We start from the raw sequence: 115,565 nt of genomic DNA on the forward strand, positions 1-115,565 counted from the left end.
GCTCAAAATAATTTATTTTACTCTGTTATGTATTTAAAATAAGGGTGAACTTATTGATTTTAAAATTTAAAGGCAGGCGTAATACCTAGAGCATTTCATTGCGTTTGATTGATATTTTTTTTTAATTTTAAAGTAAGTAATTATCATTTTTAGATTTCAAAATTAAATTAGGTATCTATACAATCACAGAGATTCACTAGATAATATTATAATAGTCTTACCTTTAAATTTTATAATAGACCTAATTTTAAAAATAACAGATTAAAATAGATTATTGTGAATGTGAAATGTGTAATGTTATACGCGTTTATAGGACGGAGACAGCACCTATTTTATATTTACGTGTATAACACAACTTATTATTATTATAATAAGACGATTGTCGATGTTTTGTGTCAAAGAGTTGTAGACGCACGTGTGACTTGGTTGTCTGTCTTGGTTTTATGTGTATATTATTTTAATTATAATTTATAATACATAAACACTTTACAGCTTGTAATGAGGAGACATGCCGAACAGTGTTTGTTTGGAAAATGAATATGCGCTCACTTTTAGTAAACGAAGTTATTGGTTAGTGACTTGGTATTGATGAAATCATGAAGATATATGAATTTATCATCTATATAATTTAAATTTTAAAGTTATTATTATACGGATTAAAGATATATGATTATTTAGGAGCGCTTCGCTGTTTGAATAACCTAGAGGCGCCGCATTATAGAGTAAATTCGACCCATATATTCAGGTTTAGAAGATTAATTTTAAAAACGAACGTGTTTCACTTTCACAACGCAACTGACGTTCTCTAAATTTAAAAAAAAATCGTAGTACAAGGTTAGGTTAGGTGGTAACGTTCACTTTTAAATGCAAGTGATAACAGTTAAAATTATTCTCATGAGTATATATGTATAGGGAGAGAGAGCTCGGGGTTTTAACTTTTTAATAGGTTTAAGACATTTTGGAATTTCTCAGTAATTGTAACATTTGTAACAGACAACAGTGCACTGTGTATACTCAACTTTTTCGTTCATTGGTGGAATTTATAATTCCATATTTGTAATATTATTCTCAATATCAACTTTTTAACATTTTAATTGCATAGACAAAGTATAGTATTAAATTTAAGTATCTAGCTATAAGATATTATAGATAAAAAAGTTGATTTAAAATATATTACCTACACCTAACGTTTGGATCGTGGATTGGTGACATTTTTCTAAAAAGATGGCTATTAAATAAAAAATAAAATTATATTAATTATGACATAATATGCGATAATTTTAAAAAAAATCTTTTATTTTAATTTGTTTTTGTAAACATTTAATGATTTAAAAACAAACGCTTTGCGTTTTACGCAATCGAACTATGATCCGGACAATCGCTTTGAATTAAAATAATGAAAACCTAACATTTTTCTTGAGGGTTTGCCCCTACGTACCGTTAAACAAAACATTAGGTATAGATGTCTAATTAGATATATTTATATATATATATAGTTGGTACTCGGATAGTTTTTATTGTTATACTGTTGTTCGTCGGATTTACACTTTCACCGTGAATATAATGACGATTTGAATCTCTTTTAAATGAGTTTGAAAGTGTTTTTTCTCGCAAAATCAGTTTTCGATCGCCGTTTTAGAAACCGCGGACGTTGCAGATAGTTTCCCGTAACAACATCGCACCGTTGTCGCCACAACACGACATCTGCAGCCATCGGATCATTATTTATATTTCAAATCAATAATAATAATAATAATAATGTACCCGATAAAGTATAATATAATGTAACGATGATGACGAATCGCATTGCACGGCGTGCCGACGAATTCGATGGGCACTGGCCAGCATCGTATTATACACATATCGTTGGAACGGAACACAATTAGGTCCAGACGCGCGTGACTCATATCGTACGCGGCGGTCGTGTGCAATCGTAGTGGGTACATCGTCCGTGTACTGCTGTACACGTCGAACTATCATACCAACACGGTCAAACGATTTCCGGCTGCTCGTAAAATATAACAATATATTAAATGTGTACTCGACTATAGCAGTTAATAATGGTAACGATAATAATATGTATTATCGTGGTAACGTCTCGCGCGCACTAATCAACGACACCGCGTCTTCGTACACCTAAATATGATCTCTGCGGTAGTGCAACGGCAATCGCATTGGCATTGTACGGGAAACACGTGGTCGATAATAATAATAATAATTATTATAATTAATATTGATATTATGCATTACACCCGCACGCGGTCTAATCACCGTAGTACCACTAGGTAGGTAGCTAGGTAGGTAGGTAGGTCGGGATCGTTCCGCGCGACTGTGGCGCTACCTGCACCGCGAAATGCGGTCGCAAATCGCAGAACAACAACAACAACAATAAGAGTAATAATAACGAGTGCGACGACTATCCGTCGCCAAATCTCGTGTGACGCGTACCTGCTGCTTAAACGTACATTGCCGTTATTCGTTATTTGTTATACACCGCGAGTTTTGAACGAGTTGTCATCATCATCGAGCCGAGCGCGGACGAATTATTATTGTTTTTATTATTACGCACGTATTAAATGTGTTATACAAATAATATTAAGCGTCAGTGTACATCGCGACTGGGACCGCCGTGGTCGTATACGCGCGCGTGGTGTTCTCGCGCTCGCTAACACGCCTGTCGTCGGATCGCTGATCGCCGTCCGTTTTTTGGCAGACGCGCCCACGTCCGATGAGCGGTATCATGTGTGCACGAACTTGATTCCGATCGATTGCGATTTTTCCGTTTTCAAGTATGTCCGAAAATGTCAGCTCGTCAACCGTGAGTACCAACCACACTATACCAACTATTATTATACTATATTGTTACACGCGTAGTATTCTCGTTCGAAAATCACTGTTAATATATTATGCTCGCTGCACGCGACGAAAAGTTCAAGTACATTGTGTGTGTGTATATATATACATACATACTGACGCTGTGGATGACGAAACCGTTGACATTAACACGTTTATATATATATATATACCCGTCGCGATTCTTATATAACTCGAAATGAAAAAAAAACTAAATCACGCCACTTTCGATTTCGTATCACAATTATTAACATAATATTATACATCAAATTGTATAACTGCAATCATCGCAATACACAGATAATATTATTATATTATAATTACAATAAAAACGTTATTGTGGTCCACAATGTCAATTGATTGCATAATGCATCGACCAAAAATAGTCTCCTATATACATTGTTAATGTTTTATTGTTTATTATGCCAAAAAACACTTATGTACACACTGACTTTAAAAAACTGCGTAATGACTAGTGACTAACGCTACGTCGAATTCGAATTCAGAGTTTAATAACATAATATATCAATATTAGTATATTAGAATAAATTACAGTTTACTTATCACGGTGTTGAAGAAAATTACATTTTTTACTGTAGGTACTCAATCAATGTAGCATATCGGATAATCGAATTCGTAATAATTTTTTTAAGAATTCCGGGTACTGTTGTCAGCTGAAGTTCAACATTCTAACGATATTTTATTATTATATATTTATATAAGCAGGATTAACCTAACCAGTAAAATCTAGACTTGATATCTAATCGCGTTTAAAGCGGTTAAAGATAAATATTTTAAAAATATTACGTATTGCTAAGAAACTGCAATGATTTCATCGAGAAACGAATGTATAAATTAAACTATAATTTGATTATTTCATATCTATTCATTATTGGGTTCATTATCGTACATCGTACACGTACACGATTTAATAGAACAATACAACATATCGTAAAATAATTATTTTAATAGTTTTAATAGATATGTAAACGTGTAACATAAATAAATAAAAACCGAGGTGATACGTTAACTCAGATAAAATAAATTATGTTCTACAAACAAATAGTATAATTGCATCATCAATTTAAATATTTTCATAAATTTAGTAAAATTTACTTAAACTAGTCAATGCGCAATATGTTTTCAATTTAACTAAAACAATAATTTACAAACTAATTACCTATTATTAGAAAATTATTAAATAAATTCTCAAACCATTTTTAATATGCAAATTTAAAACTTTCGATATGTTTTTAAGTAACATTATAATAGTATTGAATCAAATATTTTAATTTAATTTTTTTATTAACTTTAAATTTTATAAAAATAAAAACTGAAATAGAATCGAATATATTAGAAGAAATTTTATAGTGATAAAAATATTATACGGAGAGTGGGGATACTTGCTATATATAAATATAAAGAAGAAGATTATATTGTGCACTCAATGCTCAATCGACCATACATTCCAAAAACTGCTAGCTTTCATATTCATTATACTTCGACAGTAAGAAATCGGTTGTCGTACTCTAAATAATTGTTGATAGTCATAAATTCGTTTTCAATTTCAATTTTTAAGTTTTATTTATTGTGCAGGTAACGCGCTAAATGAAAGATTAAATCATGATTTACGAGACTTGAAATAATTAATAAATTATAATTATTTTACTGTATTTTTACAATATGAAAAAAAGTAATAAAAACCTGATAATTACGTCTTGTAGTGCTTTAAGATGGTTATTTTTGAGAGAATTTCACGTGTTTATGTTTTACATATAGTATACCAATATTTGAACGGTTTAAGCCCATTTATATAAAGTCCCGTATTAACTTCTACTACATTTGTATGCCTACTAATTTTAAGATTTTTTTAAATTCCCGTTAGGTTGAAATTATCAAAAAAAATGGTTACGCTGTTGAAGTGCACGATGTCGTCACGGACGACGGTTACATCCTGGAGTTGCATCGCATCCCGAGAAACAAGAGCGGGCAAGATCCCACCAGAAACCATCCGGTGTTCTTGCACCACGGCATTTTGGGGAGCTCGGCTGATTGGGTGCTCGGCGGGGCCGATATATCGTTACGTGAGTGAATCGTCGATTCGATAAGAGTTCCTCTGATCGAAATGTATATTTTTGCGTTTTTATTATTATTATTAAGCGTATGTACACTTATACTTATATAAATAAATTTGCATTATAAATATATAGCGATGCAACTATCCGACGCCGGGTACGATGTGTGGATGGCCAACTGCCGGGGTAACACTTATAGCAGAAAGCACTTGTCGATGACTTTTAAGCAAAAAGATTTTTGGAATTTTAGGTAAAACTATACTTATATAATTTGTATTGTTGTTCGTCGTGAATATCGAGACTTTGTGCGTGTACAGTTTACACGTCACACGGTCGACAGATCATGCTTTTGAACGTGTATTCATGTTGACAACAATAATTTATTTAACCAATATAATTACCAACCTGTATAATATAATATACTGTAATGACGGTTGTAAAGCTTACACGAAGTCGGGACGTTCGATTTGCCAGCTTCGTTCGACTATATTCTAATGAAGACCAACGCCACGCAACTTCATTATATAGGTTATTCGATGGGCACGTCTGTGTTTTTCATTATGGCTTCCGAAAGACACGAATACCATCAAAAGATTAGGTCACAAATCAGTCTCGCACCGGTCGCCTACCTGTTCAACACAAGATCGTCCGTGAGACATATCGCTCCGTACGCGAAGAAGATGAATGTAAGTTAATGTTCATTAATAATAATTAATAAGTAATAACTTAAAATGTATGATAATAAATAATATTATATTTTAATTCTCTTTATCATTCGTATTGTTTGTACGTAAAATCGTTAATATTTATAAACAAGAACAACATTATTATTATTTTTTTTTTTGTTTATTCGATTGAGGCTTCAATTACAAAGATTATTAGTCTAGAATATTACTAAGAGTATTTACATATTACAAAATTAAAAACATTAATAATATTTTTGTACAATATTAAAAAAGAGAACGAAAAAAAAAAATCAAAAACGTAAGATATATACAGGAATAACATTATTATTGCATAAAAACTTTGCGTTGTTGCCAAACAAATATTTTATATATTTTTATATTTTTTATATATGTAATGTTGTTATTTTAACTGTTATACACAGTTATATTTGAAATATTTTATTATCTTCAGAAAACTAAAATATTTCAAGGTTGGGATGATGTAGTAAAAAATTTACACTGAATTAAATCACATCTTAATGTTGTATGTAGGTAGTTTAATATTTAATTTTAAGTTTAAATTCATATACCTATTAATTATAAAATTAAAATGCCTAAAAACAATGGTCTATACTAGGGGTCGATAACCTTTTGAGACAGAAGAGCCAAAAGTTACAGTTTACACAATTTCCCAATTTTTAAAGAACCACAAGAAATATTTGTTTAATATTTTAGTATTTGTTTATACACTAGTAAAATTGATTTTCGATTTAAAATAAACGAATTTATACACGAAATAATATATATTCATGTAAAAATACATACAAATATTTTTAACACAAAACATACTTAAATCATTCAAGTACCTATTTTAGCAAAAATAATAAATAGTATCTACAGTTATTGAATAATAGATTGGTTACATCAATGGGAGCATTAGCTTTGAATGCATTTGAAAAATTTGGTACACACTTTTAATTTTAGTTGATAACAATGGCCTGTGCAGTTATTTCATATTTTTAAAAGCAACAAAAATATAATGTAAAATAATATATATTTTTTTTGATACCTAATATTTTTGGGTATGAAACTATGAACTATAGATCTAGGAGCCGCAACTTAAGATCGAAAGAGCCGTAGGTTGCTGACCTATATCAAACTATATCTTACTAATCTATTATTTAAATTTTATTGTTTTCTCTCTAGACTATGTATCAATGGGTTTCCAATGGAATGTTTTTGCCTCAATCAAAAGTGCAATCGTTTTTGGTAACTAACGCATATGGAGAAAAAATCACACGGACTATGTTTTGTCAAAAATGCATATCTTATGCTGTATCTTCCGTGTGTGGTAGTGAAACATATATTTTCGACGATGTAATAATTATATTTTATGATTTCGTTATTGATATTACAAGAGAAAAAGCTATGATTAAAATGATTATTGATTTTTTTTTTTTTGTTTGTTGTCATATGTTATATAGAAATTAATACCACTCGTCATTGAACACTTTCCGGCAGGAACGTCGGCCAAGCTTACCACGCATTTTTCACAGCTAATATTGAAAGGTGATAAATCATAAATATAATCTATGTAATATTATTATGTTTTATAACATTTTTATTTTATTTTCGCGCTTTGAAATTCACTGTGCAGACTGTTTTAGTCAATACGATTACGGCCCAATTATGAATTTACAGCATTATAATTCTACTGAACCTCCAACGTACAACTTGAGATCTATACATGTGCCCATTACGTTGATATACGGAAAAAACGATGTATTGACCGACTTAGAGGTGAGAATTTTTGGAAAATCCTTGTAAAATTGTTAACTGCTATTATATCTTTTAAGCATAGAAAACATTATAAAATACTTGCATGCTTAGTACATATAGCTGTATGAAACAGTATTCATTTTTTTCATTATGTTTATTACGTATAACGTACCTATTAAATGTACTTTTTTTCTTCGATGACTATAATATTATCGTGTTATTTTTTCTTGCAGGATATAATGAGACTGAAATCACAACTTCCAAAACTGATGGACTTCGTTCCGATCGACAGTCCGCGTTGCAATCATGTAGATTTTTTGTGGAGCCTAGACGTGACCAAACAAGTAAACGCTAAGGTTACGGAAATACTACAGAAGACCGACCACACGGATTGGAAGTATACGGGTCCTCCCGCGGGCACTTGTGCAGATGTCTATGGAACCGGCGACAACGACGGTCCAGTGACTAAAGAACAACAACCGAACTCGACGAACGACCAACACGATTTAGCGAATTTTGTACTGGTACCGGGTTACTTGTCGAGTGTAACTCCGGTGAAACAGGACGGCGACGACGACAATTCGACGGAGCTCATACGAGAACAGAAACTGCTGCAAAAAGTGCAGTTGTTCGGCAACTTGATCATGTTGTTGAAGTCTACCGAAACGAAGTACCACCGACTCCGGGACGGTTTGACCAGGGAGTTCTCGGAATGGACTCGCAGCGCTCGAAACGTGACCGGAACTCATCGCGTGGTAGGAAATAACTCTACTGTTGTCACTGGACCGGAAGACACAGTCGGCTGTGCGGTCGCGGCAAAAACCGAACAATCCGTCATGACGTCGCAGTGCACCGGTAAAGTCGGCGACTTCGGTGATTACAATAATGGTGGTCTGAACCATAATATAGACGATCGCACGGCGACGGGACGCGCACTTTACACCACATTCAACAATCTCGGAAGAGCGATCAGGTTCCTGAAGTTCCGCCATAAATAGACTGGTATATCGCAAGACACCCTAGTATAATATCCCTCATACCTATTACAATTTGTTTGGTTTTTTTTTAAGATTTGTATTTACCTATATTGTAAAATCTGCACCTATATATATATACTATACGCGTAAATGCGTTTTATAAATGTTTATTTATATTATTATGTAGATGTGCTGCACGCGCCTGGTAGGCCTTAACATTATTTGTTTATTATGACCAGTGCTTTTATATATGCATATACTGTATATATAATCGGACTATGCCTGCGACCGCGCTCGTTTAAGCGTCACCGGAAGTCCGACATAGCGTGTAATATATTGTATTGGTTTGTGTACTCCGTAAAAAGATAATTGTTTAATAATGAAATTGTTTTGTATTTAATATTATTTTTAACGCATACAAATATTAATGAAAACGTCGTCATATTGAATATTGATATCCATTTGGCACATATTCGTGATAGATATGTATTAATTTAATATCGAAAAGTAATGGCATATCAAATAAAAACGTCGTATCAATATTTATTTTGCTATACTCTTGTAAATTAAACATCTTCTTTGTTATAAAATACGTTTTTATACATTAATCAATATCAAGTCTCTAAACGAATAACCTTTAAGAATTTTGTTTGATATTTATTTGTCCATGAGTATCTATATAAGCGTGTTAATAGTTTAGGAACAATTGTATACGTTTTGGTAATCAATAAAAGATAATATATTCTAATCACATAATGGATTTGTTTAACAATCAATACGCGTTTGTTTTTACTCGCTAGCATGATATGTTTTTTTGTACTTAGCAGTAATTATTTCCTCATTGGTAATTGGTATAACTGTCTTATACAACTATGATGGTGTTGTGAGCTTGACATCTAACTCTACTCCCAATTGTCCTTTCCGTTCTCTTTCCCAAGACCACGGTTTTATGTTTAACATAATACATTTGTTAAAATTTAAAATAGCATGTATAATGTGTATTATATGATTATATTAAACAATATTATTAATATTAATAATATTATGCACAGTGTCTAAGTTAAAAATTATGTTTTATTTTTTTTTTTCTGAAATTGTACTTGATGTACTTACCATTAGTTATATTGATTACTGATAAGTATCGAGATGTTTAGAAAATGCATTATAATTTTTTAAAAATAATCTTTTAGGTGAAAATGCGCTGTCCTACTGAGTTTTTCACTTCCAAATTGACCTAACATTTAAGCAACTTCATGTTTTAATATGCTTGAAAACTATTAAAGTGTTACAAAAAGAACAGTAGATATTGACTACACAATTTAGGCAATAAGTGACCAACTACAGTCTAAATCTATATTGAACATATTTTAAGACCATCATAGCGTAACCTATACATCTATATTGACTGTAGTAATATAGATATACATTTACAATAATACACCTACTATTTTTTTCACAAATGTATAGCTATTGGTTAAGATACCTATACTAATCATTTTAATCTATCCTAGTTCATTGTGTGATACTATTCAAATTTTAATAGAAATGAGAATTGTTAAAATTGTGAATTTCAATAATTTTTATTTTACACAAACAAATTATAAAGTAGTGTAGTCTTTTCCTACTTAACCATTGAAACATAATGTATAATAATAATACTATAGTTGTAATAATCGAATAACGTTAAATGTTTAAATATTGCTAAAATAGATATTGAGATTGCTATCAGTAATAATAACCTACCAGTTACGATTTATAAAATATTGTATGTATTCACTAGTCACTGTTCAAACAGTTAATAACAGTAATAATTATAATTTAATGTAAATTTATTATTGAAATTGGTGATAGTCTTATTTTTCAACACACATGCAACATGGGAATTTTTTATAGACATGTTTCATTCTTAACACCAATTGATCTAGTGTTTATATGGAATTATTGAAGAATTCAAAATTATGAAATCAAAAACGCGGGAAGTCGATTTCTCAAGTAGACTTAACAAACAATATAAATCTGGTTTTGAGCTATTATTATCGTTTCTAATCGTTACGCTAAATTATTCTGTTGATTCTGTTGTGCGTGTATTAGACAAAACCTGAAACTACTACAGCTTCCAAGGATTTGAAACTTTATAAAAAAAAAGTATGTATATTTCAGGTTTTATAGCTGTAGACTAGAGGTTCCCAAACTTTTTTTCCCCGTAGACCATGTGCCAATTTTTTCAATTTTCGTAGACGCCAAAATTAAATTTTTACAAATTTATCTATGCGTTCTTATAGCTTACACAGAGCGACTCACTTGAATAGGGTTTTTCTATGGAAAGCAATTTTTTTTAAATAAAAAACGTGTAAAGTTTGTTTTTATTCATAACTTTATTTCTTTGATAATGATATTTATTTAATTTTTTTTAATAACTAAAACAACAGGAAATGCAAATTAAATTATGATACACACATTTTTGACTTTATAACTCTCGTGGACCCCTATTTACACCTCATGCATCCCCAATTTTTATTTCGTTGACATGGACCCCTTGCATATCAGAATCGACCCCAGGGGGTTGATATAGACCACTTTGGGAACCTTTGAGTCAGTGTAGACTGTTTATGAATTTTATGAATCGATTTGTTTCCAAGGCACCCGATAATTTGTGTTTATATTTATGTAATGTTATATATTTATAGTTTATATATACACAATTTAAATTTTTGAAGATCAATTACCCGTTTGAAATAGTTAGCGAATTATTTACATAGGTACATAGTTGTACACGTTATAATTGAGTGTCGTATTGGCATACATTATCATTACTGTGATTGTGTATATTCGAAAAAATAACTCGTAGGATATCAAGATGAAAAAAAATCGGCTAAAAGTAATAAATTACCATGTCGAAAACTCGTCAAAAAAGTGTCCGGATGAGCTTTCTACAGATGGCGTCCATCCTCCGCTGTTCTGTAGCCACACGTGGACTAAATGTGTTCCGATTAGTGTAAATTATTTACTAACGATAACTAATTAACAAAATTACATGCGCTCATAACATGACAGTTTTATGATATTAAATATATTAATGATAAAAAAAAAAAAAAAAATGTTTATGCCGTGTGCTTTACTTCTATATAGCATCGAATTCATCTAATGCATCCGTCGATGTCTATTGGACGCAACTACAGACTAAAACTCGATAAGAAATTACGCGAAATCAACGAGTTACGGGAAACGACTATAAGTTATAAGATATTAGACGAAGACAGTCATTTATTAAAATATTGTCTGCGTCAAAAAAGTGAACCTAAAAAACCACTTAAAACAAACATCACAAATGATAATAAATGTGCCGGCGTCGTGCCCTTAGTGGTAAACTAAAATATGTGTTATTACTATACACAATAATAATATTATAACATTATAATAAACCTTATTTGTGATCAGTCTTATTATCTCTAGCCTACATTGCATTTTGTATTTGTATAGGATTTGTTGTCTGGAAAATATCACAGAGACAGAGCAGCAGAGCAGAGAGAACAAAAATTAATCGCAAAAAAAATTAAAAATAATATTGTAAAAGCAGAGCTACCTAAGAAGTAATTGTATACATTGTGGAACATTTTTTTTTGTGTTTAGGTATCTATGCGTTTACATATTTTATGTTCCTTTTGTCAGTTATATTGGGTCATCATTACAAGCATGTATTGCAATGAGTCCAGATCAACAATTGAATATACTGAAAGATATGTGGCGAAAACAGAAAAGCGTAGAAGTCGCCATGTGTAAAGAAGATAATGAAACAATCGAATACTATTTGAATAAAGTAAGATGATACAGAATATTTACATTTAAATGTTTACAATGTTTATTGTATTGTTCACTTAACTCAATTATTGTACTTTATTCGCCAGGGAATATCTAGTGATTTTTATGGCCCATTTCCAGAACATTTGTTGGAAAAAATAAAGGAAAATCGTGTTAAACCGAATCTGTTAAAAAAGTAATCATAATAATTATCTAACTAATAGATAGTTATTTGTAGCATTAATGAAACATTATGATTTATTGTTAAAAACCAATTTATGTTTATTTTCAAAGATTCATCATTTTTAAAACCAATAATTCCCCAATATACTCTATAAATACCCAGTGTACTCTACTATAAATGTTACTTATATTTTAATAATTTTCCTTGAAAAGTAATTTGTTTTAATTTGTCTAACATTTTAGTAGTTTTAGAACCTTTACTCAATGCTTAGTTAATTGTACAATGTTTTGTGTTTGATGTATAATGTTTATAGTATACATATTATATGTTTATTATCTACCTGTTACAACATGCAGGTATCCATATGAAACAAACATTTGTAGCCGCTTACGACAATATTAATGCATAATATTTTATAGGCGTATAATGAAACTTTGAATTTCTTAATTCGATTATTTCTATAAGTAATTAAGTATACTTATATAATAGGTATATAAATGTGTTCAAAAATATCAGCATTTTTACGTTTAATTAAATATGCGAGTACAATCTATGTAAATTGTTGTAAACAACTTTATATTATCAATTGTTATATCGCTAAAAAAAAACTGTAATCAATAAGTTAGCTGATTTTGTTAGGAAAACTTTATAATAGAATAAAAAATATACATTTAAGAAATCTATTTATGTACCTTACTGATGAATAATTTTAATTAGGTATTATTGTTTGGTAACGTTTTTGGAAAATGAAATACGACACAATTATAACATTGCTTGCAAAAAAATAATCCTAGATTATATATTGATGGAACCAGATGAACTAAAAAGAATTGGAATAACAAATTATTATAGATCTGATAATTTTTCAATGCAAATCAGAGGTCCTATTCCGTGGCACCAAACAGCTATTATTCAAAGATATCAGCTAAGACATAATTTATATATTTTTAATGATTCTATTTTAATGTTGAATAATATATGGAAAAAGTAAGTAAGTTAGATACAATTTTTATAAAAATAAGTTATGTAATTATTACTTTTTTTTTCCTTTCAAAGATATTCTAAAGGTTATATTTTTCCAATAGAAGATTTAAAAAAAGTTGGTTTGCCTATAAAACCAAGTTCTTTAAAAGATTTTTTGCATAAATCATGTGAACAATTTCGGCGCAAATTAATAAAAGAGTATGATATTTCACTAATAATTTATATTTTATAAAATAATATTGATTATAAGTTATCGCAATATATTTAAACGGGAGACATTAGCTTTTTTAATTAATTACCTTGCTTTAAAAAATAGCAATAAGTATGTAATAATATTAATATTAAGAATTCTTTGAGCCCATAGAGAATTTCTCAAATATAAATATATATTGTATATTTTGTGGATGTATTGATGGACATTAGATTTAATTCTCATAGTTGAATACACCATAAAATAATTGAATATTTACATATATAATTACCGATATATATTATAATTTATCGAAGAAATGTGTACTGTTTTTGTGTATAATGTATTGTTTAATTTATTCGGTACATAAATTACTAAATAATAAGAATTGCCATAGATGCAACAAATAATTACGATAACAAATATAAAATAATTTGTTATTTTTTTTTGTTTTTGCAAAACTGTAATATAATATTATGCATACTGCCAAAAGTAATAAAAATAAAATCAAGCTATTTTAACATACAAACATCCCTTTTAGGCATAAATATATAAATACTACTAAAATCGTACCTACATGGTTCAAAAATATTTGAAATGTGTATTCTATAAATATTTATTCATTTTTATTTTGTACATTTATACATTTTATTTAATACGTACATTATAATATATTAATAACTACCTTATCTATTCTGTATAGCTACTAATGTATTATTTGTAATTTAAAATAGGTGGATTGTAGAATGTGCTGAGTTATTTCTGAAAACAAAAGACAGTTATCGAGATTGTTTTCCAATGCATAACAATAATGTAACAAAGTATAAAATTCAAAAGTTTTTTGACTGTATTGCAACTATTATGTCTAGACAGTTGAGACAAATTGTATTTAAGTCTTTGAAACATTTCATGAATAAAATACTTGAATACAAGGTTAGAGATTTTTTTAATAAATATTATGAATAATTGGTTGAACTGTATTAAATTGTTACTTAATTAAAAATTAATTGGTAACACAATGCGGAGTAAAAATTAATACCGAATAAAATATTTATATTAATAAATTAATAAGTTTTTACATTTAAAGTAAACTATTTACAAAATAATAAATAATAATATGTGTTTCTTTAGATAATATTTTCAATAATATTATAACATCAACTATTACCTATATCCTATAAAAAATAATAACTTATTTCTTTTTAATATAGTTGAAATAAGCACCCAATTTTCAACCACAAACGTAAAAATCGTTAAATTTATATAATTATTTTACTAATTGACTAATTATTCAAGTTTATTAAAATTTATACTGCAGTTATACACATTTGTTTTAAAACTTTCTATTCAGAACGGAAATGTAATAGATTCTGAATTTAAAGAAAAAATGTTCATAAATCTGCCGTTATTTGTTCTACGAGCAGTAGTTCCTTACCCAAATTCGATTCAAATGTCATTTGAACCTACGCGTGAAGAATGTTTAAATCTTTTATTGTCAATCCCGAGAAAAATAATTAAAACAGTAGAAGATATACCAAGAGTTGAACAATTGTTAATGGAAAGTAATAAAATATAGTTATTAAATATCTATCATTATTAAAATCTAAAATAAAACTGAAAAAATATTTAAATTATTTTTATATTCTCCAAAAGAATTCAAAGGTGATTCTTCTATGGTATTAAAAAATGTTCAGGAATCTGAAGATGCTGTTCAAAATATGTTATTTGACGTTCGTAAAATTTTAGAAAACAATTTTCCAGGGCCAGAAACGTATATAACATATTATAAAACCTACTACTATTTATTAAATGGCTTAGAAACTAAAGCCTTCAATAAATTTTTTTCAAGTGATCCATTTCCATTGTTGAGTGTATGCACTACTATCTCGATGTTTTAACACTTATGAAAAACTAAATAAATTATGACAATTATCCTATATCTTTTAGGAATTCAATGAGTGGGTCATCAAGTATGTGAATATTAATGAAGATATTCTTAAACTTAGAGATAAAGTGGAATTGAATTTAATGAAATTAGATGTATCTGAGGTTAATACGACCTTAAAAAATATAATTAAGGGTTTGAAGAACACAATACTTGATTACTTTATGAATTTAACTCAAAAAAATGTTTCTGAGTAAATATAATATTCTGAACTACTGAGTAATATTATTTAATATTTTATTAGCAATATAAATAATAATAAAATTAAAATAGCATCACCAGTTATAACCATAATTTATAGTTAATATATTTTTTCAGAATAAATAGTGCATTTGAATTTATGTCTACCAAGTTATCAGAAATACCTGACACCACTGAAGATTTAGTAGAACTTAGTAATTATATAACAATAAGTCGGGATTCTACTTTATCAAAAATGAAAGCTCAACTGATGACTGTTGGAGAATACATCGTGTTTCTTTTTGATTACACGTTGTTCAACAGTAATATAGTTTTTTATTTTATTTTATTTTATTTTATAATATTTTATTTTTAAATGACTACATCTTAATAGTTAATGATATAAATTTGCAATCACGAGTATATCGATGGCCTCAAGAGATTGAACAGTTTTTAGAATTGGCTACAAATAGAGTTATTCAAAAGCTAGCGGTAGTTGAAAGCCAGTTGAAATCTAAAAAAGCTGAATTTGAAATTGGGTATGTTAAAAGAAATTTTGTTTAATATTAACAATTAAATGATTGGTTTTTCATAGTCTTAAAAGTCATTATAAATTATTGGATAATTTAAAAAAAAAAGACCCGCCTATATTAACCAATGATGAAATCATAATAGCAACCGAAGAAGTTGATCGTCTTACTAATTTTCTTAAGGAAGATATTGCTACTGCAAAGGTATGTAATTAAAATATAAATTTCTTATACACTATACACTTCAAACAGTAATAAAATTGAAATTGAATTTAGCTAAATCAATATATTTTTTAGTACTGAAACAGTGTTACTTTTCTTGACACTGCCTATAGAAATTGGGTATAATATTATCAACTGTAGAGTTAAATAATTATCTACCTATGTCATTATACATTTACGTTAAGAATAAAATAATTTAAGATTAAAGTAATAATTACATTAAACAATTTAGAGCATAAATCACTCTCAAAAACTTTTGGATATTGAGGTTACACCATATACTCAACTTTATTCAATGGTTGCAACTAGTGATCAATTTGACCATTTGTGGCACATTGCTTATGATTTCCAGAACTATTATGAAAAATGGTTTTATGGTAAACGCAATATACACATATAATATATGTAATAATATGAATTTATCTATCTCTATAATAGAACATAATTTACTAAATATTAGGGCCATTCCATGAACTGAATGCTAAGGAAATAAAGGATACAGTAGATAGTATGTGGAAAAACCTATATAAATTAGCTAGAACTCTTCAAGACTATCCAGGATCAAAAAGAGTAGCAGATATCGTGCGTGGTCAAGTAGATGATTTTAAAAAGTATTTACCTATATTGGATACAATATGTAATCCAGGTATACATGATAGACATTGGGTAGAGGTAATTTCATTAATATTTTATTGTTCTAAATAATATATGAATCGATAAAAACGAAAATATCTATGTTCATAGATTAGCAAAAGTGTTGGTGTAGACATACATCACGATGATTCATCAACTTTGTCTCAAATGATCGAAATTGGTTTATTGGATTGTATTGTAAAACTTGAAGAAATTAATGTTATTGCGTCTAGAGAATATTCTCTTGAACAAAATCTTCAAAAAATGAAAGAAGAATGGTTAACTATTGCGTTTGAATGTAGCCCATACCGAGAAACTGGTATTAGCATATTAACGGCGTTAGATGATATTCAGGTTATGTTAGATGATCATATACTGAAAGCTCAAACAATGCACGGATCGGTTTACATAAAACCTTTTGAAGAAGAAATGGATATATGGGAAAAAAAATTAATTTTGATGCAAGAAATTCTAGATCTATGGATATCTGTAAATATGTTATTTAATTAACATAGTTACTTTAAATTAAAATATTACAGTTAGGTATTTATTATTTTATTTATCGACAGATGAATAACTAAAAGTGATTTTTTTTATAAAAAGTATTGATTGTGTAATTTTTAACCCTACTGTGATAATATTTATACTAAATACATAGATATATTTTATTAAGCTAATATTAATTTTCGATTTTATTCCAGTTCAAGGTTATGTTGTAAATCAATACATTAATAATAAATAATAATATATCATAATATATTCAAATTATATACAAAACTATCAGGTTATTTTACGTTGAAATTTTACACTATGAATATGTATGGATAATTTTTAATAAGGTTTTAAAATAATTACAATTTTAATAGTTGATTTTATTTAAAATAATAAACATAATTTGGGGAAAACTATACTTTATGAAATAAAAATATGTTAATAAGAATACATTTCATCGAAATAAGTACATGAATCATTAAATAATATACTTTTATATATTACTTATTTATTATCTAATATTTGTAGAGATATAATATGTCTTATAGATTATCTAATATCGTGGATAATAGTAATATATATATACTCATAATTAAGAATATTTTTAATAACAATTGTTTAAAAATATATATGTATATATAATGATTGTTTGTAAATTATAGGTGCAAGGGATTTGGATGTATTTAGGTCCAATATTTAGTTCAGATGACATAAATCGTCAGATGCCCGAAGAAGCTAGAAATTTTAGAACTGTTGATGCTATTTGGCGTCATATTATGATTAGCACTGTTCAAAATCCTAAAGTTCTCGAAGCTACAAATTATCCAAATATGTTGCAATTGCTTAAAAAATGCAGTTATATGTTTGAGCAAATACAGAAAGGTTTGAACGAATATTTGGAGAAAAAACGTCTTTTCTTTCCACGGTACCTATGACAATACCTATAGTTTTATTATTAATGATATTGATGTGTTTAAAAACTCAATGAAAATTACAGATTTTTCTTTTTGTCTAATGATGAACTTCTTGAAATTTTGTCTGAAACCAAAAACCCACTACGGGTACAACCACATCTTAAAAAATGTTTCGAAGGAATTGCGAAATTAAATTTTACAGAACGTGTAGAAATTGTGGGAATGATATCAGCTGATGGTGAAGTAGTGGCCTTTGATGGAATAATTTATCCCGCAGAAGCTAAGGTACACTGCTAATATTATTATTAAGTACAATTTTGACATTGAATTCAATATTCAGTTGAAAATTGTATAACACAGGGTTTGGTAGAAAAATGGTTAATTCAGGTTGAAATTTTAATGAAACAGTCAATAAATAAAATTATTAACAATGCGGTAAAAAAATACGCTAATACTGTTCGGGACAAATGGGTACTTCAGTGGCCAGGTATGGTAGTTTTATGTGCTGCAACAATAAATTGGACTGCCGAAGTCGAAACCGCTGTCGAAAAAAAATCACTTCCCGTTAGAAAAGTTTCTTAAACTAAAAATAACCCATAATAAATAAATTCTTAGTAATTAATTTGTGTATTTTTTTAGGCCTACTTACAGAAAAGTAATGTACAAATAGACAATTTAGTAAATTTAGTGCGTGGCACATTAAGCAAAGGCGAAAGGGCAACGGTATGTGCTTTGATAGTTATTGATGTTCACGGTAATTAACTTGACATATTTATACTTTAATATTGTATAATGCTTATTTTATTAGACAATGTTGAATATTGTCATATTTGATATTTTAAGCTCGTGACGTTGTTAAAAACCTTAAGATTCTGAAAATAAGTAGTACTCGAGATTTCAATTGGATTAGTCAACTTAGGTATTATAATAGAAATTCAAAAACTACAGTGTCGATGATAACTACTACTCTAGACTACGGAAATGAATATTTAGGCAATACACCAAGATTAGTTATTACTCCGTTAACAGATCGATGTTACAGGTATAACATTAATTTTAAATTCTAGTTATTTATTTTTTTAAATTTTTTAATTAAATAGAACACTTATGGGTGCATTAAAATTATACCTTGGTGGTGCTCCAGAAGGTCCAGCTGGTACTGGAAAAACAGAAACTACAAAAGATTTAGCTAAAGCAATAGCCAAGCAATGTGTCGTATTTAATTGTTCTGAAGGACTTGATTTTAAAGCTATGGGTAAATTTTTCATGGTAAGTGTATAAAATAATTTTTATTGTTCTTAATATTGTTAATTTAAAAATTTACGTATCTGCATATGTACATACATGCATCAAGTACATTTTAAGCTACAAATTAAATAATATATTAGACTAAATGTTACGTGAACTATACATGTTTCTTTTATTTTAAGTACCTATTCCATAGATTATTTTTTTAATAGATATTATAGTAATTGTAGTGTACCCAGTTAATGAATAGTATTAGTGGTATTATTTTTATATATTATTGTAAAATTATGAAAATAAAATAATATGCTAACTAAGCTTTCATTAATTATATGTAGAGAGAGGGCAAAGTGGTCCAGCTTTCTTGGAATTTTTTTTAAACTGTATGCTTGTACCTATGTAGTTTTATATATCTCGCATGTGGCATAATATTATATTTTATATTATGTTTATGTAGTAATAAATGCTAAAAATATTGATCTTTCTTGGGGACTTTTTTCTGCGTAATATGCGATTGTCAAGGTGGTGAAGCTTAAAATGTAAAATTTTATATTTTTAATTTACACATAAAGCAAATATATTAATATTAATAGATATACGTCCCGAGTTAATAAAATTATCTATTTGTATTACTTACTAATTAAAAAATTTTGTATAGGCACTCAATTGTCGTTAGTTAGTCATTTTTAGGATTTTTATTGTAAATTAAACAAATTGAAAAAAATTGTATTTTTAAAATAGTTTTCCCGTAAAAGTAGGTATATTTGGGGCATTTTAGAACCGCCTCAATCCTTGATCCTCGGCGGTAGCATCGGCGGCTCCAGGCTATGACGAAGGTGTGTACGGGGCGGCGCTGAGAATCGAGGATTGAGGCAGTTCTAGAATGCCCTAAATATAACTACTTGTAAATTCTACCGTATTTATATTATTATTATTATTGTGGGTACCCATAGAAATCCATTGTTGTGTCGATGACTTCTATGGATGTCTACGGTTATAATAACAATACAGCATAACCCGTGTAATATAAAACCTGAATAATATAGAATACCTGTCTTTTATGATAAATTAAATCATAGTCTTCATATTAGGGCCTAGCACAATCTGGAGCATGGGCATGTTTCGACGAATTCAATAGAATTGAACTTGAAGTGTTGTCGGTTATTGCTCAGCAAGTGTATATTATACAAATGGCGGTGAAAGCTAAAAAACAAAGATTCGTGTTTGAAGGTACAGAGATAACATTAAATCCCACTTGTGCAGTTTTTATAACTATGAATCCAGGGTATGATAAAATTTTAAAAAGTTATCACATTTTATAACATTAGTAGGTCATTAAAATAAAAATTATATAATTACTATAGGTATGCTGGACGACAAGAGCTGCCCGACAACTTGAAAGTATTATTCCGTACAGTTGCTATGATGGTACCAGATTACGCTATGATTGGAGAAATATCATTGTATTCTATGGGTTTTAGTGATGCTAGAAGGCATGTTGTTATAATTGTTACGTATAATAATAATTTGAATAACACTATAAAATAATTATACTTCAGTTTGGCTGAAAAAATTGTAGACACATATAAGTTATGTTCAGAACAGTTATCCTCTCAATCACATTACGATTATGGTATGAGAGCAGTAAAATCTGTATTAACATCTATTGAAAATTTAAAAATTAAGTATTCTAATAACAATGAAGAGCAAATTGTATTAAGAGCTATATACGATGTCAATATGCCGAAATTTTCATCGGAGGTATTACTCTTACTGTAACGATTTAACAAGTTTAAAATTATGTGACTTTATTATATTTCATATTAGGATATTCCGCTTTTTATTGGTATATATGGAGATCTGTTTCCCGGTGTCGATCTTCTAGTACCGGAAAGAGAAGAACTCATCAATAAAATAAATATTAACTTAGATAAAAGAATTCTACAAAGTACTCCATGGTTTATTGACAAAATTATACAAGTATACGAAATGGTGTTAGTTAGACACGGACTTATGATTGTTGGAGAACCGTTTTCAGGAAAAACTTGTGCTTATCAAGTATTTTATTTATACATTTGTCGTCTATAATTCAACGTATAAATTTGTATCTATCCTAAATGCAAGTTAAATTTGTTTTTGTAAATCCTAAGCGCATTAGGTATTAAGGCCAAAGTTATATATTTGATTGGTATTTAACAATAGCCTGCTTGTACAATAATACAATGTACTTATTATTAGTTTAGCGTTTGTTAAACTAATGGTAATTATAAAAAGATTTATTTATTTATTTTTTAGATCTATTTATAATTTTTGTACTTGAAATTTTTTTTTTTTTTAATATTTCAGTTAAGTTTTTGTATATTGTATATATTGCTGGTATTTTTCTAAAATTTTAGATTATTACAAATATAATACTTATTATTAGATTATTTATATAACCTAAAATATAATAAAATATAAAATAATATGATTATTTATTTCTATAGGTCTTGGCAGAATCGCTAGGTGATTTACAATTCGACCGCAAGGCAATAATGAAAGAATTTAAAACAACGTGTAAAATTATCAATCCCAAAGCAATTACTCTTGGTCAATTATATGGATCATTTGACGCAGTTTCACACGAATGGCATGATGGTAATCATACCATATTGTATATTAAACTATAAACAAAAAAATAATAATGCCGTTATATTTTATGTTAGGAGTTTTAGCAATCGTATTTAGAGAATTTGCAAATAGCGTGTCAAAAGATCGTAAATGGATTGTATTTGATGGACCCGTTGATGCAGTATGGATAGAAAATATGAATACAGTGTTGGACGATAACAAAAAACTTTGCTTAATGTCTGGAGAAATTATTCAGGTTTATATAATTTATTGAAAATGTGGTACTGTATTTGTATTTTAAAATTTATATAGAATGAAATTATTTACATTATATATTTTTAAAACGTTTTTCTTTTGTATAGATGAATAATAAGATGAACATGATCTTTGAACCTGCAAATTTAGAACAAGCTTCACCGGCAACAGTATCTCGCTGTGGCATGATTTATGTGGAGCCAAAGCAGCTTGGTTGGAGATCTTTTTGGTTATCGTACAAACAAACTCTTTCTTCTAAAATCTTACTAGACCACCAAACTATGATGGATGACTTAATCGAGTGGCTGGTACCTGCTATATTTGATTTTATCCAAACACATTGCAGTTTATTTTTAGTTACTTCTGAAAATCATATGTTTAACGTAAGTTATACATTTTTAATTAATTTTAACATAACCTATACATATTGATTTTTATAGTCGTTTACAAGATTATTAGAATGTATGATTAAAGAAGAAACTGGAGTTGGAATCGCAACCATAACGATGGGATGTATAATCATTTTTTGTTTGATCTGGAGTCTTGGTTCCTTAATAAAAGGCGATTGTCGAAATAAATTTGACACATTTTTACGGAAATTGCTCCTTGGAAATATTGATCAATATCAAAAGCCATCTACTTTTAGGTTGACCAAAACTCACCTTTTCCCAGATATGGGTACAGTTTACGATTTCGTGTATGATAAGAAAAATAATGGGTCTTGGGTTCTATGGTCTGAAAAATTAGAATTTAAAATGATCTCACCAGATGCTAGAGTAAATATATTATTTTATATTTATTGATTTTTTTTCAAATTATGTTTTGAGTTATAAACAATATTTTTATTGGTGAAATTGAGATTGAATTTATTCATTGATAGATAAATGACTTAATCATTGAAACAGATGAAACAGCAAAACAGAATTTCTTTCTTCGAATATATTTGAAAAATGAAATTCCTTTACTATTTGTTGGTCCTACTGGTACTGGAAAATCAGCTATTGTACTGAACTACTTAATACATTTACCAAAAGAATATTTTTTAGCCAATGTTTTAAACTTTTCGGCACGGACTGCAGCTAACACTGTACAAGACATTATCATTTCTAAATTGGAAAAGTATATCAACTGTTATACTTTGAATTAGAAAAATGTATATATATATATATTTATACAGGCGAAAAAGAGGAGTTTATGGACCGTCTACTGGTAAAAAATGTATGTTATTTGTAGACGATTTAAGCATGCCGTTACCAGAAAAATATGGCGCTCAACCACCAATAGAATTGTTAAGGCAATGGATTGATCATGGTAATTGGTATGATCTTCAAACTAAGTCAAGAATAGATATACTGGATATGGTTAGATTTATTTCAATTGGTTATTAAGTATAATACCTATTATAATTTTACTAATAAGTAATAATTTATTTGTTCAATCCATAGTTATTTATCGGTGTACTTCAACCTGCTGGTGGCGGTTCAAATCAAGTTACTACTCGTTTCACTAGACATATGAATGCTATTGGTATTGATTCATTCAGTGAAGAAACTATGTCTAAAATATTTTCTCAAATTATGATATGGCACTTAAACAAAGGATTTTCTGAGAGTATCTCACATCAAGGAATTGTATTAACTCAAAGATTTATAAGACAAAGCTACATATTTTAACTTAAATTAATTTAGAGTGTTGTAGAAGCCATAATGTATGTGTACAAAGAAGCAGTCTCGACATTCTTACCAACTCCTTCTAAATCTCACTATACTTTCAATCTCCGAGATTTTACGAGAGTTATAAAAGGAATATTATTATTACCATCATCGCGATGTAAAACTCTTGAAAAAATGTTTCGATTGTGGGTTCATGAGACATGGCGTGTGTTTGGTGATAGATTAATCTTCGACGATGACCGTAATCAATTATTTGAAATAATGAAAACAGCATCGTATAAATGTTTGAGACAACCAATGGACGTTTATCTTAGTGATTTAATGCCAGTCGGAGAGAATTTTTTAAACTCTGATCATTTACGAAACCTTTTTTATGGAAACTATATGGATCCCGATAGTGATAAAAAAATTTATGATGAAGTTCATAATGAAAAAAAACTAATCCGACAAATGGAATACTATTTGAAGGAATACAATACAATTTCTAAAAGTCCATTATCAATGGTTATGTTTAAGTTTGCTATTGAACACGTGTCTCGTGTGAGTAGAGTCTTACAACAAGACAATGGTCATGTGTTATTAGTTGGAATAGGCGGCAGTGGAAGACAATCGGCTACAAAGTTGGCCACATTTATAGCCGATTATAAAATATTTCAAGTATTATTATTATATTGTAAACTATAAGTTATAAATATATTCATTCAAGTATACTAATATTATAATAATATATTAATAATATCATCAGATTGAAATAGGAAGGAATTATGGTAAAAATGAATGGAATGAAGATATGAAAAAAGTATTAAGATATGCAGGATGCGAAGGAAATCCTATTACATTTTTTTTATCTGACAATCAAATTGTAGATGAAAGTTTTGTGGAAGATATAAACATGTTACTTAATACAGGAGATATACCTAATCTTTATCAATCTGATGAACGAGTTGACATTTTGGATAAAATATCCAATATTGCTCAAAGTCTTGTAAGTTATATTAAGAATATATTTTTTTCTAAATAATTTAAGGAATACAATTCATTATTATTATTTAATAATTATAATTTAATATTAGTTATTATTTAATAAATAAAATCAAGTATCTTATATTTGTTAATAATTAGTTAAATCTTATCTCCTTGTACTTTTTTCTCTATTTTTTTTTTCATAAGTTCGTCCCTTAATATTTTGAAGCTTGCCCAAAAACTGAAAGTTTAATTCTTGTATTTTTAAGTTTTTCTAATTGTATAGTTTAATTTGTTTTTATTTTTATGAACCAACAATTTTTATTATTTTATCATAGACATCCAACGCTTAAATTCGTTTGTAAATTCCTACACTTAATTCAAAAATTATTATTAATGATAAACTAAAATGTAGAACTTATTTATTTAAAATAACTATACATTTTGTTATAGGAGAAAAACATTGAAACAACGCCTCTTGCTTTGTACAATTTCTTTATAGAAAGAGTCAAAGAAAACCTTCATCTTACTTTAGCTATGTCACCAATTGGCGATGTGTTTAGAAACCGCTTGAGGATGTTTCCTTCACTCATTAACTGTTGTACAATAGACTGGTATGGTATAATTTATTTAAAAAATTATAAATTAATATGCACATTAACGGTGGAATAAAGTTCACTTAATGCAAGCATATCATATTCCGTGTGTTTATTATAGGTTTACAGTCTGGCCTGAGGATGCTCTTGAAAAAGTTGCAGAATATTATTTAAAAGATATGTCTATTCACGGTGATATTGCATCATCGTGTGTAATAATTTGTAAAGAATTTCATACGACAGCTAGAGATGCTTCTTCTAGGTAAATTGTTTCATTTTAATTTTATAATAATAAACAATATACAATTCTTATTTAATGATACAAATTAATGCTATTAATTAAATTTTGTCATATTAAAATTAGAGTAAGGTTCATTTTATTTATCACGTCGCGTGATATTTTTGTTATTTGTGGTCAACAATATAATGACTTAAAGTTTGAGAAATTTAATTTAATTATTTTATACTTTACATTTTTTTTAACTTTTTCTTCTTAATATAAATTTTAGGTTTTGTTCAGCATTAAAGAGATATAACTATGTTACACCAACATCCTATTTAGAGTTAATCAAAACGTTTCAAAATTTACATAAGAAGAAAGTAGATAAAATTACAACTTTGCGTAATAGATATGAAACTGGTTTAGAAAAATTAGACTTTGCTGCTGGCCAAGTATCTGTTATGCAAGACCAACTTACAGATTTAAAACCAAAACTTGTTGAAACATCGTTGGCTACTAAAGCTCTTTTGGTTAAAATTGAACAAGATACAGTTAAAGTCGAAGCTAAAAAAGAAGTACTAAATAAAATAATTTTTATTTATGTATTGTTCTAAAATAAATTATCTATAATAATATCTTAGTTAGTGGGTGCCGATGAAGCCCTAGCTAATGAGGCAGCAGCAGCATCGCAGACTATTAAAGATGAGTGTGAAAGTGATTTAGCTGAAGCTATACCAGCTCTTGAAGCTGCAGTTTCAGCTTTAAATACTCTTAAGCCTGCTGATATTACTTTAGTTAAGTCCATGAAAAATCCACCATATGGTGTCAAGTTAGTTCTAGAAGCGGTTTGTGTTATGAAAGGAATAAAATCTGAACGTAAACCAGATCCAAAGGGCACTGGGCGGATGATTGAAGATTTTTGGGGACCTTCTCAGAAACTTATATCAGATACAAAATTTTTAGAAAGTTTAAAAACATATGACAAAGATAATATAGATCCTACAATTATGAACCATATAAGAGAAAAGTAATTTTATCAACTTTTCTTGTGCACAAAAATAAACGCATAATTATTTTTCAGATATATTAGTGATCCAGACTTCAATCCAAGTAAAATAAAAAAAGTTTCTAATGCATGTGAAGGCCTCTGTAAATGGATACGAGCGTTAGATGTATACGACAAAGTAAAAAAAGTTGTTGGACCTAAACAAGAAAAACTTCAACAAGCGGAAATGGATTATAACGTTCAAATAGAAAAACTTAACGAGAAAAGAGCTGAACTTGCCGGGGTATTGGGCAAGCTTCAAACATTACAAGATGAACTTACGAAAAAAACTAACGAAAAAAAAGATTTAGAAGATAATATTGATTTATGTTCTCAAAAATTGACTCGAGCTGAACAATTAATTAGTGGGCTTAGCGGAGAAAAATATAGATGGAGTCAAACTGCTCTGGAATTGCAATCGACCCTAGATAACGCAATTGGCGATGTATTGTTGTCTGCAGGAGTTGTCGCTTATCTTGGGGCATTTACTGTTGACTTTAGAAATGTTAGTATTAACGTATAATCGTTTTTATATTATATATATATATATATATATATATATATATATATATATATATTTAAATATACATTAAAAAAATAATAATAATAATGTCCAGGTACTTATTAATGAATGGAACCAAACGTGTTTGAAAATGAATATTCCATGTTCAAAACAGTTTTCATTAATACATACGTTAGGAGAACCAGTATTAATACGGGAATGGAATATATTTGGACTTCCAGCTGATAATTTTTCAATTGAAAATGGGATTATTGTATTTAGTAGTATGAGATGGCCTCTAATGATTGATCCTCAAAATCAAGCAAATAAATGGATAAAAAATTTGGAAAAGACAAACAATATTTCTGTAATTAAACTAACAAATTCAAATTATATGACTACCATACAATTAGCAATTGAACATGGTTTGCCGGTTCTCTTAGAAAATGTACAAGAAGAGATAGATGCTACGCTTGGTAATTTATTATGTCATCTAATATTTGTAAAACATATTTAATGAAACATATATACTTAATTATTTAAGTAAGATATGTATTTATTAGATTTTTATACTTTTCATAGACCAAGTACTGCTGAGAAATATTTATAAACAAGGTGGAATTGAATACATAAGATTTGGCGATAATTTGTTGGAATATAATCACTCATTTAGGTTTTACATCACAACACGACTTCGAAATCCTCATTATTTACCTGACATTTCTGTTAAAGTAAGTTATCTTATATAAGGGTTAGTCAATCAAAAATTAATATTATTAATTTAAATCATCCGTTGTTGATATTTTTTTAATATTTTACATTTAGCTTCATAACGTTGATCATTTACTAATGTATAATATAATTTATAAAAATACAATTAAGCTTTTTATAAATAAATAATAAAATTAACTTAAAATAGTATAATTTGAATGCTATTTTATTTTTTTTTATTATATTAATAACCTAACTGTATATATATATATATTACTATTAAATTTTAAAAATTAAATACTTGTGTAATACAGGTGACATTACTAAACTTTATGATCACGCCACAAGGCCTTCAGGATCAATTGTTAGGGATTGTTGTTGCAAAAGAACGACCTCAGTTGGAGGAAAAGAAAAATGAATTAATAGTTGAAAGTGCTAATAATAAAAAACTTCTTAAGGAAATCGAAGACAAGATATTATACATTCTTTCATCTTCAGAGGGAAATATTTTGGAGGATGAATCAGCAATAAAAGTTTTATCTTCATCAAAAGTATTTTAAAATCTTTATGTATAATAAATTTACATTGCATTAACATAAATATTTTTACAGTCACTATCAGCTGAAATTCAATTGAAGGAAGAAATTACTATTGTAACGGAAAGAGAAATTGATGTGGCCCGTGATGTTTATATTCCTGTATCTAAACACTCTTCGGTTTTATTTTTCTGTATCATTGATCTAAATAATATTGATCCAATGTATCAATATTCATTATCGTGGTTTATAAACTTATATTATCAGGTAAGTAACAGTTATGTATTTATTGTAAACTAGCATTTCAAAAAAAATAAATAGTTTTCGAATATTTAAAAACTCTATAATATGAATATAGTAAATGTGGCATCAAATACTCTTACAAACTTTGTGGAGTATTGATTGCATTTTTTAGAGGTATAAAAATATATCCTCACACATAAAAGAAACCAATTATTAACATACAAATAATATTATTATTTTAATTTTGGCGGAGTTTTGTTCATTTTTTTTTTTGTGGTTGGATAAGCTTCCAATCATAAACCTAAGATATGTCCCTAAACACGTAACAATATCGAGATACAATGATATATGTTGTTATTTATATAAACGTTTGGGACAAGAATAAAACATTCGCGCTTTTTTCTATAGGAAAATGTAAACAACCAAATTAATTTCATGTGAAACTTCCTGTACATGAGTATAAATAAAAATAAAAAATTACTTATAATTATTGTTCTTATATTTATGTGATAGTCAATTGCACAAAGTGAAAAATCGAATGACGTTAATGAAAGAATAACTATTTTGAATGATTTTTTCACTTATAACATTTACCGAAACGTTTGTAGATCTCTATTTGAAAAAGACAAACTGATTTTTTCGTTTATTTTAACAGTTGGAATATTTCGTTCCAAGGTAAATAATGTGTTCTATATTAGTATAATCAAACGTTTAACAATATATCAATATATACATTCATTTATCGCATTATAATTATATGTCACAGGGTTTAATTGATGATGAATTATTTACATTATTCCTTACCGAAGGAGTTGGTTTAACTAATGTATACCCAAATCCTGCTTCTAAGTGGTTAAGTGATAAATCATGGGACGAAACTGTTCGAGTATCTCAATCACCAAAGTAAAAATCGATATATACATATACATATATGTTATAGTAAAACCATTTATAATTACTGAGGCTTAAATTTTATTAGATACACTATAAAATTAATAAAATTAATTGAGATATTATTTTACAAGTAAATAAAATTGCTCTAATTTATTTTCTGAAAGAAAAAAAAATATTTACTGTAAATTTGTAACTAAATATTTTGTTCATTTTTTATTAATTAAATGAATATTAATTTAATGTCCAATGGGTAACAGAAATTAATAATCATTGGGGTAAAGCGGACACGTTTATTTTATCAACTATATGCGGTAATTGTGTTGGCCAATTCAAAGAAAAAAATATGTGACTATAGTATTATTAGTTATCACACAAACAACAGTTTTCAGACACTTGTTAACCATGGCTGAAAAGAGTATATATTTGTATAGATTTGTAATTTCGTATATATGAATACGAGTAGATAAATAAAAAAGTTTTATGTTTAATATATTTTATTTTATTAATTTTTTGGTGTATAGTATTTTAAATCAATTTTTGACATTAAAGGATAAAGTTTAAAAGTTAATTAAGTTGAAATACATTTTAACCAACAAAATGTATGTTTTTAGAATTAAAGTCTCAAATGTCATAAACTGATTAAACTCCTTTTTACTGTATATTATGATAGAGATATAAAACATTTGTAGTCTTGTAGATTTTATATTGTTTTATTTACCAGTATAGTACCAGCAGAATTGACGTAAAAATTAATTATGATTATACTTGTCTGTAGAGTACATTATTAAATAAAATCTTAATAACATTTTTATACTTAAATTAAAATAAACTAATTTTATTGAATATACAACTTAGATTAAATCAGTTCTATAAATCAATTATCGATTTAAATGATGAGTGGAGCATATGGTATGATTCAAATAATCCACAAGACATACCTATTCCAAAGCCTTTTGAAAATATCGATGGTCTTGAAAAACTTGTAATTATAAAGTGTATTCGCTTTGATAAAGTAGTTCCAGCCATTCAGGTATATGTTTTATTTTATTTATTGATGATTTTCTTAACAATAATGAATAAACTATATAAATTATTACAATTCATTCAAATATTTAGCAATATGTTGTAAATACTATGGGTCAGAAATATATCGAACCTCCGTCTTTCGACTTGGCGGATTCGTTCAAAGATTCGAACTGTTGTAGTCCACTGATTTTTATATTATCAGCAGGAACAGATCCAATGTCGAGTTTGATAAAATTTTCTGAGTTCAACAAAATTAGCCCAGCTGATTTAATAACCATATCACTTGGTCAAGGACAAGTACTATAAATACTAATATTATAATTGTTTAAGTCAATAATCGTGTGATAATTGTGATATAATTCATCCAGGGACCAATAGCTGCTAATATGATAAAATCAGGCATAGAAACTGGTAAATGGGTTGTGTTGCAAAACTGTCATTTAGCTGTTAGCTGGATGAAAGAACTTGATCGAATTTGTAATGACGATATTATACCCAGTCGTACACACCAATCTTTCCGTTTGTGGCTTACGAGTTATCCATCTGATGATTTCCCTGTTTCTATACTGCAAAATGGTAAATTATACATTGATGATCGAAATCGTTCATTTTATAATTATATTAATTTAATTAAAAACTAGGAATTAAAATGATAAACGAAGCTCCGAAAGGTCTTGGTGCAAATCTATTTCGTTCATATACAACTAATCCTATCAATGATCCAGAATTCTACCTAAGTTGTAAGAATCGTTCCGGTTTGAAAACGTTATTATTTTCATTATGTTTTTTCCATGGAATCATTCAAGAACGTCGAAAGTTTGGGTCACTTGGTTGGAACATACCATATGAATTTAACGACTCGGATTTGCAAATTAGTGTGATGCAGTTGAATGTAAAATTCTTTAACTTTAATAATAAACTATAATATTAATAATATTATATAATATATTACTAGGTTTAGTAATAAATAATAATTAAAATAAATAGAAAAAATATTAATTATTTAATTAATTACACTTAGATGTTTTTAAACGATTATGATGAAATTCCATTCGAAGCATTACTTTATTTAATTGGCGAATGTAATTATGGAGGTCGAGTGACTGACGACAAAGACAGACGCTTATTAACATCTCTATTGTTAATTTTTTTTAATTCAAATGTTATTAACAACAATTTGTAAGTTAATATAATTTAATAAATTTATTTTTATGTAGTTTAAGTTTTGGGTTGCCCTTTAAATATTTTATTAAATTAATCAAACAAAAATAATATTGAATAGTATAATACCTACCTATTATATTTATTTATATATGTGTATTTATAATAACTTACTATATAAAATATAATAATACTTGTGTTACAATAATACAATTCTATTCCTATAAAGTAATGTATATCGTAATATTATTTTGGGTTAATAGAATGAACAGAAATATAAATGTTTGTTTTATTTTAATGTATGATAAATATGATTAAATTCCTACTTTTACTTAAACATTTTATATTGTTAGTAAGTTCACACACATTTTTAATTTATAATTTATAAAAATCAATTTTTAGATTGATAAAACTTTTATATAAATTTTAATTTTATTATAAAACTTTGATTATCAACGAAGTATTTATACTTAGGTACATACTAAAAAATTATTGTTTCTTAATTGGTTTTCTAATCAGATTTTGGATTTAATCATATACTTATCTCAGTTATCTCTCAAAAACATTGATTATTTTTCAGTTTTACCATTATCTTATTAATTCATTTTTAACTATATTTTTTTATAATTTTAAATTTTTTTCGTATAACCTATGTATTAGGTATACATTTTCTGAGAGTGGACTGTATTATATACCCAAAGACACTACCATAAATGGATGTTTGGATTACATTAAATCCTTACCCATGAATCCGCAACCAGAAGTATTCGGATTACACGAAAATGCTGATATTACAAAAAATAATTATGAAACTCATTTGGTAATTTATTACATTTTTTTTTGTTAGTCAACTTGTTTATTTTTTTAATCAAAATATTTGTTTAGTTGTTGAATGGTACCATTTTAACTCAATCTCAAATCGCAGCAGGAGGTAGTGATAGAGATACAGATGCAAAAACTGTAGAGCTAGCTAGCAATATTGCGAAAAACATACCGGATTTATTTGACATAATTGAAGCGACAAAAAAATATCCAACAGTGTACGAACAATCGATGAATACCGTAATACGACAGGTATTAAATCGATTTATTATTAAAACAAAGTTAATCCTGTATAACATTATAATGCTTATACGTCAATACCGTTCTATTATACGGTTTTTATTATATACCAAGTACTTGATATTTTATTAAAAAATTGTCTTTATCATTGATTGGCTGAATCCTAGTCGGTACCCATTTACCATATTCTACTTTTAACACAGGAACTGATACGCTTCAACAGATTATTGTCAGTTATAAAAAAATCATTAGTGGACGTACAAAAAGCTATTAAGGGTATTGTTGTCATGTCATCTGATTTAGAAGAATTAAATATGAGTCTAGTGATTGGACGAGTACCGGCTAACTGGATGAATTATTCGTACCCTTCTTTGAAACCGTTAGGAGGTTATGTTGCAGATTTATTACAGAGGTAAATTGTAAATTGTATTTATCATGATTTTAAAGATTGAATTAACAAACATAATTGGCTAGGCTAAAATTTCTACAAGACTGGCTGGATAATGGCATGCCTGAAGTGTTTTGGCTTTCTGGTTTTTATTTTACACAGTCATTCTTATCGGGTGTACTTCAGAACTTTTCACGCAAGAACAAAATACCTATCGATAAGCTTGGATTTGAGTTTGAAGTAACTATATATGAACCAGAAATTGAATTGGAGGATATGCCCGAAGAGGGAGGAGTATATTGTCGGGTAAGAATTAACTATTATATTACTCGTATTTGATTGATATCATACATTGTCTATTCATATTAAACTAAATTGTTGTTTGTATAAAACAAAATTTTTATTTATAAAAGGCATTGCAAATTTGCAAAAGATAAATAATATATATTAAAATATGTACTAAGTTTAGTAAGCAATACAATTTAATTCATAATTTATAGGTACTTTATTATGTTAGAATACTTTTTATATACTTATTGTTTCATAAACGTGATGTCAAATCGTAATTCAAACAAATTTTAATACAAACATTGAATTGATGTTTTCAATATTATTATTCGTATTTTAACAAATAACTTTCTTTGATTTATGTTATTCCAAATACCTACTATATATTCGTATATGCATACTGTACAGTGCGCGCAATTCATGACGTATAAGGCATGATTAAGAAATTTATAATTTACATAATTTAATATTATATTGCATATAATATGCACAATGCAATTTATAACAACTAATAGAAATCGTACTTTTTAGATTTTAAACTTTTCAAATTTTCTATTATTGTATAGCGGCGTTACCGATGGACAACGACGATAATATTTAATGTGTACTTATTTTCACAGGGTTTATTTTTAGAAGGAGCTAGATGGGATCGAGAATTACAAATATTAAATGAGTCTTATCCAAAAATTCTTTTCGACACTGTTCCAATTATTTGTTTCAAACCAGGAATTAAAGTACAGTACACAATATAAATGAAAAAATGTTAAAAATAATTGTACGTCGTTATTGTATTTTATTTAGTCCGAGTTTGAGAAGAAAATGTATTACGACGCTCCTACCTATAAGACAAGTGCTCGTCGAGGTGTACTCTCCACTACAGGTCATTCGACTAATTTTGTGATGTTTATAAACTTTTTAATTGATCGGCCTAAAGAACATTGGATCAATCGAGGCACCGCTTGTTTGTGTCAGTTAGACAATTAAATACAAATCAATTTTATAATGTGTTATCTTACACAGTATCAATGCATTATGCTCTATATTATTATAGCAATAATATAATATAATTTGTGATATTATATAACGATTGACGATTCATAAGATAATATATAAAGCATATCCTTTTCTTTTTAATAATACAGTTATTCAAAATTTCAAATAATTTTTGAAATTGATAAGTTTTTATAAACACCATATTTTCAAAAAATGTATGATATTTTATATCATTTAAGCAGTATTTTGTAATGATCAAACTTTCAGTTTTTCAAATGGGAACCACTATTTTTACTGTAAATTATTCAGCAGATGATATTTTTGAACATTTAAATGTAAGTACATATTATTATCTAAATAAAAATACGAACAAGTTATTTCAGACTTTTTAAATTTAATATACTAAAGATAATATTACATGATAATATTCCCGAGCTCTATATAAGCATGTAAAATAAATTTTGGTACCTAAATTTTGATTCATGAGTATCATGTCAGTTTTTTGATAGTTCCGCCTTATAAATCGTGGGTCAATATACACAGATTTCAGAATCAATGTATATTAAAAAAAATCATTCGTTTTCAGTTTGCATTTTAACATTCGGGTCTGTTTTAATACTTCTTCCAACCTCTTTAACACATTTAAAGTCTAAATTTTTAATTAAGCCTAACGTTACGAAATGTATATCAAGTCCAATCGACGGTCATTTATTACGCAAAAATGCTTATTGTGCTTTCGCCAAGACAAAATCAAGAACTATGCTATAGTATTATTACTGCTATAGGTACTATTCTGTTTTGGGTAGCCGTCAATATCGTACAATAAATTATTTTTAGTAAAATGTATAAATATTTTTAATTTTACGACATTTTCGCGCTTCCGGGCACATATATAAAATGCGTATAATATAATCACCTTCGACAATACACAATGACTCATGAATATTTTCAAAACTGTACGATAAAAACTGCAATTGCATACAATTATTCGTGCATGGTTTGTGTGTTTAAATGTTTTATAATACATTAATGCCTATGAATATTCGCAGTTATTCGCCATGATTTAAGCGTTAAGATCGTAATATAATGACCCATGAAAATTCGACAGACTGTAGTATTATTATAGTATAGAAACAGACACCGTTGTCGACTTAATAACGAAGCGACTCGATAAGATAACCGCGCGCATAGCTGCATAAGACAGAAAATTTACAGCCACGTTCGGTATACACGTGTTAGTTTTGGATTTATATAATAAATTATTATTTTTGACACAACCGTGAGATTATAATAATAATAATATTGTCATAGAAGATTATTTAAAAATATCTCTTCAGGTAGTTAAAATGAAAACTGTAAGCTATCCGCAGTCGAATTGTTTTTTTCGGTCGTCACTTTTTTGGCATATTATTTTGTTTGTTGGTTTACTATTGTCGCTTACCAACATATTGCAGACTACAGACATCACTACTGAAACTCCGTCATACCCCTGGAACATTTACAAAAATGTCACCATGTCCACCGTGAGTATTTTTTTGTATAGGTACTTATTCTTAATTTTCGTTTCAAAATGTAAAAAGGCATAACAAAATATAAAATATTACGGTATTTGTCACATATAGACCAACGTTTTTGTACTTTGGTATCAAAGTATTATCGAGTTTTATGTCGACCAACCAAATGAGTAAATTTCTAACCCAGGTGAAAGGTCTAAGAATAAAATGTACGTATTTAATGATAAAAAAATATACCTTTACGTATAGGTGAGTAAAATAGAAAAATCAGACTATATTATACTTACTTAGGTATTTAATACGTATTTCATTATATTCATTAAACATATCATTATACGTATATTTTACAATTAGTAGTATAAACAATTTTTATTTTTATTAGTACTAATTATCGGTTTACTTAGCAGTCTTTTATACGAATTTTATTTTGTTTTAGTATTGAAAAATCGTATGTGCAAATCGAGATCTTCCTGTTTTATTCTAATCATAGGCGATAAAAAGTTAATAATTAGCCATGAGTCCAATAGGCAGAGGCTACCGTATAAGTGTATCATCGTCTTATCGATACTTATACTATTACATATATAAATAATATTACCCATAATGTCATTAAAGAATTGTAATTAAATAATAATTTCACTGCATTTAAAATTTTAATTACAAATGTCTATAAAAAAAAAAAAATAATAAATATTTATTTCATAGATTTTTATTTTTTAGTATACATAAAGTTAGCTTGTGTACTTGCTTGTATGTATGATACATGATATATTAACTTCGAATTATCAACTCAAATCTACTATTCTACAATTAGTATTGAGATAAAAAGATTTATAAAATATGATTTATTGAGTGCCACTAAATTTCTAAATATTAAAAAAAAAAATTAAAAAATAAGATTTATTTGATCTATAAAATAAATAATTCTAATTTAAACCGATTATATTTTTAATAATGATGAATATTTTTGTTTACATGGGACTTAGAAAATAAATTTAAAAACTGTTATGTATAATTTATATTTTTAGACTATCATCATGAAGAGGGAATATACTGAAATCGTATTATACTTCGAATTTGTACAGCAATATGCTAGATTATTTTTAAGTGCAGATATTTATCGTTCTATTAATGCTTAAGTATCAACTTGTTAAGAGTCACTAATATGTGGCTGCCTTAATTAAACTTTTCAAGTTATATTTTTATATTCTTATCATATAAAGTTATTGTGTTAATTGCATAGATGGTTTTGTCAAATAAAAATAAGATAAAATGCTTGTATTACAAGAACACATGATATGTAATCTATAATATATCTATTTTAAAAACGATCAAAATACTTTATATATATATATATATAAAGGTAAATAAGATAAAGTCTAAACAGATTCGTTTAACGAATGTATCGATTTATACTAAATTAAAAATTATTTGACATTTATAAAACAGGAATACTTATAGTATTTTTCACTACGATACTTGTACACACAATTCAATCTATATTCTTCCAATTTTCTAGAAAATATTTTTTGTTTTAATTCAAAACACAATACTGCTATTGTATTGCACTATATTAATTGTTTTATATGTATAGCAGGTATCCTCGAATGAGTCGAATGAATAATATATCGTAAATTATATTTGTAAGATAGGGCATATATTTATTACAAATGTAAACGTACACTCAGTTTCTTCGGTGTAGTTACAGAGTAAACGATTTTGTAAACTCGTACATAGCAAAATGTATTTAAGGGTACGTTTGCAAAACATATTAATACTATTTATGAAATCAACCGTGATTAAATTAAATTATTATCTCGGTAATTGAAAATAATAACAATATGTCAATACATCATATATTATAGTTTTAACCATATATTAGCTATATTATTTTCAATTATAATAAATTCTCTTATATTTCCGTTGTATAAAATAGTTTGTACCATATAGGTTGAAATAATCAAGAAAAATGGATACGCAGCCGAGACCCATCATGTCATCACGGAGGACGGTTACATTCTAGAATTGCACCGAATTCCTTGTAGCAAAAACGGACAGAAACCAACCAAAAACCATCCTGTATTCTTCCATCACGCCTTTCTCTCGAGTTCGGCTGGATGGGTGCTCGGCGGGGCCAACACATCTCTGAGTGAGTAATTTACTAAAGATCTTCACACAGTCACACACAACAGCGGTAGCGGTATTACAGCATAAAAACGCGACCGGGTACAGCTTACCGCCATAGCAGTCAAGACAATCTATACGATTTTCGTTTTTAACGCTATCGCACTGCAGCGTGTGAGCACGTCAATACGACATCATATTATAGATCTAGGTGCCTAGTGCCTATACTCAACAAATACTTGAGGAGGGTTTAAAATCGTATTAATTTGCAGTTATTGACAGTATTGTAAATAACAAATTAAAACTCCTAACATAATTTATGAGTATTTTTTATCAATAATATCTATAATACAACCTTTGTCAGATAACACAATATTATGCGTAGGACATAGGTACTCATATGATAAAGAATAAATAAAAGAAACGCTATAGGAAAAACTAGGAAAATTTCTAAAATAAGTCACCCGTTGATGACACTTTTTATCATATATGTTTATATATACGTTCATAATAGATACGATATAATTTACGTTATAGGTATCTACGAGGATTACCAGCTGGAAATCGATAAAGAGGATAAGTTTTGAATTAGTAGATAGACGGTTATAGAATATTTTATAGAATTATAATATGGTTTCATAGTATCATACAGATTTTAATTTTAGATAGGTACTATTGTATAATTTTAAGTTTGATATTAGGTCGAGCTGGTTAGGACATATCAGATAACTTTAAACATATTTTTGTGAACATTTCAAGACATCCCATGTATAGTGTCTGCATATATTATGTATACATATATGTATAATGTAAAACTCAATAGTTATCATTAGATACGCATTTGTTTGATATTGACAGTACAAATGCAGGTCCTTTACGCGTTGAGATATTAAATATTTTATATACAAACATACAGAGTAATACGATAATTAATAGTTGTAAATATTCGTTCCTAATAAGTAATAAATTATTATATAGCTATGCAATTAGCCGACGATGGATACGACGTGTGGTTGGCAAACAGCCGTGGTAACACTTATAGTAGAAAACACGTATCATTGAACTACAAGCAAAAGGCTTATTGGAATTTCAGGTTGGTAACTATATATTATGTGTTTTAAAAATATTATTATATTATATGATATATATTTATTCGGCATTTCGGCGTTCTTATATTTAAAGATTAAATCATAAAATAAATATAATATGACTGCTACTAAATTTTGTAATCTTTATTTTATTCTCTCATCTTTGTTTTACACAGTTTACACGAAATCGGAACATACGATTTGCCGGCTGCGTTTGACTATATCCTGATGAAGACAAACACCTCGCAACTCCACTACATAGGTTATTCAATGGGTACTACTGTGTTTTTCATTATGGCTGCAGAAAGACCTGAATATCAGTCCAAAATCCGATCGCAAATAAGTCTCGCACCGGTAGCGTATTTCTCTCATACGAGGTCACCGATAAAATACATTGCTCCATACGCGAAAATGATGAACGTAAGTACCTATACAATATGATATGAAATTGAATACGAATAGTTTAAAATTAAAATAAAATAACAAATCGCACTGAATGAATAAGTACATTTATTGTTTTACAGGTAGTGTCAAATTATTACGGCGAAGCTCGTTTTTTTTAAGTTTTTTTTTTTTTTGCGCCTCTTTACAACGATTTTCTACATCTATATATTTACTACAGTATTAAATAGACTATTTTTATGTTCAGATTGCTTACCAAAGAATATCGAACGGAATGGTTATGCCGCAGACGACGATGAAAATGATTTTCGCGTCAACCATTTGTGGAGGGAAAATGACGCAAAAACTGATATGCCAAAGGGGAATCATCTTTTTCATTTGTGGCAGTGACCCACAACACTTTAATACCGTAATAAAATATAAGTTCTATATTTATTCGTTATTTCCGGTGTATAAACATATTATACGAGAAAGCGATTTTTAGTTATTGCTATTTTTCACGTGTCCGGCATTCGTTTGTTGCTTAGAAATTAATTCCGCTGATCATGGGACACTATCCGTCGGGAACGTCGTCTATGGTTCCCGAACATTTCGCGCAGATCAAATTAAAAGGCGAGTACAAATAATGTAGAATGACATTAATATTTAGCTTACGCTGATAAAGTAATACATATAACTAATGTAATATTATAAAAATTATAATTACAATACATAAATCGTAAATATTCGTATCTACTATATATCCGTTCGTTTTTTAAGTATACCCAATACCTACATACCTAATAGTTGTGTTTCGTTGCAGACGTTTTCGGTCGGTACGATTACGGTCCGGTCATCAACTTGGAACGATACAACTCTACCGAGCCTCCCGCGTACGATCTGACATCAATCCGGGTGCCTATCACATTGATGTATGGTAAAAACGACTTAGTGGCTGACGTCCGGGTGAGGCATTTCGCGTACTAAATATAATATTATTATCGATTACACGTGTGACGTAATTTTCGATTTTCTCTCAGGACGTGATGAGACTGAAATCGCAACTCCCCAGACTGATAGACGCCGTGATGATCGACAACCCGTACTGTAACCACGTGGATTTTTTATGGAGCTTGAAAGTCAACGAACACGTAAACGATCCGATCAGGGAAACGCTGCGTAAGACCGACGATGTGAACTGGAAGTACTCAGCGCCAAATCCTCCGAAATCAAAGGACGTACTCAGTGTCGGTGGCAATGTTAGCGATGGCTCTATCGGCGGCAGTGGATATATCAATATTAGTGATAGCGCAAGTGATGTCGGTGTCGATGGTTTTGTCAATATCAGTGTTAGTGGAAATGTCAACATCACTGACAGCGGACATTTAAATATCAGTAACAGTGCAGACGATGACAGTGGACATCTTAATGCCAGCGACAGTGATGCAGGCGATTTCAGCAGCAGTAACAGTATCAATGGACGTGAAGGTGTCGGTAGTAGCTCCAATATCAGTGGCAGTGGTGTACTATCCGATTTGGATTACTTTGCGAAAAACTTAGGAAAAATAATAGCTGATACCATGCCGAAATCGATGGACCGCGAGGGTGACGAAGTCGTCTTCGGACGGGAACGGGCGTTGCAAGAGACACTGTTGGCGGACGCCATTGAGTTCGTCCGGTCGGTCCAAAAGAAATATGACCTTACCCTAACCGGACCGGTGCTCGCTTGGCAAAAATCGTCAACGCGTGCTACAGACCATAGGAGAACCGAACAGAAGCCCGAACGACGCTCTGGCCGATGAACATCGAGCGCCCGGATAGAGTTCGAGATTTCGTCTTCAGTAGTGCCCGTCGAAATAAAACTACACATAATAATACAATATAATATATTATAATATACTATAAAAAATTATACCAAAACAATAACAACCCAAGTAGAGAGGTTGTAAGTATATAGATATACCTATGTGGCCATGTATTATATGAATATGGCGTGTTTGCGGGGAAAGAATCCAAAATTGTAATATTTATATAGGTATAGTAGGACCGAAGTAGATACGTCAAAGTATAATTTCAGAATATAGTTTTTTTCTGATAGTATTTTCAATCTTTGACATCATACGACTAACACAAGTGATTTTTCTTGAACGTTGAAGCGATCAACTGTGGATTTATTATATCGGTAATAACTTTTTTCGGAATTTTTCAGAAAGGCTAATACAAATTTTGCTTGTAATTGTGACTACCGTACAAAAAAAAAAAAAGAACGTAAATATGCCACTGCGTTGAGTTATAGCTTTTTATTTTACCTAAAATAGTTATTATATATTTTTCTACTCGTGTGTCATCTCGTTACAACGTTCGCAAATATCATTATAACCTTTAACCATCGAATTTCAATTAATATATTTTATATTATTATTATTTAAGTAAAATAAATAGTACTGCGTACACAGACGACTCGGTATTACATAATTTATCAATATCGTTTTAAGTGTATACTATAGAACGGGTGTGGCGTAATGAGCTCACTGTTTATTTATCGTCATATTATACAGGTAGCTACTTAAAGTAAAATCAAATTATGCAATAGCATATTATATGCAGTTTTTGAACAGATTAGTATTAATAATTTAGAAGTTTAAAACTATCTTGTTAACTTTTAAATTTGGAGAAACTAATGTGAAATTTAAAAAATATTTCTTAGGCAGTGAATATACATATGTTGAGAGTGAATTGTTTGATCCGTTAAGTAGATAGCATGGCCTGTGTCTGTAAATTGTATAATTATGTATATATTCATATATTGGTTTAACTTAAAAGTTGTACAGATATATATTTTCGATTAAAAACAATGTCCACGCGAACAACGTTATTTATTCAATTGACCTCGACATGACAAATAATGCTATATTTTATAGACTAATATTGATAATAGATTTATTTATTGTCTATCGTGTTTAACGGCCATCGAATTTTTATTATTAATTTTTATTTAATCGGTGTCTAAATCCATCTAAGAGATGGTGTGATTTGTTTTTTATTTCCACGTGTAGAACGTATAGGTCACTATAATTTTTTCCGTGACAGCAGTAAATAATAGGATTCTCATATATTTATTTTTTAACACACGGCATTTAAATGACCACATATCTATTTATCTTAAGAAAATAATACATTGTTGAAGTTATTAATGAATAATGATACCTATAGTGATAATATTAGTTTTTTTTTTAACAATGTTATATATTTTTATTAATAATTTGCATTGATTGTTAAATAAAAAATTTACTTATCAATCACCACAATTTTATATAGATAAGTTAATTTTAATTTACTCCTGTTGAACATGATTTTAATTTTTTTCCACACGACCGTGAGTAAAATCTTTTAGGATTTTTTTTTGTTTTTAATCCGAGTTGTGTATAAACTCTAATTGGATTATTAATTAAATAATAAGGAAAATTTTCAAATAAAATTATTATGCGATTTATAATTAACAACTAGGTATATAATTTATAAATACAACACAATAAACTGCTGTTTGCAAATATTATTATAAGTTTATTACACGACCACAATGGTAACCAAATAATTCATTCGAATTCATTAATATATTATTATAATACATAGTTTCGATTAGTTTAAATTGTAATTAATCAGACATGTATCAGTGTTTATCCATGTAATTTTATTAATTCACATGCATGGTTTTAATTAAGTTACAAGAGTTACAACCAAAAGTTTAAATAATATAATAAAGATTGTATTAAAAAAAAAATTCATTACGGCATCACAATATTATGAAATACGAGTGGCACAATGATTCGTTTTATTATCTTATCGTACCTCATTGTGATTGACAACAATAATTATCACATTAAATATATATTATGTATATATATATATATATGTATATATATTACATCAGATTTAGGGTTACGTTTAAAAAAGTTGGATACATGGAATGGTCAGCAAAAAAATTGATAGTTTGTTCACAATAATATTTTTATAACAAAGCCATTTGCACAATGTCAAATGCGCATTTTGCATTAGGATTTTTGTAAAATATGTGTAAATAATCGTTGATCAATATAATAATAGTATTATGTATGCAAAAATAAATTATAATAAATTCTTTTTCGACGACAAGTTAGTTAATACTATATATCGGGCAAAAAGTGTGCGATCACATGACATTTTCATTTACATAATACAATAATATGTAATGTACTGCACGACGTTTAGTTGGTCCAGGGTGGAGAACAAACACTAACAGCCAAAGCCGCTGTGTAGACGAAATGGAAAAAAAAATAATATTTTGATTAAAAATATGAACTATTAGATCGATACAAATTGATTAGATCCGTTTCAGAATAATATATGATATTGTTAAACATATAATATAATAGTATAATTACGAAAAACAAAAAAATACAAAAGTATAATGTCAGAAAACGATTGCAACAGATCATATATATGTATATAATTGGGCGCGCTCATCCCGCTTCTGATTATCTACACGTATAACGTAAATATGCACACACATAATTTATTATATATGCACACTATTTTTATACAAGACATATATATATATATATATTAAATTTCTATATAAGTATTGATAAATGCTTTGCCCGACTGATGAGATTTCCATTGCTGTCGTCGATCAGTCCGAATCTTCGAGGGGTTTCAAGTCACTGAGGTCCGGAGGAGAACAGAGGAACCCTCTGGCCGATGCGTATTCGATTAGTGCTAAATGACAGAACACGTACTGCTCAGGCGTTTGGATGGAATAGGCTCTCTGCGACCGGATCTTTTCCACTACGCCTTTGATATCCACGGTGCTAGTCTCTTCCAGACGGTTGATACAAACGTCCAGCGTGCAGAATGTTCCTGTTGAAAAATCAAGAAATAACGTTGAAATGCCGCGGTATGTGGTGGAGGTAATAAGTAGGTATAAGTAAGTTCGACGCCGTGTTATGCGACGCGACATTTTTCCTATCATTTTTTTCGCTTACCCGTTCGTCCGATGCCCGCCGAACAGTGGACGACTATCGGAGGCCCCCGCTGGTGTCCGGCCCATTTGTCACCGAGGTCTTGTAACATGGACGATTGACATTTCCGGACCTTACCAAGGAAATCCAACATGGCGACAGCGCTGTGTGGCACGCCGAAATCCGGCCACGAGTTGAAACGGAAATGAGACACTTGCCTGACCTCGTTGGTCTAAGAAAAAAACAAAATAAATCGTAAACGGATTCGGTTAATTTATATTATATGACATATTTCTGATGATAATTGATTGTTCAGTGGTTAAAAATATAACTTCGATGTCGGCGTATCACACTTTTGTGCATATCCCTTTAAGATAAACGCATAAAACTTCATGAATACGTAACTAATCATATCTGTATACGTGATTTTCGTCTTACAAACTAATACCTACCAACAAATTTTATAATTCAATTTATAAGTGGTATTAAAAAAAAGTAACGTAAGTAAACAATTTATTCGATTTCATCAAGGGAGCGTAAATTTGGCATATTTCTTTAGGAAACATTGCATTAAAACAGTTTATTAATAGGTATTGTCAATCTTAATTATTCTAAATCAAATTTCTTATAGTCTTTACTATATTCCTTCAAAATCACTAAATACCATTATTCCTATATTACATATTTAAAAAACATCACTGTAATTTTCATTTACAATTACGGTGATAAAATTAAATCCTCGTAGAAAGAATCACAGTACCTAATAATGTAAATAGCACTATTCTCGCCACTCGAAATATATTTTTTACACGAAAAAGGCGCCGTGCTGTATTTTGCCATTTTCTAATTCTTTATATTTCTATTATACTCGCATAATGATCTATTACATGTTATCTTGGATCTTCGCCCAAATATTTACTGCACAATGCATGAGCGTTCCGGGCACAATCGGTCAGCGTCCTAACATGCTGATCATCGCGAATGAACGCTACACGGGCACCTTTGATGCCGAGAGGCGTACAGTTGGTAACAACTAATTTTCCGTCAGCTGCGCGGCAAGAGTATGTATATATGGAGCACGGGTCTGACCGGTAGCATGCATCGGCTACAATAGTCAATAAGGCATAGCATGTGCGAACTTGCCCAATAGATATATTCTTGATGACCATGCGCGTATTCAGTATTAACGATAAATGATTATTATATCGTAATGTTGCTATGCACGTGACAATATCAAATGGAAAAACGAGCTAAGAAGAAATATATATCGAGTTACTAATGTAGATTAGATAATTATCAATCATAACCGATCAAGGAAGAGTACCAACAGAATCAAAAGGGATAAATGATGATGGGACGATGGCAAACGTCAACAACAACAGACGACGGCGCCGAAGATCGACGTCAGACACCACCGTATAGAGTGGGATTTTCCCCAGCACCATTGGGCATCTCCGTACAATTTTGAGCTTATTCCAAGCATTGCCAGACACCTTCACGTAACCGATGTGATAGGCGAGACCGAACTTATAATTACGGCTACGAATTGCAAGCCCAGTCAGTACACGCACGGTTCTACATGGACCGAGCTATCACCAACGTAAAATTAATGAACGTAACAGAACAAAATTACAGTCCACTCCGATTCAAAGAGTTTGCCGGAATAGGTAAGCCACGATAGAACAGATAATAAATTAGTAACCAGTATAACAAAATAATATACATTTTCAATTATAGATTCGATGCACGAACATATTTTACAATTGATTTATTGTATGTCGGTAATAAATAAGATAAGTTTATCTACAATAGCAGATAAAAGAGAGATAATAAAAGTATTTATTTATTATTTAATACTGTGGAAGCCATTTTTTTATTAGCCTTACCCAGAATATTTGATTTAATTCAGTATTTTATAGTTGAGTACCTATAATTATTTTATTTATTAATTTTAATTATTTTATGAATAAATATTATTATGATAATAATTGAACATTTTATATGATAACGCATAATACATACATATTGATAAAATCTAACTTAAACTTTAAACAATAATTTCACTCCGAAATCTAAAAGATCTCCCAAAACGCCACCAGGAGGTAAGAAATCCCAAATAAAACCTAACCTAACTTCGTACTCACATTAGTGTTGGTCACTTCCAGCCGTGTGACGCAGTAGTTGTCGAATTGGCTGAGCGACGTAGTTGACACCTTGAAGTTTTGATACGTCTGATCATCAGACGTCTCGTCAGGCGGCCAGTACTGTTCGCATTTGATCTTACCACATTCAAATACCTTGGTGGTCATGACGATTACCAGCACTTGCTGTTCCCAGATCATGCGCCAGAAGTCTCCGCACGTGTGCGGTAGCGGGCCCTGCGTGGAAATAAACGCGTTTTTCTGTTTGTAACCATCCACGAAATTGGCGTGAATGTAATCGGACATCGGGTCCTTCTCCGACTGTGCCAACAGCACCCTGGTGTGATCGTAGCAAAGCACATCTGTATACCGGTTCTTCAAGAGATTGACTCGAGCCCTGCAGCAAAGTACGACAAAAGGACAGAGGGTTAGACAGTGGCACGATAAGTGTGTATACATGTGGTGCGTATCCGGAGGGTAAAGACCACCAAAAATACAAAGCTCCGGAAAACCACCCATGTAAAATGTGTACAAATATACTCGTAACACGGGTAATGAGAGGGAGTAGCAAAAGATAAAACATGAAAATATTAAAAATATTCATCATACTTGGCAACGTTGAATGTACCGTCAGAAGAACGGGTCTTTATTTCTTCGTATTCTCTGATGAGACCAGCCCTTTTTTTTTTCAACACGTATTCAACAAATTGACTAATAGTTAAACTTTGACTAGAATCACAACGCAAACTGTCGTCGTCCGAAAACCCGCTACTTACCGACGACGGTGGCATCGGAGAAATTTCTTCTATAGGCAAAATAAAAAAAAATTTTATAATAAACACAACAAAAAATGTCCCAAAATTCCGCGAAAAAATATAACGATCTACTTATGAAATAATGTATGTGCTTTCGATATTGCTGCACTTACCTTTTGAATTGGCCGTGTTGCATGTCCACCCCGACAACAAATTGTCGTGAACAACAGCGTTTTCTTCGTTGACGACGTTGTTCTCTTTCAACAGATTATTCGTCTGTAAAAATGTATAATGGATTATGAAAAACAATAAATTATACGCAAACAAATAGGTCAGATTAATGCGTGTACTTATAAACATACTTTGGTCTCCGGCCCGGTTTCCTTTTTCGCGCTGTTCGAATTGCATATGTGGTCGGACATAGCCGAACTTCCATATTTATCACTGTTCGTCATGTAGTTCAAGCAGTAAGACAACCATTTATCGTGTTCAACGTCCACCGTGCCGCCCAAATGCCTTGGCAGCGATTCTCTGGGTATGTGTTGGATCAACTGCGACAAAACGTGACAAACATATTAATATAAATGTCAACGAGAGAAGATTAAAAAATTAAGTCACATGTACCTGGGGCAGGCTGATCGTAAACACACGATCCCTCAACTTTTCTCGCACGAAAAGCCTAAGTATTTTGAATGGGGCTTTGAACCACAGCGGCGCAGTGACAATCAGAACTTTCTTCAGTTTGGCCGGATAGCCACCCTGTGAATCAGACAAGCACACCACGTAAGTTAAAACATAAAAAATCCTTATATATATATATATGTATTAAATTATAATTGTAATCATCTGCAGCAGTATTGTAACATACGCATGATATATTGGAACATATTCTAAATACGTTACATTTAAATGAAACGTCGGAAAAATCGTATAGATTGTTAATATTATATAATAGCATTCCTATAGAGTTATCGACGCGACAATGACGACATTTAAAATGTATGCCGTTAAATAATAATTAAGCTATTATAATAATTATTATACACCGAGAACACCATCGGTTACTAACAAATATAATTTAGTTAATAAAAATTCACCAAGTGATGGCGGTACATCATATAATATAGACATACAGTTGACAAAACTGCAGCCCTTTGATAGCCCCCGATATGATAACTCGCCGTATTGTAAAAGTCTTTTAATTTGTTAAATATTTTACTTCGACTCGACTTGTCCGGGGCGTTATGTATTATAAAATCCCGGCGAATTATCGTATTATAAATAGGTCGGAGCGCGATCGAAGTAGGTCGTCGTGCGCAATGGAAAACGTTATGTTTAAAAACCAACTATGTGTATTATATATATATATATAGTAAATAAAAAAAAACTATATAATTAAAAAATATTGCAGGTTGTCTCTAATCAAACAAACATATGATAGTTGTATTAATTATTCAAGACGAGGCGAGAAAAAACCGTCAGCGGCACATCGTAGAGAAAATATATATAGTGACAGTAGTTTACAACGAGGCGGTAAAAAAATGAAAGGTCGCAGGCTCTAAATTTAAACAACGGTACTACAATGTTTAATATAGAGCGGCACTTGACTGAGCTAACGGATTACTTTATACCGCCGAGCTTCGTCGGATATGCGCTAATTATAATATTTGTATATTTCGCGTTCCGGTCAGGATTCGGATGTTCCTGTGGGCTGTAGGACCTAATTAGCAAACCCAAAGAGACTTAAATTCAAAATCGGCTGTACGTGAACAGTACCCCCGATCCAAAACCGTTTTAATACAGACGTGTTTTGTCGATCGTATGATAAATATAAATATGTAAATACTTATCAGTTATCACTCATTATCGTTTTAATAGATACTTCTGAATATATCTAAACGCGATCTGTGTTTTTTGTCATCGGATGACGATTTTTAATCGTGATGTCTAGGTCTAAGGGAGGAGGGGTACACAATTATCAATCTCAAGTAATCAAAAATACATTAGACAATCCTGATAATCGTAAACATTTAGTGATATTATTTATACGTTATAAACGACCGGCTATAGTGACTCATGGTGAAATAAATGTCAATATATATCATAAACATATTATACACATATTATACGAACGCGATTATTGTTATTAAGAATTATGTATATTATAATATATTTTTCAAAGCGATTAAAATTTAAAACTGTACGATAATATATTATTATTATTATTGTGTGTACGGTTATTAAACAAGAGTGTCAATAATGATTAACGTACATATACTATGTAATGTGTACGAAGTGCGATAAACCGAGTTAAGTGGTTCCAGTCTTCGGTGTAACCAACATATACTTTGTTATTCATCACGATACATTTCAAATGAACGTGTATACATGTATATTAAATACTGATCATAAATGTACAGATGATAAATATTATACTTTAGAATATTTATTTCGAACGTAAACATTTTGATATACACTTGTAGAATTTTCGAGAATATCATCTGTTTATCGTCCTATGTAAGTATATTTAAGTATATTATGTTTATGTATAATACACGAACATCTACATCCAGGAAGTTTATTTTTTATTGATATTTTAACTCGAAATTATGAACATAATAAAAAGTTCAAAATGAAAGAAAAAATAGAAAATAATAAACTCGCTTCCCACATAACATATTAGTTTATGTATAGGTGCCCGGCTCGTCCTACAGCTATAGATCTCTATCATATACACGTATTTATAATATATAGTTCAAGGTCGCGTTTAACACACGTTACAGATCAATAGTCGAGGTGCCAATTTATAACAGAAAATTACTGTAAATAATAAATAAGTGTATCGTTTCAACGGCATTTATACGGAAATGTATATACATATAATATACATTTGTTATAATATAAATTGTATATTCATTGTACCATACACAAATAAATAAAATATATTTTGACGTTTCTATCAATGAACAAAACAAATTATGTTTAAAAAAAATGACTTTAAAACATATTGCTTGCTGTCTTCTATAAAAATATTATTTAGTATTTTAACTTTTGACGCTTATAGCAGTATATTATACCTATAGTACCAACTCTCGTCATTATACAATGTTATATTTTGAACATGCAACGCGCGAAACTATTACGTTCAAAACATCAATATTTTAACAATTTTTTTTTTTAACATGACGTGATGAAATATATTTTTTAATAAAAGCTGAAAAATAAATCGAAAATGTAAAGTTTACCACTAAATCAACTTGAAACATAATTCGCTGTGAAAAATAATATAACTTTTAAAATAAAAACATTGAAAAGAAATGATAAATTGCAAAATATTTTCAAGTTCAAAATAAAATTATTATACTTATCTCCCCTAATTGGCTACGAGTACGATATACCTATACGATATTATGAATTATATATTAGTAATTAAATGAATTTTGTGATTCGTTAGTAATGACGACTAAAAAATAACAACCATTGTAATATATTACCATAAGTAATGATTATCGGAATGTTGAACGTGATGCATCATTGATATAGTTGATACGAGCTACTATTATTTATCATTATTCTGCACAAGAGCATCAATAAACTTATTGGTGTAAAAACTTTCAAAATGCATATTAAGTATTTAAATTTTTAAGATTGTATCAACCACAGATCACACTGCACTGTGAATAAAAAAACATAATATTAACAGCGAATAATTCGATTTTAAATGATAAAAGTATGTATGCAAGCAGTAAACGGTATGGTCATCCTCGACCGAAATAATGATAAACTATAAGAATCGATAATTGCAGCGATTCGCGTTCGAGTAAAAACCGATATAAAATGATCTAAATACGTCATGCATAGGGTACGTTTATCAATATCAGTGTATCACGAAGAACTGACATATTCAAATGCAATTTCGATGTAAAACTGTCTTATACATGCCTTATAAAGAAGTTTTCCTAACGAGAAAACAATGTACCAAACTCCTATATAAATGTATATTTTTAACTCATTTTACCGATAAACTCGTACGTAATCGGGATAAAATAATTCGTAATGAATTCTACGAAATAAAATACTATTATTCTGTATAATATTAAACTAAAACGCTACCCAGCGGTAAAATATAATAGAATTAGGTACCTATATACTACTACGCAGCGTTATAGTCGTACTACGTCCGGACACGGGAAATGAAAACCATATATAATGTTAATGTAAGCCACATATTATATGAAATGGAACGGTGTAGGTAGTTATAAGTAGTTATTTATTTATACAATGTGCTCTAAGTAAGAGACATATGGATACAATCAGTGCACGGGTCAATACTAATAACAAAGTTGGTGAAATACACAGTACGTCCGTATGGCGCGTATTTTTGGATCCCGTGAATCATCTAGATTCTAGATCTTATACCGAACAAATTTATAAAGCAATAACAAATTATCTCTATAATTAACAATACATAATAACCACAATGAAATAAATTTAAATTCAATTAGAAAAAAAAATCTTGGTTATATGTTGACGATTTTCAACTTCATACCTCTATATAGTAATAAAATAACAAGAACTAGTATCGAGTTTAAAGGTGTATTACAAAAAAAAACTGTTAAATGTTTCAAGTAAGTATGTAATTATTAACAACTTCTGTTCTAATCAATATTTTTAAACTTTCTTATTTTTTTTTTTTTTTTTATAATTTTAGCATGTTTATTGATGATCATGATACGTTATAGTTAATTACATTGGTCAATACATTCTGTTATAGCGTGTTAGTTGGTGATATATATATATATATACACACACAAGGGACAAAATCGACGGATATCATTTAATTTAGAGTGGACACATGACATTTACTTCAAAAAGAAAAATGTTCTAAACGGGTTCGGACGGCAATATTTTATCCAAGAACCCCTTTGTATGTGTAACACAAATTAATAGCACATATAAATTATATAGGTAATAATGTTTTCGTTGTACAATCGACAAACATTAACCACACAAAAAATAAAATTATGTGGACAGAATAAACTACGCGTTCCATTTAAAAATTAGCTTGGTGAAAATATGTTCAAATCATTAATCTCCTTTTAGATTTAAAAATACTCGCATGCCAAGACTAAAAATCACGAACTTCACAATAGCTAATTAGCAGGTATTATTTTACGAAAAACGTAGGGGGTGCGGTAGTTTTCAATGTATTAGTTTATCGTATATATCGTAATGTAAAATTACGACATGATGTATGATATAAACGTAAAAATGCAAAAAACCTAAAATCATAAATTTTTATTCTCCCGAGCTACCTTTGGCGTTAAAATCAAAAACATATTTATCCGCGATAACAATATAATATTATAATTTCGTCTTATGATTATATTACACGCCATATCGTTGTTTCCACGACGAATTGTATAACTACGTGTAACCACGTCGTCCAAGGTTGTGTTTAAGTCCGGCGCGCGCTTGTTTCGGTATAAGAGACGAAAAACGAATTTTCTCTTCGAGGAAACAGTCGACATATATTGTATTATACCTATACTACTCTAAACCGTAGCTCGCACAGACAAAAAATAGGTACACACACACGCGAGTAATAATAGTAAGATCACGATATGTAACGGTCGGTGATCATCGGCTCAAGGCTAAACGGGAAAACGGCATCACGAGCGAGCCGAGCCAAAAACAAAACCAGAAAAAAAACGCAGAAGAAACGCGACGAAAATCCTCGAAGCCGCGTGATCTACACGCAAAGATTTACAGCAACAAAAATGTCGATACAATTCATTAGACATAAATCATAATAATAACATGTTAAATAGCACGTATGTAATAGTATCCAAAAACCATCTCATACCGGATCGATATCGTCCGCCGCCGCCGCCGCCGCTGTCCGGGACGGAATGATAATAATACACACACACACTCACCGGTACACACGCGTGCAGCACTATAACAACACACCGTAGTGTCGTCCCCGTCGGCTTTAGTTCGCGGACGCGTGAACGAAAACAATAATAATATATTACTGTAAATGTACAATGTATAATTATTACGTTAAAATCCGAATCGAACGAGACTTCTCTCCGCTGCGCGTTTGTTGTAGTGTTAAAATCGTGTATTTTATTCCGTCGAATTTTTCGGACACACCGCCACAGCGCGTCACGGTCCGCCGGCGTGGACCGGGGGACTCGACCGAAACGACGGTGGGCTCGGAGTGCGCGTCGTGTGGATTCGCGGCGGCACTGGTGCCTGTACTACGCTGCTGCGGCACGACGGCGAAAACGACGAATGCGGACGGCGAAGCGCGACACCCGCGAGCGAAGTACGCGCACCCGTCGGAACGACGCGGAAAAGCAGACTGAGCCCCCTCGGCGTGTGCACCGCGCGCGAGAACGACGAGCAGTCGATACACGCGCGCGGGCGACCGGCGGTGGTGGCGGCGGTGCCCGCGCCGGTGAAAATGCGAACCCCCCCCTCGCCGCCGTGCCGCACCACGCCGCTCCCGCCCGGGATCACGTCTCAGCCCGTTCCCGTTACGCTATACGCGCCGGGACTCTCGTTGAATGGAAAAATGTTCCCATTGACGCCGTCGACGACGACGACGACGACGACGACGCCGTTCGCGATTCCAACCGCCTCCTCCTCTCCGTCCGCCGCCGCCGCCGATTCATCGTTGCTCGCTCTCGCACACTTTCCAGTGACTCCCGAACGCGCGTTTTTCGTATGCACGCGCACACGATATATATCACACTATGTTTGATTAACGACACGATTCTTCGATGTAATATCAATTTTTTACGATTCCGTCCGCAAATCACGCGTACGCGACGTAATCGTTTTCGATACGCGGAATGAAACGACGAACAAAAAAAAAAAAAAATCGTATCGTATCGTACTCATCGTCGTCAACGTACTATATTGTATGCTACAGGGCTGCACACGAGGTAAAAACACTACCGACTGCCGCGTGACGACATAATATAATATTATGTATTTTTATAGCCGCTAAAATCATTCGAATATGTCGTACAATATCGCTGATCTATACGCTACTCTGTGCGATCGACGATATTTGACTACTAAACATGATATTATTACTATATATTATTACATACCTACCGCTACGAACCATACAGTAATAAACAAGGTATCATATTATTATAAAATTAAAGACGCTATCGACATGTTATGATGACATATTCGCGGACGAGATTGAGCTAATTGGCTAATCGAAATCACGGACGGCTGCCACGCGCGATACGCTTCGTACGAGTAAAACGTGTGGCATTATTTATTTACCGTCCGCACCGTCGGTTCGTGGTTTTTATAATTAAAATTACACTGTTTTCAAAACAACATACAGCTGCAGTTTTAAAGGTACATTCAATTTGGTCATAAGAATCGAGAAAAACATTACAACGACATTGTAAGGATAAAATTATTATTTGTAATTATATCATTGACATTTACACAAATTGAATGATTAATTTGACATTATTGCATACATTTTGATAATATTCAAATTAGATACACAATCCTTAGGATTAATCGTCTTGTCTGCATAACTTAAGGATAAAAATAACTTCGAATTTAATTAATAAGCTTATACTAACTGATGGCTAATTAATAAGAATTAATTTTAAAAAAAAATCGGTATTTAATTATAAACTTATATACTGCGGATCAATACATTATATTTTAAAAAGCTATTCAATGATAATTGATAAGGATTAAATAAAAGTAAAACAAATTATTAGTTTAGGGTAATTCTATTATAATAAGTTAAATTTTCAACTTCTATAATTGAATACCAACTGTACAACTAAAATATACTGTATTACTGCGAGGGAAATCGTACTTTGTTTATTTCAATAGTATATTAAGTACAATTTTATTGTATTATAAACATTAATCATAAGTAATGACTTCACAGCTATATTAAACTACACGGATGAAGTTAATTCTTAGATTATAGTTAAGTATTTGTAAAAATTAAATAAAGTTAGTTACCTTGAATTAACTCATAAAACTACAATATGAAAAAAATTGCTACCTATACAAATAAATAAAAAATATGGCGATTAATGAGTAATGATGCTATGAAGTATGAAGTATAAACTTATGTTATGGTGTATTTTACAAAACTAATTTCTCAAATTACTAATATAAATAAATCAATAAACTATTCGTACAATAGTACGAACTAATTTGTTAAGATTTTCTCTGAATGCCAATAAATATAAATTTAGCACAGTCATTTTAGCATAATTCAATAGGTCTTTATTTTGTTTAGATCGGGTCTCGTCGGAAACATGACTAATCAGGATAATTCTTTCCTGCCTGTTACAATTCGTTCCATTTAGTGATCTTCATTTAACGGATTTCCTTTTTTTAACATCCGGCCACAAATTGTTGTTTTGTTAAAAAAAAAATTTAATTAGTAATTTAAAGAAATATATACACACCGAATAGAGAAAAAAATCCATAGTAATACCTATAGGTACTACTACTAAAATAGGGAATGCCGATTGACAGTTAGAAAATGAAATAAATCACAACAAACAGTATATTATTGTATTGTTGCGTAAAATTATACACGACCACGAATCTATTATTGGGACTTTAAGAGACTAGTTCTAGGCAAAACAAGTTAATATTGGTAATTTTCGATTTTGTACACGTATGCCATTATTATACGTGTCCAAACTATTGTGCAGTTGGCTAGCAGTCTCGTGAAGAAATTATATCACGTGTCAGGAAGTACTTCCTCTCTTTTATGCCGACTTCATCGCCACCCTAAATACCTACACAGTCCACACGGTGCGTATGGAATGTCAGGTTACAAAATTACTAATAAGACTACCATCATATTACAATATATAATATATTAACGCATGTTCCTAAATTCAGAAAATAAATAACACGTATTAAATCCCATACCGGTACTTATTTATAAATGTAATTTATCACGATTTCAAGATAAATTGAATTTTCGTATAGACAATTTCACAAATCAACTAATACATTATACACATTGAACATTGAAGACAAAATCAAAAGCAAATAATGAATATTTTGAATAGTTGTAAATATATAAATTAGTGATAACAAACTAACTTAAATGATTAATGGTCTATACTCTATAGTATTTTATTTTATATAGGTGCATTATACATTATTCATCGTTGTTCATTTATTTACAAAAATCTGATATTTTATAATATAAAATAAATAATATAAATATATACATTAAACATATATTTAACATTCGTCAGGTCAAAATTATGTAACATTGTTATTTGTCAAGCGTTTTAATTTTTATTGAAAAATTACAAACACTGAGTTTGTTGGTTAAAAACTATCTTAGAACAGTCGTTTACAAAATGCTCGAATGCAAAAAGGTTTTTACCAAGGTTTAGTGGGGTTGTGACTAAATACAGCTGAGCCGGACCCTACATTATCATCGCCCTAACTGGAAGGAAACAAAGGGGGCTTCCCCTGCTACACTGGAGTACGCGCATGTGTTCTCACGCGAGTTCTGTACTCTTAGCATTATCGATCGTACAATTCTGCTCTCTTTGGTTTCTTTCATTCATCCATTCTCAAATTGTTTTTACAGTTAAATCTAATAAGTTATAACCCTCACGAAAACTTATGTAATTACATGACCAGCATTAGTTGCGTAAAAATAAGTATCCCAATTAATTAAAATTTAAATCAATTGTGTTTAACAAAATATACCGTTTTATTATCCACTATGTTTGTCCGCGTTTATTATACAATTTATCCGAATAATTTATTTATTAAATTTTATTAAAATAAATATTTACAATCTATGTAGATATATTATCATAATATCATAAATACCATTTAAGGTACATATGATGTTTACAAAAAATGATATTACATACCAAAATACACGAGAGAAGAACCTTTACCTATATTATAGAGTATTATGTCTGAAACATAAATATAATTTTTATTTTAAAATCTGATTTTTGCAAATTATCATTAAGTTTTACGATTAGAATTATGAATATTATTTTTTTATGTAACTTGATATGCGAAAATGATTTTTATTTTTATTTAGGAATCATGTTCGAAAAATTTGTAAGGCAGACTTTCCTAAATAATCTAAAATTAAAATTATTAATTTCTATTATATATGTATAGAATTATTATTCTTAAACGAAAAATAAATAAAATATTAACAAGCTATATCTTAATTGAAAATTCTTAACTCTGTGAATATTGGAGTTTATTTTTGAAATAATTGGTTATGAACAAAATATGTCCTAAATGTAAATATACCAAATAAATAAATATGATTACGCCGAAATAATAAGAATAAAAAAAAAAATAATTTCAAAAAAATATTAGTAAATAATAAAGTTTTGATTGGAAAAATACAATGAATGTTATTTTGAATTAACAATAATAAATTATACAAAAAAAAATATTCAAATAGAATAATACTGCTCTTCATACATTTTTCCAGAAAACTTAAATATTTAGATAAACTTTCTATTTCAAAACGACATGAGATATTATTAATATATATCTAGTCTTACATAACATATGATAGAAAATGTTTTATATTTTTTTTAATATTAGTCCATTCAAATAGAAGAACTTCAAAGAAAAAAATATGAAAGAGTACAGATATGCAACATAAATATTAAATATTCAGATTATAAGTTCTATTGCATAAAAAAGGTTTCAATAGAGTGTATAATATTATATACATTACAAATCGATATGCGGACCTATTCACTAAGGATTCACACTTTATTTTAAAATGAGTTTTTTAAATCTATGAAAAATAACTTGAAAAGTCGTGAAATATAATAAATGGATTAAAAACATAAATACTCTAAATACGTCTAAATTGGTAGTGATTAATATAGATACCAAACAATTTTATTCACAAATAAGTCAATTTTAATTTAAACTTGGAAAACCGGTCATTGAATTATTATTGTTAAAATCATAAATGTAATACAGATAAGAAAGTAAATCTCTGAATTATTATTTAATGCCTTTTAAATTCTAGGTTTTAAGAATAGTATTTTGTTTAACAAAAGAAATAATAATTTAATTTATTAAAGATAACATTAATGAGTAAGCTATCAGAATCAATTTATGAATCACTAAACTTGAGTTTCTAGGCCATAACTATACTAAAACAAATATTTTTTAATATTTAAAATTTTTTAAATTTGGTGTTGTTATTAAATAGACAAAAAGCTTTATATCATTAAGACAATAAATATCAATATAATTAATAATTCTTTAGACATATGAAAATGAGTAAAGGTTAAAAATTTAACAATTTTAGGAGATTAGATAATTACATATTATAAAATAATTTAAATTAAGCGATTTTACTTTCAGCATTTATTTTTAATACTTTAAACTAATATTATTTAAATAGTTTAAACAAAGTTATAATTTATATTTAAAAATTAAAATTTTTAACCACTTTTTTCTCAAATTATATTTGATAATTTAAAGACTATATAATATATCTATAGAAAATAGTATCTCTTTACAACTAGTATATGTAAAGATATTTTGTTAAATACATTTTCATACATAACTAAGAAACATTTGTTATACAACAATTTATTATTGGTGATTATCTCTGTTAAACTATTAAATAATAGTAAATAATATTTACATATATATATATATTAATAAAATTCAAAAATGATCAAACACTTATAATGAAATATTCAAAAAATATATTTAAAATATTTAAATGAGATAATAGATACTTATTTTGTTTTTTATTTTTAATATCAACTGTTGCCAAAGTATTTAAGTCTCAAACTATTTAATACATGTCTGTACTAAAATAGCATAAGCCATCTTTACAAACAAATAATCCTTGAACTCCTTGAGATATTAATAATTAGACAAGTCATAGAATATTGGTCACACATAAATTTGTTTCGGCTCCTTAATACTTACATTTAAATAATATATTAAGTATTTTGTGTAAGAAAATAATTAAGAAATATAATACACGCTTATCAAAAAATAAAAGTAGCAAGAATGTTTAGTACTCTTACAATAATATACTAACTACTATAAATATTTTATCTACTGTAATTCTATCAACAAATTTATTTTTTTATTAATACAATTATGCCAGGACCTCCCATTTTCTCACATTTTTGAAATTCGGCTACTTTGACATAAATTTTACCAATTAAGTATAGTTGGTATTGATATTTATGTAAACACCTAGATTTTTAGTACCTTCAATTAAATTACTCAATACTAGGCAAGTTATCGAACAAATATAAAACACAATTATACTTTTATCTTTAATCATTTTTTACCTTTTTATTACACTAAATATATACATTAATATAATATATGGTTTTCAAAATATTTCCTTCTGATTCTTGTTTTCTACTATGTTTTACAAATATTTCTTATTATTTTAATTCATCATTATAAATTGTTCAGTCTTATAAACCATGTGTATAAAAGAAAAAGGTCATGTATCTCTTAATTTTGAAAATAATAACAATATAATAATACAAATACCTACAATTAAACCACCTATAATCCCACAACTCACAAATACTGACAAATTAATTTTATTTTTCATATAAAAAGCCTAATCTTAATTGCAAAATGATAAAGTAAATTATACAGATACAGTGAAATTTGGTATGTGAATAGATATTATTAGACACTGTTATTTTTCTAAATAACATACTAAACCACCAAATATACAGTAGATAACATATTATACAAGTACCAAATTTTTCCATTAATTAAAAATAAATCAATTTTAGAATTCAAAATTAAAGTATACAATTTTATTTTATGATACCTAATTAATATTATTATAATAAGAAACTATATGTGTGCTCATTCTGCAAACCAATGATGTTGAAATTCAATAAAAAAAATAATAATAATAAACATTTTAACTACAATTTAAATTTATTAAACTTAATTGTTTGATGTATTTAATGGACAATAACTATGCGTGTAATTTAACACATTTTCAATTAGTTTGAAATAAAAATATAATTTTTGACAAATTCAACACATTAATTGAACATGATAAGCATTATACTTTATGCAATGCCAATATTATACCATGTTTGTGCACAATATTATAATATTACTTTTTAAGTTTCTTTCTAATATTCTACTTTTTAAATAAAGAATTGTAATTAATATTAATTACAGAATTACAATATAATTTGTTTATTTTTATAAACATATTATGAATAATTACACTTTTAAGATTTGATTTTCCAACATTTGTAAAATAAGTTTTATTTGGGACATTATTTAAGTACTTCTAGTTTTTAAAAATATCAACACAAATTGTAATATGTTGAACATAAAGTAAAATCATAAATATAAATATATATACTTAGAATAGGTACATACAAAATTATTTATAAAAAATAATATTTTTTTAAAAAAAAAACTATAATTTATGATATTTAACTTTAAAATACCTATTACCTAAGTTTAAAAATTTATCCTCAATAAAATATTTACTGTTTATTATATAATATGTTTTCTATACAGTATTACAAATTATATTTAGCAACAAGTATTTAGATAAGACTTATATAGGAGATCCATTCAATAAGAGTATGCTTCAATCATTCCATTAATTTATTTCCTCAACTATTATGGATTTGTCAATTTGATGTAAATAATATTCAATACACTTACTTTGAGTAATGTTAAGATTTTTTGACTCAAATCATAATCAAAATTTGAATACTTGGAATCAGACATATCATAAATGAATACCAACCCACATTTTTGAGTCTTGACGTTTTCAAGAGCTATATCCAGTTGGTAAACAATACCCTATTTCAATAACAAACAATATTTAAAATGTATAATAATATTAGAAACCCTATTGTAAATAGTGTACATACCTGCAAAGTAGTTTGATGTGAAGAAAATTGTGGTACATGATAACGTGCAGTAAAAACAGCTATAGCAGCACCTGTTGAATCTCTTGTTGGCTATAAACAATGAATACATAGGTAAGTTTAAACTTATTATATGTACACAAGTTAAATATGTAAAAATTTAGAAATTTTTGAATTTAACAATTTATCATTACCAAAATTGTAAATTTTTGAGTTTGAATTTCACTTTTCAACGGTTCAACAGCACAATTAAACCCAAACAGCCCCTCACGCAGTCTGGTTTCTTCGTGCTGTTCGTACAACAGTACAGCTCTGGTGACATCAAATTTCCTGGCAACCAAAAACTTGAAAGCAGATGATCGGGCTATTGGCGGTTTGTTTTGGAATTTACGCGTCTGATTGATCGTATGGATGAATTCATCTACAGCCTATGAAACAATCAAATAAAACACAATATACTATCATTTGACATACACCTAATCTGGGCATCGGGTGTAGTATTTGTGTATTATAATACACACCTTCGTGTTTGGTAATACAGCGTTGTCAATAACTGCAGCGAAACTGCTTTGACAGCCGCCCCACAATAGGTGTGCCTATTATATCAGTAAATATCCGCCATACACAGATCACTTACCTGTTCTTGTTCCAGCGTAAGATCCCCAATTTCCATTTCGAACGTATTGCGATCATCAACTGTGGAATTATTATTCTTATTGAACACCCGAGCGGTACATTCGCGCCGACTTGCCGGATATGTTAAGGACCAGACTTTGCACTATCCAACCGTCATTAGGACGGTGACAACGAGCCGTTTGTATGGCACATATTGGGTTGTCGTTGTGATTTTTGCTACGTTTCGGTGAACGGAACGATATCGATAACGAAATCGGATAAAATAATTAATAATATTGTTGTGTATTATATTATTTAATATTTTTTTGACCGACGTTTGTTGAATGTTTTGTTAACCTTTTTTATTTTTTTATCAACGTAATGTATACAGTACGCTACCTGGTGGTGTCGGGCCGTAACTACAAACGACGATAACACAACCACTAGTGTTGACAAAATACGGAGACGCAACCAGTGGCGGCGTCGTCCTTCGAGTAGATACGTGTAATTTGTAAAGGCCGTCGGCTAACCCACGCGGTCACGCACAAATATATTTCTAGTTCCGTTCCCTCAATAAATGTCTTTACAATTTTAAAACAATTTTGACATTTTTCCCAAAAATATATGTTCAGTATATTTTCAATTTTTCATACTGCAATCGCGGTACACCGCTCTGTATATAATATACGTGGATACCTATTGTTATACTTTTTTCATCACTATATGTACCCCCTCTAGTAAATATAATTCCAAAATTCTAATTACACCCGAGTAAAAGACCATAATGACGAATGTAAAATAACAATTTATTTCGTCATCGGGCGCACCACAGACGCATATAGTTATGATATGTATGTAGGCCAAATTACACTATCTATCTATACATATATGTATATAAAATATATGTATGTATATAATACGAACGAATTATCAACTTCAGACGTGTAAATGATGACGAATTTGCTTTAAATATAAAATAACTAAATACCTAGATATGCAGTATAGGTATACCTAAATGTACTTCAAGAGAGCAAACGTGCCCCCCTTCCGAAACATACAACAAACTATTAACAAAATGTATTTATTGAATATACCTATATATACAGTAATACTCGTTACAATCTGATTATCTTTTATTATTAATATCATTTATCAATGAACACATTCAAACACCTAACTGGACTACTGAAGTCCACATAATTAAAAAATTATTATTTCTATTATAAACTTACGATAGACTATAATGATGATAAAGTTCCGACAATTAAATTATGATTAACACAACCAGATTCAACATCAACTATTTAGTCACGTATTTACGACTTACTTGTGATTATAATGACACATTTTGACACTGGGCACGGGCCCGGTAAATCAGTAATCACGCAATAAAATAATATGATGGCTAATGCTACTAGAGAACTAAGGAAATGGTGTGAACTATAAAAAAAAATGTACCGATCGACTAAAAAACTAATCTTATTTATAATTTTTATCATATCATACCAGCAAAAAAATTTCCAAAAAGCCAAGATGGCGAAGTGCCCAACTTGGTTGTCTATGATGTTTGCATAATATTTCTTTCACTCGAGCACAACGAATATTAGGTATTAACAAATGCGAATGTGTGCGTATATTAACATATCATTCTTTGCGTATTTATTGCACGTGTCGGTACATAGATGAGTGTCGAGAAAGCTTGCATTCATACTATTCATAGGTACCACTTAATATTAAACACATATAGTAAAACAAATCGTTATTAAACATTTAACTTTCAAGATATTCGGTTTGCCAAGGCGCGAGAACCAAGTCCCTACACAATAGAAAATTAATTAATTAATTAATTAACGTATAAATCTACATCGATTTAAATTAGGTGACAAATATAATATATACAAGAAACATTGTTTTTTACAAAATGCTTAGTTTTATAATTTTGTTTATTTAAAATTAATTTAAGTCCCTTGTTAAAACAATAAGCCTTGTATAATAAATCCGTTTGTTATACATGTAAGATATAATTTTTAAAGTCATTAAAAATAAATTACACATTATCTTAGTCGATGAGTAAGTTGAATGAGCCTATTCTGATATTACAAGACAATATAGAATGTGAATTAAAAAATTAGTCACTGTCTACAAAATATATCAACATATTGCGATACGATTGTACACACTACACGGGTGATCGGTGGTGTAGGTATTCATATTGGGTGGTCATATATCTACTCATATCATATTGGCACCACGATGACACCGCCCAACCCGATCCGGTTTTAAATAGCAAAACAGTAGCCCGTACATACTACTTATTATGTCGTACATTATATATTTGTATATTTCTTCAAGTAAACGCGTGTAAGATATGTGTTTAAGACATTAAATTCTCGTCCAAATGTGCTACCGCAGCGACTGTGTAATATGTCTGTTACGAATATTAATAGAATAATGCATATAGGTACAATAATAATAATGATAATAATAAATAAAATACGATTGCTCGATAGTTTGTACGCCGGAAATCGGCGTCAACTTGTAGTAATGCTGCACCCGGGCAGATGGTACCTAAATGAATTAATGACGACACAGATTTCGTAATCTAGCGAAATAAAAAATTCCGATCCATCCGCATTGTTGCGGCAAACGTCATCAGCAGTCCGTTAAATATGTACAAATTATACGCATTTTGAAACCAGATTCAGTCCGATCAGAATTTATCGATTACCGTTGTGAATTCCAGTGATATCATCTGCAGTAATTATTGTTAAATTACGCGGATGACGATAAATGACTGTACCTAGACACGGTATAATATATACATAACAAGTATTAAATATAATATAGTATTACGGTATCGTTCGCTATACTAATATTCTATTTAATATAAACTGGACTGTCCGGACTTGTATATACCTACCTATGTTCAATATTATACTTTCATTTTCTTCAAACTACATACACGACCAAGAGCGTCCGGAGAGGGGAAACAGAGGGGCCATTGTCCCCCTGGAATTTAATGCCTGTATATATATATATATATATATATATATATATATATAATTTATTATAACACGCGTACATCGCATAATGATACACCATAATATTACAGTGTTCATAATATAGCTCATAAAATATATTTCTAGAACAAAACAATTTTTTTTTTTAGTCTATTTATAATCATTCGTGATAAAATGTTCAATATTGCTCTGCGGTGTGAGATTTTATTCAGCGGTCCCGCCTTAATACCTACTTACGGCTTGTTTATCAAACATTTTGAATGTACCAATGCCTATTATATACCCATTTTAATTTTTAATTAATTTTTAATCCTAATAATATTTCCTACAACTTAATTGTTATGGTTATTGGTTTGTTTTTAATTTTCAACGAAGAGGTAGACGTTTCGAAAACGATTGAACTCTGTTGCTCATCTGTGACTTTGTTTTTGTGTAAGAAGAATTTGGAACCTAACGGTATCACTTATAAAATATTAAAATTTAAAATTAACAAATATATAGTGTTTAATAAGCATAAGTAATATAACTAAAGATTCTTATAATTAATATTATATGAGTATGCGAACGATCACGTAAATTTCGCAAGACGAAGAACACATAATGTATTTATTTATAGTGGTGTGTAATATTATTTCTGCTGGTCATTTTTCAATCGTATATTTACTATCCATTTTAAATCGAAATAATCGAATCATATATGTATCCAGCTGTCAAGTTTCAGCTAAATAAATCATAGATTTATCTATTAAAGTAAGGTTATATTACATAGTCTTTAATAATTTGATTCTCACGTCAACCAACATAATTATATCAGCTCATTATATAGCAGTTTCATATTTATCATCACTTTGGCTTATTTTCAGCTACAATTATAATACACATTATTTATATGACCATAGGTCGTACATACGGGTATATACACTACACAAAGTATATCGGTGTACATAATATTATACGTATGTATCAAACAGTAGATTTCCTTTTTTCTCGACTAGTATATAAGTACGTATATTTAACAGTTATTAGTGTTCTAAAGAAAATAATTCTTAATGTAGTTTTTGGTTCACTTAAATAATATTTAAATGTTTGTTTTCGCGTTTGTAACGACCGGACAAATACATTGTTGTTGTAGGTACTTTTTGTGTCTTTATGTGCATATAAAATATATTATAAGCAAATAAACTTTCTTCGTTTGTATATTGAATCATATACGTATCATTTATCGATTTATCTACCTATTATAAAGTTATTTTATAATAATTTAACGTGTGTCAATAATATACGTATTGTAATATGATATATTTATTAATCAGTATTTATTTTACTACGTATTTATAATTGTTGAGATTGATTTGAAAACAATTATTTTTTTGATTGGATACATACATAGTATATAGTCTTAATATACATATTTATCTTAGGACGACGGCGGATGACGAGTGATTATTAAGTTTTAAAAAAAAAAACCAAACCACTTGATCTGCTGTATGACAGGTTTTGACACAGTTACACACATAGGCGTGCGCAGACTTTAATTTCCGGTCGAGCCTGGAAGAATTAGTGCCCCAATACTTGAACAGTGCCCCTAATTTTTTTTTTTGACTCATTAACATACTATAGGTACATACATTCTAATTGTAATAATTGTAAATTTAAAACTGTATAATACGTATGTACCTACACAAATATAGAACCAATTTGTATATGTGCAATGTGTATACGACATTAATGTGCTAGGCACAAGTACTTGTATATTTTTTAAGTTAAAAATAAAATTACATATTATATTAATACATACCTAATGCATGTTTTTATATCTAACTAAACATATAAACTTAGTAGGTAATATATAAATGTGTAATTATGTAATAAATTTTCTTATTTTCCATAGGCGATAGGCCATTGTCTATACTATAGAGTATAGACTTTTTAGTACTTTTTTATTCATACTAGGTACATATTTTGACATTTAGTGCACAATGTTTTAGTCAGATAAATAAATCAATAAAAATGATATAGTGGTATACAAATATTTTTATTTTATTTCACTATTACGACAAATACAATTTTCATGATCTCCACGAATATAATGATAGAGTTAAATATAATATACACAAATTTGAAATTTTGCTATAAAAGATTTCGGTCGAGCGGAGCTATTAAATTGGCTCCCAAACTCAGGTAATCGTCATTTTTACGTATTTAATTGGCTCCCAAGATTTATGCATTGAGTAGGCTCCCTACACATTTATTTTATAAATCCATTGGTTATCAAAATTGTTCTGAAATAAATGCATTACTATACATTAAAAATATAAAAGTTGAAAAAGTACGTGACTCTAGTATTTTTAACGACACAGTGCCGGTTAGTATTGAAATTATCTAATCGTTTATCCGATAACGCATTAAACGGTCACAACCATCGACGTATTTATACAACCTAAAGTGGTATAGTATAGTATTTCACTGATATCATTAAACGCAGCAATCGCTTTACTCGCAGTTGGTTGCAATTTGTCGTGATTCGTACCTACATACAATATAAAATTAATTCAGTAGAAAAAATGAGAAGTGAAACGAGAGAATTAATTTTAATAGTCAATAAGTTTAAATTTAGCTACCATAAGCTTCTCCAAAATGCATTTAAAAGATTCAAATATACTAAACGAGGATGCAAAGTTTATTTGAGAATTTGTAACAGAGAAAATGTTGTATGGGAATGGTCCAATCTTGACCATAACCACGATCCCGATAAAGAAAACAAACTTGAACGCCAAATTATTAGTAATGGACTGAAAAGAAAAACTGTCGAAAGTGTATGTGAACGCCCTTCCTAATTGTTTCATTCATACTTAAGGGAATATTCAACAAATTCAATTACAACGCAAGATGTTAAATACATCAAACACAATATGCTCCAAGCTCGAAGTTTAGTACGTCCAACGTTACCCAAAAACAGACAAGAAGTGCACGATTTTTTACAAACCATGTATGTAAAAACATATGATGAATAGAACAATTCAAAAATTGGGCCTTTCAACAGAGTATGAACAAAAAACAGTAATTGGTGAATATTTGACATATATATTTGGTCTACAATTTCTAGATCCGCAATCAGTCGGCGATTGCTTTTCGTTCGAATTAGCTGAGATACAACCAAATAATGAAAAAGTTAGAAAATTTATGGACTACTTAGTTGAAAATTATATTGACAATAATTCTTTTTTTCCACCTCTAATTTGGGCAGAAAAAAGCAGTAGTGTTAGTCGTACCACTAATTCATGTGAATCTTTTCATAAAAAGTTTAATTCTCAATTTTATTCTACGCACCTAAATATTTTCAATTTCATTAATGTATTGTATGGTATTCAAGCGGATACTGAAATTATTATAAGAAGCTCCAATATAGAAAGATCACCCAAAAATAAAATACAAGAAAAAATACAATTTATAAACAGTCAAATTCATAAATATGACAATGGTATAGTATCCAGATTTGAATACATAAAAATTCTTGCACACAAATTTAAGCCTACTAAAACAATGCATTTTTATTTTTATTAACAATTTTGATGGACTATAAAGTGTAATATTCGTATTTTAAATTATTTTAATGTATAGTTGTATTTATTTTAATTAAAGTCACGTACTTTTTGAACTTTTATATTTTGAGAACCACTTCTTGAAAATTATCTTGGGAGCCAATCCAATTCTCGATTAGGTACTTAACCTAATATTGGGAGCCAATTCAATGGTCCCCCGGTCGAGCTCGCCCCGTGCATACGCCTATAGTTACACACTAAGATATCTTAGTCCGTGGGTTTTGTGTATTTGTCAATGAATAGGCCACAGTAATGAATTTGTATAGTTGGAATTCAACAATAAATCATTGTATACGAAAAACAATGCTGAGCAGAAACAGTGTAATTTAATTTTCTAAGTAATAATGTAATATTATATACTACAATTTATTTATATTACAATAAGTAATTTACAAATGTTTCATATGATACAATATTATTTTTATTGGCTCGTAGTTTATACTTGGGCTTGGATTTATGGGGCTTAGGGGCACTTAGGCACTTAGCCCTCTATAATTTTTTAAAAGTTTTTTAACAAGTTTTAGGTTATTTACTAGAGAAACTTATAAAATGTGCAACATAATTCCTCAACAGGATATCCAATAGGATGTTATGTGAACGATGAAAGTTCATGTAAGATTTTTGTATTGCAAATTTGTAATAAAATAAATTAAAATAATTGGGTTATACATTGATATTTTATAACGACTACGTTATGTATACGCCGTTAAATAATTTTAAAATGTTTATTTACATCTTTCATAATAAATGTCACAATAAAAGTGTAAAATTTACATGTAGGAGGTGTGGGGAGCGAAGCCCTCTGCGGCCCTGTTTTAGGTTTATAATTTTAGCCCCCCCCCCTTCTAACAAGCCAAATTTACGACTATGAGTATGATGTCGTCAGGTTGATGGTATCAACCGGACGTATTTTTGACGTAGCTATACGGGTTCTGTGCTGACTAATAACTGGGGCACTCAACGTGTAACTATAATAATATACGGTGTATTATGTTTTAAAATTATTTTCAGATAAATTTTATCTTCTGAAATATCATTTATCTTTATAACATAATCAACATGCAATATTTTCCAATAAGTTGCCATCCAGAATCCAGATGCATGATCGCTATATCTACGTATTTTACATTATATGATGAATATGACCAGTGCTCAAACTAGGAAAACATATGTAGAGGAGTTCAACTTAACGATTTAAAAATTGCGTTCAAAGTGCAAAATTATTTACACAAACAAGTGGGGGGAAGAGATTTGCTGCCCTCTCCCACGACAACACTAATATTTTTAACTTAATTTTAGTTGCCCACATATAAACTAAATTTCAAGTATAATCCACGCAAGTGAATATAAATTAATTTTTAATTTACACTCAATTTTTTCAAATTCACCTAGTGGCCAGTATACTTCAATCATTCAGCCACTTAAAATGGCAATTAAAAAAAAAAATTAAAATCCCATTTTGATGACAATACTTTAATGTAGTAAAAATTAAAAAAAATAATAATTATCAACGTATTGATAATATGAAAATATTTGACGGAAGATGCTTTAAAATCAGCTTTAATATCGTTCAAGCAGTGAGTACTAAAATTAAATATAACTCAGTTGATTAGTGCACGAGTTTAAAAAAAATATAATTAAAATTTAACGCGGTTAGGTGATTTGTCATGATTATATCATTACATTAAATGTTTTAAGGTCATTGATGGAAGAACCTATTGAAAACAAATTTATGACGACTGTTCCTATATTTGGATACTCGGGAATTTTATTAATGATGCTCGGTATTCATTTTGGCAAACTAAGACTATCTTTCTCGACAGTACCAACCACTGAACAAATACTTAGTTCAATAGACAAATTTAAAGTAAACAGTAAACACTATTATTTTTTCTTACTATACTATAAATATTAAATGACTGCTTATATTTTTTAAGATACAATATATTTTATATATAAAATTAGGTTATAGATAACGCTAAATCAAATACATATTATATATACAAGACTAAACGCATAATATGATAGCGCGTTATAGAATATATCATATTATACAAAATGATTTAGCTAATTTTATGTGTCATAGCCAACATTTTTGAGGGTTGGTGCAGCTACAACCAATGAAATGATGTCCTGTCAAATGGAAAATGGCCACAAGTATAATATTCAGAGTTTAACGACATGCAGAGTTAGTGGGTCTCCGTTGCGAGCTAATTTACAAAAGACACTGGTAAAAAATTTACTGCGGGGAAGGATACTGATCAAACAAGGGTACGGTTTCTTCTGAACAGGGTATTGTAACAGTTTGGTCGATGGATTCGGGTATAAGTACCGTCAGAGACGGATCTGTCGGGAGACCAGCGGCTGGTATAAAAATCAAAGTTACTAAATAAAAAAAATAATACTAAAAAAATTGTTTGTCGTGGTTATTAATCATAATAATTATATTTTAAACATCGTTTTTAGATCGTTAGCTTAAAAACTGGCGAATGTGTTGGACCCAATACTGAAGGCGAAATTCGTATTGAATCGGTGTCCAACATGATGGGATATGTCAACGACATGAAAAAAACGATTTGTTCGTACGACGAAGACGGTTGGTTCAGGAGCGGTGATATTGGATACTATACGGACGATTGCTGTTTGTTCATTGTCGGTCGGATTAAAGAGTTGATGATTTACATGGGCGAACAGGTACAATGAGATATTCGATCGAAAAACCTTGTGATATTCTTAACATCGCGCTATTACATATATTCTTACATAATAATATATATTATATAAATGTTCATAGATCGCTCCGGTCGACATAGAAACCGTTTTATTAAGTCATCCTGCCGTGCTCGATGCAGGAGTGACGGGCAAATACAGTGTTCACGGAGATTTGTTGGTAGGAGTTGTCAAAGTCAAAACTGGTCAAAATGTCACACCCGACGTACTCATCCTACAGTCATGGATAATAATATGTTCCGCCGAAATGTGTTTATAGTTTCTTGTTGTCAAGATTTTGGTAAATATTTTTCAGATAGAGTGAAAGACCACGAGAGACTGCGTGGCGGTATTATATTCGTAGACGATGTGCCTAGATTTCAATCCGGTAAATTGCAACGAGAAGAACTTCTTAAGCTCGTACGATAATTGTATTTGCATACAATTAATTATTATCAATAAAAAGAACACAACAGTATAATATGGAATTTTTTCACCCGATCCACAGATGGTTGACTGTTTATGTATATACACAATAATTAAATGAAAATAGGTTGTCCTGCATGTAGTATAAGTATTCCATACTTGTACTTTCATATTTTATAAAAGTAAAAATTGTTTTAGCGGAGTAATTACTAAACAGTTCTCAAAATTTGAATTGAAAAACAATTAAAAAAATAAAAGCGCAAATGTCACATTGTAGAACAAAATAAATATAATATTGATCTCAAAACAGTTAATTAGTTAAATAAAAAAGAACAAAATTAAATAATTAAATGCACATTAATACGTTATAACTGAAGTATGTAGTTTGGTGGTAGTGAAAAAATAAGATGATTCATTAAAAATTAAGCAACATTTAACCAAGTTAAAAAAAAACGATATTTGAACAGTTGAGAATATTTCAGGGGTTAGGGAATACTATGTTTACTTAGCATAGTATCTTGGAATATTTTGTAAATGTTGAGAATAAAATAATAATTAATTTTAATTTTAATTATTATTTAATATTATAAATTTTATAAATTTTAATTTTGAGGTGTACAATTATTTTGAATTCTAATTTAGTTTTAAAATGTATTGTTTTATGTTAATCATATTATTGTGAATCTTTTTATAAAAAATGTTACTAATAAAATTCGAAAAAAAAAACTTTAAAAATGTTTAAAAATTGTAATATTCATAAATGTCACAAAAAGAACTTAAAATGTCCTAAATAATGTTAAATTGTATCATGTCCAAAAATATTAACATTTTGTAAAAAGATTAGTGATCTTTAACATAAAACTTATTTTGTACAAAAATATCTTGTATCCATTAAAATGGTTTTTTTATTGGCTTGTCTTGATTAAGTACTAGTTTACTTTTGACTCTTCCCCTCCTATACTACCTACAAACTATAGATTCTGTTTTTGACCCAAACCACTCTTAAAGTTGAATATTGAAGTATTTTTACTACTCCAAAAGGTGATGGACAAACACGTAACAACTAAAACAGAACAGCATTGTAAAATCAATACATTCGTTGTTTTGCTCATAATCTGAATTCAATAAAAAAACCAATATTGTATATAGCGATATCATCTAGCGACGAAAGTCTACAACCTGCGATATGAAATAAGACTTCGTTAAATGAAAATACAGAACCGTACTAGGTTTGAAACATAATAATCTTATACAATATAACAGTTGTTAGAAGTATATATGTGTATATATATATATATATATATATATGTGTGTGTGTGTGTATAATATATATACATAATACATTTTTAATTAAAATAATTAATTGGTTACATAATAAATTATAAATGTATTGCTATTATACTAAACCATTATTATTTTATACTGTTCAAATCGTTTGAAATTTAAATTATTAAACGATCAAAGTTTAAAATTGTATGCACGAATATCTTGAAATAAAAAAGAAAAATTCCTAACACTTAAATATTACATCAAATATTTTAGTACAAAATTATACTATACAATTTTTATAAATAATTAGTTATTATATTTAATTTTTTTTTTTATATCAATCTCCAATTTAATTGGTCAAAAGTGTATTATGTACCTCACATATACAGTATAATTATTATATTTAGTATTGTCGTGTAAGTCAATTTCTTATACTTAAACGATTTATCAATTGATAAGATCTATAAAATATATACATCAAATATAGGACGGAAATATTTTTTTTATTGTTGTCGAATAACAAAATTATAATGTGTTAAGATAAAAATCGAAACTTTTAAAGATTAAAATGAGCCAAACTCATCTATCCACGATTGATATTTTTCAATGTCTTGACTGGTAACAGTTTTTCGACACCTCTCGATAGCTTCGTTAAAATCTTGGACCGTTACTGGTAAGTCTATGTCAGCACGTTTTATGTTCTTGATTTGGTCCGGAGTTTGTCCGACGATCTTACGTCTCATGCCCATCATAGCTGCGTCCCGGCAAACGTTAGCAATATCCGATCCTGTGTAGCCTCTTAATTTGTTAGCTACGAATCTATAATCGAATGATTCGTCCAAGTTTACGCCTTCCAAGCACAGTTTCAACAACGTTATCCGTGACTCGTCTGGTAATCAACAATTTATATTTTTTATTTATATACTGTTAAACTATTACAGGTTCTGGAATAGATTTATAAATTATAATTCACAATTAATATAAAATATGTACATGCATACATCGAAAAACGAAACTGTTGATAAAATTTGTGCAAATGGGTATGAACTCGGCTAAAAAATATATGTTTGTTTATAACATTGTTTGTAAGCTCGACTCGAAAATAGGGGTTATTAAAAATATTATAAATTCGACATAAATGACTCGTAATTATGGTATAATTTGTAATTTTAAAAACACTAAACTTTTTAAAAAATAGAAAATCATAATATGGGTATTTAAAAATGTATAATTTTATAATTTACATAACTATTATTTTAAAATAAGGTAAAACGAACTGTTCAATAGGTACTTATAAGTTATAACTAATTTAAGTTATTACAATTTTTCATAAATTATAGTATAACAAAAAAATCATAATGGAAAGTATAATAACTATAATGAGAATCATCTTCTTGTCATATGTTTTCTAAATAATGTTTAATAGTAATAGTTCTCGTAAAAAAAAAAATAGAGTCCAGTTTACCCTTGTTGTGGAGTCGAATAAACACTATTAATTATACTCGTTTGTTTTTGATTACAGATTATTTCAAAATTTTTATATTTTTATAGTACTAAACGCATTTTATGAAAAATACAATTACCATTTGGTAACGGCAAATATATTCTCTTTTCGAAGCGTCTTCTGAAAGCGTCATCAATATCCCATGGATGATTAGTGGCTGCCAGAACCATGATAGATGGGGTATTTTCTTCGTCACTATATTATAATGTTATAAATAATTCGATTTTTTGAATAATAAATGTCACGTATGTTAGGTTAGGTTAGGTAATCAATTATTCATGTCTGGAAATATTCACCTGGACGAGTTTAAGCCATCCATGTGAATCAAGAGTTCTGCTTTAAACCTCCTAGACGCTTCGTGTTCGCCTTCGGAACCCCGTAAGGAACACAGCGAGTCTACTTCGTCTATGAATATTGTTGACGGCGAATGGATTTTTGCCATTTCAAACAATAGTCTGACCAATTTCTCCGATTCTCCTCGGTATTTAGACGTCATCGTAGACGAGGAAACGTTGAAAAACGTCGTCCCGCATTCGGTAGCCACAGCCTTGGCCAACATTGTCTTTCCGGTACCGGGCGGACCGACCATTAAAACACCCTTCCACGGTCTCCGGATACCCTACAAAACCCAACATCGTTATTCAACTATATATGTCAGCTGTAAGTAGGTAAGTATAGACACCTAGTATACTATTAAGATATATCAATGTCACTATATGTCAGTATGGAATGTTTTCTTAATAGTATACGCCTATTATTAATTGTAAATTTGGGAATACGAATAGAATATTTTGTCTTTTTGATTAAAATAATAGAAATAAACGATAAATGTTATAATTGTTTATAATCATTAACAAAATCAAACCATAATAACATAACACCATGACATCATATAGTCTATAGTCCAATAATCTATATGCTTTTATAATATATGAATCTATAATTTATAAGCTGAAACTTTTTAACATAATATTACAGAAATCATAATACATATTATATATATAACAATAACATGTAATATATAATGTGTTATGTACATAAGAACTTTAGAAAGTAGATTATTAAATTATGTTAGTATACGTATGGTATTAAATATCACGGCATCATAAATAATTTTAAAAGTCAATATTTCTTAATCTCTCTATATTTAATGATAATGTGTTGTTTATAGTAATATTATACGTTTAGATACCGACCATGACTAATCTTTGATTTTCTTAGATCTAAATATTAGCATATTAGAGCATATTAGATCTCAATAATACTGTATTCCTACATCTATAATAGGTATAATATTGAACATATATACGACATACGTGCGCGTATAAAAGCCATAGCTGTACATTTTATAAAATTTAACCTATTGGTGCCAAGATAAAAATGTATTTATTAAATATGAATATTTGTATTTTAACATAAAATTGCTGGAGGCTATACTGTACACAATAAGTTTACGTACCTTAAAAAAATCGGGCATCAGCATCGGTAGCACCATAGCTTCTTGTAGTAAAGTTTTCGCGTGCTTCAACCCAGCGATCCGATCCCATTGGACATTGGGATTCCTTTGTAAAATGTCTTTTTCGATAATGTCTACTAGATGAGGCTCATAACCAATTATGGTCTTGGTTTTCTGCGGTTGTTTCTTATGGTCTGTGGGTCGAGGAGCCGTCGACGGCGTGGAATGATGAAGGGGCGGTATGACAGGCTTTGTTCTATATCCACCAGGATGTGAACAACACCTTTCAACACAAACAAAAAATATTGTTTATAATAAGGTCGTTTTTATAAAAAAAAACTTCGTTTACCTGTCCCTTCTTGTGTGTATAGCGGGCAATAACTCTGGATCTCTTTTTCTTAAAGAAGCGGCCCATTTCTCTGATGGACCGTTTGGTTTGTATTGTTGCTGATTATTATTACCGTTAAAACGATTATCTAAATATAATATTTCAACTTTTAGCTGCCAATAATAATAACTTAGTTAAAATTATTTTATTTATTAAGTATATATCTTACCATTATTTGCACGATTAGCGTTGGATGCTACATTTTGTGTCTGCGTTTGTTGTGACGAGGATCTATAAAGGTGTGATCGTTTTGACGATTGGTTTGTTCGCCGAACGGGTTTAGAAAATGATGCAAATGATGAAAATGGATCTAACAATGAGTCCATCATACGAGCAACTTCTTGTTGAACTATCCATCCTGACGGTCTATTATTAGATAGTCTGATTTTAAAAATAAAGTAATACGAATTAATATTTAAATCTAAATCGAATAGGAAAACTAACCACAGTATTCAAAACTACAACAATATAATATATCAGCCAGCCAGCCAGCTGCAATTCAAAGCATGCTGCCGAACACAATTTATTAAAATAACTAATACCTAATATAATATCACGGTGGATCAATGAAAATTCATTATACTTCCTCAGGGGATCAAAAACCGTAGGGAAATTGTTCAACGAAACCTAAACAAAGCGTTCTTGGCATTACTATACAAATCTATAATAATGTCTATACAATTTAGCGTCGTATGAAAAGAATCGACAAGCATAACCCAACTTAAAAGAAGCTCATAATAAATAGAACTTTTCAATAAAAACTATACAATTGAATTATTAGGACATAGCATAATATTAGCCCTAGGAATAATAATGCAAAAGCAATTACAGAATTCAAACAACCCGTAACTTAAACTCAACTTTTTTTAAAGTATGCGTTCTTACTAACGACAACACATCAAAATTGTTTCCAAATTTTATACTCGATAGTACGATTAACAATAGGAAGCAAAAATAAAATACAAATAAATACAAAGACGAGTATGAACAACTTATTTTCATCATATTAAAACATTTAAAACAACATTTAACTTCTAAACTACTATTAAATGACTTTGATGACAATTAACAGGTATTCCTGACCATAATTGGTATTTATACTATAGGTATCCTATATCCTTCCTAGGCCAATAGGTCTTGGTGCTTGCCTTGAACTAACATTTCAACTTCTAAATATACTTACATGTAACATAAGGCTGTCAGTATAAAAATAATACACATCCACGGTGCTTATGAATTCCATATTATCAGTACTAATAAATTGTGTTTCATTTATCATAAATTAGCATATTATGATAATTAATATTAATTCTCATCAATATTATTATTATTCGAAACATTATAAATAAAGTTACAATGCTAGGGTAAATGTAAATGATGTAATATATTATATATCAGGTGGCTGTGTAAACTAAAACATAACGCCGATAATAATTTATAATACATTGAATATATGATCATAAGTAGTATAAGAATGAATAATATCAAAGTACAAATAAAGCACAACTCTGAATAGAATCGTATTACATATCAGTACTCCAGAAATAAGACCATATTAGCTATCCCCGCTTTTTTCTACGTTATAATATATATAACGTAGAAAAATACATTAGTTTACGAGCGTACAAATAAATTGCATTATAATATACTAGCCATTATCCACATGACATAATGTATAATACAATTATTTTAACTTTTAATAAAACATTTAATTAAAAAACACTAAAAATAGAAATACCTTAACTTTTCAATGTCATTGTTGATAACTCATTAATAAAAATTGGTTGAAAATTACTTTAAATGAAATTTATTTTCGTGAGTAAATATTAAATTATGATGATACTAAAATAAGAATCGTAAAAAAAAAAATAACACAACATTTAATAAATATAACAAATACAACTATAAACTTTAAAACTAAAATTAAGAAAAATATTCAACGAAAACATATGCGAAATTGAAGTATTCTGCATATTTTAAAATCCTAACTATTATTATTATCATCCAATTTATAGCAATGAACTATATACAACTATAATGTATTATCAGAGTGATTTATATTTTGAATAATTAACAAAATGCTAAATATTAGTGTTTCATAACTTGTATAGATTTAGTCATCTATACACGGTAATTCACTTATATTAAATTATTAATTTTATGTTTATCCACCAGCGTTTTGTCTAGAAAAGGTAATCATCAACTCACCGGGCCGTGTACTTTATAGAAAAATAAATATTAATGTATTCAGCTTGTGCTAACAGTGAAAACGATTTCTGGAAATCGAGATTCTTCTATCATAATTTAATATAAAGGTGTATAAAAAATATATTATGTCGGAATTTCCGTGGTACTTAAATTATGCGTTACGAGTATAATTAATAAATTAATATCAATGGTAAATGTGTGTGCTTACTAAACTATCAAGCCAGATCCAAAAAAATAGTTTATAATTTGGGTAAACAAAGACAATACAAATATTATGATTTTAGTGGGGTACTTACTGAAAAAATGGATCATTAAAAAAAGGATTATTATGCATAATGTTAAACCACGTTATATTTTAATACATTAAAATTGTAACTAATATATTATAATATAATTATATAATATGAATAACATTTGTCGAAATGAATAAACGTGAATAAAATATGAATATAATACATATACTATGGTAGGCGTTCATGCTATAAAGCGATACAAACGTGTAGCCATAGTAATGAAACATGGTTACGGATAATGGGTCGAAATCATAATAAAATAACTATATAATATATGTATACCATATTTTTATTAAATTTTACTTATTTCGAAAACATACCTTTACGTATTGCGTTGATAACGAATAAAAAGTACAACAACAATTTTAATTATGTTAAATAAACATTTCATTTGAGAAATTACATCCACATAATAATGCGTAGCTATACAGTTTAGAATTATAAACAAGATTGTACAGAGATAAAAAAAAATGTTATTCCATAGTAATTTTAATAGTGTGTTATAAAGAAATGACATCTATTCTTCAATTTGTTGACGATAAATAAAAAATCTACCAAATAATTATCTAATTATTTGGTAGATATGTATTATGACAATAATAATCATTCATTAATTTCATACAGTCATGACTCGTTTTTATTTCAAACCTAAAACGTAACCGAAAATCATTTTATTTTAAAAATATATTAGCATCCTTATTTGAACATAAACGGGAACAGAAATGTGATTAAATAGGTCAAAAACACTTGTCACGCAACCCTTTTTCAAAAAAACATTTACTTTGGTATATCAAACAAAAAGGAAATGCCGAATTTCACTTCGCCATACGCGTGTCTAATTTCATTGACCTCCTCTGGCCCCAACATCGATCGATAGACTTTACATGTTTTCTTTATAGTCAAACATAACTGACACATTTTTTGACATAAGTAAGTTTATATTTTTATTACAAGTGAGCGTCTTCAGTACAATATTGATTATATTTAATTAATTTTACTATTCCGATTTTAGGTTTTAGAATATAAATTATTGCTCGGATAATTAATTGTTGGTTAAACTATAAACTTCGACATTTTTTGTCATGCATAAAATATGTTTTTAATATTCGATAATTTTCAAGTCATGTATAAACTCATCGGAAACAATTTTTTACTTTCTTTACTGAAATAAATAGACAAAATACTTTGATTGGAGTGTCAATTAATTGTAATTTTATTAACTCATAATATTTTTTTAAATAATTCTCATTTATTCACATTTTATTAATTATTATACATTTATATATTAAATAATAATTATTATGTTTGATTCGAAGACTGCTATTATAAAATTATTAAGTAATAATAGTAAGAATTAAATATATCATTAAAATAAATTATATATGTCTGAAAGGCACATTATATTTGTGTCGTCAAATTACAATGCAAAAAACTGGATATATACCCACAATTAAATTAAATTATCTGTTAATCATATATATTTATATAGCAACTGTACCTATAAATCAACATTATAAATAGATACACAATAAGTACCTAATATTTTCTAATAAATAATAATGATTAATGAATTATTAGGAATACAGCTATCCATTAATACCTATGCATTTTAAATTGTTGCTTTTCTTAGAACCTAAAAAAAATAACCAAATACATGTATTGAATGATCACATTATATTACGCATATTTTATAAACAGAATGATTTAGTGCATAACCATTAACCAAAAAATAATTATAAGGCAGAATATTTATAAAAATATTGTTTAATTTAATAAATTCGCATTTTATTTTACAGACAACCTTGGGAAATTAAAAGTCAAATCAACCCAAAAGGCATGCGATACGTGTAAACACAACATAATTGACATTATAAATATTCAAAATTTAAATGTGTTTATTAATTTATATTCTATACATTTATTATACTATTATTTATAATAAAAATAATAATCGAGTGAAAATCGACTAACAATATACCCGCATACGCATATTCGAGGTCGAACTTGCCCATATTTTAGATAATGAAAAAAAGAACAATGAATTAATTTAATTCAAAATAAACGAAAGCTGTTTTTATAATATATACGACATCACTACATTAGTGTATGGCGACGTTTTAAAAACGAAAAATGGTTCTGTAACGGCGCATTAAGTATGCAATTTAGCTACACAACGGATGGAGAAATAATCAGGCATAAATCCATAATTGATAACACATTATTCTTACTACAATAAAAACGATTAATGGTCAATGTTTATAAATTATTATATCATAATTATATTTGTCGATAATTCTACACCACTAATAATAGTAAATTATTATTGACGTCCATATGATATTCAATCGTACTCTATCAATAATTACGATAGAAATAATATGTGTTATTGAAAGTGATAGTTGACGATGTCATCTCGACAATCTCAAACGGGAAACTGTACGAAAAGGTCCGTTGTTTCTCGAATCGTCTTTGAGCCGGTGTTTCGGTGAGGGGTCGGGCTATAACAGAAGTTTGTTGGTGACTAAACTTAATGTCTTAATGATCGCGCGGTAAAAAAAACTCGTCCGTTGTGAACCACATTCGATGGAATATGGCAATTGTGAATAGATATCGGTATTAGAAGTCTTCCTAGACGACTATACAGCCTATACTGTATACGTATAGCCTTAGAAACCCGTTGCGAATAATTGACGGTAAGACATAAAACGATATAAAAACACGCAAAGGTAAATGACATTTTCAATCGAATTCCGCGCAACACATACGTGAAGTCTGCAGTCCTAAGTTATTACGTATTATATCTGTGTATAATATTACCCAGGAGGAAGTTTGTACAAGTGTCTCGTGGTGACCGGTACGGTCATCTGTATCTCGAACTCGACGTTTCGACTACCTTCGGACATGGTGATGTTGTGGCGACTATATTGTATTATAACAGTAATAAATGCGCTGTCGCCACCGCCTGAGTGGACACGACCCCGGGCGCGTGCGCTCGTAAAAGTGTTTATGACGCGGTTGTCCAGCACGCCACGGCGGCGGGTCGAGGGTTCCGGACGACTCGCGTAGGTCGTTGTCGGCGAATTCAAAACGCGATCGCCCCTCCCCCTCCCCCCCTTCCCGCCCCGTAAAACCAACACTATCACCTCCGCCGCCATTGACCAGGTGAACGCAAGTGTTATACCGGACTCCTGGTGCGGGGGTAACAGCGGCGGCGAGAACGTTGCCCCCAAGTGCAATTATACTATACATATATATAGTATAAGTACGGCAAAGTCCGGCGTTATTCCGTCGTATAATAACATTACGAGACGATCGTAATAACGCACGAAACTACGGCGTACGTTTATTAGAGGGTACACATCGATCACCGAGTATTAATGTTATCACTAGTTCAGATCTCTCGCGTAAAGGTCAATGGTACGCGCCAATATAACAACGGGACGCGGTCCGGAAAATTACATCGTTTTACCGCGATCGAAGGTATCGTGTATGACTGATGCAACGACGTTTTTCCGCCGATCGTAGATCCCTGCTCGCTGCATTAAATACTACATTTTAATACATATATAGTTCGTACATCATAAGCACATACGATATAATGTGTTATATTTATACAGACAGACGTAATTTATAGTACGATTTTAGTAATTATATAATAATACGGAATTTTGATCAAATTCATCAACATTATTTCGATAAAAATGCATCAATCCCATAAAGCATTCGCTGTCTACTTCGTTATTTTCATAAATATATCTTATCTATGAATTCTATGATTATTGTGTTTTAAATATACAATATAACTACCTACATGTACTATAATACTATATAGGCTTTCCGATTTCGATTAATCTTAATAAATTTAAATAGGTGAGATTACTTATACTTAAATGATTAAGTAGTGAATAAGTTAGCCAATATTATGAACTACAACTATATTTGACATTAAATCATTTTTATTTTTATTACTGATGTATAGAAACAAAATAATAAAGGTAAGCAAAATATTTTATACAAAATATTAACAACAATACTAAATCCGATTATACAAACTTTATATTGTTGGAAATATAAATCGATTTCGCATACATACGTGACAATCGACTGTTTTAAATTTCAATGAGAGTTCGTGTAATCAAAAGACTGAAATCTACATTTTATTTATACGAACTATTAACTAATAAATGATAATATTTGTATAGTGATTATAAAAATAATAACATAAATCACATTAAAAGGAAAAGATATCATATTTTATCGTAATATACTACATTCTACATAAGTATAGTTACTCGTATTATCAATAATTTATAATTACTATTAATTATTTTATTTTTATAATATATATATATATATATACACAATACAGAGTGTACCGTGAGGATTTGCGATCTCCTGAAATAATGGAGATATCATAATTCTGATTTTTAATAAGATTCACAGGGACAAGAACTACAAATAAGCCATGTTATAATTAATTTTAATGTTTTGGTAAAAAAGTTAAAAATATATTTTTTTATTAATATATATATTTTTGTAGAGTTTATTTTTCTGAAAATATTGCGGTTCAACATTTTAATTTCATGAATCTCCTGATTTTTAATATTTTTTCTTGTTTCAAAAAAACTGCGAATTATTTAATACGATAGTGGACAGTGGTATCATTGTATCAAATATGTGACCGGCGTGCTCGTACAACCGGCGAACGCTTTCGGTGTTTTTCTCAAAACTAGAAAAAATATCAAAAATCAGGAGATTCATGAAATTATTATGTTGAAACGTATAAAAACGTAAATATTTTCAGAAAAATGAACCCTACAAAATGGCTATCTTCAATTATTGTTTTTAAATAATTCAATAAAAATAATATATTTTTTAACTTTTTTAGCAAAACATTAGAATAAATGTGCAGCTCTTGTCCGTGTGAATCTTATTGAAAAACAGAATTATAACATTTCCATTATTTCAGGAGATATCGCAACGGATAAATTCTCACGAGACACCGTATATTTATTATTATTTAATATAATATTATACTTTTAAAATTTTTAATTTTAATTTTTTTAAATATGATTTCCCGTTGGTTACCCTTTACATGTCAACTCCACTCATTCAAACTTTTATCATTTAAATTTGGTTACACGATTTTCACATGATATATAAAGTTAGATACATAACGTCATATTACGTGTTATAGACGAACAGACGAGTGCCTTATATTATATATAAAATAAAAATAAGCTAATATAGACGATAGTCGATATTGTATTATACCCGTGTCCGTTGACAGGAGGTAGGATCAATCCGTTCAATCCTGCAGCCGGTCCACCGCCGAGGGTAGCGATCGTAATCGAGTGAGGGTGGCCTCGGACGGCAAACACTTTTCGCCTCTGATCGGCGGTTATTCCGTCAACCTGCACCATGACGACGTCAGTGAACGGTGGGCCCGTCCTTTGCAGTTGTACACATCGAACGCGTGGACTAACTGCACATTGACCGGAAGGAACGCAATACATTATTATAATATATATATATATATATGTATATTAAACAGCCTTTATTGTGGTGTAGATATACGTCGGGAGTGCATTGAACCGGCCGCCGTCACCACCACCACCGGTACCGGGAAAACTGAAGACGTAATATGGATTTGGTATACATATACACCTAACACAACGATCGAGGGCTACATTTGCAGACTGAATTATTAATAAAAAAAACGTATATATATATAATTTGTGTGAGTGTGTGTATGTATATATATATGTATACAGTATACACTCAACTATATTTAAGGCACGCCAAGGAAGACAACGGAACGTCGACCCAGTGAACCCAATTTATACGTATATACATATAATATACGTTATTATATATATGCGTTTTTACAAGTATTTGAATACAATAATAATGTATACATCCACGGTTATTAGATGTGTGTAATAATTGTTTTATTGATTTTTATACAGCTTTAAAGGTACTCGACTATACACTCCAATAGATAACCGATTAGGCGATTGATGTCATTGCCAGGTTATGAACTCAAACCAGTGTATGAATAGAAGCAGAATGAAACGAATAAATCATTCAACACAAGTGGTTATTGGGTTGCGAGAGGGCTAAAACGTAAACAAATTTTTGCGTGCACAATCTATGCCGTATTGCCGTCACCATTTACTAACCGGCAACCATCGATATTACACGTTCTTTTTAATTATTCATAGGGTTTTTTTCTTTTTAAATTATAATATTTCATTAACAAATAAATTCTAACAATTAAAAAATATACTTAGTAATAAATCATAAATTATCAGTTTCATTATATAATTCTCTACTATGTTGTAAAAAAATATAAGTAATAATCTATTACTTGGTTTCACTGTTTGTCTGTATGCCTGTATAATATAATTATTATTAACGACCTTAACGCTAAAAAATAATGCTTAAATACTTTACAATCAGTTTACATAAATACTAAATGCGTATTTAAATATATGTATTATTTAAATTAAGTCATTATATATCATTACTCTTCTTAAAAAAAGCAATAAAGACTGTTTAGTCCAACAATAATGGTCTTCAGAATATTGTTTGATTGATTGCGTCTTCATGTATTATACTAATTTAACTCAATGACATAGTATTCACAACAAAACTATCACTGTTCGATTCATTACCATAATAGACTTCAAACACCTTAAGACAACAAATTATACAAATTTAAAAATTGTAATAAGTAATGAGCTATTTATAATAAGTTAAATTTGTTGCTTTTTTTGTCGCAAAAAATATTTTTTTATTTTTATTAAGCTTCTTTTTTTTGAAATAAAACTCCATCTTTTATTATTATAAAATATTAACGGATGATTTTTTGAACATATTAATGTATCTATTTCAAAATTTTAATGAATAGTTTCCGAGTAATTTCAAAAGCATATATACCTATTATAACGAGACCAAATCTGGTGTTGAAATAATACACTATAATAGATAATAATTCTTAAAAAAGGTTTCATAAAAAATATGTTATCTAAACAATATTAATATAATATTTACTTATATTACTTCCATAATTTTTATACATTATAAAATGTTAATAGCTTAAAACCAATAAGTAATTATAGTATGGTAACTATAATTTAAAATCAGCCTTTTTCCCAGGGCCGGATTTAGAACAAGTGCCACCCTAGGCTCTTCTAAATATGCCGCCCCTACCCCAAGAAAAAAATTGTTGTAATTACTTCTAATAAATTTATTTCATTTTAAAGAAATTGAGTCGATAGTAATTATAAACAAAACAAATAATTATAGTATAAAAATTATATTATTTATATTACTATTAAATATTATATAATATTAATTTACGCAGTTTTATGTAACTGCATAAAATATTTATATAATTTTTTTTGTTTCTTACAACATTTGCCACCCTAGGCCCAGGCGTAAATACGGCCCTGCTCTTTCCGTATCTTCCAAAGCTAATAACACGAATTATTATCGTAAGATCACAAAATTGCGTAATATATTTTTTTGAATTTTATATTTTCCAATAAAATTATTTTATTAAAAAATGATTAAAAGTTATCTATATGCTAGACATATTGAGATTAGATAATAAATATGTTGGTTATTAAAATAATCTCAGCGATGTGCAACATATCATTTCAATATGAAAAAAAATACAGCTATACCATAGTTTTACGACTATTAAATACTATTACATAATATTATGTATAATTGTTTTATTACAACCGCAAACAATAAATTGCATAAACGATTGGTCTTGATCTCGTACATTACTTCGGTTTACGATATATATATTTTACCGGTTATTGACATATTTTGTAATAAGTTATTCTATTATTCTGTGCATTCAGTTCGAACAAAATATCGCGACCCGCCCACGGGTTAAGCATCCGGTGCGTTATCATTTAGATTTCCGTAAGCGCGATTATTGTGACCGCCACGTCCGGTTAACCGTAAGGTACTTAATACCTACTGGCGATATAGAATAAAAACGTAAAAAAAAAATTTATAAGTGCGTAGGATGATGACTCGTTAAATTATATTGTATTTATTTTATATTAATATTTAAGCTTATTACAACTTTTAGTTTGGGCCAATTATCAACGATTGATCTAACCGAATGGCAAACACATGGCTTGAAGACAATCGATTGTCATGAATAAAAGTTAATAAAATTAATATTTAACTAAATATAAGCATTAAATAATACTACATGTAAATCGATTATCTATATTTTTGTAGAATAGTGTTATTGTACGTATTGAATTGAAGTATTTATTTTTATGAAGATGAAGTTATCAATTAGAAAATTCGCAATATTGAATCTACAATTTACAATATAAACCAAACACAAAATAATAATAGGAAAATTTTGTTTTATTCAATAAATTACAAGTGACTTTTTTACAATATGAAATTTAAGGTTTAACAAATAAATTATTACACATAAATCACATTAGGGACCTAGTAGTTACTGATCAAGGGTTGTAATCTGAATAGTTAGCATTAAAATGATATAAGTGCAAAACAGATAATTTAAAGGAACAAAATATACAATTTATATTCCATAAAGCATATAATAACAGGTAAAATAAATTAAACCAAGATATTGTGACTATTTTAAATATTTTGATTCAATATAAATGGCAAGATAATATATGTTTTCTTTTAGGTTTTAAATTAAATAAATGTAAAATTAAAATTTTTCCTTCAGACACAAAAAAAAGATAAAAACTTAAAAAATATTAGTTTCTGTTTTTAATATTTTAAGTATGTGTTTCGTTGTGAGCATATAAAGTTCGTTCAAAAGCTAGCACAGCCATAAACAATTAAAATAAAAAGTAATTAATTTCTAGTTGTCTTTCTATTTCTATATACAATTAACAACAAAAGAAAATTAATTCAAAATAATGGTCTGCATCGAAAAAAATATGCAGTTCATTATCAGCAACAGTTATGAGGAGCCAAATTCACTCATCCACTTTTCATATTTGGTCAAATCATCTGACGAAACACTTTTGTTGCACTTAGCTATTGCTTCATTAAAATCTTGGAAAGACACTGGCAAATCCACTTCTTCTTTGGCCAATTGCCGAATCTGATCTGGTTTTAATCCAGCAATCTTACGTCTCATAGACATCATAGATGCGTCCCTAAGTATTATTTAATATTATTAAAACACATTAGTACATGGTATATCTCATAAAATATTGTAAATAACTAATATATACATTTAATCAGTAAGTAATTACCTGCAAACATTTGTGATATCAGCACCAGAGTAACCTTTAAGTTTGGTAGCTATCTCTGTTAAATTTACATCAGGTTCAACTTTAACATCTCTAAGGTTTATTCTCAGTAGCGCTTCTCGACCAGCACCTATAAATAAATATTTCTGTATTAATAATGTACTTAAAATGGCCATAAAATAAGTGTTTACTTTAAAGTCCACATTTTTGGTAATAACATTATTTGGTAGAATTATATTTATAATTTTTTTAACCATTAACTACGTTTAAAATGACAATAGTGTTAGATAATCTTGCCACTCTCTATATTCAGCCACGTAAATAATTATTATAACTATGATGATACTAACATTAACTAATATTATGCATATTACAGTTGTAACAGATCAAAATGAGTGAACAATAATTAATATTTTATAATATTGCATAACAATTATTAAAATGATAAGCAATTCATAACAAACAAATAATTTAAGATAAATTAGTTACAATGTTAAAAATGTAACAATGTAAGTAACAAAAAAATGAGAAGTTCTTTCTACTTTAGGTGTCAAATATTGAAATATACATTATATTCAAGTAGGCAACATATTATTATAATAATATTTATATTATTAATTTGATACTATCTACGAGAGAGTAGTATTTATATATATATATACGTTTGAGGTATAAATAGCTTAAAAGTAATCAAAAATATTTTACAAATTTCACTGTGTGTAGTAAAATAAGTATTTTGAAAATGTCATTGTGAATAGTAAAACCCAATAATATTTCTTGAATTACAACAAAATAATAAAAATTATTAGGACTTCAAATGTTTTTGAATTTCAATTGCACATAAAATATATACATAACTTAACACTAAATTATTTTTTAATTTCCATTAATAAAATTAATCAAGAACTTTGTACTAAAAATCCTAACCTTAGGTAGTTAAGTGTTAAGTGTTAAAATGTAATGATTTTTTTTGTTTTTACCTACATTTTATTTAGGTATTTTATTTTCAAACTTTAATTATAGTTATAACAAATAAAATCTTTTCATAATTTTTCCCTAAATTAATTTTTATATTTTTAATTTTGATTATCGTATATTTAAATTATCAAACACGAGTAGATGATATTTTCTACTAGAAACTAAGCTTAATAATTTTTACTGCTTCATAATGTAATAACGGACGTTAAAATAAAAAAAAACACATAATTTTAAAATCAATACATTCATTAGTCTATTCAGAAGAAATTATGAAATTATTTTCTAAATACTTTTTTAAAATCATAATAGATCTTATTTTTTATTAAGAGTTTAGAACTTTTGTTATACATTATTTAAATCACAATATTAAATACTATGTACTTAATTTTAATTTAATATGCTATAATACTAACTGTTAGGTAAAGGTATATATATGCGTTTCTCCAGTCGACGTCTAAGTGCCTCATCTATATCCCAAGGGAAATTGGTAGCTGCTAGTACCATCACAATACGACTAGCCCCAGATTCTTCTTCTGTACTTGTATCACTTAAGCCATCCATTTGGACTAAGAGTTCAGATTTTACTCTTCTGGATGCCTCATGTTCAGACTCTGAGCCTCTCCGAGAACAAAGAGAATCTATTTCATCAATGAATATTGTTGATGGAGCATGAAACCTTGCCTAAGAAAATAGCATACATATAATATATTATTAATAATAATAAACCCTGTCAAATTAAATTGTAAGAACATAATTTTAATATCATGTATTGTTAACCTGCTGTAATGCATAATAAATTAGATGTAACGTTTACTTGGATAGGGTAAATATTTAACCAATGATTATTTGAACTAATTCATGTTATTTATATTATATTATATTTTTATCATATCATAAATATCACAACTTAGAGTGACTTACTATATAATTTATTTTGTTTTTAAACTAAAAACAAAATATTTAGTTGTATGGAGTATATATTTTTATTCAATTTCAAAATTATAATAGGTATATCTCTTATTAGGGTTAATTTTAATTATTATCATAATTTGAAAATTAAACAAAATTAAAAATATCATATTTATAATTACATTAACATTTGTTTTTCTTCTATCAACTAAAATACAAAAAAAAAATTAAATAAATAATGCACAAATTATGAAAAGATGCATATAACAAACCAGGTTAATGATTATCTCATATATTATAATAACCATGACTGAAATGTTTAGTTGGTTAACAACATGAAAAAATAATTAAAACTAGACTTGTCTATTTATGGTATGTTATTTTAAGTTACTGAAGGAACAAATTATAATATATTATATTCAATGAATATCATTCACATATATCATTAAATTATTTATAAAAAAAATAATATGTTTATGATTAAAAATGATTGTTTACGCTGTAGCCAATACACTGGGTTAAGTAATTTATAAAATAAAATATCACAAATCATTGATTATTCTATTTTGTATTAAAGTAAATAATAATGAAAATCAACTATCATAATATAAGAGGATTTCAGCATAATATGTTGTCTCCGTCTATCGAACAAAAATCCTCAATAGATTATTTTAATATAATTGTTATTCACTATACAATATAATATGCTAAATATTCTTTCAATTATTAATGTTCTTTGACAATACACTTAATACAAAACTTACCATTTCAAAAAGGAGCCTGACAAGTTTCTCAGATTCGCCTCTATACTTAGAAGTTAGTGTTGATGAGGATACATTAAAAAAAGTAGTTCTACACTCAGTTGCAACAGCTTTTGCAAGCATTGTTTTACCAGTTCCAGGTGGACCAACCATTAAGACTCCTTTCCAAGGTCGCCGAATTCCCTTTAAAATATAAATTTCATACAATTAATTTCCCATATAAATACATACAATACATACAAAATCCCATACAATAAATTTTAAACAATTTTATTGAATGTTATAAATTATATTAAAATATACCTTAAAAAAATCTGGCATCCACATAGGAAGTACTACTGCTTCTTCTAAGAGGCGTTTAGCTTCATCTAATTCAGCTATGTCACTCCATCTTATATTAGGATTTTTCTGTACAATATCTCTTTCTATAAAATTAAATTAAATTAATACAATTAAAATATTTATGTAAGCATATTATATTGATTATTACCTAGCATATCAACAAGGTCTTGATCATATGAGGAACAATCAAATCTTTTTTCTTCTGGTTTCAAAACTTCTTTTTCATCCTTATCTTTTTCATTTTTATCAGTCTAATATTATAAATATAGAATTATTAAAATAGTCTTAAATTAAATCGTTTGTACTTACCGTTCCGTTTATATTATGACCGTTAGTATCTTTTTTCGGGCCTTTTTTCACATCATCATTTTTTTTTGCTATCTGAGATCTAGTGGCACTGTTACGGGTATTATTAGGTCCAATTTTTTGATTTCTATTGGCCACTCGTGATGTTTCATTACGTCGAGATGTTTTTTGTGGCCTAACTTGTGGTCCAGGTCTATGTTCAACGGGTGATGGAGGTGGCCAAACATCAGGATCATTATTATTTGCTGGGGGCCATTCTAGGGAGCCACTGCCATTAACCTGTTGACGGGTTGTTCCAAACCATGACAATCCATCAACGGGTGATATATCTTCATTTCTATTATTTCTATTCACTGAAATAAAATGATTAAGAAACAATTACAAAATTATTTAAATTTATATTATTTTAAAATATTTATTTGTTAAATTTTGGTTTTTATTTTAGTTAAGTACAATACGATTGAAACTTTATATTGTCAATTGATACATCTATTTTTAAAAGTTAATAGAAATATTATTATTATATTTATACATGTATATATATATATATATAAATAAATAATATGAAACAATAATCAAAGATATACAGGTTTTGTATATAATATAAAATTTAATAAGCAATCCATTTTTAATAGAAAAATATGCTTTAAATTGTACTATTGCCAATTTATTTCATTATAAAAATAACTATAGTACACTCACATGCTGGAGAAGATGCACTAAGTGGCCTCTCATTCCTTTCAAAATCATTAGTTCGTAGTTGCTTTAATTTATTTAAGGTATTTGAATACAATTTTAACTGTTCACATTCATCATTAATCTGACGTTGAATCTAGTGACAACGATTAAAATATAAACAAAACAAAAAAATAATACAAAATACTAAGACAGATATTACTTACAGTTCGCCAGGATTCTCTGCGTGCTTGAATATCAACAGTAGACAAGAATCGTCCTAACTGTAATTTGGCTCCTTCATAATAGACTAGTGATGAATCGTAATTACCAGTAAGAGCCATCTCACGAGCCATATTAATACTTTCACGTATTTCATCAATCGATACTGCCATAACGGTCATCACAGCTATAAACAAGGATGCCAAGTCAGTAAAATTAAAAGCAATAAACGTTTGCACAGAAATATTAGAATTTAGGTAGGTACCTTCAATGATATGAATTTGAGCTGAGAATTAAATTGCGACTAACATAATATATTATTGAATAATGCATTTTACAGGCACCAATTGTTAAAAAATCGGAACCTCGAGTAGAACAGGAACATAATATTTCTGAAACATAAAAAAAATTTAAAAAAAATTAAAAACGATAATATTATTTATTTTTTTTTTTTAACGAATTTACCATTAAATCGTATCGGCCGATAAGTCTCGACAAATACATGTGAGATTACCCACTAAAATAATAACAGCAATTTTTTGATATTTACAACGTAACTAGCCGAATAAAACAACAACCAAACTACCACTATGACTGTTTAATGATTTCAACGACTTATAACAATTTTGTTTTAATTTTTTGAAGGAAAAACATTATCAAATTATGTTATTTTGAGGTACACTCTCTTGTTTAGAATTCAATGACGCTATAAGCTGTTATCAACCGTACATCTTTCGCTTAATACATCCTTGCGTGGAGCGAAAAAAACCGGGAAATTAAATTATTCAAATATGGTTATTGTTTGTTCTTGAATAAACCCATTTGTACTAAGCGATTTCTAACGATTCGTTGTAATATTTCAAATACGAACGAAATCGATAGTTTTTATTCTCGTTAGAAAATATAAATTCGATGATAAGCATTTTAAATCAGCAAATAGTATTTCTAATCCAAAGTCAGAAGTTTTGGAAAATATATTTTTTCGGAAAAAATCAATAACTCTATGAATACTTTATATATTTACGGGGTAGTTATAAGCGGGTATTCTAAAGATAAATATTTCGTTTAATTAAAAAATTTATAAGAATTCAAATACAACAGTACTTGCAGTAGAGTCTTGTCAATCCGACACATATGAGACATAGTAGGCAGGGTAACTGCTGAATTACTAAAAAAATTAAATATTAAAACAGAAACCGGGTAAAAAGTAAAATGAATTAGTTTTCATTTTACATTTATTGAATATGTGTGTAAATACTGTAAAAATAATTAGTATCGCCGACAAGTTTATAATTTTTGTTCGAATTTAATATTTAAAATTCTAATAAAATTATGGTTAAATGTGGTAAAAATATATCAGATCACTGAGGGTACTTCCTGACTCAATACCAAAATATCAAGACCCATTGTATATGTTTTCGATTTATCACATCTTAAAGCTATGGTTGTTTAATTTATATTTATATAACGTTTAGGTAAGTCATGTTTTATGTTTATATTCGTCCTAACAATTTTTATCAGGTATACAATCAAAGCACCTGACTCTTTCTTTACGGTTTAATTTTTCAATTGTTATTAGGTACATTTTTTGAATATTACAATATATAATATAATACGTTTATTATTATATATACATATATATATATATATATATAGGCATACCTTATATTACTTATATTACTCACAAAAGTGCATATAGGTATATTAGGTATGTGTACCTACATTTTAAAATAACAGAATACCTCATCAAAATGAATTGATTACTGTTATGTTGTATCCAATTTTCTATACTATAATACAATGTTGATAATATATTGAAGTCAAATAAATTATCAGCATCGGTAGATATAGATACTAATGTACTACTGTCGTCAACGTTTATGCATTATACATTATTTATAAATACGGTCAGTTCACGTATGATACATAGTCAGCTGCGTGTACATTGTTTATACATTTACCATATATAGCGCGTATTGTGTCTGTTCTTGACACATTTCTCTTCCACCTTAGACTTTAGTATTGTGTATAGTGTAATGGTAAACGAAGAAAACACCAACGCGCAATAATTATGACTATATAGTGAAATATAGTTTAGCGCAAGAGAATCAAAGCCAAATTAGAAGGCCGTTGTATGGTCAGAGTATAATATATAGTGATACAGTATATAATATAATAGGTACATGAGTACCGAGAGTACGAGACACAAATACAAACAAATACGAGAATACCTGTAGGTAAGTGTTATAAATTATAAGATACATAATATAATCGCAGTGTATGTGTGACAGATGTTGGACGACCACGTGTTATTATTAATTAATAATCTATAGGGCTGTGAATTTAATTGACTATAAAATGTATTTAAAATTAAAATAAGTTTAAAATCTACTTTCAAAGTGCTAAAATAAGAATTTCAATATTTAAATCAAAATATTAAAAGTATCATTTTTTTTATTTAAAAGAAAACCCTTATTTTTAAAAATATAATAAATTCAGTAATCAATTACACACTTATATATTTTTAGTTAATTAAATTCACAAAATAAAATTTACCTACATAAATTACTACCTAAATAATAAAAGTAGTTATACTAATGGCGACTAAAACAATTCTTTTAATTTTACATTTATGTTTAAAAAATGTAATTAAAAAACACTAAAAAATAAATAAATACATTTTAGGTTGATAATTGGAAATTATTAAAAAAAAAAATCTTAGAAAAGTCAAATAATTACATAAAAATTTGAAAATTTCCAAAAAAAATCATTATTCAAATTTTGTACTAAAAAAGCAGTATCTTATCATTAAAATAAAATATGCAGTTTGGTGCAAATTCACACCTATATTTACAACGAAAATATGTCGTTCTGCTTACATAATATATAGACATATAATATTTATAAAAATAAAATCAATAATATGTTATTTACATTTAATTTAATATTATTAACTCTAACTTCAGTATAAAGTCGTATGACTAAAGTTAATTACAATGTATAAATATTAGTAAGACAGTATAGATAACTGACCTATAAAGTATAGAGATTAGCATTAAGAATATATTGATACCATTATGCGGTGTTGATTAAAACACCGCTTAAAACACTTTATTAATCATAATTTATAAAATAACACACGAAAGACGAAAAGCTATAAATTTAAATTATACGTAAAATGTACATAGTATATTTATTTTATATTAGTAGAATAAAGATATAGATTATAAATTATTGGTAGTTATATACTTCAAATATTATGACTTAGAGCGTGCAAAATATTGACATAAATATGTCTAAAATAAAAAATGTTTTTATTTAGTTAATTAAATATTATGCATGTGTTGGTCATTAGTATACCTATATATCTATATTCCGCTATATTATATTCATCTATAATAGTTATCGATTGCCCCCAATGAAAGTTTTTTTATCTAGTTTAAATAATTTATGACGTGAACTTTAGTAAAATATTTTATAAGACTCATTATAGTATCTACATTTGTCGTCGTCGAAACTAAAATAATATGTTAGATTTCAGAATAATTAGAGCATTGAAGTTAATCATAGTTAATATGTTTTAACCAAAGGATTTTTGTTAATAACTAATATTTAGCGATTTGTTGATTATAATGCTTATAAGTCATAACGGGTAAATTTAAAAATATTAATAATATGTAATAAAATAAAAACGAAACGCATAGACATAATATTATATAGGTCAATCGTCAATGTTCTGTGAGGACTATATAAGCCTAACTAAAATTGTACGTTAACATTTTTTAAACTTTATTACCTATGTTTACTATAATTCAAAAGACGAACATATATACATATAAAATAAAAATAAAAAAACGACTTTACAAACTATGTGGATATATAATGATTGGTATATTTTATATATTATACTAGCACTATACTAGCAGTGTTGAAGGAATCGAGTTAAATCGTAAATTAAATGGATATTTTATGTCCTAGCGACCTTTAATTTTGCTCACATTGTTTGTTGTTATGCACAAAATAATATTTTTGTATAGGCATACACTTGTACAGTAAAACACTTTAAAGTTTACGCCGAGTGAAATACCAAACTATATAAATATATAATAATGTATTGCAATTTTAATACTCAGTAGATAAATGATTTGAGTAACAATTTGGGTAAAATGCAAATTGTACATAATATAATTACATATACAACAATATTACGCTTTTAAGTGAAAAACTTATTAGTGATTGGACTTAAATAATGTATAGAGAGTTAATAGTTGGTTCGAATCTTGAATACACGCAACCATCATACGAAAGTCGATATCTGCACACTGCACAATAAAGAACCCGAGACGGCATTCCTGTATTGTTTTCGTGTTTTTCACTCGAAAAACTTCACGCCATAAACAAACTGGTTCAGACCGATCTTGAACAGACCAACGCGACTTTCTATATTCTTCCACACAATGTAATAGAAACAACTAATATAATAATAATCGATGGATCGAAATTGATAAATATACCGCTACAAACCATTTGATATATCTTAAGAACACCAATAATGCTGTATAAATAACTGTGAGTATTGGGTTCATGTTTTTTATTTTATTTCAAAAAAAAATGATGAAACCGCAGTTATAATAATGTAACATATTACAGGTAATGTGCGTACCATCCAATAATTATACCAATTATGTAAACACACAGTATCGAATTTATTTTATTCACACAATCATCTTTATATTTTATAGCATTATAAACTATGTTTATTCGAATCATAGACCATAGTTAATTTAATAATTCTTCTATGGTAGGTACCATAATTATTACTACGATTATTTAGCCAATATAATTTATTTTCAATTAATGTTAAAAAAATACAAATTATAAAATATAACCAATGACTAAGAACTTTGGTATACAATTAATTATTTATTGCGAATTACTGTATAGTTTTGTAAATACCAATATTTACGAAATACATATTATTTTGTATTAATCAAACTTTTAAGTTAAACAAACCAATAAATCGTAAATTCATAGATACTTGATGTCTGATGATCGTTTAACATAGGCTTTATGTATATTTTGTTGTTTTGACACACTGAACAACAATCGGGCCGTATCACACACGTTACACTCACACATACAATATAATACATACAGCATACACAAACATATACGTACGTTCTATATATATGTGTGCGTGTGTGTTTTACGGCAAGTTTCCATAAATGAACATCAAAAATTACTAATAATAAAATATATGAATATACCTATACACCTCCAATCACCACTCTCCAGAATAAAACCTTGTGAAGTTGTGAATAGTAGTGTTGCACATTGTTAAACTATACATGCAATATGTATCAAAAATTACGGAATATTTAAAGAAAAAAAATTTTCTTTAAGTATGAATTTACACATTTTTATCTCTTGTTATTGCTTTGATGGATATATTATATTATAATTATCTCTCACTTTACCCGGTGGACTATATCGTTACAAAATATAATAATCGTATAGCGGATGTATATTAGACGTGCTTGTTATTTATAAATTACAGAACATATTTGTAGTTCAGTTTGAGTAAAATTATGTAACTTTAGATCTTCTTAATTCTTATGTACCTATACGTGATACACCGAGATCCAAAGTACCTTATATTATGTAGAAAGGTAAAGAAATCATATTTCTTTTCGAAACAACAGAATATAATAATTTGTACAATGTAAAAATAGTAAATTGAAATAAAAAATTAATCTTTACAAAAAAACGGTACTTATACCTTATATTGTATAAGGTATACTATACAATCGTATCGAGTATCGATAAAACGGAAGATAGTAAAAAAAAAATTGACGTTATTTTTTACTCGACATTTCGGGTAGGTAAACATTGAACAATAGGTAATCGTTTTTCAACGACATTTTAAATGAGATTGTGACCTATCCTATTTTTTTTGTTTTCTTATTACTAGAAGATTTCGAAATAAGTGTTTGGTTTAATAGATTATGGGCGAGATGTCACGTAGGTAGTTGAAACACGTGCTAAATAAAAAAGAATAAACAATAATGTCTAATTTTCGATTCTTCGAACTACGTATAAATAATTTTTATATCTAAATAATATTATGATTATGACCAATTTCACAAATCCTATATAGTGATTAGTGATGATTATGAAACAAAAGTTATATGAGCATGAATTCGGTTGTGTGTATGTGGATACTTATATTATAATTTGCAAGTGCATTATACTTATATTGTATACATATATGCTATATTATAACTTGTAGTTAATATATTATTGTTTCTCCGTGGAAACATAACTTATATGTTACGTACTTACATTTGTAGTATGTATATGAAAATTAAAGAATGAAAGATTTGTATTATACAAATCACACAAAAGAATATACGTCGTGAGTTCGTTGGGTCACACGAATCAACAAACAACAGCGTTCTATTGTTTTGAAATAAATTGGGTTAATTGTTTGGAATTATATAAGACAACAAAATTAACATGAATTTTAAGTACTCGGGACATAACAATATGCATAAGAATAAAAGATATCATATTAAAAACAATAACAACAAATCGTGAAATATTTAATTTGATTTCTTTTTGAAAATAAAAATAAAAAAGCAACCAATTGATTTAAATTTATTTGAAACTTATTACGACGTATGACTTGAAACGGTTGCAACTGTATAGTTTATTATGATCTATAATAATCGCGTATATATTAAATATTATATGCAACATATACATAGCATCGATGGTATCAACTATGATATTATAATATACTATTACTAGCTATATTCCAATGTTATAAAAAATTATTAGAATAATGGTTCATAAAGTTGGCCAACGAAAAAATACCTCATTTTTTTAATTGTTTTTTATATTATTTTATCTTGTCTAAATAGTAAATAGGTACTACTATAGAACAATTGAATTTTAAAAAATAATTATTTATATTGTTATATTGTTTTATATTGCTTTGTTTTATTGGGTCTAACCGTCTAACCTAAACTTTTGCAATAAATTAATACTTTCAATATATTACATTTAAAAAAAATAATAAATACTATTATGTGATATTACAATATTAAATTATAAAATATATAATAATAATTTAAATACTCTATAAATGTTAATAATCCCATTTAATATAAGAAAAATAATTTTATTTTGAGATGGACAACGAACACTGAACGATTTCAATGTAATCGTATATCGTAATAAAAAAATGAATACACACGAATAAAAAGGATTAGTTATAGACTTATAGTGTTATACGTATGTGAAAAATGAATCTGATTATATAACTATTGACATTAAACATATATATTACAAAGTATACAAAAAACATTCTTGTTTTTTTTTTTAATCGTAATCATAATACATTTTTGTATAATAATAATAATAACAATAACAATGTACAATACACAATGGAATGGATACATACAAAAGTGTGTAATCGAATTGCAATGTGACATGAAAATGTTTTATAGAAAGAAATATTTATTACTATTATATAATAAAACATGGATGAGCTTAAAATGAATATTGTCTTATGCAATTTAATTAATAATAGGTAATCAGTATAAAATAACGATTGGTATTTATTTGTAGATTTAATATTTAAAGCATTATTATTTAAATAAATAATTTGAACATGTTAATTTAATTTTTGTCCTTAATCTATTACGTACTCAACTAACAACGACAACTAAAATAATATTAAATTAATATATATAGTGAACACCATACTAGATGATATGATTGTTTATTAACGATTGAGCATAATCTGTAGGTGTATTTCATATACGTATCATCTGGAGTCTAGTCTAAATAATTTAAATCAATAATATTGTATTATTATTCCTTAGTGACTAAATATTTTTAAATGGTAAAAATATAATTTTGTGCGTATGAATTTTAAAAATACCTATAGGAATTATTGTGCATAAAATCGTATATTAATTTTTAAAACATACTAAATGATTTATAATATATTATATTTATACATAATAAATTGATGTTTGGAAAGATTAAAGCGAGTAAATTGTATACAAAATTATTGTTATTTTGATTTATTTAATATTATGACGTTTGTAACTTCCACTTTCGTCCCACATATATATAACATTATAATGCTATTATCTGATTTGATATCCATGGTTAATTGTAAAGTGTGTAAGTGTTTTTATACTTAATACCTATAACTGGTATATAAATATTAACACAATACATATAGGTAGTAGTTACATTATATTTATACACATGCCGAAATCGCTTTCGTAAAAAAACCATTTGATTATATTATGTATAGTTATCGTTTTGTAGGAAAAAATTATCAACTACTTTCAATTATTGTACCTACCTAAAATACCTACTATTATAATCGCACTAATTAGTGACTCAAAAGCTGCTCCGGCACTAATGGTAATCCGATGCATATACACTTGTCAAAAATACAAATTAACATATAATAGAGTATAGGTTATTCTGTTTGTTTTCGAAACACTTAACATTGTATATATTTTAAATGGGTAAAACATGTACCTGCGCGTTCACGAGGTAACTCGATTGAAACGAGCGTCATATATTAAGCGAAGGTAGCAACTAGCAATACAAAAACTATATACATAACATTGTTTCGACGACGAAATTAACGATATCGCCTAGATACCTACTGAATCAGTGGCGTCATTTTGGGGGTAGCCACTTGGGCATTTGCCTTAGTCTGACATTTACAGCAACCTTAAGTCGGCACATTTAAAAATTATAAGAAGTCTTATTTTTAACTACTGAAGGCCATTGTTATAAATTATAATATTGATATTTTATAAGTATTGATTTATTGTTAGTTTTTTTTTTAGTATTTACATTATGTGAATGTAAATCTGCAGTATTAAAAGGTACCTATTACCTATTTATTATTTATTTACATATTATTTAATTATTCTATAAAATAAATATTAATATACATTAAATATAAATAAATTTGACAAAATCGTTTGTATTTAAAACTTCAAAATCCTTTGTGTAACGTTCATATACCTGAAAATTAACCCCCCCCCCTCCTCTCAACAACTATGGCACTAATGTATGTGAACTGCGTGAAAAAAATTTTGAGTCGGCAAATCAGTTAGTAGTTGCCCTAGTCAAACAAAAACTGAAATGACGCTACTGTACTGAATATAAAGGATCAAAGCTACGTGACTACGACTTTAAGTATGTATATCGTATATGTATATTGACACTATACAGGATATATCTAAACACGTATTATTTACATATTAACATCTACCTAACACCTTTTAATATTGTGTGTACTATAATACTATCCGAGTTCTAACTATATAACTGCGCATTTTCGCAACGCGCGTAATTCGATAATTTCCGCGTATACGATAATATTGTGTAGGACCGCGCGCGGTGTGTGGTCACAAAACATCATACATGCGCACAAATATAATACCATAATATCATATTGTTATTTGTTATTAAATTATCTGGATAGAAAAATAAAATAATGTCGTGTACTTCTAAATGCGCAAACCCTTGTAGAACGGTTGCGGAGGATATAAATTATAACATATTATTGCACGTGATATACATGGTTATACATAATCGCCGAGCCGCGGTCGTTATGAATATTCCGGTCGACGACCACGATGATGACGACGATCGCGCCCCGCTACACGCAACGACAAATGATAGCAAATGTTTGCGAAAATCGGTGCGTGCTGTTATACGGGAAAGGGTTGTATTACGACCATAAGATAGTATGTCATAAAGCTACTAAAAAATATCATATAGTATATAGTATTATTAGAGTTGTAGAACGAGGCTGCGGTCTGTTATCCACCTACTATACACACACGCAATTCAAAGATTAAATCAACTTATTATAATTTGTAACTATTATATATACATAGATCAGTAGGTACAGGAGGGTTCGTCTGAGGGTAAAACAAATTATATCGAAATAAGCATTTTTGGAAATATTTGTTTTATACAATTCGAAAATTTGAAATCATCACAAAACAAAATTTTTGAAAATAAATAATGTTTTTATTATTTTTAATCGTCATCGCTTTTATAAATGCATTTTTTTTTAAATGACATCATACGTTTTTAATTAAACATTCCAAAGCAGACTATTTTTCTGAGAATTTCAATATACCAAAATCAATTTGCGATGAAGTAGGTAGTCATACAGACGTTTGCAACGGAGGGGATAGGTGGGCAGCTTACTCAATATTTTTCAAATATAAGGCATACATATAATCATTGAATCATATCTTGAATCATGACTGATCTGAATAAAATACAATAATAATTGACAAGAATTCTGTACGCTTTTGTGATAATTATAATTAGTAAAGTATATTACTAAGATAGGAATTTAAAGTTTATAGATGAGCTGTGTATAATTTGTTGGGTACTCTTGTGTTACTCCACAGCTCTGCTGTTAAAATGGAACTTCGTGTAACAGTCATATTCGAAAATAAATATTATTAAATGTTAAATAAATTAAAAACTATTGAAAACTTCCATGGCGCTAAAAATAGTCTCATTCGGTAATGTGTGACAAATTCATTCGGTCGCATATCAGTTTGTTTTTGGTCAAGTCAAGTAGTTTATGTATCATTGTTGGAAAAATTTACACAAATTTTACTTGCACAATGGAACAACCATCTACATCATTCTTCGTAGCTGGCACTTCGTTTTAAAATGTAATTATTATTTCTTCGTTGAATTTAAATCAAAAATAAAACGGATGACGAAATACACGAATTACGGTTTTAATTTCTCCGCACAAGAACGCCATTAAGATCGAATATACGTGATTCGCGTGTACACGATTTATATAATGGGTTCATTATGCATCCAATATTATTGACGTTGAATATGTTTATACGGTTCGCGTTGTACGCGCCGTCTTATATTTGACGTATAGCCATAATTGCAGTGATTATAGTGATTTTATATATCCGCCGGTCAAAATTGCGCGCAGTAATTGGCGTGGGACGTGCGGCGAACGGATTTGTATTTTCCTGTGTCGTTTTAAAATATTTTCCGGCAAGGATCAAAAACAAATACGAGAATGCAACGCCTATATAAAACGCCTCTGCAGTGACCATATATTATACATCACGGGCACCTAATTTGTACATAATGTATATTTATATTGTACAGGGCGCAGCTAGCGAGTCGTGGAATCAAAGTCGCGCGTAGTCCGTTTCGGCGGGTGCAGTACCTAATTGAGTTCGTATATTTAACAATCTAAAATCGCATACCTGCAGCAGTTGCAGCATCCGGACGGTACTCATATAAATTTATATATATATAGTCCGTATGGGTTCAAATATATTTTTATAATGTATGTTATATTGCGACGACGGCGTAGGAGTGACACTCCCGAGTCCGCCAGCGCCGGAATAGATATATACAGGCCAATCCCAGGGGAAAATCGAAAAAAGCGCCTCGGCCGAACCGGTTGTATAATATTATATTATCATTTATAACGTAGTCGTGCCACACTCCCGACCACGCGCCACCACCAAAACGACGACGACGACGACGACGGTCCGCCGTCAACGGAACGCGATGAGCTAATATCGACGACTGACGGCGAAGTGAGGTCGCGAAGCACGCGGTCGCAGATGTTGCGTGGACCGGCGACCGCGGCGCGCTTACACTCTCCCACGACGCGGCCTATGTACGGTTCGAAGATGTGTGCGCGCGGGGCGACCGTTACTACGTGTATGTTCACAGTATTAATTAGGTATTGAATTCAATGTCTAAATGAAAAATTCACGATTGCGAAACGTCAATAATTCCAACATAAAACAAAACGTTTGAATAAAGAGATTGACATTTATACATACTGCACACTGTTTTGTGTCTCGATATTTATGTCGAGATATTATTACGATAGAAGCAAACTGTTTATTTATTTTATTTAATAAATAAAATAAAATGATATGCTTGTATCTACGAAAAAAATACAGAATTCGCTATTTAAATTATTTAAAAATTATTTTTTAAGGCAGTAGAAGTATAATTTATTGTAATTTCACTGGTATAAATACTCAATCATATACCAAATTAATTGACGAAATGAACTTTTCAGGATAGATCATATTACGCTGAGGTATTCAATTAACCCGTCCGAAAATAATCGTAAATAATATTATTTTGTTTAATTGATTTTTAAATTTTAAAAGGGTTGTTCAGCGGGGTCCTCATATCTCCGGGTGTTGAATGCATATAGATTGTGTGAGTGTAGAATTGGTTCAACTAGGGGGCTAGACTGCAGGAAAGTCAATCAGTAGTCGCCACGAAGTTATATTACCAACCTGAACCCCAAATCAATGTCTTTATGGCTATACAAAATGTATTATTTACATTTAACCACGACGTATACACGCCATTCTGTATGACCAACAGCACAATATTTTTTATCAATTTCGCTCCCCTGTATAAATTGTAAATGTTACATTGCTCGTATAGTCGTGTGCATGTATAATAACGTGTTGCACTAATTTGTAAGATTATCACCCGTATACGCTATAATAATATGTCATTCCCGTGGGCAGACTTTTTGATTTCGACCGTGGTCTGCCGTTGTGAAACTCGACAACCGACTTACTATCATCGTAACAGATGTGCAAAACTATTTTCTCTCTGTCTACCTGACCGTCTGGCTATCTCTATTTCTACGTCGTCGGCCCATTACAATACCTAAGTACTATATATAATAATATATACTAATATTATACATAATCATCGTTCGACTTTACCTTTCCCGCACCATAATAGGATGTTTGTCGCGGCAAGGTCCGTGGCCGGTCTTCAATGACACCGAAACCGAACGTACGGTTTTTGCATGCCTATATAATATATATTATTATCGCTTTAATAGTATACGGAATAAACGAAAACAAACCGCACTCGTTCACACACGCGTGCGATAACGAAACGTCGTCCAAAGAGATGTTTTTGCGGAAAAACAAATCGAAACACGACGCGAGTACGTTATTGTAAACGATATTTTGAATATTTTTAAACCTTACATAATAATTCAGTTAATATAAATGCCGTGATAACATTATGCTATTGCAGTGACGACGGAAACCGCAGACGTACTGTAATGAAATCGAAACCGGTGCGACTGGCAGTTATTGTACGCGGTGAGCACAATTTCGTACGGTGTCGGCGTAACCCGTGTGTTGCCGTTCGGGCGAGCCAAGGTCGAGACGGCCGACTTGTTTGAAATCGCGTGCACGTGGGGTTAAACGACACTCGGTGATGAGCACATGACGATACGCGACGATCGGAATTTTTCGTTTTTTCACCCCGTTTTTGTACCCGCCCCTATACTCGCCTCCCTTTCCGAAAAAAATCCATAATAATCCCGTTTTGTTCAGACACTGTATTATATTTTGTATCGCTTTCTTGTTATTACCGGGTAGGAAATATATAAATTATACGTTCTACCGCGTTTTGTGTCCCAATGGGACCGTGGTTGTCAATTCCTATTATCGGATTTTTCAAATCATATAATATGTGTAGGTAGTATATAATATACAATATGCTGGTATAGTATGTACTGCCGATTCGACGGCTATACATTTTTTATAATTATCGTGCTTGAACTCGACAATTAATATATTTTGGATTTTAATATATTAATATGGAATCTGTTTTGTAAGACAGACTTCCAAAAGAAAAACAATTATAAATAATATCATATGTTAAACTATATAAGTAACTTTTATTCAGAATTCATGAAAATTATTATTTTAAAATGTTTAATAAATGATTACAGTAATATTAAAAATACATGTAATTATGGTTATAAGTGATAATCGAAGTATATATACATTATACATATATTTTTTAGGCCAGCCAACTCAAATTTTTAAACGACATAAAAACAAACGTTTGTTTTAAAAATAAATTCGAAGTACAAAACAAATGGATAGGATACAATAACATATACGAGAACATCATGGAATTAATTATTGGAAAATGTTGTAATTGCTGACGTTATTTGGGGAGTGGGGTGCGCATACTCGAAGTCACCGTAGCCTGTGTACATTGCAGTAACTACCTACGCACGCTTACGTTCTACTCGATTTTTCAAATCAAAATAATCCTACAAAAATCGTGTTTTTTCAACTCTTTACCCTTCTACTCTGCCTGTTAAGACATTCATCACGCGACAAATGCATTAATCGCGCGTATAATAATAATATAAACACCGGACATGCACGTGGACACTAGCCAACACGCCCGGTGCGCGCGTCTAGACGCACTGCTGTCACGGATCACGAATATTATTGTTATGTTTGTATAATGTGTTAAAATAACATAGTTTAAGTATTTTTACTCTGCGCGTGACAATTTCCAACGTTCACGATTTGACGCGTTTTTCGGCCACGAACACATTATATTTTTTTACGACTTATCGTTCATATATCGTAATATATATGCGCATAGAAATTACAAGTCGGTTGTTATGAGCTTATATTTAGGGTACGGTACACGGTGCAGGTACGTGCAGTACTTGCGATTGGTTTCGATCTACGGTTTTGATTTCAGATACTGCTTTCTACGTACTTTCGATAATATTGTACATCTAATAATATAATTATTATTGCAATCGTTAAAATAACTGTACGATATACCTATAGCCTATAGGTACCCCCTATTGGCTATGCGTTATAAAAGCTCGGGAACCTATATCGGTTTCCGCCGAGTCGTTGGTCCGGGTTTTCTCCGTAATTATCTCATCGGACATCGGCCGTCGTCGACCAGTTTGGTCGGATATTATGATTTTAATACTTTTACCCGTACGTGTTGTGGGTACATATACAACGTCTTGTTCGATATAATTTTATTATTGTATACAGTGTACACGATATAGTTTGATAAGTTCTGCAGTGGGTAATCGCAAAAAAAAGTGAAATAAATAATTACCAAAAGTGAAAGAGGTTTAAAGAATATATTTTATAACACGAGATTCAGTAGATGTAAAAAAACGATTTTATTTCGACTTCTATAGATACTAACCAGTATTAAAAAACCAAGACGCGTATTTAACGCATGAAAAAACATGCTGTTAGTCTATAATTATAAGGCTAAGCGCATTATTTTTAACACATTACTCGATCGTTTAATAAAAAATAACGATTTGTCTAAATTTATTTTAAAGTCTAATCTAATATAATATAGATAATTGTATAAATAAATGATTTATACAACATTAGTCAACAATAATATGTGTATATAATATAATAAAGTAAACTATAGGATACACATATAGAAACATTTTAAGAAATAAATCATAGTTTATAATATTTATTTAATATCGTCATCTTAAATACGTTCGAAATTTACTTGGTTAATTTGGTGAAATTAAAATTCTTTATTTAATTAAAAAATAAAAATTGAAGAGACTCGTAGAAAAATATGGTTTTTAAATTGTTATGAGATGTATCACATTTTATTTTACTCAGCTTATTAGACAATCTTATTATATTATTACTTCTTAAATCACATTTTAAAAACATTATTAGAATATAAATTAGCACACACAAATTAATCCATTGTACAAAATACTCAAAAACTCGCGAAGTCATCCATATACATAATTTATATTATAATTATTATGTATATATAATAATTATGAAATTAACTTTATTTATTATACCTTTTTACACTGCTACATAATAGTTAAGTTAAAAGTATTGTGAAATTCAGATTATATGATTAGATTAATGTAACTAGATGTTTAGTGTTTTAGTATTTACGTATAAGAAAATATATAACTAATCAAACGCACACATAATTATTCTGAATGTTGTTCTGTGAGTTTTATGCAGTCAGTCGGTCCAATTCGTTTACAGACGTTTTTCGTTGGAAATTATACATTTATACAACATTCGTACTGTAAGTTTTTGTTTTGCAATGTAGAACAAAAACGTCAAAAACTCATTATAATATTTATATAACATAAAACACACTTAACGCAATTAAAATTGAAGTGGTGTTGCTTTATTTTATCCAAAGAGCAAAACAAATATTAGTAATAATAATGACTAAAATGAATATTAATAATTGATTTACCGATTTTTACTTTTATTGTAATCTATTAAAACTGAGTCGAGTTGTTTTACTCATATATTATATGGAAGCATTTTGTGACTCAGATATTTTTTTATGAATCAAATTATGAAACACCTACGTTAATTTTAGTAGGTATATTATTTAATAGGTAATAACGTTTCACACTCCCCGAGGCACTTACGACTTTATGAAAATACTATACTTATAGAATATATTTTGCATTAAATAAAACATAAACGTACAATTAAAGAGTGGGTAACAAAAAAAAAAAAAATGTATTATTTGTAAAAAAATCTTAGTACAATGTCATCAACATTTTTCATGATTGTGTATACTGTATCCCTATTATACTTTAATGATATGGCATATTATTATATTATAGCGTATTCAGTATACACATCATAATAAATGAAATGGTTCACTAATAAAAAAAAATATATATATTTATACGGAATACGGATATAAGATACGTTATTTTTTGCAAAGGGCATTTTTGTATAGATTTATTTTGAAATAAAACACTAATGTCTATTACATCAGGACTGCTTAGACGCAAATTTGCAAATAAATTCATGGTGGCAATTGTTGTATTATTTAGATTGTGATTTAAAAAAACTATTCTCGCGTATGAATTTTAATATAATATATAAGTGCTTAATTAATAAATTGAATTATACACAATATTTTAACAATATGTTTAGTCAATATTTAACACAAATTGTATTCAATAATAGTTTTGTAATAGGAAAAAAACTTTATTGATTATTATGGTTTTTGCTTTTTAGGACTTTGTTAGCCGTGTAATGCAATAACATATATATTACACAACTTCAAATATATATGAAATAACAGAACGCGATTTTATTGTAAGTCACGTGAAAACCTTGGCAGTTATGATACTATTTCAAGGATTGAATTATAGTGTCCAATATTGTTGCAAGCCGACATAAAATGCAAGGACCTTTGAAGACATTTCTGTTCATAATATATTTTTGTATATGTTGTTTTTACCTAATTGAAATGTTTAACTATGCATGGAATAAAGCATTTACTATCAATACTCAACATAGTCGTGTGTTAGGTAGGTAATGAGTAATATGAATAATACTGTATTAATTTATTACTATAAATTATAATAATATTTAATAATACTTCTTACTGTAGTGCTCGATTGGCGCTGTGTGCGCTGGGCGGTTGGACGAAACTCATTTAATATTTTATTAGAAAAGTTCTCAAACTATAGGTTTAGTTAGACTATTTCACGAAACGCTAATTTTATTAAAGTCAAAACATTGTAAGTTAAAAAAAAATTATCTTCGTTAGAATAATGATAAAATCAATATTAATCTGTTTTTGGTTATGCAAATTTAAATCTGAATTATTAAAAAAACTTGAATACACGAGACCCGATTTACGGTTTCTTATGCAAGTACATAAATATTTTTAGGAGACCCCATCATAAAATAAATGTTACACAAAAACTAACTTAAATAAAAAATCGATGCACGATATGGACGCGTGTGGTGTGCTTCGCTAGAAATAAATATTGTTGTGAAAAACGACTGCGAAGAAAGTCTTGCGCCATGCATTTTTCATTATAGATTTGTTTTGTGCCTTTTTCACACATCACGCTCTTTTTGTACTTACTAATAAAAATGCGTACATTGGTTCTAGTTGAAAAGGGTGTTGACATAAGTTTTTGATTCACAAAACATGTTTGATGATGATTGAAAATACATCTTCAGTACAACTCGAAGAAATCAAAATTAGTAAACAAAAATACCTAATAATCCTATAAAAATAAAACAGTATATACCTTATTGCATGTTAATAGTTGATATAATATCAAACTTTTCAGAAATTATCACACAAATTGGTATTATATAATATAATTTTTTTTTTAAATATATTTCTAAACATACCTACCTAATATATTTTCTTATTTTTTTAATTATACATAATGTATGTATACTTCAGACTTTAACAAGTTTCTCTGTATGTTATATTCAACATATTTATTTTTAGCTGGCCATTTTATACGGTTATCTAAATCAAAAATATAAATGAATAAATTCCTCTGATCTATTCATTACCTATATGATATAGAATATCAAAATATCAAAACATACACTAATATTAAACAAAACTAATTTTATAAAGAAAAATAGTTAGAGATAAACTAATATTATGCAACATAAAATATTTATTTTTGTAATGTTTAAGTTACAAAATACATTTTTACTTTACTGTGCACTTATTATTATTAAAGGAAAAAAAATATGCAAATGAATGAGCAACCGCAATTTCATAATGATAAATGACTAGAAGACTAAGATATTTGTCTAATTCTGTGATAGCATGAGTATAAAATTCCATAAAACAATAAATAGTACATTATATTACAATATTGTTTACATTTAAATAAATTTATAATTTTCATGTAGGTACTTAAATGAAGTATTCTATGAAATTTTAATATTTTAATTGAAACATAAAAATTATTTTAATATCGTATATTTACAATTGCATTTAATCCATTTTCTTGTGCAATCTATGATCCCGTCAAATACGGTATTTCACCTTGTCTTCATCCCACTGTCATTTATTTTCATCAACATAAAATTACTTTTAATATGTGTATATGCAAAATATTTTTGTCCCCACTTCTAAGTTGTCAAGGTCCACTCCCGAGCATAGATGCTCCACATCACGCATCCTCATCAAAAAATCTAAAAACTTGTGTGACATATTATTATTAAAATACGAGTTAGGTTTTGAAAGACCAAAATTCTGCAGGTAAAATACAAAGCCTGATGAATGATGACGTATAACATTCAAATCATTACAGTGAAATCGCGTCAAAAGCCTATTATAGACGTAAAGCGTCAAATGCTTCATCGATGAAAGTATGTTTAAAAAATCACATGTTAATAGTTATTTCAATTACGTAATCCAGCTCTATCGATGTCGCGTCTAGACGTGTAGAGAATTCATTTTAAATTTAAAAAAATCTATTTAAGAACTTTTATTTATCAATTTAGTACCATTAAAACTACGCGTATCTCGCATTTGCAAAATCTGACAAACATAAAATATTTTCAATGGATTTTCAATCCTATGTGGCTATATATTTAATTAATAATAACAAAATGTATAATCGTATTATTTTCTATTTTCTCTTTCTCACAAAATAGAATTCATTTAAATTATCTCTTTTCTTCTCTTAATCATAACTTTTCTCTAGTAATGTCATCATCCATCATAATAAAAGCCATTCTTAAATTTATCCTACAAATTGGGTTTAAATTTTAATTGTATGAGCTTTTACAGGTACGTTATTCATTTATCTCTATTTTTATTTTAACTATAATTTATATAAACAACAGCTGATTGTTATCAACGATCATTATTATTTATTTAATTTAATTTTTTTTGTTTTTGTCCTTTCTTTTTTAATTTTTATTATTAAATTATTACATGTATTTTATTTTTGTTTGTGTAATTCTTCTTCAAATAACTGTTAAGATATAATTATTTATTATTAAAATCTCATTTTATAATATATATATTATATTATCTTCTAAAATCTAAAAGATTTAAAAATTAAATATATTCTAAAAATTGAATTTATCTGTCTTTACTCGTTAATAGAGTTAATACTTAACTATCTGAACAACAATAACATACAATTAATCAGTGAATAGTTTATGTATAATAATATAAAATAATCAACAAACTTGAATAATTTATATGCAGAATACACATTATAATGTTATACCTCCTAACGATCGACGTTTCGTTGAATTTAACAACTCTATTACCCGCATAGCCCATAATATCACAAAAACAAATAAAATATAAATTCCAATTTTTGTCAGAACGATGTGAAAGTTTGAAAATAAAATAATAAAACTTTACAACTACTAACAATTTACAAGATATTATTACAAAATATCTTAATAAATAATAATAATAATAATACTAAACATTACTTATACCTGGTTTTATACATTTCGTTATTCGAGAGCTTACGTCGTAGACTAGTGGATTGTTCGAGGCGACCCAGATAACAGAACCGTCGTCGTAGCTTACATCGCGGTAGAAATATCTGTGACATCGATTCCGAACGGCAAAAATGCGAGAAAAGTTCAAGAAACGGGAATATTAACTAAATAAATAATAAAAAAAATCAATATTATACTGATAGACCCAATGAATTGATAGCGTTAAAGAGTATACGTCTCTGACAGTCTGGAAAGACGGTTATCCAAACGTGATACATTAATTAATTGTTTTATTATTTATAATCAATATTATACAGATGTTTGTTTTTTCAGTAGTAGTTTATAGTTCACTAATATCATCAATTGTCATATACTCATATAATAAAGTATAAACCCACAATCGTTAGTAGATTTTGCTGTCCTGAATACACATTTTCGTCATGCCTCTTCGTCCGGTTCTCATTTAATGTAATATTATGATTAAAACAGTTTAATTTAAATAGTTGTACTATGCATTAATGTAATATTGTGAAAGAGTATATTATGAAAAAATATTTAAAGCAAATTAAAAGTATGTTATAATATAGGTGTAAAAATAAAAATAAAAATAAATATATTATTATAAATTTATAACAACAATAATGTATTAACTATTAATATGAAAATAAACTCTCGAGTAATTAATTTATTAATATATTTATTTAAAGATAAAATAAACAAATACCAAAGCTAAATCAGATTTTTTCTATGAGCGTGTTGTAGCAAAAGAACCCTATAATTATTTTTTCATAATTTAATGATTTTTCAGCAATTGTACTTTAATATTTAGTGTAATCATAGAATTCAAATTATGGACGGTCTAATAGATATGACTTAATTCTTTATGAGTAATGACTACTGAATGGGCATTCTGCTTAAGTATTTCATGTTGTTTAACACAAAAAATACGTAATGTAATATAAATATAGCATAATAATAATTATGTAGATTAATATCAAAACATAACTTATACTAATTATTAAATATAAGTAAGCGTTCGTTTACTAGATTTTGTATTAAACAATAGTTATTGAAAGTTATCGCAGTTTGAATTTTAAAAGTCTTGATTTAAAGTCGATTCAGCCAATTCATATTTGTGTCCTCAATTAACCCGACTAATAATGTTGATACAGCATAAGTATTAGATAATCGCATTTTATCCACAAAGAAATCGAATCATTCGAACGTGTTGGTAATATTTACACTGAATGTCTGAATCTGGTTATCATTTACTAAAAAAAAACTTAACTGGGGTGACGATGGAACTATTTACAGAATATTATGTTATACATCGAAAGAAATTTAAAATTAAATTCGGTCTGTTGCGGTCGAACGCCAAGCAAAATAATGAAGGGTGTTACATCCGACGTCTGAGCATGGACCGAAACGTACGCTACTCGTCCGTACAGTCGTCTTATAGGACGCATAATGTGAAATATCATGTTAATTTATAACATTTAATTTATTTTAATTAAGTAGTTTTTTTTACCTATAAGCTACAAGTCTAATACATGATATATATACATAAACGTAATAACTGCTATGAACTAATGCTAATATATAGTAATACATTATATATACAATAATATAATACCTAGTATCCCGTATAACTAATGACTGAAATAATGCCGCCGAGAGTTAATATAAAATATAAGCTAATTAAAAACATAATAATGTTTCATTAAAATTAATAATTTTTCATTATAGTTATTACAACTTAATTTTAAACTCCGCATGATTTCTGATAAAAACTGTTTTTACCTACTATATTGTATACAGTTAAAATATAGTTATGACGTAGGTTATTGTTTATACGTAAGGTAGTTTGTAAATATTATTTCATATTTTTTTAATAATATTAATTTGTACGCGAATCCTAGACTTTAAATATTATTATAGTTGACAGTTGTGCAATCGGAGAAGGGGTGACAAAGAGAAAAATTGAGAACTTAAGTATTATTCTGGAGAGGCAAAGATTTAATTCTGACCCTCCCCTCCATAAAATTAAAATTTTTATACTTTTAAATCAAATATTTTTTTAACGTACCTATTTAACATTGGACGCATTACAGGAAATTATAAGAATGAATATTATTATTGATTTTTTCGATAAAATGTATCATTGAAAAATTCCATCTGAATACTTCTGATTACGAGTTTTTAGAATAATATTCTTTATACACAATTTTAATACAATTGAATTACTAAACTTTATACGAAAATAAGCGCCAAATAAGACTTTATTACTTTAAGTATTTTGTTAATATAATTATATACCTACTAACAAATTAACATATTTAAGAATATTATAATTGTTAAATATTTTGCTATAAAACAGTGAGTTTGTACATTTCTTTGCTAACAAGTTCACTAAATAAATTTGTTTGTTTTATTTCAATAAAAAAGTTACGTATTTCTGTTATACTTAAGTAACTTATATAGAAATAACTTGTAATTTCAACTTATTGTTATCTCACTATATATTATACAAAAAAGTTTTTACAAATAATCACCATAGCAACCAACATAATTTTAACAAAATTTCATAAATCCATTTCGATTAAATATAATATAAAAATAAATATATGTGCTTAAAACCGTGTAATAAATTATGCATTTTTATCCGTCACTCCCTCTCACGTGGAAAAT

The 115,565-nt window shown here is 28.7% G+C and overlaps 7 protein-coding genes across 9 annotated transcripts; 4 read left to right on the forward strand and 3 right to left on the reverse strand.

The window, feature by feature from the left end:
- The first annotated feature begins 2,375 nt into the window (after positions 1-2,375).
- LOC113555481 (lipase 3-like) lies at positions 2,376-9,105 on the forward strand. The gene is made up of 8 exons (XM_026959807.1): positions 2,376-2,818; positions 4,739-4,937; positions 5,064-5,178; positions 5,371-5,614; positions 6,800-6,970; positions 7,078-7,162; positions 7,251-7,393; positions 7,606-9,105. Exons 1-8 carry the CDS (start codon positions 2,792-2,794, stop codon positions 8,368-8,370), a joined length of 1,749 nt encoding a protein of 582 aa, XP_026815608.1. The 5' UTR covers positions 2,376-2,791; the 3' UTR covers positions 8,371-9,105.
- A 4,031-nt stretch (positions 9,106-13,136) lies between these two features.
- On the forward strand, positions 13,137-34,823 carry LOC113559013 (dynein heavy chain 3, axonemal-like). Its single transcript, XM_028188688.1, has 53 exons — positions 13,137-13,282; positions 13,388-13,513; positions 14,240-14,438; positions 14,857-15,067; positions 15,159-15,235; positions 15,453-15,643; positions 15,769-15,953; positions 16,025-16,169; positions 16,226-16,364; positions 16,615-16,759; positions 16,843-17,054; positions 17,127-17,504; positions 18,170-18,432; positions 18,505-18,706; positions 18,782-18,985; positions 19,061-19,175; positions 19,265-19,463; positions 19,522-19,690; positions 20,758-20,951; positions 21,031-21,159; positions 21,226-21,427; positions 21,494-21,724; positions 22,153-22,303; positions 22,372-22,532; positions 22,639-22,914; positions 22,972-23,307; positions 23,412-23,650; positions 23,709-23,892; positions 23,977-24,162; positions 24,220-24,861; positions 24,950-25,189; positions 25,624-25,781; positions 25,885-26,025; positions 26,273-26,558; positions 26,625-27,010; positions 27,065-27,533; positions 27,646-28,006; positions 28,113-28,261; positions 28,556-28,792; positions 28,853-29,044; positions 29,534-29,695; positions 29,787-29,923; positions 30,770-30,944; positions 31,031-31,237; positions 31,309-31,516; positions 31,582-31,832; positions 31,962-32,119; positions 32,762-32,921; positions 32,987-33,175; positions 33,367-33,575; positions 33,638-33,857; positions 34,460-34,573; positions 34,641-34,823. The coding sequence occupies exons 1-53, from the start codon at positions 13,137-13,139 to the stop codon at positions 34,821-34,823; spliced, it is 11,229 nt and encodes a 3,742-aa protein (XP_028044489.1).
- Positions 34,824-36,178: 1,355 nt separating this feature from the next.
- LOC113558190 (lipase 3-like) lies at positions 36,179-41,760 on the forward strand. Its single transcript, XM_026963691.1, is given in 9 exon segments — positions 36,179-36,355; positions 38,297-38,495; positions 39,449-39,563; positions 39,735-39,978; positions 40,208-40,369; positions 40,488-40,572; positions 40,763-40,905; positions 40,980-41,713; positions 41,715-41,760. Coding segments are annotated over 9 exon segments (1,905 nt in total).
- Positions 41,761-43,477: 1,717 nt separating this feature from the next.
- On the reverse strand, positions 43,478-62,745 carry LOC113559100 (tyrosine-protein phosphatase non-receptor type 9). Its single transcript, XM_026964688.1, has 11 exons — positions 62,407-62,745; positions 61,964-62,197; positions 61,773-61,862; positions 61,561-61,701; positions 48,457-48,591; positions 48,195-48,383; positions 48,006-48,108; positions 47,687-47,882; positions 47,081-47,474; positions 44,961-45,168; positions 43,478-44,835 (listed from the first exon to the last, which is right to left on the reverse strand). The coding sequence occupies exons 1-11, from the start codon at positions 62,440-62,442 to the stop codon at positions 44,609-44,611; spliced, it is 1,953 nt and encodes a 650-aa protein (XP_026820489.1). The 5' UTR covers positions 62,443-62,745; the 3' UTR covers positions 43,478-44,608.
- A 5,665-nt stretch (positions 62,746-68,410) lies between these two features.
- LOC113558191 (4-coumarate--CoA ligase 1-like) lies at positions 68,411-72,675 on the forward strand. The gene is given in 7 exon segments (XM_026963693.1): positions 68,411-68,687; positions 70,538-70,583; positions 70,705-70,873; positions 71,093-71,284; positions 71,286-71,387; positions 71,473-71,700; positions 71,801-72,675. Coding segments are annotated over 7 exon segments (1,209 nt in total). The 3' UTR covers positions 71,996-72,675.
- Positions 72,676-73,905: 1,230 nt separating this feature from the next.
- On the reverse strand, positions 73,906-82,169 carry LOC113556621 (katanin p60 ATPase-containing subunit A1-like). The gene is made up of 7 exons (XM_026961685.1): positions 82,077-82,169; positions 76,928-77,139; positions 76,720-76,846; positions 76,374-76,653; positions 75,211-75,533; positions 74,994-75,109; positions 73,906-74,299 (listed from the first exon to the last, which is right to left on the reverse strand). The coding sequence occupies exons 1-7, from the start codon at positions 82,160-82,162 to the stop codon at positions 73,974-73,976; spliced, it is 1,470 nt and encodes a 489-aa protein (XP_026817486.1). The 5' UTR covers positions 82,163-82,169; the 3' UTR covers positions 73,906-73,973.
- Positions 82,170-87,641: 5,472 nt separating this feature from the next.
- On the reverse strand, positions 87,642-105,871 carry LOC113555838 (katanin p60 ATPase-containing subunit A-like 1). 3 transcript variants are annotated; one of them, XM_026960400.1, is made up of 11 exons: positions 105,543-105,871; positions 92,993-93,119; positions 92,733-92,914; positions 92,533-92,662; positions 91,834-92,183; positions 91,673-91,775; positions 91,486-91,607; positions 91,186-91,365; positions 89,926-90,193; positions 88,538-88,664; positions 87,642-88,438 (listed from the first exon to the last, which is right to left on the reverse strand). In XM_026960400.1, exons 3-11 carry the CDS (start codon positions 92,907-92,909, stop codon positions 88,240-88,242), a joined length of 1,656 nt encoding a protein of 551 aa, XP_026816201.1. In that variant the 5' UTR covers positions 92,910-92,914; positions 92,993-93,119; positions 105,543-105,871; the 3' UTR covers positions 87,642-88,239. The 3 variants fall into 3 exon arrangements, with proteins under 3 accessions (XP_026816201.1, XP_026816202.1, XP_026816200.1); XM_026960401.1 differs by lacking the exon at positions 105,543-105,871 and adding an exon at positions 104,037-104,313; XM_026960399.1 differs by lacking the exon at positions 105,543-105,871 and adding an exon at positions 93,193-93,373.
- Between the last annotated feature and the right edge of the window lie 9,694 nt (positions 105,872-115,565).

The sequence above is a fragment of the Rhopalosiphum maidis genome, chromosome 4 (assembly GCF_003676215.2).
Source record: "Rhopalosiphum maidis isolate BTI-1 chromosome 4, ASM367621v3, whole genome shotgun sequence".
In the NCBI taxonomy this organism is placed as follows: Eukaryota; Metazoa; Arthropoda; class Insecta; order Hemiptera; family Aphididae; genus Rhopalosiphum; species Rhopalosiphum maidis.

Bases quoted from the DNA above. Each gene is read 5' to 3' on its own strand.
- LOC113556621 (XM_026961685.1), bottom strand. From the start codon at position 82,162: ATGTCCGAAGGTAGTCGAAACGTCGAGTTCGAGATACAGATGACCGTA. The intron at 76,654-76,719 runs GTAAACGAAGTT...TTGTGTTGAAAG, and splicing joins ATACACACAAGAAGGGACAG to GTGTTGTTCACATCCTGGTG. The intron at 75,534-76,373 runs GTACGTAAACTT...TGGGTTTTGTAG, and splicing joins TGATGCCCGATTTTTTTAAG to GGTATCCGGAGACCGTGGAA.
- LOC113555838 (XM_026960400.1), bottom strand. From the start codon at position 92,909: ATGACCGTTATGGCAGTATCGATTGATGAAATACGTGAAAGTATTAAT. The intron at 90,194-91,185 runs GTAAGTTTTGTA...CTATTTTCTTAG, and splicing joins TCAGGCTCCTTTTTGAAATG to GCAAGGTTTCATGCTCCATC. The intron at 88,439-88,537 runs GTAATTACTTAC...AATAATACTTAG, and splicing joins GATATCACAAATGTTTGCAG to GGACGCATCTATGATGTCTA.
- LOC113555481 (XM_026959807.1), top strand. From the start codon at position 2,792: ATGTCCGAAAATGTCAGCTCGTCAACC. The intron at 6,971-7,077 runs GTAATAATTATA...TATGTTATATAG, and splicing joins AAACATATATTTTCGACGAT to AAATTAATACCACTCGTCAT. The intron at 7,163-7,250 runs GTGATAAATCAT...TTCACTGTGCAG, and splicing joins TTCACAGCTAATATTGAAAG to ACTGTTTTAGTCAATACGAT.
- LOC113559100 (XM_026964688.1), bottom strand. From the start codon at position 62,442: ATGGAAATTGGGGATCTTACGCTGGAACAAGAACAG. The intron at 62,198-62,406 runs GTAAGTGATCTG...ATTGTTTCATAG, and splicing joins TTACGCTGGAACAAGAACAG to GCTGTAGATGAATTCATCCA. The intron at 44,836-44,960 runs GTAAGCGAAAAA...ATTTTTCAACAG, and splicing joins GGCGGGCATCGGACGAACGG to GAACATTCTGCACGCTGGAC.
- LOC113559013 (XM_028188688.1), top strand. From the start codon at position 13,137: ATGGAACCAGATGAACTAAAAAGAATTGGAATAACAAATTATTATAGA. The intron at 18,986-19,060 runs GTTAGAAAAGTT...GTATTTTTTTAG, and splicing joins TCGAAAAAAAATCACTTCCC to GCCTACTTACAGAAAAGTAA. The intron at 31,833-31,961 runs GTAAAATTCTTT...AATTACACTTAG, and splicing joins TTAGTGTGATGCAGTTGAAT to ATGTTTTTAAACGATTATGA.